Raw genomic sequence first — 121,896 nt, forward strand, 5'->3', positions numbered from 1 at the left:
GTTCACTTAATTATTTCCAACTGATGTATTGGATACATACTTTTCTGCAAATTCACTGGAGGGTTAGGAAGAATGAGAAGGGATCTGAATGAAGCGTATAAAAGTCTGACAGGGTTGGACTGATTGCATGCAGGGATGTTGTTTCCTCTGGCTGGAGGAGCCTAGAACAAGGGGTCACAGTCTCAGCTTACAGGGTAGGCCATTAAGCACTGAGGTGAGGAGAAACTTCTTCGCTCAGAGAGTGGTGAACCTGTGGAATTCTCTACCACAACAGGCTGTCCAGGCCAACTCACTGAATATATTTAAGAAGGAAATAGATTTCTAGACTCTAAATGTGTCATGAGGTATGGGAAGAGTGTTGAGCTGGAGGATCAGTCATGATATTGAATGGTGGAGCAGACCCGAAAGGCCAAATGACCTACTCCTGTTTTCTATGTTTCTACACAAACTATATATATTTTGTTCTGTGTAGCAAAATTAAAAAAGAAATCCACTGATTTTATAGCATGCCAAAATGAATTTGTTTGTTAAAAATAGCTTTCCATGTCATTGAACACTAGTATTGGCTGTGAAGTCAAGTGGAATGAGGTCTTAGTTGTTAGAGCACTGTGCAGTTCAGGTGGTAATGTAATTTATCCCAGGTAGACATACCAATAACAAAGGGCAATTGTGATAGAGTTTGAAGGTTTCCATAGTGAGAAACATTCTGTACTTTATTCAGCAAATCCACTTCAACGCTTCTTGTGGCAACCTGTATCCAAAGAAACATTTGGGACAGCTGGATTTCCTGTAAGTGGCAGGCTAATCCAAGCACCGTGTGTTCCAGTAGCATTCATGTGAATAAATGGGTTCCTCCTAGTGTCTTTGTACAAACGTGATTAAAAGCTGCTATCTTCATTCTTAAACATGTAAAACTTGGTGTAAGATTTACTGACTGTGGGTTTAACTTCTGGCTTGACCAATTACACCTTCAATAATGCAGTACTCCCTCAGTACTACACTCAAGTCATAGAAACTAAATGAAGGGCCTAAAATCTGATTCAGTGGTTGCTGAACATGTTAACAATGGAATAGTAATTTTCAACTTTATGGAGTGGCAAAGTGGGAACCATGGACTTGCAATGCACACCATTTATTCTAAAATGGAGATCATAGAGTCATAGTCATAGAGGTTTACAGCATAGAAACAGGCCCTGCGGCCCAACTTGTCCATGCTGCTCTTTTTTTTTAAACCCCTAAGCTAATCCCAATTGCCCACATTTGGCCCATATCCCTCTATACCCATCGTACCCATGTAACTGTCTAAACGTCTTTTAAATGACAAAATTGTACCCGCCTCTACTACTGCCTCTGACAGCTTGGTCCAGACACTCACCACCCTCTGTGTGAAAAAGTTGCCCCTCTGGACCCTTTTGTATCTCTCCCCTCTCACCTTAAACCTATGCCGTTTAGTTTTAGACTCCCCAACCTTTGGGAAAAGATATTGACTATCTCGTTGATCTATGCCCCTCATTATTTTATAGACCTCTAAGATCACCCCTCAGCCTCCTACGCTCCAGAGAAAAAAGTCCCAGTCTATCCAGCCTCTCCTTATAACTCAAACCATCAAGTCCCGGTAGCATCCTAGTAAATCTCTTCTGCACTCTTTCTAGTTTAATAATATCCTTTCTGTAATAGGGTGACCAGAACTGTACACAGTATTCCAAGTGTGGCCATACCAATGTCTTGTACAACTTCAAAAAGACGTTCCAACTCCTGTATTCAATGTTCTGACCAATGAGACCAAGCATGCCTTCACCACTCTGTCCACCTGTGACTCCACTTTCAAGGAGTTATGAACCTGCACCTCTAGATTTCTTTGCTCTGTAACTCTCCCCAATGCCCTACCATTAACTGAGTAAGTCCTGCCCTGGTTCAATCTACCAAAATGCATCACCTCGCATTTATCTCTTTGGGAAATGTAGAAAAATGCTTCTGGTGTAAGTTATTCTGCTCCTTTTTATACAGAATACCCACCCAGAGGGCCTGGTGTCTATTCTGAAAAAAAGAAATGCAGACAAAGAAGTCTTACGGCTGCAACAGAAGCAGTCAAAGAGGAGAGTAAGATTTCAGGAACCCCAGGATACACTGGAGAACGGTAAGATGACAACTCTTAGCTTTCCTGTGCACATTTTTGATGTAAATATTAGGACAGGGTTGTAAGACCTCAGACTCTGGTTAGTTGAGTGTAGAATGAATGAATTATGACAACTATTGAAAATAATTGTGATAACTAGTACAGACTTTACAGGAGTTTTATAAAAACTAAATAAAGCTCAATAGCCACATGTCTTACCGAACAGCAGAATTTAATGTTCTATTTTGATCAGTGCAATAAAGTGTAGCATTCTGAGATCGGGTGATATCAAACCTGAAGTAGGTCAAATCAAGTGCCTTTGTTCCAACCTTCAACGTAATGTGATTATAGCATTTTCAGAGCGTTCTCTTTTAGGATACTCAATTGATCCACTATATCACATGGACTAAGGTTCAATTCCGTGATAAGGATATGTCATTAGAAGATCAATATTGTTGTACTCTCTATTTAGTGTTGTTCCCAGTCTTACTGTGTGCATGATTCAGTAACTATTTTTCATACATTTGAAAGTACATTCTATCAATTAGAGTCAGTGGAGTTTTATCTTGAGGTAGTAAAACATCAGTCTTTGCCACTAATTATCTTGTAAACCTAGAAAAATTAGTGGATGCTTCAAGAATTTAATTTTTAGCATTTCAGAACTTCAGAGCCTGGCTTCATGTCACTGCAGGGTATAGTTTCCACCTCATGCCCATTGTGATAATACTGTGCCTTTAAGAAATGTATTTTTATCATGCTTCTTGTAAGGAGTATGTTTAAAATTCAGTTCTGTTTTACACGGTGCTGATTTGGGCAACAGGCAGCTCAAATGTTGAGAATGCAGGATAATGGCTGATTTTAGCTCATGGTGTGCTTGTCTAAACAGAGCTCATGCATTTGTGTTTGTTTAGATTTCCCTTGGGCTTTGAGAGTAGAGTTTTAATTAAGTTGATTGACACGAGGTAGTCATGTGCTAATAGGAGAAGCTAAGCCTGCAGGGAAGATGCATAGTTTTATTTTAAAATAGTTTTCTGCCTGGTCCTAAAAGAAGCAAGAGAAGAGGAATATTGCTTGAATTGAAACTCATAGGGATAGGTTAGCAGTTAAGAAGTGTATCTTGTCACGTTCAAGCATTGTTCAATTGGTAAATGTTGAGCTAAATCATTTGTTACAGTTAAACTACTAAATAGAGTTTGTTTTGATGAAAGCTTCCTAGTGTGTCAGTAGAATCACAACTGGAGTGAAACACCTTATCCTCATTGCCAAAGTAGCAAATAGTTGGGGTCTAGTCCAACTTCACAATATACCTTGGGATTTCTGATCTTGTACCCTAACACCCTATACCCACAGCAACCTTTCAATTGTCGTGATGTTGTGAATAGACTGAGTGTAAGTCAAGTCCATCAAACAGCAAAAAGAAATTGAATAAAACTCATTCATGGGATATGGGAGTAGGGCAGGAAAGTGGAGATTGGATAAAAGACCAACCACGATCTTACTGAATGGTAGAGCAGGTTCAAAGGGCCACATGTCCTGCCCCTCCTGTTTTGTGTGTTCTTAGAGTCTTCTGCATCTTCTAGTCATTGATTCAAAGTGCCATTTAACGATGGCCTGGGAGCTGGTCTACCTACTCCTTTGTTGTGGTTTTGCACAACTTTGGAAGGTGAATGGATCATCTCCAGTTATGAATGATACTGAAATAATATTAGAGGCTGATGATGTCCCAAATCTGTAGACAGTATGAGCAATATGGCTGTTTCGAAACAGTTGCAAATACAACTTGTCCTTTTTTTAATATCAGGTGTGTTAGGAGACTGTTTTTGTTAATGCATCATACTTCATTGTTATCACACGTCAATACACTGACTCAATTTTTATTACTTTTCCTTAGACGAAGTAAATGGCAACTCCTGCCTCCTCCTGGTCCTGCTGTGCATTGTCACAGTACTTTTGAGTGTCGGAGGGACAGCACTTTATTGCACGTTTGGTGATCTGGAGTCCAGTGTCTGTAGAGATTTCACAGCCCAAATGAACTTTTACTATGCTCAGTTCCAGCAAGGCATTGAGAAGGCAAAGCACTGGCTGTTATTTTCTTAAAGTAACACTCTATCTGTATAAATAGAATTGAAGTCACTGTGTAAGTCAGGATTCAGAAGGACCACATTGAAAAGTGCTACAATGCAGCAACTGCTGAGATACAACCGTGTCAATAGGACACAGCACAGGAACTTCAGAGCTGGAGTTTTGGACTCAGCAAAACAAATCAAAGGTTGACATGACAGGGAAGGATAAATATGCAACTCCATTAATACTGTTTGCAGAATTTGAGCGGACAGCAGGCTTTGCCAATCACTTCTTTGAAAAAAATGGCTTTTGTATAATTTGCCTTTTAGGGCAATCTGCACATCATTTGGATTTATAATAGATCATAGAATAATTCTTCATTTAAATGTGAACAGACAATTTTTACATTGATTTTTGTAATAGTTTTTACTTGTCTTTTTTTCCTTTTAAAATCATGATGTGTCATATAGTCTATATTGTTTTTCTTTCAGGACCATCTTATTTGTGCTCAGGTTCCTTTGCTGCCACAGGTCTTTGTTTTTCATCAATAACTTTCACTGTTTTCTACAGACCTCACATTTGGCAGTGATACCGTGGTGTTTAAAAATTAGTCTGATTTTTATCTCTCTCAATCTTTTTTATCTTGTTCCAGCTCTTTATCTCTGCACCCCAGTCTAAAAAAAATGTAAGCGCACAAATGAATGTTTTTCAGCAGTTTGTTACTGCTAGGGTAACACTTTCTATTTTCATTTAATATTCAAATGTACATATCAGTGCTATTTTTCAGGAATCTGTCACATCTGACAGGGAATTTCACTGAGAATCAATGATTTGCTGTTAACTGGAGGTGTCCGAGTGAGCGAGATGACATCAGGCAGTGAGACAATTTCACCAATAGTTCCTTCTCATCATTTGAGTTTATTTGGTTAACTTTAGTTTCATTTTTATTCATTTTAGATAATTTGTCAAAACCCATTATTTAAAAATCAAAATGCTGGTGTCCTACTTTGTGATGCATCAGTGTTTCCTAGTGTGGCAGTTGCTTGAGCACGTTGTTTATATTATACAGAGGTCAGATCTAGGGATTTCTCCACATATCAAATCCCCTATCTCAGTAGTGTTGGGAGAAAATGGGGTTAGGAAGTGAGGGAGAGGCACTCAAAGGGCTTTGGAAGTGGCATTAAGTTACATCTAGAGTGGAGAACTTGGTCAAATCCTCCTGAGTGTTCTTCGCTCTATTTTGAGCAGGATTGAGCAATTCTTGCGGTTAGGCTTTCTGCCACTTTGCAGATTAGTGGCATGGTACATGCCATTGAAGCCTTTGTGGAGTTAGCCTTATAATTACTTCTAGCTGTTCATAAAGTATGCTGAGCATTTCTGTGTTTGTTATGTAAAATGTTAACTTGGCATATTTTGAGGTTATCTTGACTTTTGTTTGAAGGTACAAATCTTATTCGTTTTGCTGTTATCGCCTAAATACTGCAACCAACAAGGCTGGAAGGTGGAAGCCTATTCTACACTCAGGCTTCTGTCTTTGCTGCTGGTAGCTGTCTGCAGGTTGTGTCCTGAGGTTCTGCTGCTTAGTCCTTTGCAAGTTTGAGGCAAACTGACATTGTGGAATAAAGTTGGGAGAAAAGGCGTTTAAGGAGTTAGAGATTTATTACTACTGGGTCACATGGATGCAGGAGAATGCTGTGTACACTGTAAAAGATTTGACAACTTGAAGTCTGATTACTGCAATTCAAAGTGCATACAATATTGCAAAACGCATGTCTCATCAATTTTGACTTTGAGGTGTGAAATATTGATCTTGAGAGAAATGACTAATTCAAGCTTAAACTATTAGTTTTTTTTAGAAAACTGCAAAACATTTTGTTAAGGAAAGAGCAGGTCTCTACACACAGTATGCACACAAATTGGTTGTAGCAGATTGAGTTACCTTACCTCCTCCTCAGTGTCATTGCATAGCACTTTTTAAGCCTTGCTTCTATAAACAGATCTCTATTTTCTAATCCATCGGCATCTGTCAATATTGTGTGCGTTACAATTGTGCAGGTGGAAAGTCGGCAGCTGAGACAGAGGGGTTACCCTTTCCAGGTGCAGAGACCTGCTTTGCTGTTCTGTATTGAGGTTTTATTTCAAGCTTCCGTTTTTTGTTTCTCTTTGTGGGTATTAGTTATGTGTTTATCAAGTCCATCTGTGTAAATAGGAGTGAGCAATCATTGTTATCCTTCTTTGATATTACTGTTCCGTGCTGAATATTGTAAAAATGCTCTGGCAGGTTGGGTGAGGGGATTTGCCAGTTAATTTATCCCTCAGTCTGAATGATGTCATCGATTTAAAAAATGTCAGTAAAAAGGGCCTTAAATTTTAGCTTAGCAACTTTTAAATAATATGTATCTATAAAGTTGCCAGCTTTTAACCTGGATTGTATCATGGCGCATGATGATATTGTAGAGGACGCAATAGATTATCTGTGTGTTACTGGCTGGATCAGTACACTATTATAAAAAGATAATGATTTGGAAAATTTAATTTATTTAATGTAAATAATGCTATATGTAGAGCAGATCATTTCAGCTTTATTTTCCTCCTGTTTTTGTAAATTCAAATGACTGGCATGTTAACACTTTAGAAATCTGTAAGATTGTGCTCTGTACGCTAAACCTCTTGAGTTGGGTGCTTAATGTATGAATTGTTAAATGATTTATTCATTTTGTATCATGTCACACTTATTGCATTCTTCACCAGAAATGATTTACCATGTCCCCCATAATGTCATGAAGTACACTGTATAGTAATTTTATTAGTATTGGTTTAAAATGTAAAACCTGTACACAGAATTGTGACTTGAAGATGGAATTATCTGTTGTAAAGTGATTCACGTAATTTCCATCACTGGCCATGTATTTTGAGATTGCAACTTGTGATTTATGTTGATCTTAAATAGAAAATCACGAGTTAAACCTTTTGTATGGATTTTCCCTCATTTAAGGTAATTGTTTTTATGTATGTTAATGTACAAGTTAGCCTTTAAACTGTCTTCATTGTAACTGTGTGAAGAACACATTTAACTGCGGGTGTGATTGCAACTGAATGTGTCACAGGCTTCCATGAACTGGCAATGAACTTTCTTTTTTCTGCCAGTTTTGGCCCTCAGCCTCTTGAAGATGATGATTCCAGCTGGGAGATGGTTCAATGAGCACCAACCACCCTCTATATGTTGCCTAAGTAGACAATCAGTGGAATCTTACTGTATTTTTCAAGATGTCAGGCTCTGACTGAAATCCAGCGAGTAGCTCTCCAGCTCCATTGCCACGTTTCTAGTCCAGATATTCAGGCCCTTGGAGGAAAAAAGCTGTGTAGGTGGGGTTCTCACCGTCTGTCTGGTGGAGGAGAGGGTCTGATAGAGCTAGCCAGGCTGGCTTCACAGAGATCAGGGCACTGTCTTTAAAGGGCGCCTTGATCAGGGCAGAGGTTGAACTGTTCCTCCCCTCAACCATCACCATGGAGATATCGGGGGCTCTCTTTCTCTGCCCACAAGAATCAGAAAACGTGACTCTGCTGGCAAAAATGTAGGCTGAAAATTGCCCTCCATCTGTGTCAGTAGGCTACACAAGTGTGATGGCCAATTGCAATATAACCCTGCTCATATCATCTTGTCAAGTTCCTGTCTTCCCTGTTCTTGTTAGGGTGTTGGCAGAATGAACGTAATGTCTCCTGGTAAGATAAAGGAGGCAAATTGAAGGTGGCCATGCAGATGCCTGGGTCTGAAATGGTGGTAGTGGAGTGCTGGTCCTTTTTGGGGCCAGGCACAAGGAACACAAGTGGTAGGGCAGGTGGTTGACAGAAGGCCTGAAACAGCAGTGGAAATAGTGCTGCTTCCTTCTTGGTAGAAGTAAGTCCAGGTACAGAACAGAAGCCTAAAAACAGGCTCCAGGATCAAAGGAGAATAGAAGCAGCAGTGACATAGAACATAGAACAGCACAGAACAGGCCCTTCGGCCCACGATGTTGTGACCTGGGAACTGTGGCGGCAGCAAGGAATATCTATGATGGGAGGGGTCCTAAACTGAAGGAAGAATAGTTCAAATCTGGAACTGAGAAGTTAAACTTTTGCCTGCAGATTCAGAGATGGACCTGGCAAGTAACATTCAGCATTGTTTAAAATAAAAAGGGCCTCAAATAGATTTTGGAATGCAGCCACACAAAACATTGGGAGGAATGAAAGCGAATTAATGAAAAGCATACCTGCTCGTAACTGTGTGTGTGTGTATACACATACATACTTGAGTTAAAATTAATATTCAGATGTGACACTCAAACATGGAAAAGAATGGGAAAATAGGAAGTACGTAATAAATTCAAGCATTTTAATAATTATGGATATATTATATTATGGATAGCTGGCTATATAAAACTACTAGTCAAGTTTCATAGTAAGCGCCTCGTACTGTATTCTAGAAGTAATAACAAAATTGTTTTTGAAAAGCTTATTTTAAGATTTTTTTCTTTAACCATGACAACACTGACAAGACTGAGAAACAGTGGGATAATCCATGATGGCCCCTAAGGCAGGCCAGAACCCCTGCCTTAGCTATTTTGGGGAGCCCTTGAGCAAATTCTTGACCATCGGGCAACAAATGAGCTGTTTTGGGACTACTGTCCTTCAAGGAATAAGGCCCATCTCTGGAACTGCTGGTCAAGCATGGACACCTCCCTTGGACCAACATAAGTGGGTTGAGGTTATAGGCCCCAGTGAGAGTGAGCAAGATGGGGTGCTCATTGCTGGGGAAGTGGAGGGGGGTGGGATGAGAACCCACACTGGAGCCTACAGGGAAGACATCAGCTTTTACGGATTGATCATCCCATGTGGCAAAGGTACCCCTCTTCCCATCATTAGTAAAATGCGAGCAGCAGTGGCCCTACTTGGCAACTAAGGGCTTCAATCGACCACCAGGCAGGAATGTCGTCCTTTTCTTGCCCTGCTGCTGGCATGTTAGGAAGGTGATGGGTACTCGACCCTCCTTAATCTCCAGTACCCCCTGCCTCCCAAACCCCTCCCAGGGGCCCCATTAAATTCCCCCCACCCCTGCATGTGTACAAATTCATGATCAAATGCTGATAGTACTTGGATTATTGCTGTATGGTTTTCCTATTTCTAGGGGATTTTCACAGTAATTTCACTGCAGTGTTAATGTAAGCCTACTTGTGACACTAATAAATAAACTTTTAACTTTAAAACTTTAAACTATTTCATTTATCTGTTTATTCGATCCAAGAAGAAGAAATTATCTTGATTTTCTTCTCAATTGCATCAATCATCAGTGATTTGATCACCTCCCCACCCAAATCGTCACAAGCACCATCCTGATTAATGTGAAGCTCAGATTAGTGGAACACCATCCACTGGTCCTTTTGATTGCAAATAAATGTTTCCTGCTACCTAACTCCTATCACCTGTATTTCTGATCTTAGTAACAAAATGATGTGTCCAAACCTTTATTTTGCAGTCTTGAAGGTTTCACAAGTTTATGCTTCCCCGTCTGAAACACAAACTTCACTTCTCACACAAGGAGGTTGAAGCAAATCCAAGACCAACCCTGTGACTTCACTTTGCTTGTCTTGAACTTGTGTTTGGGGGTGGGTTAGTTGTGTGAAGAGGGTGAGACTTGAAATGGAACTTCAGCAACAGAACTCCACCTTTCAGGGTAGAACTTCTGTTCTGGAGAGAGAGGAGCAACAATGCACCGTCTCTTGGCACAAAATGTTATGATTCAAATGGATCTGCAATTGTCAGCAACATTGAGAGAGGTGAATTACACCAGAGAGGAAAGATAAGTAACTGATTCACCCCAGGCTGCTATTGTACAATCTCCTTGCACAATCTCCTTCTTGTACAATCTCCCTCTTCTGCACATTATTTTAGAGAGATGTTACACGTTGCCTTCTCAACCAGAGCAGTATATGAATCTTCGGAAAAATGTTGTGCTGCTAGAGATCAAACAGACGTTCTCTACGTATATGAAGGCTGAATTGAAGACCTAATTACGTAGATTCTCTTAAAATTTACAATATTAAAATCTACAATTTGCATTGAGACACTTGGGGATTTTCTTTTTCTAAATTTACAGATTGAGTGGTTGGTGGTGCTCGATTCAGTGACGTATAACTTTATCCAGAACAGATGTGTTGCAAATGTTCTCTACTAAACCTGGATAATTTCACAGGATTTATTTCGTGAATGTAATCTGTTCGTGTGTATAAATTAAAATGACACAAGCATTTGCAATGTATCGAGATTAAACCAGCTGTGCTTAGAGGTTGGGGGTTTTTTTTTTGGAAAGGAATCATTATCCTTGTTGCATCTGCGTACAGTTTTTAATAAAAAGGCCGTTTGTCTGTGTCCTAGTCACAATTCCCTTGACCAGTTGCTCTACGTTTTTGGTTCTCTGTCCACGTGCAAGCATCTTACTCCAGAGGAAGTGCAGCTTCCATAACAGCAGTGAAATGAATGGAAATTAATTTTTAATGCAATCTGTAAATCTAACTTGCGTTGAATGGTGTGGGTGTAAATGAGCTGAAGCCTTTTAGCCAAATGAAATGCCTCAAATTAATTATGCAAAGAACTTTTTTGTCTTGATGCCATTTTTATTTCCAAAGGGATTGTGGGGGGAAACCAACTTATCTTTAGAAACTGAAGTGATTTCTCTGATGTTAGACATTTAAGATTTCACATTGATTTAGGCAGAATTAAATACCTAAGTTCAACAATCTCCCTATACCCTCCAAATGGAAATTTCTCATACTTGAGACAAGCTGGATCGACATTAACTCACAATGCGTGAAAGGTGAATTTTTGTGTGTTTGAGTGAAGCATAAGCTTTGTATATCTCATGGCCCCCACAAAACCACAAAATACATTTCTGTACACTTGTTGGAAAAAGCAGAATTATTTTCATAGATTGTTGAGGGATAAACTTTTATTCAGAAGTTTCTAATGGAATCATATATGCTCACTAATTCTTTTGACAAAACAATAACACACTTGATTCTTCTGTGTACGTTACAAATGCTTAGTTATCATTTAAATAAAGGGCAAATAACGGCTGTGTGTCAAAATCATGGCAATTCCTCATGAAAATTTGCTTCACTGATTTAAAATACAGAATGGTTCATTTTACAAATAGCCGGGATTTTTGTATTCGGATAGATCTGCTTGTCCATAGTGATTAGATTTTGGCACTTAACTCATTTGTCTGGAAATCTGTGACAATGCCCTATACTTGCATCAATATGCAGATCTGTGCTTCCTTTAGATATTTATCTCTATTGCGCTGTCTATTGTACTTATGGTGTAAACGTTGGCTATAAATCTCACTTCAAAGGAATTAGGTGGACAAAGCTGGAACTTGCTGCTTTTCTGACTTGCAGACTTCTCGCCAGTGGAACACAATAGCAAAATGGTGAGAAAAGGAAACTTGTTAAGTTCTTAAGAAACCAGATTTTTCTTTCATAATGGAAGACAGCTACAGTAACACATTAATCACTGACAGACTTTCCCAGTTGTACTTGGATTTATGCTCTTTTTGTCACCTGTTCAACATTTGGTGCTTCTTAATCACTTCAGTTTTAAATGCATACATTGACAATTTTCTCCTGAAAGTCTACTGTTTAAATGTCTGACAATTTAAGTAGTGTAATAGTTTAGAGCAATCTTCCATTCTGTATGATGATTACTATTTAATGAATGAATGGAATCCATCTGTCTCGAGGCAATGGACTGCACTCAAGGTGTATGTCACTCTGGATTGAACTATCTGTTGTGGCTGTAGAGGCTGCTTTGTGAGAATCCTTCTGAAGCTGGCACACCTGAGGTTAACCTTATTCCTTTCCATGGGCTCTCTTTTCTGCCATCTGGTTAGTTCCTTTGACCTCTACTTTTCCACATCTTTGCTGCTGCCTAGAGACAGGCAATCAGCAAAGACTTCCTATGCATTGATTCCAATCTCGATCACTTGTGATCCTGCTTGCAGACATCCTTGTATCATAGCATGAGATCAACAGATTGCCCATGTCTGACAGCAAGCTTACCCTTGAGCATGTCCTTAGAGATATGGCTTGTTATTAATCATCAAACATCACATTGCAATAAATAATTTTTAAAATGTACAGTTTATGGATTATAGAATCCCTACAGGACAGGAGTCTCCAAAGAAGCATCTTACCTAGGCCTGCCATGGACCAACCCCATAACCCCATGTATTAACACCGCTAAATTCCCCTTAACCTACACATCATGGGATACTAAGGACAATTTTGCATAACCAATCCACCTAACTTACAAATCTTTGGACAGTGGGAGGAAACCGGAGCAACCAGAGAAAACCACACAGACATGGGTAGAACGTGCAAACTCCACAGTCACCCAAGGCCAGAATCAAACCTGAGCCCCTGTTGCTGTGAGGCAGCAGTGCTAACCACTGTGATGCCCTTATGATCAGTATTGCCTCTCTGGATAGGGTAAGCAGATTTAACCAACTTTGAGAATTGGATAGATTTAACGTAGGTATCACAGAAGCCTGGGAATTAATGGTGTACAAAATTCTGGTTGGAAGATACGCAGCACAGAAAATTGATTGTTCCCTTTTGTTATTGACTTTTCCATGAATGCTAATGTACATATTGTTGTGGATATCTGGTTCATATCTAAAAACATAGGAATTAAATCTTTAAAGTTTTAATTGTAGGGGGGGTCATATGCTTGAGAAACTGATGAGCAATCCTGAAGTTAATGCAACTAAAATAAGTTTGGAGTCTATTCCACTTAAAATGTTGCTCTGTATCTGATTGCATCTAACCATGGGTGCTCTTGATGGAGTTGCTAGGTAGAGTACCTCTGCAGGTGGGGATGACAAACTACTGGCCATGCACTATCAGTCCATCTTGTACAATTAGTTCATCACTGATGGGGAATGTGTGTAGCTCATGGAGAAGCTCCCTTGAGCACTCTGTCTGCATGTGATGTCCACGTGTAGGGCATCTGCATGCTACAAGAGAAAAGCACCTCTATGGTCACTTGTACGGTCACCCTGTGCCTGGTCAGTGGTGTGAGTATTCCTCTGGAAAAGGCATCAGCAAGGTACAGCTCCTTTCCATGTTTGTTGACAACACTAAGGGTTGTAGAACTGTAGCTTTGTGCTGCAGCTGTGCAGACACTGAGAAGAGATATTTGAAGGATACTTAGATGACCATATATGAAGTGGAATTTCTGACAAGTGAAAATTAGGGTGAGGAGTTCCTTATTTATTTGGGCATAACAAGACTATGGCAGTTAGGGCCCTTGGTGCAAAAGCTATTGGTCTGCCATTCTGGCTGCAGACAGTGCCACGTATATCTCGAATTACTCTCAGCCTCAAACTGCAACCACAATTGCAATCATTACCAGAATGTCATTATATCCAAGTCAACCCTAATTTCAGAGTGCACCTTTCAGATGACAATCATTGCATCTAATTTTTAAATCAATGACTAATTTAGAAAATAATTAAAGGCAATAGCTCCTGCCACAGCATCATTAATGTAGATAAAAGAGCAACTGCCTCTTGCAAAGCCTGTAAACTGTAGCACTTAAGAATATGCAAGTGAACCAACTAAACTAGAACCACATGACAGGACAAATGTTTGTATTCTTTTACAACATGAAGACATATCAGTTTGTAATGACTTGGATTAATCTTGATTGCTAATATGATGTGAGCCATAATAAGCACTGCTGCTTCAAGGAGGTAATTACATAGACATCCGGTAATTTACAGTGAAGAAACACACAAATGCTTCCAAGGGAGTGCAAGTACCTTTTTGTTGTCATTACTGCTCAGTGGTATATTCTGTAAATTAAATCCAGTTTCCAGCTAATTATGTTGCTTATTACCAAATATTCTCATTTACAATCCGCTGTAAAATTAGACAAATCCATTTTAAATGCTACAGTTCTATCACTAACATTTCTGTACCAAATACCTGTACCGTGGTCCTCACTGTCCACGGGGATGGTGCCAGAGGACTGGAGAGTAGCAAATGTTGTTCCTTTGTATAAGAAAGGGAATAGAAATGACCCTGGTAATAATACGCCGGTTAGTCTTACTTCGGTGGTTGGTAAGTTGATGGACTTTACGACCATTTAGAAAGATGTGGATTAATCCGGGATAGTCAGCACGGATTCGTGAAGGGCAAGTCGTGCCTCAAATTTGAAAGAATTTTTTGAGGAGGTAACTAAGTGTGTTGATGAAGGTAGGGCAGTTGATGTCATATACATGGATTTTAGTAAGGTGTTTGATAAGGTCCCCCATGGTCAGCTTATGATGCAAGTAAGGAGGTGTGGGATAGAGGGAAAGTTGGCCGATTGGATAGGTAACTGGCTATCTGATCAAAATGATGTGGAGATGCCAGCATTGGACTGGGGTAAACACAGTAACCCGGTGTTAAACTTCTTAAAGTCCAATAGGTTTATTTGGTAGCAAAAGCCACACAAGCTTTCGGAGCCTTAAGCCCCTTCTTCAGGCGAGTGGGAATTCTGTTCACAAACAGTGCATATAAAGACACACACTCAATTTACAGAATAATGGTTGGAATGCGAATACTTACAGCTAATCAAGTCTTTAAGATACAAACAATGTGAGTGGAGAGAGCATCAAGACAGGCTAAAGAGATGTGTATTGTCTCCAGCCAGTGAGACTCTGCAGGTCCAGGCAAGCTGTGGGGATTACAGATAGTGTGAGATGAACCCAATATCCCAGCTGAGGCTGTCCTCATGTGTGTGGAACTTGGCTATCAGTTTCTGCTCAGCGACTCTGCCGTCATGTGTCGTGAAGGCTGCCTTGGAGAACACTTACCCAAATATCAGAGGCCGAATGCCCGTGACCGCCAAAGTGCTCCCCAACAGGAAGAGAACAGTCTTGCCTGGTGCGACAATCAAGTTACATTATGCCATTTATTTGTATAATATCCTTTTCATGTTGTTTCCACACGAGTTAACATGCTAATGTATAAAATACAAATTTACCCAATGCTCAAGTAAAACTGGTTATTTGACAACTGCTGTAAGATTTTGCAGAAAGAAAATCAGTTACAAATTGATAAATAAACCATACGTCTGCTTAAAATTTTTCAGAAAATAAAGTTTGTTCTGTTTTGAGTAGTGTTTAGAAGTGAATGTACAACAAACCTTACATCTGAATATTGAAAATTGGGTTGAAGAAACAAAAACTCACTGAATGGAAAGAATGAAGCAATGTTCCAAGCCCATTTATTATTTGGCTTAGTTTCTTCCCCAGGGTCACTCAATTTTATTTAATGTTGGACTGTGAATTTTGGGCTTCTTTCAATGTGTTCTTCAAAATTTAAGATGGATTCCCATGGAGATTGAATTGAATACTGCCTTCATGTTTGAGAGACATGAAATTCAACTAATTTACAGACTGGTGAATAATAAATCACTGCATTTGAACCATGTTGCCTCTGCTCATTCCTGCTTGCTTGATTGTATGCAAACATGTTCTATTAGTTAAATATACAAATACAATAGAAAATATCCACAATGCCAAGACTATTTTAGCTCAATGCTTCTGAAAAAGTTGACTTTGGCAAAAAGAACAAGTATTGGAATAGGAGAAAAATGCATTTCATAGTAAATTACTTTATTGGTGTTTAACTCAAACTTTTATATGGGTGACAATCAGAAGCCAATTTAAAAATTTCATCACTTGCTGCAGAATTGTACAGCAGTTAAACAGCATAACTTTCACTGAGTGTCTCTATTAGTGGTCAAAACACAGTATTCAGCTTACGTTACACCAATCCAGTTCACTGCACTCAGTCTTTCAGACAAGCCAATCCTGGCAGCTTTTTACATGATTGTACCTGGCAACAATCTCAATGAACCTCTTGAGGCCCAATCTGTGCAGTTGTGCACTGCTCCTTTTCCTGGATTCAATGGTGGATCATAAAGAATCAGTTGGTGGACCAGCTACACCTTCAGGCCATATTTTGCCGCCAGACTTGAAAGAATTAACTAGATGTGAAGGAGTTCTGCAAGTGACAAGAGCCAGCACTATTCCTATCCAGCCATTGCAAGCAATACAGGGCAATACTGTCAAAGTAGGTTAACAGTTGGGGGCATTAATTGCTGAAGAATGTAATGCTCAAGTGATGCTATATTTTAGATAGTGTTCATCTTTGGTCACAAGCATGGGAAAATACCAATATCTGGAAGCAACACAACAGCCATAACACTGATCTACAGTGGCACAGGATTGGTCAGAAATACATTTGGGTGGTTCAAGCTGTAACCTTGGGGCGTGAGAGAGAGAGTAAGTGAAATATGCATGGTCAATGCTGAACCACAACAAAAATCACAACTACAGGATATGGGGACATGGATGCAAAATGGTAGAAGGCCAGATCAAGTCTGATGCAGAGCAACACTGACCAATACCCAGAATAAGTTGGTAAAGTAGGAGAGGGAAAACAACCCAAATCTTCTGTAGAAGGATATAGTACTATCTGTACTTAATGAATGCCATTGTTTGATGGCTTTTTAATATTTAGAGTCTAAAATACCACATCTATTCAAAACAATGAACAGATGATTTGTGAAGTTCACACAATTCTGAGGTGATTTGCACAATACTGGTGCTTTTGATTTCTCTGCACCTATTAAATAGGGTGCTGCAACCTGTTTTTAGAACATTTTCTCAGACTCATGCCTTCTAAATTCCTATACACAATTTCCCAGCCCATCCAAAGGGCTGGAAGAGAGTACAGAAGAACAAATACACAATCTACAGTTAGAAACTTTGGAACAAAGATGAACATTTTGGGAAAAACTTGGCACAATTTGGTAAGTCACTTGGGAGAAATCAACAGATCCCAGTGTGTGGTGAGCATGAATAAGTCACTGATAAGATTTTAGGCCAAAGGAGGAAAAGTTGAAGGAAACAGGGTAAATACTAGGATTGATAACAAGTACAATAGAAATTATATCCCCATCAAGGTAAGAAACTGACTTCGGTAAAATTGAATGCCAAAAACCTGGACAACTGTAAAATGGCAGTCTAAATGAATCGAACCATGACCAGAAAAGACACTAGCTGAATGATGCACTTACACTGCAAGTTTTATGTAATAACAGTTTGTGAAAGAAAACCAAACAAACCAAAATTGTAATATACAAGTTGTGAATATCCCCAAATTCAGCACAATCTCTATGTAGATAGTGGGACTTCAATGGGGGAGGGGGGGGGGGAGACAAAGTGGGGAGACAAAGTGGGGAGACATTTTTAACAATGAATTACTGTTCTATAAAATTAGTTAAAGGCAGTTAACGGCATTCAACTCAAGTGAACCTGGTTTGAATTCTATCATCCTCAGTGATCCACCTTATCAATATTTTGACAATTAATCAGATGTCAAGTGTTCATCTTTCTCAAACAGTCATTTTGTTTCATTCCATCCTTTCACCCCATCAAATTTACTTTCACCCCATCAAATTCTACACGATAGCTTTTTCCCCCCAAGCTGCAAACATTTACTGTGCATTATTTTACATGTTCTTGTGGGAAGCGGAAATAGCACGAAACCATCTTTCTGCATGAGTTCATTAGTTCAACATGAACTAAATGACATCTTAAAATGCGATCAGATCGCAACCAGTGTACAATCTCATTTAATTAAATAATAATTGAATGTTTAGTTACACACATGCTTATTATGCAACAGTGATTACATTTTCAAGTGGTCAAAGATCTTCCGATTAGCATTAGCTATATTGCAGGAAAACCATCTTTTCAGACAAATCCGTCAACTCCAACCCCAAAAACCAGTGACACCAAAACAAAAAACAAGCAGTTAAATAACTAATCTAAAAAATCCTCAAACAATAATTAGCAATGGGGATAACATGCTCAATTCAAAGAGCAAAAATTACTGAAAATTCAAACCACATGCTGCGTTTCCATAACTTTAGACATTGTATAGACAACATCTCAAATACAGTTGCCATGTACTACAAGTAAATAGAAAACTACTCAGGCATCACTAAGCACAAAATTATTCAGATAGTTTGCATTGGTTCAGCTCATTTGAAATTCCTTAAGCGTTAGGCAAATTATCAATTTACTGAACAGCAATAAAATTGGACCAAAAGAGATTTTGATTTCTGCCAGTAAACGGAGATTTTGTACAGGGTTAAGCTGTAGATAAATTCAATTCTCAAGGCCAGGGGTAAAGGTTGGAAAAGTCACAACCACAATACTCAGACACAAGATGTTTTACAGATCCCACTTTTCATATTAGAGTATAATTGATTGCAATTCACTATTTGATTAGATGAACACACTGCCCACTTGTCCACGAAAATATCCTCGTGATTGCTGGCTTAGAAGTGTCTCTTTGTACTGTACAGAAAAGTCATCTTTACTTCGACCATGAGAAATTTTCAACAAAGCAAGTATCGCCAATACAATCCACACTATCCAAGCACACCAGAGGCCAAACTGAAAAACAAATAACAAGCATGAAAGTTACTGATGGTTAAACCACACTAGTTTTCTTATTAATTTCAACAAGCACAATTGCTACAGCACAACACTTACCTGCGCAGTACCAAAGTGATCATAGAACAAAGTTGGAACCTCATTCAGAAAAAGAGGCTCTTCCTGGGCATCTCTGCAGCTGTAATAAAGTAAGTTGAATAACATTAATTAGCTCTATGAAGAGAGCTGGGATAAAGCATTCCATTTAAGGGATATATTCAAAGAATCTCAAAACTGCCATGTCTTCAGGCACCAAATATCAAACAAAACAGATATGATCCAACTTCTTGGCTCCCCCGTTTGATTTTGACCAATTTTTGAATGTTCTCCAGTACAGAGGAATGAAAAAGGCTGCTAAATGATCAATGGATTTGATCCATCAGGACAAAACCATTTTACACTCCACCAGGAATCAGCCCATTACCAGATCTGTGAACTTTAGCTCTCAAGGTGAGAAAGAGGGAGGGAACGAGCAGTCTGGACTCAGTTTGAAGTAGAAGCAGTTGTATTTCTGTACAATCCAATCCCTCAATCCAAAGGTTCTGGTCTAAGGAACAGCCCAAATGGTTACTCAAGTTGGCACTTCACCAGATCCAATTCTGAATTCAGGCCAACAGGTTCAACAAAAGCATCCAAAACACATTTTCCACAGATGTATTTAAAATATTCAATTGAATGGTTTAAAGTTTAATTATTAGTGTCACAAGTAGGCTCACACTGGAATGTAGTTACTATGAAAATCCCCTAGTTGCTACACTCCAGCACCTGTTCGGGTGCACTGAGGGAGAATTTAGCATGGCCAATGCACCTAACCAGCTTAGACTGTGGGAGGAAACTGGAGCACCTGGAGGAAACCCACAGACACAGGAAGAACGTGTAAACTCCACAGACACAGTCATCCAAACCTGGAATCAAACCCAGGTGCCCAGCGTTGAGGTAACAGTGCTAACCACCATGCCACTCAGCTGTGTGACAGTGCAAATCTGAAAACAATAGCACTCAGGCTACTGTGCCCAACAAAGCACAACCTGGACACGGGAGTATAAACCTTGGTTATGATTTAATTTAATTTTGAACAGTTTAGATGACAAAGGAACCTCTTTTAGCTTCTTTCTCCTCCAGAGAGGGAAAAGGCCAAACCAAAAGATTCTCCATGTCGAAAGAGAAAAACTCATTAGACCAACCTCCAATTCTAAAACAGAATGAAGATGCCTTTTGAACATCAGACCAAATTCACTGGGTGCAACTGGCCTAGCAGACAGCTTCTGCATTTAATGGAAATTCAGGGTACATTGGATCAGTGGTAAAAGTGTTCAAAAGACATCATGCAACATTTCAGGCAATATCGTGATTGGGAAAGAAACAAAAAATACCTGGGATACAATTCATAGATTGGTTAAATTTGTTTAATTTTAAATATTCTGTTGCATGTGTTTATTTAAAGTTAATCTCCCAAGCAGGTAAAGTCACCTTGGTCCCAGATGTTTAGAGTTCAGTGTCACAAATAAGCTTACATTAACACTGCAATGAAGTTACTGTGAAAATCCCCACACTCCGGCGCCAGTTCAGGTACACTGAGGGAGAATTTAGCATGGCCAATGCACTTAACCAACACGTCTTTCAGACTACTGGAGCACCTGGAGGAAGCCCCACACAGACACAGGGAGAATGTGCAAACTCTGCACAGACAGTGACCCAAGCTGGGAATCGAACATGGGTCACTGGAATTGTGAAGCAGAGGTGCTAACCAATGCGGTGATTTAACTGGAGGATTACCACACCTCAGGCAAGGGGCAAGGTTGAGAAGGCAGAGCCATCGTAGATAACCTCAACCAGTATGGGAATTGAACCTAGGCTGTTGGCATCATTCTGCATTACGAACCAGCCGCCCAGCCAACTGAGCTAACCGTCTCCCAAATCCCCAAACATTGGACATGGAGATTCATGATTTAGTGTAGTCTTCAAGTGAAGGATTTTAAGGGGAGGGGTTATTTGTATGCATATGTAATTTATATTGTCTTTATTTACATATTTTGCATATAAATTCCCATCAGGATATTTCATACCTTATTGTCATATTACCCTTGTTTGTGACTGATTCACACCATATATTAAGGCCATCGCTCACTATGGCACTGGCAACCAGCATCAGCAAAGCAATGGTGCAGCAAAGAAGCATGCTTACAAATTCTGAAAAAAGTGATCTATAAGGAGATAAAAATCACAAATTAAAAGATGGCATATACAATAATCAGTATATGAATTTTAGAAGTATTATTCATTGAATAGACTTTTTAATTCAATTATGGGACATGGGTATTGCTAGCTGTAGAGCATTTATTGCACATCCCTAGTTGCCCTTGAAAGTGGTAGTGAGCTGCCTTTTTGAAGCACTGCAGTCCACATGCTATGGGTTGAACCACAATGCTGTTAAGGGAGGGAATTCCAGGGTTTTGACCCAGTGACTGTGAAGGAATGACAATCTATTTCCAGGATTGGGAGTGGCTGGGAGGGGAACTTGCAGGTGGTGGCGTTGTCATGTATCTGTTGCCCTTCTAGACAGAAGTGGTTGTGGATTTCAAAGATGGTGTCCAAGGATCTTTGTCAAATTTCTGCAGTGCATCTTATAGATAGTACATCAGTGGTGGAGGGAGTGGATGTGGTGCCAATCAAACAGACTGCTTTGTCTGGGATGGAATGTTGTTGGGGCTGCACCTATCAAGGCAAGTGGGGAGTATTTCACACGTCCACACATGGGCAGCATGGTTAGCTCTGCTGCCTCACAGCGCCAAGGACCCAGGTTCGATTCCTGGTTTGGATCACTGACTGTGCGGAGTCTGCATGTTCTCCCCATGTTGTGTGGTTTTCCTCCAGTGCTCAGTTTTCCTCCCAGTCTGAAAGACATGCTGATTAGGTGCATTAGCCATGCTGAATTCTCCCTTGGTGTACCCGAACAGGTGCTGGAGTGTGGCGACTAGGGGATTTTCACAGTAACTTCATTGCAATGTTAATGTAAGCCAACTTGTGGCTAAATAAACTTTACACTCCTGACTTGTGCCTTGTAGATGGCAGACATGCTTTGGAGATTCAAGAGGCGAGTTATTCACCACAGTATTCCTAGCCTCTGACCTGCTCTTGTAGCCTGTGTTTATATGGCAAGTCCAGTTGAGTTTCTGGTCAATGGTAACACCAAGGATATTGAGTGGGGGGAATGCAGTGATGGTAACACCATTGAATGTCATGGGGCGGTGATGGTCATTGCCTGGCATTTGTATAGCACAAATTACTGTCACTTGTCAGCCCAAGCCTGGATATTGTCCAGATCTTATGGCACTTGAACATGGACTACTTTAGTATCAGAGTCACAAATAGTGCTGAACATCATGCAGTCATTGGCAAACATTCCTACTTCTGACTTAAATTATTCTAAGCTTGGCTGACTGGTTTGGATTTACCTTTTCTTCCCCTTTTATTTGATCAGTTTTTAACGTTTGCAAGCCTTACAGTCCTCTAACACCACTCCCATATCCAAGAAGTGTTGCAAGATTGTGGCTAGAGCCTCTTATTTCCATCTTTCCTTTCCCAGGATGCATACCATCAGAACTAGCGACTTTTCCCACCAAGTTCCTACTTAATTCATGCATTTCCTTTAAAATAGCTATCCTCCGCTCCTCAGATTTAATCCTTGTAAACATGGCACTCAAATAATTCACTGACTCACTAATTTCCTCAGATTATCCAGCAAACAACTTCTTGAACAAACTTAACTGACATCTACACAGGTTGGATTCTTGAGTCAGTAAATTAGAATCAAAAGTTTGACCAGTTTTCATTTGAGATTTGATGGAAAGATTATCTTTATAACATTTCCATGTTATCACTGAGGACTCAAATTTAGTCATGCATAAATTAATATTGATTAGTTTGCTTTCAGCGTTATCCTCAGTTAATGTTTGCACAATTACTAGTTTTTATTACTATAGTCATTCCTTGTACTCCATAAACTCTACTTAGCCTTCAAGATCTAACTTGTGATTCCTGCTGGTTTTTGTAAGGACTTCGCAAAATCCTGCCATGTGCAATTCTATTTCTACTTTTCATCCATCATTTAATTCTGCTTCTAATTAATCCTCTTATTTTTTCTTCTAATCCTAATGTCTCCTCTTCTGATAAGGAAGTTATATTTAGCCTGACAAATTTGAATCATTGAACGCATGATCATTTAAGTTACTAATCCTCTCTGACGGGCTAAGTACGAATCTGTCGTCAGTACTCAGCGCTGCATTCCAGATTCGGGAATGCAGTGTCGTCTTTAATCAATCTCATTCATGTTTAGCTCAGATACCAAGCCTCAATTTATAAAACTCCCAAGATACAGGCGCCTTTACTATTGTTATAACTGTATAGCCTTGCAGCACAAAAACAAATTACAAATGCTCTTCTGCAAACCTGACATTTTCCCCAATTCACACAATTTTCGTCAACCTAATCTGTTCGCCTCAAACATTCTTTTCCTTCGAAGCCCCATTTTGTAGATTGGTCAAATTCCAAAATAGTGGATCTGCACAGCTCAGGAATCGACTGTCTTTCTAACCCAAAAATCTGACACATGCTCTTACAATCTGCTGGGGAACAAGGAGTCATTAGCAGTCCCCAGAACTTGATCCCAAATTGACATGAAACTATCCACAGAGTACAACTGAGTCACCTCTTATTTGTCACAATTAATTTGCTCACCCTACCTTTGAATATTGAAATTCTTCAAAATGAAGTTCTCTGCAATATATTTCTCATTTACCCTAGCTGCTACCTCCACTTCAAATTGGTAGTAACTGCCAACTGCAGGAAACCATCATGAGGAGGCAATGGCCTAGTGGTATAACGCTTGACTATTAATCCAGAAACTCAGCTAATGTTCTGGGGAGCCAGGTTCAAATCCCATCATGACAGATAGTGTAATTTAAATTCAATAAAAATATCTGGAATTAAGAATCTACTGATGACCCATGAAACCCTTGTCGATTGTCAGAAAAACCCATCTAGTTTACTAATGTCCTTTAGGGAAGAAAATCTGCCATCCTTACCCGGTCTGGCCTACATGTGATTCCAGAGTCACAGCCATGTGTTTGACTCTAAACTGCCCTCTGAAATGACTTCCAAAATGGCCTAGGAAGCCACTCAGTTCCAAGGGCAACTAGGAATGGTCAATAAATGCTGTCCAGCCAGCAAGGCACATGTCCCACAAATGAATTTTAAAAAGTTGTATTCAAATTAAAAAACAACAAAAGTAATGTCACATCTAAATAACCATTTGGCTCCAACTCTGGTCTTTCACATTCTGCTGCCAGCAAGTTGTTTTCTAATCCTAACACAAGAAAAGACCTGGCAAGTCCAAGCCTTGTGATTTTTGTTGGCACGCAATAGCTCAGAATAATTATACCAAGCCAGTGAATAGCATGCTCCAGCAAGAGGTTTGAAGCAAAATATATGGCTTCGGACTGTACAAGCTGGCAAAAGAGAAGCCAACCATGTATTCCCATGGATTACACAGAATCTGTTGTTCAGAAACAGGTCATTCAGCCCAACTGGTCTATACCCATATTTATGCTCCACACAAGCCTCCTCCCACCCCTCTAACTAACCCTATCAGCATATCCTTCTATTTTCACACATGTTTATCTAACCTCCCTCTGAAAGTTATTGATACTAATTACCTCAATATGTGTGGTAGAGTTCCACATTTTAACCATTATCTGGTTAAAATATGTTTTCCCCTCAATTGTGTTTTGGATTCATTGGTGAATCTTCACTATGCAGCCCCTAGATTTGGTCCCCAACAAGCAGCAACATCATTATGTCTACCCTATTAAACCCCTTCATAATTTTAAAGACTGCTAATCAGTCTTTCAATTTATTTTCATATTTTGTTCTTGCATAGTAAAAATTAGATTTATCCTTCAAGACCATATCCTCAATTGAAAATTATTCTTGTACTACTTGCTCATTTACTCAAAGTATCACTCCCTTACATATCTACTTTAACTGAATGCTAACCAGAAACAGAACTGACGAAAGGTCACGGGTCTCTCTCCACCGATGCTGCCAGATGGGTATTTCCAGCATTGTCTGTTTTCTTATTGGAGGATAAAAGTTTCCTGAACATAGCCAAATGTTTACTTTAAATTAGAAACATGCAATAAATTACACAAACACAGCATCAAAACAAGCAGATTCAGGAGGAGAAATTAGAATTTAATCGACCTACCCCAGAAGATTCATCCTGCTCACGCTTCCCCATTTTTAGTCACTAGGAGCACTCGTGGAATGTGACATTTCAACTCTTTTTAAAAATTACTAAGACAATTCAATATTAATTCAAATAAAAATCATCCTTTTTCAGAATTGGTTTTCTTTGAAATATGTAACATTTTTTCTTCAATAAATCAGTGCTAAATTCAGACCATTGCTCAGTGAGAACTAAACTCCCTCTCCTTGCCTGTGCAAGCTTATCACTAGTATTTCATAGTAATGAAACTGTAATTTAAGTTCTTCCATAAGCTTTTGATCTGTGTAAGAATTCTGAATTTATCAGTACAATCTTAAAAATTATTCCATTACACAGACCAATGCCCAACAAGCAAAACAAAGTCATGGGAGACTTTAATGGAACGATTAAATTAAATGTACATCACATTTTAACAAATTAACTATAATCAAGCAGGTCTCCGATTGCCTCAAGTGTCTTAAAAACCATTTTTGTCACAAAATTCCCAACACAATCTCAAAAAGGCACATGAAATATCTGTTACTCCTGTTAGTTTTCTATTTTTCAAATCATTCTTTGACTGTGATCATAATGCATTCAGGCAGATTGCAACTAGCAGTGTAGTTTTGAAGCACTGGTCAATTCACTTATATTTCAGATTAGGAGGAATTAGCATTGATAGAAGGAACATGTGTAGGCCATTTAGCCCCTCGAATCTGTTCCACAATGCAGTGAGATCATGGCTGATCTGCAACCTAACTCCACATATCCACCTTTTCCTTATATCCTTTCATAGCACGTCTCACAGGTTTCAAATTAATAATAATTAATGGTGAAGAATGGTGGTGAAGAAGGCATATGGCATGCTTGCCTTTATAGGACGGGGCATAGAGTATAAAAGTTGGGGTCTGATGTTGCAGATGTATAGAACGTTGGTTCGGCCGCATTTGGAATACTGCGTCCAGTTCTGGTCGCCACACTACCAGAAGGACGTGGAGGCTTTGGAGAGAGTACAGAGGAGGTTTACCAGGATGTTGCCTGGTATGGAGGGGCTTGGTTATGAGGAGAGATTGGGGAAACTGGGGTTGTTCTCCTTGGAAAGACGGAGGATGAGGGGAGACTTAATAGAGGTGTATAAAATTATGAAAGGCATAGATAGGGTGAACGGTGGGAAGCTTTTCCCCGGGTCGGTGGTGACGTTCACGAGGGGTCATGGGTTCAAGGTGAAGGGGGGGAGGTTTAACACAGATATCAGAAGGACATATTTCACACAGAGGGTCGTGGGGGCCTGGAATGTGTTGCCGGGCAAGGTGGTGGAGGCGGACACACTGGGAACGTTTAAGACTTATCTAGACAGCTATATGAACGGAGTGGGAATGGAGGGATACAAAAGAGTGGTCTAGTTTGGACCAGGGAGCGGCGCGGGCTAATTGTTCCTGGTTTCTCGTTTCAAGGCTTCATTCTATGATCATCTTGCTGGTGCCAGTACAGAGTGAGACTGCGGATAGTTGGGAACCTGTCTCGGGGGCAGGGAATTCATATGGTGTTCGTGGAAGTGGAAATGACTAGGGTTGGGAAGCATTTTCCGATCGGGGCCATTGTGATCTCCTGGACTCGTTTCGATCGCCTTAGGGGGTCGGAGAGGAATTTCCCAGATTTTTTTTCCCCATATTGGCCCTGGGGTTTTTCACTCTGGGTTTTCGCCTCTCCCTGGAGATCACATGGTCTGGAATGGGGGGGTGGGGGTAAGTTAATAGGTTGTAATGAACAAAGCATCGTAGCTGTGAGGGACAGCTCGGTGGATAGGATATTGGTATGTAGATAGGCTGGAAAATTGGGCGGGGATCCTGGATTCAGGATTCAATCCTGGACCGGGGAGCGGCGCGGGCTTGGAGGGCCGAAGGGCCTGTTCCTGTGCTGTATTGTTCTTTGTTTGTTCTTTGTAATCTAGCATCAATTGCAATTTGTGGAAAAGGGTTCCAAACTTTCAGGATCCTTTGTTTACAGACACGATTCCCAATTTCACTTCTTAAAAGGTCTGGCTAGACTATGCCTCCTAAAGTCCACAATCAGAAAAATAGTTTCTCCCTTGCTACCCTATCTGAAGCCCTAATTATCTTGAAAACTTCAATTAAAAACCACCCTTAAAACTTCTAAATGCTAGGAAATACACATGCAGTTTGTGTAATTTCACCTCCTAGCTTAATGTTTTAAAATCTGAGCATCATTCTAAATCTATATTGCACTCGCTCCAGGGTCAACCTATGAAAAATATTCAGTTTTGACTTCAACCTGCTGAGCAAATATCACAACCTTGCCTGATCGTCTGCAAGTCACAATTACACCCCTACAATATTTCAGCACTCCCCACATTAAAAAGACAACTTTTGTCCAGATAATTCCACCATAGCAATTTCACTACTAACTCTCTCCATCCAGAATTTCAACAAGATTAGGGAACCAATCCCAACCTCAGCCCACAAATTTGGGATGATTTTGTTCAAATGTCTGCTTGCAAGCAAAACACATTTTTACAATTTCAAAGTAAATGCAGCACCAAATTCAAAATTGAACTTCGTCTGTCAGTGTGGTCAGAATGAATGTTATACTGCAACTCATGGGGTAGAAATCATTCGGCCCCTTGAGCCTACGCCACCATGCAATCCCTTTCAAACAGCACCATGGGTGTACCTACACCACACAGACTACGGCAGCTCACCACCACTGTCTCAGGGGCAGTTAGGGACAGGAAAACATCCAGAAGCCCACATCCTGCAAAACAGAACAAATCACAGCTGATCTTCTACCTCTCATTTTCCCACACTATCCCCACATCCCTTGGATGTCTTTAATTTCCATGTCTTGAGCTCAAAGACAGTAAGAAGTTTAACAACACCAGGTTAAAGTCCAACAGGTTTATTTGGTAGCAAAAGCCACACAAGCTTTCGGAGCTCCAAGCCCCTTCTAGCACAAGGGCACAAACGAAGGAGATAGTCATTAACTTCAGGAAGCATAGTGGAGAACATGCCCTTGTCTACATCCACGAGGACAAGAGCTTAAAGGTTTTGGGTGTCCAGATCACTAACAACCAGTCCTGGTTCCTCCATGCCAATGCTATAGTTAAAAAAGCCCACCAATGCCTCTACTTTCTTAGAAAACAAAGGAAATTTGGCATGTCTGCTATGACTCTCACCAACTTTTACAGGTGCACCAAAGAAAGCATTCTTTCTGGATGTTTCACAGCTTGGTATGGCTCCTGCTCTGTCCAAGACTGCAATAAACTACAAAGTCACGAACGAAGTCCAGTCCATTACTCAGACCAGCCTCCCATCTACTGACATTATCTACACTTCTTGCTGCCTCGGAAAAGCAGCCAGCATAATTAATGCGCCCACACACCCCAGACATACTCTCTTCCACCTTCTTCTGTCAGGAAAAGGATACAAAGAAGTCTGAGGACACACACCAACCGACTCAAGAACAGCTTCCCTGCTGCCATCACTTTTGAATGGACCTACCTCACACTAAGTTGGTCTTTCTCTACACCCCTAGCTATGACTATAATACCACATTCTGCACTCTCTGCTTTCCTTCTTTATGTGCAGTATGCTTTGTCTCCGACCACACAAAAAACACTTTTTACTGTAGTACTTTTCACAGCACGGTAGCAGTGGTTAGCACTGCTGCTTCACAACTCCAGGGACCTGGGTTCGATTCCTGGCTTGGGTCAGCGTCTGTGGAGTTTGCACATTCTCCTCGTGTCTGCGTGGCTTTCCTCCGGGTGCTCCGGTTTCCTCCCAGAGTCCAAAGATGTGCGGGTTAGGTTGATTGGCTGTGCTAAAATTGCCCCTTAGTGTCCTGGGATGCGTATATTAGAGGGATTAGTGGGTAAAATATGTAGGGATATGGGGGTAGGGCTTGGGTGGTGCAGACTCGATGGGCCGAATGGCTTCTTTCTGTACTGTAGGGTTTCTTTGTATGCTATTACATGTGACAATAAATCAAATCAGCAGTACAGGGCCACCAACAAGGGCACACACCAAGGAAAGCCATCCCACACCTCCCACCAGGGCACACACCAACAGGAGGGCCACCTCGACCCTCCCACAAGGGCACACCAATAATACATTGACAACCTCTGGGGCTGGAGAATTCCAAAGATTCAGCACCCTCTGAGTGGAGACATTGCTCCCTACGCTCAGTTGCCCTAACCCCTCACTCCAAGCTAAGTTGACGAGTGCTTACTCCTCAAAGTCCCTGCAGAGGAAGTAGGTGCTCCTGAAGCCCTGCAGCGCCGAGTAGGCGCAGCTGAAGATGCCCATGAAGAGGCTGTAGCGGCAGGCGGACGGCGGGCCCCAGCGCAGCAGGCGGAAGCAGTGCGCCTGCGCGCAGCTGCCGTTGGTCGGCTGCCAGCGGCCGGCTCCGTAGAGCAGGCAGCGCCCCCGCAGCTGGTGCTGGTCCTGCCCCAGCGGCACGGCGGCGAACAGAGCCAGCACCAAGGCCAGCAGGTAGGCGGTGCATTGACAGAACAGCAGCCGGTTGCTGATCCCCATCCTCCGCGGGCAGTGTTAGCGTCGGCGTGAAGCCCGCTCTCGCTGAGGGAAAGGCGGTTTAACGGCCCCGCGCGAGGAGCCGCTCGAGCCATTCAAATAGAGGCGGGAAAAGAGGGCGGGAACAGCAGGCGGGGCTTCATTTAAAGGCGCAGCACCCATCAACAAGAGGCCATTCTGCCCCTCATATAAAGACACAGTGCATAGCAAGTAAATACATGGAAATAAATGCATATAAACTCGCTTGATTTGATTTTATTTTGATTTGTTATTGTCACATGTATTGTAAGAAGTCTCACAACACCAGGTTACAGTCTAGCAGGTTTGTTTGGAATCACGAGCTTTTGGAGCGCTGCTCCTTCCTCAGGTGAGTGGAGAGTTGGGTTCACAAACATGGCATATATAGACAGAGATGCAATTAACATTATCTTGCAATTGAGTCTCTGTCTATATATGCCGTGTTTGCGAACCCAACTCTCCACTCACCTGATGAAGGAGCAACACTCCAAAAGCTCGTAATTCCAAATAAACCTTTCGGACTTTAACCTGGTATTGTGAGACCTCTTACTGTGTCTCCCCCAGTCCAACACCAGCATCTCCACATCATGGTCACATGTTGATGCGCGATTAATTCACTCGGGAGGCTAGGACGTACCCGGGAATAATTCATAACAAGAATAGAGCATACTGCTTAACAATACTATCCCAGACTAAGGGCCACTAGGAAGTAGCAGTGACCTTTATACTCCTATAAGGAGGCGGAGCCAAACGGAGTGTACCACAGAACAATGCTAACAGGTGGAACACCCCAACCCTAACCCCAACAGTAACAAGAGTAACATATGTACAAGTACCCATAGTGGTGACCATCTATGGTTCACCACACATGTATTAGTATACAGTGAAAAGTATTGTTTCTTGCACGCTATGCAGACAAAGCATACTGTTCATCGAGAAGGAAAGCAGAGAGTGCAGAATGTAGTGTTACAATCATAGCTAGGGTGGAGAGAAAGATCAACTTAATGCAAGGTAGGTCCATACACAAGTCTGATGGCAGCAGGGAAGAATCTGTTCTTGAGTCGGTTGGTACGTGACCTCAGACTTTTGTATCTTTTTCGTGACAGAAGAAGGTGGAAGAGAGTATGTCCGGGGTGTGTAGGGTCCTTGATTATGCTGGCTGCTTTTCCGAGGCAGCGGGAAGTGTAAACAGAGTCAATGGATGGGAGGCTGGTTTGCGTGGTGGACTGGGTTTCATTCACGACCCTTTATAGTTTTTTGCGGTCTTGGGCAGAGCAGGAGCCATACCACGCTGTGATACAACCAGAAATAATGTTTTCTATGGGGCATCTGTAAAAGTTGGTGAGAGTCGTAGCGGACTTGCATACAGGTCTGAAGTCGAGAGCAAGAGTATGTCATTCAGACCCTTAAGCCTGCTATAAATACACATTAAAAAATGAACATTAACAATTGATCTAGCATCAGTTGCTGTTTGCACCACCTTTTTTTTGTATGTCGATCTCTTTCCTAATCCTACATCTGAAAAGCCTGGCTGTAATGTTTAGACAATGCCCACTAGTTCCTGACTGCCCAGCCAGCAGAGTTCCTTCCATTCCACCTATCTGTTCCCTTGAATATCTTGCATACTTGAATTTAATCACCCTCACCCTTCTAAATTCCAGGTAAAACAAACCAGGTTTGTTTAACCTTTCCTCATGCTTAACGCTCAAGGCTTTTTCTATTATATTGATGATTGCATCAATGCTGCTTCATGCTCTCGTCTGAACCTAGAAAAAATTATTGATTTTGCTTCCAATTTTCATCCCTCTCTCACATGGTCCATCTCCGACACCTCCCTTCCCTTCCATGATCTCTCTGTTACTATTTCTGGTGTTAGATTGATCACTAATATTCATTACAAGTCCACTGACCCCCACAGCTACCTTGACTATAATTCCTCACACCCCGCTGCCTGTAAGGACTCCACCCCATTCTCCCAGTTTCTGCCTCTGTCACATCTGTACTGATGATGTCACCTTCAAAAATGACACTGCTAACATGTCAGCCTTTTTCCTTAACCAAGGTTTCCCTGTGATTGACAGGGAACTCAAACAGATTTGGTCCATTTCCCCACCTCTGCCCTCACCCCTTCCCCTCCCTCCCAGACCATGATAGGGTCCCCTTATCTTATATAGTATATAATCCAATACATTTCTTCCTCTCTTTAGTTCTGTAGGAGAGTTATACAGTCTCAAAACATTAACTCTGTTTTCTTTCTCTACAGGTGCTGCCAGACCTACCAGTATTGTCTGATTTTGTTTCAGATTCCAGCATCCGTAATATTTTGTGTTTATTCTAGGTTTACTTAACCTGTGTTTAATCTTATAATGTCAGAGTTGACAGTGAGAGAAAAACTTAAACCAGTGACCCATCTCTGGACCATTATGTGGACCCAGCGAGTCTAGAAAGAGGGCAAATACATCCATTAGAAATATAAATTATTCATTTGGGTTAAAGAATCAAAGAGTTGAGCTGAAGTTAAAATAATTTGATAACCTTTCTGTTTGAAACCATTCTAAAGCATGCCACGTCGCCATAGAGATTAACTGTGGAGGTGGAAGGTTCCTTTGTTTAATTTATCTCTGTGTATTTGTTGACTGAAGCAAGATGCTGTAGACTGCATCTCAGTGGATTGAACGAGCCATCAAGAGATAGTAGTCAGTTAGGCCTGCACTCTAATTAGAAGAAATACTAACTTTATCGTTCACCATATTGAATGTAGGTGGGGCTCTATGTCAGCTTGGATTCTGTGAGGAAAGATTTGTTCTAGCTTTACAACTATTGAAAGAGATCTACAATGGTCCTCACAGTGTGTTTTGGCAGAAAGCAATCAGCAGAGTTACTCAAAAAGTTATGGACAAGCAATTGGGTATCTGCCAGCAACTCAAACAAGGAGCTGAGGCAGTCATGTGATTTGTGAAGAAAAGGTGGAGGGCACTGATTGGCCAAAAAAGCGAATGGAAGAGCTCTCATATAATCTTACCTCAGAGGATAGCTGGAACACTGAAGAATTCAAGTGAATTCTGGAGGGCTGTGGCATACCTTTCACTTGATCGCTAGAGAAATGAATGCACCTTAAAGATTGTTGTAATATATAAGGGAATTATTGGGGAAAGAAGTAAAACCAAGTTCATTGTACAAGTAATTGTAAACTATAGTGTTAATAGTGCTTATTTTGTTTAATTTCTCTTCATGTACAATAAAGTTTGTTTTTGCTTAAAAATGTGAAATCTCGTGGCATCATTCTGTTGGTTAATTGTTGGGTGTTCAGATTTCTTCTTTAAATGTCAATGGTCCCTTACAGAATCATGACAGGAGTATATCGTTTCTGTTTAAATAATTTGTTCAAATAGTCCACTTTAAAAGGCCTTCTCATTTACTGCTTGGAAATTTCATATTTATTTGCCACTATTTTTCCTCCTAAGTTTCAGAACCATTGATTGTAGCACTGCTAGAGCCTATATGATTGAGATCCATTAACTGCATAGAGTGGAACTGTTCTGCCGTTGATGGCTTAACTATTCATTGAATAAATTTACTGATCCGTTGGAGAAGTCCTGCAATTACTTTCTGTGATAGAGTCCCACGGTGGGTCATTTTCATGATACTATTGAACACATTGGCCTAATAGTTGCGCCACAGGACTAGCAGTATGGACCCTGTGAGCGCAAAACCCTACTACAGCAAATTAATCTTATGATTCGTGCTCAGAATATGGCCATGATAGTTGCTGGATTATTTACCAATGTTCTTCAGGAAAGTGAATCTCTCATCCTGATTCACTCTGCCTGAATAGTGTCTTGATCACACTAATTCACTGGTCCTTAATACCCTTAAGACATATAGGGATTTGTACCGAATGCTGTGTGATCATCAGGGAATATTTGCATTTCAAACCTGATGGTGAAGGGAAGGTTATTGATGAAGGTTGAGATGATTGTCTTCCACTTTCCTCTTCTGCACTAAGCATTCCAACCAGTGGAAAGTTTGCCCCAACTATAAATCCACATGTTCTTTCTTACAGCTATATTACAGTATTTAAAAATATGCCAACCTAAATACTTCTTGACAGCAGCTCAATAACATGGCAACATAGGAGCAGAAGTAAGCCATTCAGTCCCTTGAGCCTGCTTCACCATTCAATTAGGCGGATTATCTACCTCAACGCCATTTTTCCTTGCTATACCCATATCCTTTGAATTCATTAGTATCTAGAAATCTAATAATCTCTGTCTGGAATGTACTCAATGACTGAGGACCCCATTGGGGTAGAGAATTCCAAAGTTCATTACGCTCTGAGTGAAGAGATTCCTCCTCATCTCAGTCTTAAGTGGCTTATCTCTTATTTTGAATCTGTGTCCCCTAGTTGTAGACCTCCCTTCCTCCACACCCCCCGCCCCCCCCACCAGCCACCCTCCCCCCCCCCCCCCCCGCCCCCCCACCACCAGCCAGAGGGAATGCCCTTTCTAGATGCTTAAGAATTTTGTAAGTTTCAAAGAGATTACCTTTCATACTTTTGAACTCTAGAATACAGGCCCAATCTCCTCAATCTCTCCTCAGAAGATAGCTCAGCCATCCCAGGAATTGGTATGGTGAATCTCTATGGTACTCCCGTTGTACAAATTAAGACTTCATCACTGAGCTTATGTACAGTACAATTTGATAACAAAAGCCTTATTAATTACACAAATAGAATCATAGAATCCTACAGTGCCCAATCGGCCCATCGAATCTGCACTGACCACAATCCCACCCATATCCCCATGAACCCATGCATTTACCCTAGCTAGTCCCCCTGACACGAAGAGGTGATTTAGCATGGCCAATCCACCTAACCTACGCATCTTTGGACTGTGGAAGGAAACCGGAGCACCCAGAGGAAACCCACGCAGACACAGGGAGAATGTGCAAATTCCACACAGATAGTGACCCAAGCCGGGAATCGAACTCGGGTCCCTGGTGCTGTGAGGCAACAGTGCTAACCACAAATGTGTCAATGAGATGAAGTCTAACAATGGGATCATTATATGGCAGAAGATACAAATAAGATTGAAGTGAGCCGAAGATGGTGCTGCACAAATCTGTATGGGAAATACATTAGTGTCACATCCTTAATCAAAGATTTGGAATGGGAATCACTACTGCAAAGACGGGAGGAAAATAGACTGACCACGATCTATAAGATATAAAATGCACTCATGAAACTTTACAGTACCTGCTGCCCTTTGGCAATGACAAAACATGAGGTAGCCAATCAGCAATCTTTCTCCTGAAGACAATCCCACAATGGAACAAGTTGCCAAAGGAAATAATCACAGCCCCATCACTTAAAATCTTCAAGACCCAACTTTAGGTTATTTTCATTAAAAAAATTTCACTATCAGGACTTGCATTTGAGCAGGTCATGCCTAGTTTAACTAGAGTCACGCATATGAATGTTGACGGAGTACGGATATTAGCCTGTGATGTCAACACAACTACAGCAGAAGCATCCCACTCATTTAACCTATCCATATCCCCTTGCAGCCTCAAGTCCTCTTCACAACATTCTTTCCTACTTGTGTCATCAGCAAATTTAGCAACCCATTCCATTCCAAATCTTTGATAAAGTGCATGATACTGCTGTATTTCCCCTACAGATTCAACCCCTTCATCCAAGTCATTTATACCAATTGAAAAAATCTGAGGTCCCAGCTCTGTCCCTGTGGCACATCATTTGTTACATCTTGCCATTTAGGGCTACCCTCAGTGTAATAACTTAGCTCCACCACTTATGAATGAATTACAAACATTTATTAACAACCCTTTACAGGGTGACGCAGATTCAGTACTTCCAGTCTTGCTACTAGGATCTAACTAAGCAAAAGCCTGTGCTCTGCTTGGGTTATCCCCTTGCCAGATACTGATTGGACAACCCTCCAGAAGATCACCCCTTTAAGGGGCTAGCTGCTACACTTGGTTTGCTGTAGGTTCGCCAATCTTCTATCCATGCCAATGTGGTACCCCCGACACTATGAGTTTTAATTTTCCGCAATAACCTTTGAAATATCTGTAATATCTAACCTTGTTCTATTCTGTAATTTATACAGTTTTTGGGTCCCCAAGTCCTCCCTAAACTATTCAAATCAAATAATCTATGCATTAACTTAACATATAAAAAAGACATGCTGGTTAGGTGCATTGGCCATGTTAAATTCTCCCTCACGTGTACCCAAACAGGATTTTTACAGTAACTTCATCGCAGTAAGAAGTCTCACAACACCAGGTTAAAGTCCAACAGGTTTATTTGGAATCACGAGCTTTCGGAGCTCCTTCATCAAGTGAGTGGAGGCCTAATGTAAGTTTACTTGTGACATTAATCATAAACTAAATTTTAGTTTAGTTTAGTCCTTGAAAGTGGAGTCACAGGTGGACAGAGTGGTGAAGAAGGTATTCAGCATGCTTGGTTTCATTGGTCAGAACATTGAATACAGGAGTTGGGACGTCTTGTTGAAGTTGTACAAGACGTTGGTAAGGCCACACTTGGAATACTGTGAATAGTTCTGGTCACCCTATTATAGAAAGGATATTATTAAACTAGAAAGAGTACAGAAAAGATTTACTAGGATGCTACCGGGACTTGATGGTTTGAGTTATAAGGAGAGGCTGGATAGACTGGGACTTTTTTCTCTGGAGCGTAGGAGGCTGAGGAGCGATCTTATAGAGGTCTATAAAATAATGAGGGGCATAAATCAGCTAGATAGTCAATATCTTTTTCCAAAGGTAGGGGAGCCTAAAACTAGAGGGCATAGGTTTAAGGTGAGAGGAGAGAGATACAAAAGGGTCCAGAGGGGCAATTTTTTTCACATAGAGGGTGGTGAGTGTCTGGAACAAGCTGCCAGAGGTAGTAGTAGAGGCAGGTACAATTCAGTCTTTTAAAAAGCGTTGAGACAGTTACATGGGTAAGATGGGTATAGAGGGGTATGAGCCAAATGCGGGCAAATGGGACTAGCTTAGGGGTTTACAAAAAAAGGGCGGCATGGACAAGTTGGGCTGAAGGGCCTGTTTCCATGCTGTAAACCTCTATGTCTCTATAAACTTAGCACTTTTCACAAATTGATCCTCCGTCCCTAAGTATGTTTTCTTTTTAAAACACGAAAATTCTATTTCTTTTGGAAAATCCAAGGATAATCCCAAAATCAGCCAATTCTCTGCTTGTGATAAACAAATGAATTTTTAGAGGGGAAAGAAGGTTTGGATCCCTGAGGGCTGCAGTTTATTGTGTTGAGTGTTTGAAGTGATTCTGGCATTTGCTGCAATGTTGAGAGTTGACTGGGGTTTTGGTGTTGGGAGGAGGCTGTTGTAACCAGGCGCACAGCGGCCTGAGGGTGGAGTTTAAAGGCTGTGTGGCGCGGCTGCCTCCCCACTCTCCCATTTCCAGCCGAAATGGCGAGCCGCCGCCCCTACGACCTGATCATCTTCGGCGCCTCCGGCTTCACCGGCCAGTTTGTGGTGGAGGAGACGGCCCGGGTGGCGTCCGAGGCGGATTCCCCGCGGGCGCTGAGCTGGACCGTGGCCGGCAGGAACCGCACCAAGCTGGAAGAGGTGCTGGGGCGGGCGGCCAGCGCCCTGGGTGAGTCTCAGGCTTCGAGGCGGCCACCAGGCCCGAATCCAGGGAAGGGGGGTGTGGCACTGCAAACACTTCACCCTGAAAGACCAGTGAAAGAAAGCAATATCATTTATAATGCTTCAAATTGTTTTAAAATGGACAAACTCTTCTTCCACCGATTGTTCCCCAGTTGTTGTGAGCAGCAATGTGTCAGGGTATGAAATATTTAAATGTCTGCCATTAGCAAAGTTACTGAAAGGTTAATTTGCAAATTTGGTTTTGTCAGAGCTGATCTTTAGAGTCAGTTTTCTGCTCCCTTCCCTCTTAGCCCAGGATACTGCAGGGAATGGGGTGCATTATTGACCCCTTTAATCACATTTTAATTTGATGTTTTAAGTTTCCTTTCCACTTTGTCCTTTGTTTCAGACGGTTCCCCTCCTTTTGGGAGCTGTTCCTTTTAATTTGCCCCTTTGTTCATATGATTTAATTTGATTGACCAAAAAGAGTGGAGTGATATGCACTGTAAATTTTTCTTTGTTTAATTTTAGAACATAGAACATTACAGCGCAGTACAGGCCCTTCGGCCCTCGATGTTGCGCCGACCAGTGGTACCAATCTAAAGCCCCTCTAATCTACACTATTCCAATATCATCCATATGTTTATCCAATAACCATTTGAATGCTCTTAATTTTGACGAGTTGTCATTTTTTAAAAAACTAATATGAACTATTGTACTCCTAGTGTTGGGCAGGTCATTGATTTCCGCAGTTGGAGCAACAGGGTAAATTAACATTTATTTTTAATGATCCAGAGGCATTTAACAGCTGGAAGCCAGACCCAATTAAGACTAGCTAGAGGACTAGCAAGATGTAGGCTATGAAAGTTGCTATATAAATATAAGTCTTTCAGTGGGGAGAGATGTGTCAAGACAAAGGTGGAATTTCCAGTTTGTAGACAAGTGGTTGAAGGAGATGGTACTAATTAAAGAGGAAGGATGATGCAGTAGATCACTATTTTTTTTTTAAAATGGTGTTTGCAGTTAATGTAGGGCTCAAGCAGGCTGTAAAAAAGGGAAGCAACATTTAAAAAAAAATAAAGGTATAGATTTGTTCACAAAGTTGTTATTTGTTGCCAGTCTCTAGCTGCCTTTGAGAAGTGGTTTGCTTTCTTGAAACACTGCAGTTATTGTGAGGGCGATGCTTCGATAATGCTGTTTGGTGGAGAGATCCAGAACTTTGAACCGGTGACAGGAAAAGGAAATTATAGATAAGATTGAAGCAATCCAAACATGCTGCACCGTTCTTCACACACCACTGGGAAATTCACCAGTGTCACATCCTTGATCAAAGACATTTAATGGGAATCACTGCAGCAAAGGTCGGAGGAAAATAGGCTAACTTTTTTTCTACAAAATGTAAATAGACATCTGGGAATTGACAGAAACAAGAACCCTCTGGTAATGACAAAACATGACATGGAGTTGCCAGCATTGGACTGGGGTAGGCACAGTAAGTAGTCTCACAGATTAAAGTCCAACAGGTTTATTTGGTAGCACGAGCTTTCGGAGCGTTGCCCCTTCAACTGGTGGAGATCATTGGTGTGGGGGATGCTGTCCAATGCCTTAGCAGCTTGCTGCAGTGCTTTTCATAGATAGTTGATCTTGTTGTTCTGGTAGAATGATGGTGGAAGAGGTGATGAATTTATCATGGCCAGTCATGACTCGCCTGATGAAGGGGCAGCACTCCGAAAGCTTGTGCTACCAGATAAACCTGTTGGACTTTAACCTGGTGTTGTGAGACTACTTGCTGACAAAACATGAAGTAGCCATCCATACAAACTGCACAGACCATTTGCTTCTAAGATAGTGTATCAACAATCTTTCTCCCTAAGGATAATGCCACAGTGGAACAAGCTACCAAAGGAAATAGTCACAGCCTCATCACTTGAAATTTTGAAGACTCCTGTTTAGATTATTTCCATTTAAAAGTTTTCACTATCAGGACAAGCATTTCAGCAGGTGATGCCTTATTTTGCTAGAGCTACCTGTACAAATGTTGGCAGCATTTGGATATTTTACCTGCTGTTGACACAACGAGAGCAGAAGCAGAACAATACATGTCCAAATCAAAAAACTGCGTGAATTGGAAGGGAACTTGAAGGTGATGGTGTTTCCATCCACCTGCCGCCCTTTGCCCTTGTACTTATCATAGAATCCTACAGTGCAGAAGGAGGCCATTCAGCCCACCGAGTCTGCACCGACCACAATCTAACCCAGGCCCTATCCCCATATACCCATGCATTTACCCTAGCTAATTCCCCTGACACTAAGGGGCAATTTAGCATGGCCAATCCACCTAACCCTCACATCTTTGGCCTGTGGGAGGAACACAATAAGAAGTTTAACAACACCAGGTTAAAGTCCAACAGGTTTATTTGGTAGCAAAAGCCACATAAGCTTTCGGAGCCCCAAGCCCCTTCTTCAGGTGAGTGGGAATTCTGTTCACAAACAGAGCATATAAAGACACAAACTCAATTTACATGAATAATGGTTGGAATGCGAATACTTACAACTAATCAAGTCTGTGAGAGGAAACCAGAGCATCCGGAGGAAACCAACGCAGACACGGAGAGAACGTGCAAACTCCACACAGACAGTGACTCAAGCTATACTTCTAACTGGTGGAGATCATAGGTGTGGGGGTTGTTGTCGAATGCCTTAGCAGCTTGCTGCAGTGCTTTCCGTATGTTATGGTAGAATGATGTGGAAGAGGTGATTGTTTGAGCTGGTGGAGGGGGTGCCAATCGAGCAGACTGCTTTGTCCGAGATGATGTTGAGAATTTTGTTTTTTCAGACAAGTGAGAATATTCCATTACATGTCTGCTTTGAAGGTGGTGGAGAGGCTTTTTAATCTGCATTTGGACTGGCCTAATCAAATTAGTAACGATATCAGAGTTCTGGATATGCTGGAATTAATGCTGGGCGAGGCAAGGGAGACCTATGCGAAGGATGACAAAGATTTGGCGACATTGGAGGTGATGTCGGGACATTGAGCAATAATTTGAGGTGGAAGTAGACCACTTTGGTGATAGCCTGGGTGCACAGTTCAAAGGTCACCTCAGGTTGAGCATAAGTGAGCATCCAAGAAGTGTTGTGGGGTCATGGTATGGGGAATGGAAATCCTGGCTGGATCTAAGTAGGAGAGCTTCAGTCAGGCCAACATTTGTCAACGTTCAAGAAAGTAAGAACCAAGTTCTTGAATTTCAACATCCCTATATATCATTCAAAGTTCAGTAATAAATATGACTTCATCATCGTTCCTGCACTGTCACTGGGTCAAAGTCCTGGAACTCGCTTCCAAGTAGCTTTTGTGGGCGTTCCTACACAAATGGACTGCAGTAGTTCAAGCAGGCAGTTCACCATTGCTTTGCAAGGGCAATAAATGCTGGCCTAGCCAGCAATACCCACAACCCATAAAAGAATAAGTTTTAAATAAAAAGCATTTTTCTTTCACTATACCCTGCAGCTGCAGTGTCTCAGATTAATGAATTTAGGCATGATAAGATAGCAGAAAGATAACTGGACTTCTTGTTCTCATTGTTACAACAATAGTTGTCTTGTCTGCAGCACAGTTGAAATATTCTTTTATTACCAGCAATGTCAAATCATAAATAACCATTTTGTTTTTCAATATAATTAGATCAATTTGCAATTCCCAGCTGCACATTGTTATTTTGTATGCATTTATTTTGTGGAGTAGGCTGGAGGAGTGTGTCAAAGGCCACAGACAGAGTTGTCTTACACCCAACTGGGAGTTTTTCAAGCCTCAAGATGATCCTCCTCTTCCCTCCTCAAGTCATGGGGTGTGGGTACCTGTTTTCAACTGGTACACAAAGATGATCGAGTTTAGAAACGCAACGACATAGAATAATAAGCTGGTGCCTCTGCGTGAAACTTCGTGTCCTGTCTTGTTCTTTCAAACCTGTTTTAATTCCTGATTGTTTAGTCTCCACTCTTGTGTTACTAAAGTAGATTTCTATGCTTGTTTAACATTGTAATGGGTGTACGTATAACCAACACATGTAAAAAATCACCAACAAAGCAAAATAGCGCAATAGGTGGGGTAATATTTGATGTGTTCCAGTAAATGAAATCTATAACATTTTGTTCTAGAGATAAATATTATTTTTGTCCCTTTTGTGAAATAATAAATGCTCTTGTTTCAGGAGCTCCAGAGCTGAAGTCTAAAGAATGTATAATCTGTGATATAAATGATCCACTGTCGATTGAAGCAATGTGCCAACAGGGATCGGTGATCCTGAACTGTGTGGGACCAGTATGTATACATTTGAGGACAGAGACAGGAAATCTGTTGTTGGAGCAGTGCAGTCCTGTCAATTTAAAGAATGTATTTGCAGTACTTTTCATAGAATCATAGAACCTACAGAAGGAGGCCATTTGGCCCATTTGTTTCTTAAGAAGGAACTCTTCAAAATGTAGCTAATGAAAATATAACAAAACTTACTCCAACTTATAAATCAAAGAAAGGGTTTAATAAAGAAACATCATGACGCCAAACTTGGGGCCTCGCCCTGGGCCACCCCAAACTCCCCACAATTTTACATAGTTCCTTATTTATAGTGAATAAACTGGTCAACTATTACATCACTCTGTAATTGGTTCCATGTTTTACTGGGTCAGCTGACCCTTATATCTTGTTCCCATTGGTCACATTACATCCAATCAAAGTTATCACCAGTTACATTCTAACTCATTGAGCCTGCACCGGCAACGATCCCACCCAGGTCCCATCCCCGTAACCCCACATATTTACCCTTCTAATCCCCCTGACAATTTATCATGACCAATCAACCTAACCCGCATATCTTTGGACTGTGGGAGGAAACCGGGAGCACCTGGAGGAAAACCACGCAGACATGGGGAAAACGTGCAAACTCCACACACAGTGACCCAAGGCTGGAATTGAACTCTGGTCCCTGGTGCTGTGAGGCAGCAATGCTAGCCACCGTACCACCTATTAAAGTTTATTCATTAGTGTCACAAGTAGGCTTACATTTAACGCTGCAATGAAGTTAGTGTGAAAATCCCCCAGTGACCATACTCCGGCACCTGTTCGGGTACACTGAGGGAGAATTTAGCATGGCCACTGCACTTAACCAGCACGTCTTTCGGACTGTGGGAAGAAACTGGAGCACCTGGAAGAAACCCACGCAGACACAGGGAGAATGTGCAGACTCCGCAAAGACAGTGACCCAAGTCGGGAATCGAACCCGGGTCCCTGGCGCTGTGAGGCAGCAGGGCTAACCACTACCACCATGCCGCAGTGAATCTTTCAGAGTCATTGATTAAATGTTGTTGCGCGTTATTTGAAGTGCGGCATTTTTTTGTCTTGAGGGAGGAGACTTATTTTTCTGAAGTGCACTGCAATCTGATGCATGCACAAAGAATGGAATATATGGGATGTGAAAATAATTTATCAACGTGGAGCTTTTGGGAATAAAAGTTTGGGCCAGGAAACATTGTGTCTTTATTAATGATGCATTCTGTAGAGATGGCTGAGTTAAGTTTTTTTAAATTCTGTTGTCACTCAATGTACTAAGGCTGGAAAGGATAAGAATTAATTCAGTAATATTTAGCTAAAAAATTCATTGTGCAGCAAGTTAGGCCAAAAATACATTATTGGAATCAATTGCTTCTCAATGCTAAGTGTCATTGAAAGCATTTAAAAACTACTGTTAGAAATGAACTAGCATTTTATGGTAAAAGAACATTCTAATATATACGTAGCCAACTTAGGCTTTCATAAGCTTTGGTAATGTTTGTTGGAATATCGATTCATGGTTACTGAAATACTGTAACAAATCCCATCGGTATAGAAAGCAAGATAATGCAGTGTCTAGACTTTAAGTACAGTTCAATTTTAATATCTCAATCTATGTTACACTATTATTTGGCTAAGATTTTCATAATAAAAGCTAAAGAATAGAACTAAATAGTCTTGTGTTCAAAAATTAGTATGAAATTACTAGTACTGGCTATGTAGAGAACCTGATTAGACAAAATGTGTGTGATTTAATTAGATTTTAGTGGGTTGGATCCTAACCAGAAAATTGACAAATGTAATCATTTATGAATCATAATTACTAGGAAATAGCGTGAAGCCCACACATTTGTACGGGAGATAAACTATTTTTAACATATGCCGTTGTTTCTAATAGCTCAGAATACAATCTGTTTTTTTGCAATGAAATAAATAAAATGCTGCAGTGATCCACCCTGAAGTTGCTGGTAACTGAACCCAGACTGTCTGTTATTAGTACAGGTTTTTTGGTGAGCCAGTGGTGAAAGCCTGCATTGAAAGTGGAACACACTGTGTTGATGTTAGTGGAGAACCTCAGGTATTGATATTTCTCTTTTTTTAAAGAAATAGCCGGATATTGATTAAGTAATAAAAAGCTGTTTTGTGTGCATTCCTCAGCAAGATTTCAATGTTTTACAAATACACTCTCTTGTTTTTATACATTTCTCCATCGTGAATCTGTAGACATTACAGATGCTAATTACCCTGTATGATTAAAGGTTACATTTCCTTTGAACTTCATCAGTTATTATTTTAAACATCAATTATTTGGGTGTGAAAATTTGAAGTACTGGTTAGACAAAAAAAACTTCAAAACTGATAAAGCTACACAACCTTTGACCAGTCTAATGCCCATGTGGTCAGATACTGTTACTGAGGTTATGGGAGGGATAATGTTTTTAGTAGCTTAAACTTTGATGTATTTTTGCTCACCTTTATGACTGCAGCACAATATTTTTTTAACACCGACTACTGAAAATCAGAAATAAAATCAGAAATGCTGAAAGTGCACATTCAAAGAATGAAGGTGGGTTAACTTTTTGTGCAGGAACTCTTCATCAGATGCCCAGTTCTGATGGAGGTTGTCCCTGAAACGATCTGTTCCTTTCCCATTAACCTAGAGGGCATTCCTGCAAAATAAATTTCAATGGACTGGACATTTTGTCCAGGTGGCCAAAAACACCCTCCACACCAGGTCCTGTTTTCTCAACACTCAAATGGCAGAGCAGGGGTGGGGGGTAAAATATGAAACAAAAGGAAGCAAGTCCTGCACTCCAGATCCCATTAGCTTGTGGGACTTCCTGCCCTATGTGCCCAAGGATCTGTGGGTCGAAAATCGACCTCTTCAGTCACGTGAAGACCTATGGCAAAAACATGACACCTTGAGTAAAGATCATCCTCAAATTAAGAACAGCCAATGGGTATTTCTAATATTTCCTCTTACTTTAGCAGTGATTTATCATTATTTGGGAAACTATAATATTTTTTTCATCTGCTTGAACTTTAATTACATTTGGTGTAGCGATTCTGTGATTTTAGTGACTCAGTTGGCTGCCTGTTGATACTGTGTGATGTTATCCAGCAGCAGTTAACTTTGAAAACAAAACCACTTTCTCATAAAACAGACCAGTCCCCAAACCTTTTGGGTGGAATCTGTCCCATCAGATTTCTAACTTGACCCGTCTTGGAAATGTTCGCCTTTGTTGCTCTTTCAATTGCTTCCAGAATATTACTTTCTTAGTTTGGATTTCCAACTCTGGTCAAGTTTCACATTTGACTGTTCAGTTCATATTTTTGGCTCTTCAAGTGAAATGATATTGCTGAGAGTAACTTTTCAAATAAAAAAAAAAGCAAAACTTGCAACGTTTTGTCATTCACAGTTTTTGGAAGGCATGCAACTAAAATATGACCAGCAAGCTGCTGAAAAAGGAGTGTACATAGTTGGAAGCTGTGGGTTTGATTCCATTCCAGCTGATATGGGTATACTGTATACCAGGGGCCAGTTGAAAGGTAATTTACAATCAGTAAGTTACAGATGATAAACTCAATGTTACGGCAATTCAAATGTTATAGAGCTCCCAAGTTCTTCAATGTTGTCCAGACAGCTTTCGATCCATATACCGTTTGTGTATTTTGAACCATATACTAATTTATAATGTATTTTGTTGATGCACCAATGCATTGTGTGTCTCAACTGCTTCTATATGCAATGTAAAATTAATGTCTAAGCCAAATGACAAAAGCTCAGTGAACTTTTCTGGTGATGGACAATGAAATTGTAGGCGTGTGGGGAATTTTGCTTGTTCGATGCAATCCCAAAATGTCAGGTATGATTTTCTGCTTGCTAGAATTTAATTATTTGTGCACGCATGGATGTTCTTAAAAATCATGATGTAACCAGTAATGTAGAGTAATGGTATCACATTGTCCTCTGAAGATTTTTGAGTTCCAAGTTCAAATGCAAACGATATTTGACTTGGGTGTACATCAGGTAATTAGTTGCTGAAGTAAGATGAGCCCAGTGGTGAAAGAAAAAAGGTACCCAGCTGGAAGGGAACATTGCTGATGTGCCAACTTGAGTTGTACTTCAACACAGGGCACCATCTGGATACTGAACATTTTCAGCAAAGGCTGTAATTGGAACAGCTATCTGCCAGCCTTCAACCTGGTTCCTTGAAGAGTAATCTGAAACGTACAACTAGGATAACCCTTCTTAAGAAACCGGTACCCAATTTGGTATCTTGTTTGGAATACCACAGTGTAATCCAATACTAATCTACCTGCTTTTTTTTGTAACCTGACGTATGTCCAAATGGCAGGTTCTAGTTCAGGTAAACAGAGTTGAGCTAATTTCTGTGAACACCTGGAGAATTTAATCATCAGTTTCAATAGTAAATTAATGTAACCTTTAATGAGAATTAATGCACGACTTCCTTTATACTGTTTTGTTTCTCATGCAATTTCCGAACACACTTGTTTGTACTTTCCAATTATTTCTTAATTACTCAGTTCCAGTTCTGCTTTGTATAAAAATCCACATTCCGAGATGCGGAGAATTCTGTTAGGCTCCAAGGTGAGATTATTTGAACAACTGGGGTATTGAATTCCTTCCATAATTGGAAAAGGACAATTATTGACTTATTGATTTGTGTTATTCAGTTCTTTATTGTTTGTATAACTTGTAAATTTATATCTATAAAATTTGATAATACCTATTGAGAATTCTGTTTAAATCATGAAAATACTTGTAATTTTGATGGGGCTCTGGAATGGAGAAAGAACATTAAGGAAACACTGTGGCCATTCTGGTCAAGCTGAAAAAATACCTCTCAGTTATCTATTTCTTTAAATGTATGTCCATTTTCCTCTTTTTTTTTAACATTTACCTCAGTTAATTCCATATATTAACAAGTAAGAAGTCTCACAGCATAGGTTAAAGTCCAACAGGTTTATTTGGAATCACAAGCTTTTGAAGCGTTGCTCCTTCCTCAGATGAGTCTCCTGACTCACCTGATGAAGGAGCAGCGCTCCAAAAGCTTGTGATTCCAAATAAATCGGTTGGACTTTAACCTGGTGTTGTGAGACTTTTTACTGTGCCCACCCCAGTCCAACGCCGGCATCTCCACATATTAACAAGTCTTTGTGTAGCTAAATCTAACCAGTTTCTGCCATCTACACTTTTATAAACGGAGGGTGATACCCAGTGGTTTTAGAACATGAGCAATTATCCAGATTCAGCTTTTCTGTTCTCTTTTTAAGAACCTCGAATACTTGTTCCTTCTCACCTTCTCTCCAAATTGAGCAATGGCAGCTGCTTCAAACTCTCTTTATAGTTCAAATGGTGATGCAAGTTGGAACAATTATAGTTTAACAGCCTTAAGTACAACCTAATTTTAGCTGATGATTCAGAATTGTTTTTAAAAAAAACCTTTACAGTATAATTGAACGGTGATGTAGGATTTATTTTCCCAAAACTGGCGTATTAGAGAATTATTATTCATCCGTGCATTTACTTGTTTATTTTTCAGGTATTCTGACTGCCGTTGAAAGCTTCCTATTGGTGAAATCTGGACCTGAGGTTAGTCTCTTGTGAATAGTGACCATGTTTTTCTGAATCGTAATGTACTGTTCTTGAAATGGGCAATTTTGGCATTTGTACAATTGGAGATTTGTAACCATCCAATTAACCAATATTGGAGATGACGGTTGTTAGCTTAGTGTTTCTCGGTGAAGTCAGGATGTTTTGGTTTTGGATGATGCTGGGGAGGATGTTACACGTCACTTGGAGGAAGTGCATCTATATGCTCAACTTTAATCATCACCATTGTTTGCTGTCAACCATCTTATTTTCTGAATCATTTTAATATCAAATTACCTCCGATTCTGCATTTTCAACGTGCGTTTGTGATTTTTCAAGTTCATTCATGGGGATCTGGGCATCTCGCTGGTAAGGCCAACATTTCTTTGCCCAACCCTAATTGCCCTTGAACCAAGTGGCTTTCTTGGCCACTTCACCCGAGTGAAGAGTCAACCACATTGCAATGGGTCTGCAATCACGTTTAAGCCTGACCATGTAAGGGTGGCAGATTTCCTTCCCTAAAGGACATCCTACCAGCTTGGTGGGATTTGAACCCATGCCCCAGAGCATTAGCCTGGGCCTCTGGATTACTAGTCCAATGACATTACCACAACTCCATCATATGCCCCCCGTACCAAAATTTGGGGTTTATTGGGATGACTTGTTACGTTTTCAAGCTTTTAACCCCCAAATGTAATCTCTCTATTTAAAACTATCCATTTTAGGATGATTTTGATGGAGGAATGTGTTTGTGAAATTTTTAGTTAATTTATTGCTTTTCCACTTTCCGACCTAAATCATCCTCAAATTCTTCAGTTAATGAATTACTTTTGAAATGTTATGTAAATAAATGCAGCATACAACATATGCACAGCAAGTTTTTATAGCAGCAATGAGGTAAGTGATAGTCTATTTTTGGTTAGTTGCAAGTTAACTTTTGGCCAGGACTCTGGGAGAAGTCCTAACTCTTTTTTTAGATGGATTCCAGGGCCAGAAACTTTCACTGTTCCTTCCCGGATGCTATTATATGTGAATTTTACAGTAATTCTATACCAGACAACAATGGACACTGGCAAGTTTTTGATAAAGAAATGCACTATATTGTCAATCATTAATCGGCAGCCTGATTAAGAAAAGGTCTTAATTGTCTCAATGCACTTTAGTTTGTGTTTTCTGCTGGTCAGAACAGTTTCTATCTTGCTAGGGTGCCAGTTTTCATGATGGAACTTGGCAGTCGGCAGTCCATGGGATGTCTGATCAGGAAAATTTGAGGAAACTGAGAAAGCAGTTCGGACATAAACCCCTCCCAGTTATTGGGGCCAAACTAAGTCGAAGGTGAGTAAAGAATGCGCAAATCTGTTGATGACATAACGGAAGGATTGTGTAGTCCAACTTTACAACTGTGCACTGAAAGCAGAATGTACTTTCTGTGGGTGAATTGGGTTTTGTATTCTGTTGACTATTATACATTACAAATTGTAAATTATACTCGCAAGTTAAAATGTTGCTGTATTTGATTAAGTTGAAGGTGCTTCCTCTGGTAAATCTATAAATGCATACTGAGAAACTTTAAATAATGCTGTGTTCGAACGGGATAGTGCATTTTTCAACAAAGGACTGTAACAGCTTTAAGTTGGACATTTCTCTAAATTGTAAAAATATTACATGACTTTGAGCCACTAACACTTTCAGAAAAACCTCTGGATATCCCTCTGCCATAGTGAACAATATGTCTTTTATCGAGATTTTAAAAATGTGAAAATTTTTTTATTTCTGGCTAGCGTCAATACTTATCTTTTTCACCCTCTGGTCTCCAAATTTTCCTTACTGTTCTGCTTGGGTACAAACTCGTGCTTATGCTAACATGAAATGAATGTTTCATACAATGTGTGTCTGAATCTAGATTTACCACAAGGAAAACTATTTGTGTGCTTTGTCCAGAATTCCAAATGGCAAGTCCTTTATAGATCTGACTCATTATTACTTAATTCTTCTGTGCTTTAATGAAACTGTGTAAAATATAAAATAATAGGTTCCTTTAAATAAAGGGTATGCCAGTAATGAGAAGCTTTGAATTAAAGGTACGATGGTATGTGCGTGTGTGTGTTTTGAGGGAGAAGAGAGATGTATTTAGTTAACGAGAAGGAACAGCTACTAAAAGATGGCTATTCCCAGTGATGTAACAGTTTAAAAAGTGTATGTTTAGGAAGCCTATTATTATCCAATCTGTGGTACAAATATATGTAATGGCCAGAGGCTTCCTTGAATCTGATGGAGTTTTTTTGCCTTCACAGAGGTTCAGTATTTTATAGTAACATAATGAATCAATATGCTATCCCGTTCATTGGATCTGATCCTTCTGTAGTCAAACGCACACAGCGTTACCTGCACGAGAACTTAAAGGAAAGCCCTGTAAGTACATTCTTAGTTTCCTTAAATCCTGTATCTCTGTATTGATATTCATGGTTTGCTTTTTGTTAATACTTTACATTGAATATGGCTCAGGTATTTAGAAATAAGAGGCAAAACGCAAGTCCCATGATTTCCCCAGAAAGCTGAGGCTGCTTTTACTTACTATAATAGTTTACAAAATGGAGTTGGCTGTTGTTGCAGAGCCTGCGTAATTTTGTTGGAATTTTTTCTCCCCCCTCCTGCCAAGAAAACAGGAGATGCCCGTTCAGTCTTATGGCCTTATGTGGACTCTGCATGAGCACTCCTGGCTCAGATACAAGGAGTAAGAACATCAAACAAAAACTGCTGGAAACACTTGTAATTCTCGCAGCGTCTGTGGTGGGAACAGTCAAGATCACTGGGTGTGAATGATTCTTCAACAGTGAAGAGTTAGAAGGGGGCAGACATGTTAATCAAAAAGCGGGAGGAGGAGAGTAATGATCATGAGTGCAATGATGTAAAAGTTCATCTCTGTTAAACAGTGGATAGAAGGATATTAGTGATGAATGAAATGGAGAAAACTTAAACATGCGCATGCATTCACACACACACAAATTAAAGGATTTAAAACTGTGATGATTAAACTTAAAACTGCGAGGATGATTAGTGTTCCTTTACAAGAAAGAAAGTTTACTACAAGCAGCCCACCTCAATTTGATTTTTCTGTGTGTGGTTTATGTTGTCAGTATCAGGGCCAGAGAGAGAGAGAGAGAATGAAAGAGAAAAGGGAGAATGTGACCTTTCAGGAATTTATGATAGCAGCAATTTGGAGTCCCATCTGTTTTGCTGAACACACTTACTTTCAACTGATGCACCGCAGTTCTCAAAACTCATGATGATTATGGTCATACCCATAATATATCCTTTCAGCGTTTTGGGAGTTTCTTCAATATATTTTATAATTAGTGGCTATAGTCCCATTTGATGTCTTTGCTTAACTCCAGGTCCAGTATGGGGCTTATGCTGCTGCCGGTGGCTTGGGCTCAGTCATATTGCTGATGATAGCTGGTTTCTTCTTCTGGTGTTTCACAAGCTGTAGATGGGGAAGGAAACTCCTTATCAAAGTAAGTGGCCTCAATCTATGATTTTCACAAAAATACTATGATAACCGTAGTTGTTAAAAAAATTTAACTTATCAACTTCTGGTACTGCTCTGAATAATTTTTGTTGCCTTCTGTTTATCATGTAGTATCCAGAGTTTTTCTCAGCTGGATATTTTACTCAACAAGGACCAACCAAAAAACAGGTATGTTAATTTCCCCCTTTTTGTTTTCAGCTTGTTTAAAACTGACCCGGGTTTTTTTTTTTTGGATGGTGGGGTTTCCCTTCTCGTCATCTGAAGAGTCAGTAGGGAACACATTCCATTGGCATTGTCTGTCCCGCTGCGATTTTACACTCCAACAATGCTTTAGGCGCTCCTCACTCAGTCTCGCCTCAGAGAGCTGCCCACCAATCTGATCGGCCGACAGCCCTCTAGTCTAGGACCAGGTAGGTTTTGGGGGGTCTTGGGGCAGGCTGGGAACATGAGGCCCAGGATGTTAGAATGTAACCGGTGACAACTTTGTATTGAATGTAATGGGAACAAGATGTAACGGTCAGCTGATCCAGTAAACCATGGAACCAATTCCAGAGTGATGTAATAGTCAGTTGACCAGCTGATTCACTATAAATAGGAACCTGTGTGGAATTGTGGCGAGCTTGGAGTGGCCCAGGGCGAGGCCCCAAGTTTGGAGTAATAATATTTCTTTATTAAACCTTTCTTTGATTTTATAAGTTGGAGTAAATTTTGTTGTATTTTCGTATCTGCATTTTTGAAGAGTTCTTTTTGAGGAAACACCGGAGGGTGGACAGAGGAGGTTTGGGGTGTTGGTGGAGAGGCCAAGGGGAGCCCCCGCAGGGTTAGACCTTTTGGGTTGAAGGGGGGGGGGGCAAGTTAAGCGGAGGCTGCCAGTGCAGGGCTCCCACCTCCCCTTCCTACCTGAGGACTGAGCAGGGTTAGTGTTTGGGCTTTTTCTGTGCATCTGAACTGCGAAGCTGAAAATTGAGGCTGAGTGGGAAACGACCTTTAAGTGTTCAGTAATTGGCCATTTAAGTGCCTCAGTTGGGGCAAGGGTGGGTGAAACTCTCAAAGTTGTGCCAAGGTCATGGCAAGCGGCAGCCCGTCGTGAAGGCCATGTGAGAAATTTTACATTCACCCACCCACTTCACAAACTTACCAGCACAGGAACGTAACATTCTGCCCACTAATACCACCATCAATCCTAAATTTACAAATAGATGATCTCGATTGACCGTCAATCTCTGCCTGGCTGCAAACGCTGCAATTTGGTGGAGACGTAATGGAGTTCATAGAATCCTACAGTGCAGAAGGAGGCCATTCGACCCAGCGAGGCTGCACCGACCACAATCCCACACAGGCCCTATTCCTGTGACCCAACATACTTACCCTGCTAATCCTCTGATACTAGGGTCAATTTAGCATAGCCAATCAACCTAACCCGCACATCTTTGGACTGTGGGGGGGGAAAACCAGAGCACCCAGAGGAAACCCACGCAGACATGGGGAGAACGTGCAGACTCCACACAGGCAGTGACCCCAGGCCAGAATTGAACCCGGGTCCCTGGCGCTGTGAAGCAGCAGCGCTAACCACTGTGCCACCGTGCCACCCCAAATTTAATTATTTGAACCGGCTGTCTAAAGTATAATTATATTTCATTTCAAACTTTGGAAAACAAATATCAAGTTTCACACTGTTTCAATATGCACTATGTGTGTGTGTATTCTATATTTAAGCATACATTAAGTATTTTATTAATAAAATTAAATCGAAGTTCATTAAAAAAATGAACTGTTCAATGAAGTAAAAAGGTTTTTTGACATTCAATCATTTTGCAAGTTAGGAGAAATCTTTCTCCTCACGCTCATGCGCCTGGTCTCCGAAAGAGTTGTCAACTTAGTCCCTTTCCCTGTACCTTTTTTACATTTTTATTCTTGAAATCTTTATCCATTTCACCTTTAAAAGCTGTTATGGATTTTGTTTACTGGTTAGACCACTCTGGGCCCTTGCGACCCACTGCATTTATTTAAAGAAAAGAACTGCAACCTCACCTTTTCATAGAATCCCTACAGTGCAGAAGGAGGCCATTTGGCCCATTGATTCTGCTCTCTGACTGACTGGGCATCTCACCCGGGCCCTATCCCTGTAACCCCACATATTTACCCCACTAATCCCCCTAATCTATACATCTTGAGGCACGGAGGGGAAATTTAGCCTGGGAAATTTAGCCTGGCCAATGCGCCTAACCCCCGCACACCTCTGGAGGTTATTTTGCCAATAAATTGATGTTCCCCAGTTATTGGCTCAGTGATTAGAAGATGTGGTTTTTTTGTGATTTTTTTTTTTTTCTTTATCAAGATCTCTCAATTTTTAGAATCTTGTCTTAACCTCCTTTTGTCCTAATGGAATAAAAATGCCAGCATTTCTCTAGTCTCTCCACATAATTGAAACCTCTAATCCCTGGTATCATCCCAATGAATCTATTCTGTACCTTCTTCCTGATCTTGGCACCTGTCATAAAGCACCCAAAACCAGACACTTCTATCGGAGGCCACACCAATTATTTATATGGATTCACCACTTTTGTTTGTTTTAATACTTTGTATCCCTATTTATAAATTTGGATTCCCATATCTTTTAGCTGTATCAATTTCTCTCACTTTGAGATTTATATATCTGAAATTCTTAACGCCTGTTACATTTGAACATTGAAATATGTAATGTAGGTGCTGTTTATAGAACAAAGAAAATTACAGCACAGTAACAGGCCCTTCGGCCCTCCAAGCCTGCACCGACCATGCTGCCCGACTGAACTAAAACCCCCTACCCTTCCGGGGACCGTATATCCCTCCATTCCCATCCTATTCATGTATTTGTCAAGACGCCCCTTAAAAGTCACTACCGTATCCGCTTCCACTACTTCACCCGGCAGCGAGTTCCAGGCACCCACCACCCTTTGTGTAAAAAAAAAAAACTTGCCACGTGCATCTCCTTTAAACCTTGCCCCTCGCACCTTAAACCTATGCCCCTAGTAATTGACTCTTCCACCCTGGGAAAAAGCTTCTGACTCTCCACTCTGTCCATGCCTCTCATAATCTTGTAGACTTCTATCAGGTTGCCCCTCAACCTCCGTCGTTCCAGTGAGAATAAGCCAAATTTCTCCAACCCCTCCTCGTAGCTAATGCCCTCCATACCAGGCAACATCCTGGTAAATCTTTTCTGTACCCTCTCCAAAGCCTCCACATCCTTCTGGTAGTGTGGCAACCAGAATTGAACACGATATTCCAAGTGCAGCCTAACTAAGGTTCTATAAAGTTGCAAAATGACTTGCCAATTTTTAAACTCAATGCCACGGCCGATGAAGGCAAACATGCCATATGCCTTCTTGATACCTTCCCCACCTGCGTTGCCACTTTCAGTGACCTCTGTACACATACACCCAGATCCCTCTGCCTGTCAATACTCTTAAGGGTTCTGCCATCTACCGGATATTTCCTATCCGTATTAGACCTTCCAAAATGCATTACCTCACATTTTCCGGATTAAACTCCATCTGCCTTCTCTCTGCCCAAGTCTCCAACCGATCTATATCCTGCTGTATCCTCTGACGGTTAAAAACTGTTTCAGACTCTGCCCCAGCGAATTATTCAGACATTAGTACTTACCTCTGTGCGAGTTTGTTTTATTTTCACTTCTTTGCACTGAAATGGATTAAGCCAAGCTGTCCTAATGGTTTATTTTATAGACAGGGAGCAGCAAAGAATATTGAAATCTGAGGCTGCATTGTCCAAATTGGGCAACAACAGAAAACTGAAATAAACCACGTTTAAAAGTATTTTATATTTTGCAGATGGAAGGGACCTCTTTCAGCATGACCTTCTTGGGTGAAGGGTACCAGGAAGGCCAGGATCCACAGCAAGGCCAACCTACAGTAAAAATATGCACTCAAGTGAAAGGGCCAGGTATGGGCAATGTTTAATTCAAACTAGCCTTATGAAATGTTGGTTGACTTGGGGGTGTGCATCAGGTAATTATCATTATAGGGCATTGGGATGTTTGTTCCTGACGGAGGCACAGTGCAGGGGGTAAATCGAGCAAAATTCAAAAACAATAGTAGCTTGTAATTACAAAGCACGTTTAACACAACAGAAATGTCCCAAGGGCGTTTCACGGGAAGATGATTGAGCCATAAGGTGATATTAGGGCAGACAGTCAAAAGCTCGGTCAAAGCGATAGGTTCTGAGGTGCAACCGGAAGGCAGAAAGAAGCAGAGAGATTTAGGACAGGAGTTTCAGAGCTTGGCATCCAGGCAGTGGAATCACGACCACTGGCGGCAGAGCAATTAAAATTGGGATGTCCAAGAGGCCAGAATTTGAGGAGCCTAAACATTGCACAAGGCTGGAGGGCATGAGAGATGGGAAGGAGCAAGGCCGTGGAGGGATTTGAAAATGAGGATAAGGAATTTAACTGCGTATGGATGGTTGCAGTGACTTGTGCTGAGCTAGTAACAGGAGGACAAAGAAGACAGCACGGTTTGGCAGATCGCAGGATGGAAAGAGAATTTTAATTTGGGTTTTAAATACTTTTATGTTAAATGAGCTCCCAGCCACAAATATAGTCATTTGCCCTTTCTTTAATAATTGGTGTACAATGCCCCACTGGAACTAGCTGTATGCTAGCTGTATCTTGGTGAGCAGTCCCAGTCCTACCTCACCAACCACCACCACCAAAAACACATCAATTATCATTAAATTGGAGAGCTTGCATGCTCCCTTCATTCTAATCCTCTCTGTGAAATGTCCTGGAATCTTTGAGGCTACTATGCAAATCTAAGCCTCCCTTTCTTCTTGCACACAGCAGAAAGCAGCGGTGCTCTAAGATCAGAACAGGCTGCCGAATCCGTGTTGGAGCTGAATAGATTCAAGAAAATAGAATTATTGCTCCTGTAATCCGATTTGACTTTTCTGCAAAGCACGTTATTGCCCTTTTACCCTTGTGTTTCTAATTCTTATGAGTTAAAGCATGAGTGAAAGTTTATGCTCTCACTTCAGGAATGTCTTAATAAAGATTTCATTTTTATCATGATTTACTTCCCCTTTGCTTTTTAGTCTTGCCCCCAAATTCTCTGCTGTGTCTTTGCCCAGACATTATATTATTTTCCACTTTTTATTTTCATCCCTGACTATGCACCCACTGCAACAGTGGCCCTTTTTTAAAAAAAAACAGTTGTCTTTCATAGAATCATAGAAACCCTACAGTGCAGAAGGAGGCCATTCGGCCCATCGAGTCTGCACTGACCACAATCCCACCCAGGCCCCACCCCCACATATTTTACCCGCTAATCCCTCTAACCTACGCATCCCAGGACTCGAAGGGGCAATTTTTTTAACCTAGCCAATCAACCTAACCTGCACATCTTTGGACTGTGGGAGGAAACCGGAGCACCCGGAGGAAACCCACGCAGACACGAGGAGAATGTGCAAACTCCACACAGACAGTGACCCGAGCCGGGAATCGAACCCGGGACCCTGGAGCTGTGAAGCAGCAGTGCTAACCACTGTGCTACCGTGCCGCAGTTGTCTTTGACACTGGCAATCTGCAGATGAGGCAATCCTGGGAAGTCTTTACCTGCATATCCTGTTTTCCATGATGGGACAGGGATCTGCACTAAGTCATCTGTGAAGATAAAACCTGGTGAAGAAACTTAAGAGTTCTGTGAAGGGGGAAGCTCTGGAAGAGCAAACTCTTTATTTCTAGATTTCATCTTGGAAGCGTGCGCCTGTGACCCCTTCACTAATGGCCCTTACCACGGGACAAAAATTCACTGTTTAAATTTATAGTTAAGCATCGAACAAATCAGTTGGTAACACATCGAAAAATGAACAGTCACAATGGAGCTTATTTGCTTCTGTTAGTTCCTACCCACTGTTAGACTTGTTGAAAAACTTTGCATCTTTTCAGTAGATCTGAAGTTTCTTTTTATGATTTTTTTTTTGTCCTGTATAAAACTTTTGATATAAAACCTTAAACTATTCAAACATGACAAAATAATTTGAATAAGAAGTTGATAGTTTTTTTCAAAATTATTCTCTGTTATTTGGTGATTTTATTGTATTGGAGATCAAGAATTGCATGCAGCAAATTATCCATAAATAAAAGGCTTGAATATAAGATCCACTGATGTAACCCGGTGATTGCGTTGTCTTTGCCACTTTCCCTTTCTGCATGTGGTAGGTTTTTCTTGGTGGCAGGACATGACGTAGGAAATATATGTTCCTTCAGAAAACAATGTGCTTCTGCTCATCTTTCCAGAGTGCACAACCTTACTTTTTTATTGGCCTTATTTTAAAGCTTGCTGCTATGTTGTTTATTTCACAGAGCCTGGTTATGTTGCTACCCCGATAGCTATGGTGCAGGCAGCTGTCACAATACTGTGGGAACAAAAGTCTCTGCCTAATCAGTGAGTTCCATCACTTAGACAAAAGTGAAATATTTGAAGTTTCAAAATGCTATTGTTGATATTCTAAAGCGTGTGTGCATGTGCGCATGTGTGTTTTTTCTCTTGCTCTGTATAGTTACAGGAAACGGAGCCTGCACATCTGTCTCGACAACAGAAGGGCATTGAATTAGTAATTTAGTAAATTCAATCCTGTCCAGTGGAATGTCCAGCGAGACATTGGTTCCCACAACGGCAGCTGATGGAAGTTACATTCAACCAATAAAATCTGAAATAGCAAACTAGTCTCAGGAATGATAGCCAAGAAACTATCATCAATTGTCATTAATACCCATCAGGTTCTCTAATTCCCCTTTAGAGAAGGAAATCTGCCATCCTCACCCACCCTGGCCTACATGTGACTCCAGATCCACAGCAATCTGGTTGAATGTAACTGCCCTCTGAAATGGCCTAACAAGCCACTCAGTTCAAAGATGGGCAAAAAATGCTGGCTCAGTCAGAGAGGTCTAGATCCCACGACAGAATAAAGAAATACAAAAGAAAGCCTGGAGATGAGAATCCGGGGAGGACATCAAACAAAAATAAACTCATTTCTATCTTTATGCATCAATCTCACTTAATCTTTCTCAATATGTGCCTCAGTTCCTTCTCTTTAGAAATATATCAATTATCCCCTTAATAACTCAACATATGCTCTGCTTCGATTTTCTTCCCTGTTGACGTTCAACAGTATTTACCTCTGGGTGAAAGTATTCCACCTTATTTCTTTATTTGTAACTAGTGTTCTGGTAATTTAATTATCCGTCACGGAGTGTTGAAATCACTCTGAGTAATTCCCTTTCCTTCTATGATGTGTGTCACTTTTTAATGATTTGTAATGTTGGCGTCACAATTAGCATCATGTCCATTTTGGCTGCACAGTGCTGTTTATTTTTACCTGAGAAAATGCTTTTTGTTAGATTTATTTTTTCAATTGTTTATAATTGCAAGACATGTTGCCAAAGCTTTTTGTCTTCCAATTATCAGGACAAACTCTAGAATGCCAAATTTCAGACAACCGCAACCATTTGTACTACTACAGGAGACGATGGGAATATGATCAAGCCTTGCACCTGGGAGCTTGGAGAGCCTGTCGTTTCTGTGTTCCATTCTCCGTGGCAGCACCTCAGCCAATCAGTTGACTTGCCAACCAGTTAGTGCCCCTTTCTCCTCCAGTATAAATTGTTGTGTGATGGTTTGAAATTTGGCATTTTTGCATTTGTCCTGATGAGTGCAAGATGAAAAGCTTCAGCGACATATGTCTCCTTTGAACAAGATTCCAGTTCTGTACAACCAAGCAACTGTTTATTATTCATCTTTAAGTCAGTTACGAATGAAATACTAGTTGCCTGGGTTTTTGAAAATGTCTCAACATATGCATCACTGGCGTAATTGCTCTTAAACATTTAAATGATGCCTGGATCTGAGTAATTTCCTGGAAAATACTGCACTGTTTCCAGTGACTGGTCTTTTGGCAAATGCACTAATCGCTGTAGGTTTGAGGACTGGAGGAGTGAGTTCTGAATGCAGTTTGGGCCATTTGTTGTTTTGAACTTACCATGTTTTCCCCTGTTTTGTTTTCATACAGGGGTGGGGTGTACTCACCTGGAGCTGCATTCTCTAAGACCACCCTGATTGAAAGACTGAACAAACATGGCATTGAGTTTAATGTCATTAGCAAGCCTGAAGCATAAATGTTCCACATGTTTTGATTCCGTTGTGTGTGTGACGCTCCAAGCCCTGCTTATTGACAACAACGTCAGGATTGCACTCGATAAGAAACCTTTAATTAACCGCTTTTTAGCAGCAGTTTGTCCATATCGCTGTATAATGACCAAGAGTGATAAATGGTTTCCGAGGCTTGCTCTTGAGGATTCGGAATAAAATTACACTTTCTTGTTCCGTTCTAATAACAATTAAACTTATTGAATGTAACCATTTCAAAGTTGACTGCTGTGTATTTTTCAATTGAATTTTAGCTGCAATCATTTTATTTGCATTTAGATGTTAAAAGGAAGTAAAAAGTTGAAGCAGCCCAAATTCAAACAGAATTCAGTGTAGGGAAGCTGGGTATTTTATAATAATGTCGATAAGTCTAAACGTGCTGTCCAATAGATCCTCCCCATGTGAATAACAAGAAAGCAAAACTGGGGCTATAATAGTGAGAAGGAGAAAAGTATTGGTTGATTTGGAGGGCCCTGCATCAAGCTTTCACCTGAACCTTTGAATCCAGTCAACAGCAATATCTATGGGCTGGATTTTATAGCCATAATACGGTTGGTGTGGGCATGCAGGACAGATTGGCAAGGCCATTTTATTTTAACCCAACTGGTTAAAAGGCAGGAAGGAAAGGGTGGGGAGAGGCTTGGATTTTACTTTTATAAACTCTTGTAACTGCCGCCTGAACAAATCTGAACCAGAGTGCCCGTGTCCCTAGTACGGCCGATTCTTACATTCCTGTTCTGGATTAAACTGTTTCCTCCCTTTCCAGAAAAGATTGAAAGTTGGGGAGTTAGCAGTGAGAAAATGGGTTTAGGGAGCCAGCGATTAATGGTGCTGAGTGCCACAGGGCCTTATGATAGACTGGTAGGAAACTGAAAGAAATCCTGTAATGGCACTGGAACAAATCACTGACCTTAACCCTCCTCCCTCTCAATTGCTGCACACTGCTCTTAGGTTCTTTCCTTCTACAAACCTGGTCATGGCTGCAGCCAGCTGTTTGCCTCCCTCCAATATGTGATTTAACTGATTTCACAGCATATGGGATGAGATGCACTCTGTGTCAAAGAGCCACATGTAACTCGTGAGCCACAGTTTGGCCAATGCTGTCATAAAGTGTGTTTGGGACAACTTCTCAATAATATGTTCTGGAATCAAACAGGGAACTGGCTATCTTAGACCTGGTAATTTGTCATGATATAGGATCAATTAATGACCTCATGGTAAAGGATTATCTTGGTAAGATCATAAACATGATAGCATATCAGAATGAGGGTGAGAAATGTGGGTCTGAAACTAGAGTCATAAATTTAAATTAATGCAATTACAAGAGTAGTTACTGTCTCTAAATTACAAGAGACAGCTGAAGTGAAATGAGAAAATGGGTTAAAAGGTAAACACAGTGGCAGACGTTTAAGGAGATGTTTCATAACTCTCAACAGCTATATTCCATTGAGAGAAAGAAAGAATCTACAAGTAAGGTACATCATCCATAGCTAACTAAGGAATTTAAGGATGGTATCAAATGGAAAGAAAAGATGTGCATGCTACAAAGACTAATAATAGGCCAGAAGATTGGGGAAACCATCAAAGGATGACTGAAAAATAATAAAGAGGAAAAGGGATAAAAATAGAGGATGAGTGGGTAAATTTTTGGGGCAGATGGAGGATGATGTGGGAAAATGTGAGGCCTGCCCACTTTGGCAAAAAAGAATGGAAAAACAATATTGTATAAATAGGGAGAGACTTCAGAATGCTGGAATATGAAAGTAGGGAATATAAACAGAAAAATGCTGGAAAATCTCAACAAGTCTGACAGCATCTGTGGAGAGAGAGAATAGAGCCAACGTTTTGAATCTGAAAGACCGAGACCTATGGTGGACAGGCATGAAAGTGAAGTTAAGGCCACCATCAGATACACTATGATAACAGAATGAAGGAGCAGGCTCGATGGGCTGAATGGCCTATTCCTGCTCCTATTTCTTATGATCTATCTACAGGATGCCATCCAGGAACTTGCCAAGGCTTCTTGGGCAGCACTTTCCAAACCTGCAACATCCATCACCTAATCGGACCAGTGCAGGAAATCAATGGGACCATCATAACCTCCAAGTCACAACACATCCTGACTTAGGCGTACATCATTGTCACCGGGTCGAAACCTGAAAACTCCCCACCAAACAATCATTCAACCCATTTCACCACGTGGACTGCAACAGTTCAAGAAGGTGGCCTGTCATCACTTTCTCAAGGGCAGCTAAGTGTATGTAATAAATGCTGGCCTTGATAGCAGGTTTCCTGAATAATTCCTGACTATTTTTCAAGGCTCTGTTTCTTAACTACAACTGCCACAACCGCTCCCATTAGGAAAGAGATTGTTGCCAAGGTCTTATTCCCTATTGCTGCCCCTAACCAAGTCATAATTGTTCCACTGGATATTTTGTGTCACAATTAAATTGTAACATTTTCGATAGGTAGTTAGAAACCTTTGATAAATGGTTATTTAATGATGGCAAAGGAAATGGCTACATCCTGCTTCTTGAAATCATCAGCTGATCATTATGTTGGTGTTAAAACTTCTAACAACCTCTTGCGTGCCAAACGTTTATTTAAAACTTTTAAATAGACAAAAATGAATGTCAAGTATTACTCACCGTAACTTGTTTCTTTAGTCTTTTTAGTGCTCTCTCTAATACAGACAGTTCTCAGCAAGTGAGTAGAAATAACGTGGAAGTTTATTCATTTAGCAGGAACCCGTTACTGAAAAAGAATACCATTAAATGGGTGCAAATTGGTCTCCAGTCTGCACACCTCACAGAAACATAGAAGATAGGAGCAGGAGGAGGCCATTCGGCCCTTCGAGCCTGTTCCGCCATTCATCACCATCATGGCTGATTGTCCAACCCAATAGACTAATCCTGCTTTCTCCCCATAACCTTTGATCCCATTTGCCCCAAGTGTTATATCCAGCCGCCTCTTGAATATATTCAATGTTTTGGCATCAACTGCTTCCTGTGGTAATGAATTCCACAGGCTCACCACTCCTTGGGTGAAGAAATGTCACCCCGCCTCCGTCCTAAATGGGTCTACCATGTATCCTCAGACTGTGATCCCTGGTTCTGGACACCCCCCAACATCGGAAACATCCTTCCTGCATCTACCCTGCCTAATCTGTGAGAATTTTATAAGCCTCCATGGGATTCCCCCCTCATTCATCTGAACTCCAGCAAAAACAATCCTAACCTAGTCAATCTCCCCTCATACATCAGTCCCACCATCTTCGGAAGCAGTCTGCTAAACCTTCGCTGCATTCCCTTGAGAGCAAGATCATCCTTCCTCAATATTGGTATTCAGTTGTAGATGCGGCACAGTGGTAATGTCACAAGTCTAGTGATCCTGGTCCTGTCCTGGTCCCCCCATGCCGACACAATAGTTAAGAAAACCCACAACGCCTCTACTTTCTTAGAAAACTAAGGAAATTTGGCATGTCAGCTACGACTCTCACCAACTTTTACAGATTCTTTCTGGTTGTATCACAGCTTGGTATGGGCTCCTGCTCTGCCCAAGAACGCAAGAAACTACAAAAGGTCGTGAACGTAGCCCAATCCATCACGCAAACCAGCCTCCCATCCATTGACTCTACCCTTCCCGCTGCCTTGGAAAAGCAGCCAGCATAATTAAGGATCCCACGCAGCCCGGACATTCTCTCTTCCACCTTCTTCCATCGGGAAAAAGATACAAAATTCTGAGGTCACGTACCAACTCAAGAGCAGCTTCTTCCCTGCTGCTGTCAGACTTTTGAATGGAGCTACCTTGCATTAAGTTGATCATTCTCTACACCCTAGCTATGACTGTAACACTACATTCTGCACTCTCTCCTTTCCTTCTCTATGAACGGTATGCTTTGTCTGTATAGTGCACAAGAAACAATACTTTTCACTGTAAATACATGTGGCAATAGTAAATCAAATCAAATTAAAGATCCAAAGACCCATGCTCATGATCTGGGGGATATAGGTTCAAATCCCACCCTGGCAGCTGGTGAAAATTCAATTCAGTTCCTAAAATCTGGAATGTAAAGCTAGCCTCAATAATGTTGACTATGATAGTGTCACTGACGTAAAACTCATCTGGTTCAATAATGTCCTTTAGGGAAGGAAACCTGCCGTCCTTACCTGTTCTGACCTATATGTGACTCCAGACCCACAGCAATGTTAACTGCCCTCTAAAATGGCTGAGCAGGCCACACAGTTTGAGGCCAAGTAGGGATGGGCAACAAATGTTGGCATCCACACCCCATGAAAGAATTTAAAAAATACAAATTCAGCTGCAGAATGTCCTGCTGTGTATTTCCAACATGGTTTTTATTTCTAGTACCTGATGTTGCTCAGTGGTGTATAGGGTCTTGGAACACAGTTCTGATGTCCAGATAGAGTTGTGTTTAATCCTTGATTTGATTTGACTTGATTTATTATTATTATTGTCACGTATTAGTGTACAGCAAAAAGTATTGTTTCTTGCGCGCTGTACAGACAAAGCATACCGTTCATAGAGAAGGAAAGGAGAGAGCGCAGAATGTAGTGTCACAGTCATAATTAGGGTGTAGAGAAAGAACAACTTAATGCGAGGTAGGTCCATTCAAAAGTCTGACAGCAGCAGGGAAGAAGCTGTTCTTGAGTCGGTTGGTATGCGACCACAGACTTTTGTTTCTTTTTCCCGACGGAAGAAGGTGGAAGAGAGAATGTCCGGGGTGCGTGGGATCCTTAATTACGCTGGCTGCTTTTCCTCTCCATTCCTTTGTGACTAATCCCCCAATACTTTCTTTGGGCAAGTGAGGAATTCTTGAGGTAAAACAGAGGCTAATTGCGATTGCTGAGTCATTCTCTGTATCACAAGCTATTCGTAAATCCCAGTTCAGAGGGATCAGATGATTGAAGTCAGAGGATCAGCTTTAAAAAAAATTAGTCGTACAATGATAATTTATCTTTGTTTCACGAGCTCAGTTAAATCTCATCTCCCGTGGCATTGCTCAGGTGTAGCATGGGTTGAAAATTTTAATTGGCCTGTCCATTTAAGACAGTTGCATCCTGTGGGACAGCTGTTCCGGCAGGTTCTGAGATCAACTAGAAGCTACATATTGTGGGAAGATTCTCTATATTGACAGAATCCTGGTTGTGTTTTTACAGCAAGACCATCTCTGCCACTGGACTTAGAGGAAGGTAAATTTAGTGAGGAAAGCAAGACTTCAGAAAATGTAATGCTGCTTTAACAAGTATGGGGTGGTTCAGTGGTTAGCACTGCTGCTTCACAGCGACAGAAACCCAGGTTCGATCCCTGGCTTGGGTTGTTGTCTGTATGGAGTTTGTACATTCTCTCCGTGTCCGCATGGGTTTCCTCCGCCTGCTCCGGTTTCCTCCCACAGTCTGAAAGAAGTGCTGATTAGGTGCATTGGCCATGCTAAATTCTCCCTCATGTACCCGAACAGGCGCCGCAGTGTGGTGACTAGGGGATTTTCACAGTAACTTTATGGCAGTATTAATGTAAGCCTACTTGTGACTAATAAATAAACTTTAAACCCTGTTTTACCTTCTAGCATTTGGGGTTATGGCTCAGCTTTCTAACAATTTGTCAAGAGGGTGATTTTATCAGCCTGTACTGTAGGTAGGTAAGGCTTCCTTGCCAGACACTTGAAATTACCTCCTTTACAACTGAAAACAAAACAACAACCTGCATTCATATAGCACCTTTAATGAAGCAAAACATCCACAGAGGCATCAGCAGACAAAAACTAGCACCAAAGTAAAGAAGGAGATATTAGAGCCAGTAACCAAAATCTTGGTCAAGGAAGTAGGTTTTTAAGTTTGAGAGAGGTTACAGAACTTAGGACCTAGAGGACTGTGGGCACTGCCTGCCCCTTTGGTGGGCCAAAGGAAGGCACAGACATACAAATAGCCAGTGTGGAGGAACACAGAGATCTCAGAGTGTTACAGAGATAGAGAGGGGAGATGCTTGCTTTACATAGAAATGGAAGTGAGTACACGGCCAATGTCATTGAACAGAGGGCTGGACTTTTCCAACCCTCTCGAAGAAAAACAACTTTGTTTTGGAAAGAGGAGTCAGTCGCTGCCATCCTCCCTTTCCCCTTGAGAGGATTCACTGTGCAGACTGTGGAGCTTCACTTTGTCACTGAGCTCCATAGGCTGTGCTCCTTCTTTTTCTTAACAATGAGACTAATGTCATTCTTCAGAGTGTTCATGCACACTTCAAAAGAATCCCCGACATCCTTTATTGCCCCTGTTTGCTTGTCCAGATATAATCGCAGTAGATCAACACTAGCTTCATCCTGTAACAGACAGGTTAACATCGATCAACTCAAATTGCGGCGGATATGGAGAAGTGCACATGGATGAATTTTACAGGACATTCGCGGGTGGGAAAACAGACGGGTGCACCTGTAAATTAGAGTGTTGGTGGTGTGCCCGTCACTGATTCACCCACCCCCCCCCACTCCGTCCACGATTATATCGGCTGTTGGGAAGGCATTGGATGGGGTTCCTGGCAATGATGTGGAGATGCCGACGTTGGACTGGGGTGGGCACAGTAAGAAGTCTCACAATACCAGGTTAAAGTTCAACAGGTTTATTTGGTAGCACGAGCTTTCGGAGCGCTGCTCCTTCATCAGGTGAGTCCTGATGAAGGAGCGGATCTCCAAAAGCTCGTGCTACCAAATAAACCTGTTGAACTTTAACCTGGTGTTGTGAGACTTAGATCATAGAAACCCTACAGTACAGAAAGAGGCCATTCGGCCCATCGAGTCTGCACTGACCACAATCCCACCCAGGCCCTACCCCCATATCTACCCACTAATCCCTCCAACCTACGCATCTCAGGACACTAAGGGCAATTTGTAGCATGGCCAATGAACCTAACCCGCACATCTTTGGACTGTGGGAGGAAACCGGAGCACCCGGAGGAAACCCACGCAGACACGAGGAGAATGTGCAAACTCCACACAGACAGTGACCCAAGCCGGGAATCGAACCCAGGTCCCTGGAGCTGTGAAGCAGCAGTGCTAACCACTGTGCTACCGTGCCGCCCACTTCTTACTGTTTCCTGGCAATGTCGCTATTGAACCCCTTAAGTGGAAAATTAATGCCCACTTAAGAGTCTCATCGTGCCACTGCTCTGAGCACCGAGAGAGGTCTGTGCCCAGTATACAGCCTGGCAGGATTAACCCTGTGGGCTGCTGGACAGTGAAGGGAGGTGGGGGGGGGGGGGGGGGAGGGTGGTTCTGTTTCCTGGTTCCCCTCTGTCAATCGGAGGCACCTCTCTCCCCCCAACAGTTTTGCCTCCCCACATCTACCTTCCAGCACTACGCTGTCCACCATGCCCCCACCACACTTGTTGGAACCTGTCAGCCTGGCTCCAGCGAGATCTTGGATCTTGGCAGAATGTTTGGGTCCAGCGTGGAATGCCACTGCATTGGCCTACCTGTAGTACCAGCAGTGGCCACCGCCCCTATCTGGCACTGCTGGTGTGCATATATGCAAGTGTCTGATTGGTTGGCAGCTCTATGGGGCGGTACGTCTTCCTAGAGATGGTCAGAAGCCATCTTCAATTTTTCAGGTGAAGCCTGGTCTTTTACTGAGTATGAAGTGGGACAAGCCAGCCAAGCGAAGACAGGTTGCACGCTGGGATGTGGGGAGCCCATCCTCATTATAAAATACAGCCCATAATGTTTGACCTGATTGGAATACTGGCCAGGTTGTGTGGTGTCTGTTTATCGCCTCCCACCACCGCACAATCAAGATTGAGACTCTGCAATGTTGGGAAACGCAGCCACAAACACTTGTACCGTCACCAGGCGGAAGGACAATGGTGAATCTCTCTGCCCGGCAAGACCCTACGCCATTTGCCGTTCATTGTACAGCCAGGCAGGTTAGCGAATTGAAGCTGTGCCAAACATACCGGTCCTCGATGCCGCCTCAATCCCAGCAGTTGGCTTCGCACCTGGTTCATGCTTTGGTAAAACTTTTTCAGAGCTTTGGCAAATTCAACTTCGTAACTGGCCTTGTGTGTACCCTTACTGCCGGAGGCCTGTATGTTGCTCTGGTGGAAAGACTTCCCATCAGGATTTGTGGCTAAGAAAAAGCAAAACGAGACCAAAATTCACGTCGCTGTTACAAAAAAGCAAACTACTGCAGTGGGGCGGCACGGTGGCACAGTGGTTAACACTGCTGCCTCACAGCTCCAGGGACCCGGGTTCGATTCCGGCCGTGGGGCTCTGTCCGTGTGGCGTCTACACTTTCTCCTGTGTCTGCGTGGGTTTCCTCTGGATGCTCCAGTTTCCTCCCATTGTCCAAAGATGTGTGGGTCAGGTGAATTGTTGCCATTTAGTGTCCTAAGATGTGTAGGTTAGGTGGATTAGCCATGGTAAATGTATGGGGTTACAGGAATAGGACGAGGAAGAGGGCCTGGGTAAGGTACTCTTAGAGAGTCCATGCCGACTCGATGGGCTGAAAGGCCTTTTCTGCACTGTCGGGATTCTATGAATACTGCACACCTCATCTGGGCGCAACTTTTATTTCTTCACCTGTTCCATTGCCACTCCTTTTGGTTGTTGCACCATGAAAACTTTTGTCATTTAATCTCTACTTCCCTCCCTCCTACACCTTCCTTTTTGTTCTTCTACCTTCCCTTTCAGCTAACCAGCAGAATTTCCCAAAACCAGGGAGAGAGAGACTTCTTTATAGCTTGATGTCCCTTCTAAAACTAAAACCTGCAGCTCAGAACTGAAAATGAAAGTGTTCCTGTCACCTGACCTGCAAACATTCTTCCTCCTGACAATGCAGGGTCATAAAACTACTTCCCAAAGTAAAATTAAACAACGCCCATTTATGCCATTTAAGGAGCAATGAAAGGAATCCCCGTAGTCGGCATCAGCTAAGGCTGTGGGCCACAGAGAGCATGATTTTTTAAAAAAACTCTTAAAGGTACACTAACATCACATGGGGAGAACGTGCAAACTCCACACAGACAGTCACCCAAGACCGGAATCGAACCCAGGTCCCTGGCACTGTGAAGCAGCAGTGCTAACCACTGTGTCACCCCCTTTTTATCTTTCTATCCCCTTAACCCCATGCATTTACCCCATTAATCCCCCTAACCTATACATCTTCGGACACCAAGGGGCAATTTAGCCTGGCCAATCCACCTAACCTGCCCATCTTTGGACTGTGGGAGGAAACCGGAGCACCCGAGGAAACCCACGCACACACGTGGAGAATGTGCAAACTTCACACAGACAGTCACCCAAGGCTGGAATTGAACCCAGGTCCCTGGTGCTGTGAGGCAGCAGTGCTAACCCACTGTGACACCCCCTTTTTATCTTTCCTCAGTGCTGCTGAAGGGCTGTCAATCCTGTCGTGTTATGCGCCAGCATGTAATTGTAATGTGAAGGCGCTTGGCACATACAGTGGCATGCCGACCAACACTCAACACAACCAACCTGAGAAAAACTCCTGCTCTCTTCACAGATGCTGCCTGACCTGCTGAGTATTTCCAGCGTTTTCTGTTTTTATTTCAAGTCATTACTGCCACATTTGTGTTGAAGAAAGGTGTAACTGTGGAGTCAAGCAGTGGGTAGTTGCAGTGATTACCTGCTGCGTTAGTTAACACTCTGCCCCATTTTTGGGTGAACCTGCAGTGGCTGAGGCTCCCATTCTTATCATACAATAAACACTCGCCTTTTGTGTTTTCACTCAGATATTCTTTGTACATCACAATCGCCATCGTCTGAGCAATCTTTGCTTCTCCGTGTTGGAAGTATCTCTGCTGTGATTCTCAGACAAATACACTGTTTAATCACAGCTCGAGTGAGGGATCATTTAATTTACTCTAATGTATCAGTTTCATCATTAATTCATTTTTAAAAAGATCTTTGAAAACCGAGGCAGATCTACTCTGGCAAATTGAACACTATTAGAGGTGACCTCCGGAGTATTGAAACATCAGTAAGGAACTCTGATTGACTGAGATGCTATGTTAAAATGCAAGATCCAGCAAGTATTTGTTGGGGTCAGTTACTGCCCTGAATGACATCTTTGTGAGTTTATTGAATTGGCCTTCAAAACCTGTGTACGGTTCTGGTCACCCTATCATAGAAAGGATAAACTAGAAAGAGAGCAGAAAAGATTTACTAGGATACTACCAGGACTTGATGGTTTGAGTTATAAGGAGAGACTGGATAGACTGGGACTTTTTTCTCTGCAGCGTAGGAGGCTGAGGGGTGATCTTATCGAGGTCTATAAAATAATGAGGGGCACAGATCAGCTAGATAGTCAACATCTTTTCCCAAAGATAGGGGAGTCTAAAACTAGAGGGCGTAGGTTTAAGGTGAGAGGGGAGAGTTACAAAAGGGTCCAGAGGAGCAATGTTTTCACACAGAGGGTGGTGAGTGTCTGGAACGAGCTGCCAGAGGTTGTAGTAGAGGCGGGTACAATTTTGTCTTTTAAAAAGCGTTTAGACATTGGGTAAGATGGGTATAGAGGGATATGGGCCAAACGCGGCCAATTGGACGAGTTTAGGGGTTAAAAAAAGGGGCGGCATGGACAAGTTGGGCCGAAGGGCCTGGTTCCAAGCTGTAAACCTCTGTGACTCTATAACCAGATTTCCTGCTCCCCACCATTATCCAGGAACCCTGGTGGAAGTAAACATGAGCTGTTATAGTGAGAACAATTTGCTGTAGACTAACTTCCCAAACAATGCTGCCCTCACATGGCTGGAATCGAGCTCACTGAGTCCCACTCATTGAATCATAGAATCCTTACAATGTAGAAGGAGGCCATTCGGCCCACAGAGTCTACACTGACTCTCCATCTTAGTCAGGCCCACTTTCCCATACTATCCCCTTAACCCCATGCGTTTACCCCACTAATCCCCCTAACCTATACATCTTCGGACACCATGGGGCAGTTTAGCCTGGCCAATCCACCTAACCTGCCCATCTTTGGACTGTGGGAGGAAACCGGAGCACCCGAGGAAACCCATGCAGACACGTGGAGAATGTGCAAACTCCACACAGACAGTCGCCCAAGGCTGGAATTGAACCCAGGTCCCTGGCACTGTAAGGCAGCAGTGCCAACCACTGTGCCACCCACCGTGCCCCCCCCACAAACACATGTCTCTTGTTCGCAATTTTGCCATTGATGAGGCTTCACGGGAACGTAAACGCAGTTGGCGAGACTTTACTGTATGTGCAAACTCGGGTCAAGGACTAAGAGTCTGATCTAATTTCCCTTCCGTCTACTTGACTGCCACCAGCCCCTGCTACTGTCTATCAACTATACAGTCTGAGCGGCAGCTGTTGCAATGTTAGCTAAAAGAAAGCGTCAACAGCTATCAGGGCATAACCTGAAAACTGGAGCTTGGCGGTACAGTGGGGTGATACCAGCAAACACTTCCACACACTAAGGATGGTTGAAATCTGGAACACTCCTCCAAAAGGCTTCAGTCAGGAACCCTTAACTAATCCTGATCTCTCCTAAGCCTCAACACATGGCCTGTGGTTGAAAGGAAAGAAAGGAATTTAGAATCATAGAATAGAATCATAGAATCTCTACAGTGCAGAAGGAGGCCATTTGGCCCATTGAGTCTGCACCGACAACAATCCCAATCCAGGTCCTATCCCTGTAATCCCATGTATTTACCCTGCTAATCCCCCGACACTAAGGGGCAATTTAGCATGGCCAATCAACCTAACCTGCACATTTTTGGACTGTGGGAGAAAACCAGAGCACCCGGGGGAAACCCACGCAGACATGGGGAGAATGTGCAAACTCCACACAGACAGTGACCCAACCAGGAATCGAACCCGGGTTCCTGGCGCTGAGAGGCAGCAGTGTTAACCACTGTGCCACTGTGCCACCCCAAACAGATGCATGTTATCTGTAACCAGCCTTTCTCACTCCAGAGCTGGAATGGTCGCCCCGATCTCCGCCAGATCGTGCAGGATGTCAAGAGCAAGACTGTCATTACCCAACCAGACCAGCACAGTCCTGAGTATTCAAACACAGGAGAGTATTCAGAAACAATAACAGAAAATGCTGGGAAATCTCAGCAGGTCTGACAGTATCTGTGGAGAGAGAATAGAGCCAATGTTTCAAGTCTGAGAAGCCTCTATTTCCCACTATCACGATGGTACATCTTGTCAACACGACAACCACTGCGCAGACAGTGCAACTTCCAGCCAGCATGCCACAACCACAAGGGCTACTGGAACCTGGACCAGTGTCTCTCACCATCAACAACATAAAGCAGAAGGGAGCATACCACTAAACCTTCTTCTCGCCATAGGAACAATCTTCGTCAGCCTCAGAGGGCTCGAGACGTCCCGCCTGGAGAAAGACGCAGAATAAAAGCGGCACTAAGGAGACGAATATCGGTGTTCATCCTCCCCACAGGTGACCATCGAGAGTGACAGGAACCACGCACGGATCAACGCAACAGCAAAACTGACCAGGCTTGGTCAACATAGAACAATGGAAGAAAAGGATGAAAGCATTTCCAAATACCAGTCCAACCTTCAGGCCAACAACAAGAACAAAAACCAACAGAGCCTACCACTCCTCAGATAGAACAACGAGCAAGATGCAGACGGCACGGTGGCACAGTGGTTAGCACTGCTGCCTCACAGCTCCAGAGACCTGGGTTTGATTCCCGACTTAGGCAACTGTCTGTGTGGAGTTTGCGCATTCCCCCCGTGTCTGTGTGGGTTTCCTCCGGGTGCTCCAATTTCCTCCCACAGTCCAAAGATGTGCTGGGTAGGTGCATTGGCCGTGCTAAATTGCCCCTTAGTGTCCCGGGATGTGTAGGTAAAAGGGATTAGCCAAGTAAATATGTGGGGTTACGTGGATAAGGCCTAGGTGGGATTGTGGTCGGTGCAGACCCGATGGGCCGAATGGCCTCCTTCTGCACTGTAGGGTTTCTATGGTTCTATGATTCTATGCAAGGGTTATGAGGCCTCCAGACCACCCGAACCTCTAACTTCAAGGACTTAAGTCGGGGATGTGGGGGGAGGAGGAGGAATAGTGAAAATGGTGTTAACGCTCATACTATAATAGAAATAATGTGGAAAGCATTAAAGCTGTAATGATAAGGTAAATGCATGAGACTAATAACAATGTGAGGCTGGAAGTAAACTAAAGTAACTCTATATCTATGAGATAAAGTCTTGTGGGAGGTGGGGGGGGGGGGGTGTAGTATAAAGGTGTGGCATATATAGGGTTAATGTGGGACTGAGTACAGGACTGCCCACAGAGTGATGTAAGAAGAACATGACCCAGACCAATGTAATATTGGCTAAAGGCATGTTAATACCAACAGATAGAGATGTCTCCTTGCCCTCACCTTCATTGCATAATTATACAGTTACAAAGTCGTTAATAAAAACATACATAAGACTATGAACACTTCCTCAACTACATGGACTCGAAATGTTAACTCTGTTTCTGACCTGTTGGGTTTACCCAGCATTTTCTGTTTTTATACCATTATGACAATATTGGCCTTGGAAATGCAGATGTCCCAGAATGATATCAGGGATTAAAGGGTTAAATTACGAGGACAATGTTGGCGTGTATTGCTTTGAGTTTGGAAGCTGCTGGAGTGATCCAACGTACGCGTTTGAGATAGTAAAGGAATTCAAATCAAGTGCTGTAGATGTGCAGAAACGATTCCCTCTGCTGGGAGAGTGCAGTACAAGATTGCAGCATCTTTAAATGAGAGTTTAGGCTGTTTGGGGGTGAAATCTGACAGCAGGCCTTTTCACAGAAAGGGTCTCGGAAATCTGCAAATCGCTGCTCCAAAAGATGGTGAAAATTTTAAAACCGAGACTGATATACTTTTGTTTAGTTAGGAGCATCAAGGGATCTGGAACGAAGGTGGGTGAATGGGGATGAGGTGCTCATTAAGTTAAAGTTTATTTATTAGTCACAAGTAGGCTTACTTCAACACTGCAATGAAGTTACTGTGAAAATCCCCTAGTTGCCACACTCCGGCGCCTGTTTGGGTCAATGCACCTAACCAGCACGTCTTTCAGACTGTGGGAGGAAACCGGAGCACCCGGAGGAAACCCATGCAGACACGGGGAGAATGTGCAAACTTCACACAGACAGTGACCCAAACCAGGAATCGAACCCGGGTCCCTGTCACTGTGAGGCAGCAGTGCTAACCACTGTGTTACCGTGCCGTCCCTAGGCATTTCTTAGTGGAATGGGTAGGCAGACTCAAAGGACTTAATGGCTTAATGCTGCTCTTGGGTAGAATTTTAATGATTGGTGAGTGACCAACGCTCACCATCCCGAGAATTGGCACCTAATGCACAACCGCCGACCCTTAAACTCTCAATGCCATTTCACGCTCACTTGAAATATCAATTGGCAGTGGGCGGGACTTCTGTCCACCCTTGCAAGAAGGTCCCGCCCATGAGAGCTGCCGGCTAATCAGATTGGCTGACAGCCCTTCAACCCGGTCAGGCACAGCCCTGTGGTAAGAAGCGGTGCTGCGGCACTCTTCCTGGGGGACGGTGGGGATGGGAGGGGGAGGCAATCACTGTGTTGGGGGGTAGGTGGGGGCGGGTGGGGGTGGTGGAGAGGATGAGAGGGTCGCAGAACTCCAACGTCTCAGGGGACAGGGATCTGCCATCCTTACCCGGTCTGGCCTACATGTGACTCCAGACCCGCAGCAATCTGGTTGACTCTTAACTGCCCTCTGAAATGACCGAGCTAACCATTCATTTCAGGGGCAATTGAGGATGGGGCAATAAATGCTGGCCTTGCCAATGACACCTGCATCCCATAAAAGAATAAATGGGCGTTGTGGTAAATGGAATATTAATAGAGAGGGAGTGTTGGCTGTTCAGGCTGAGGTTATTTGCAGTGGGCACTACAATAGACTCTGTACGTTCTGCATACCGTCATTCATCACCCTCTTCAAGGTGTCCTTCAGGGTAACGTTATCTCTTCTCAAGGTTCTGTTGACATCTCTCAGAAGCTCAATCTCCTGCTCCAACTTTGATAACTTGACGTAAAGTTCGGAGAGCTGATTATCGCCCGTCTCCTGCAACTGGACAGAAAGTCTGACTATGAAATGTGGAGTGAAATGTTTGTTGGTTCTTATTAAGTTTCCTGTACAGATTGTGTATCACAAACGTAATCTGGTCAGTCCTTTCCATAGTTTTAACAAATGGGCGCATTGTCGAGAATAAAACACAGAGATTCCGGCCATCGTGTTTCTCTGGATGTTTGGCGATAATAGATCAATTTAATCAAATTACAATGTTGTTGGCTATTGTTTTTCACAAAGCATTGAGAATAATTTCTAAACTGTATCATGGGTCGGCAATTAGAAGTTAAAATAGTAACTGCTTTGGTTCCAAGTTGGGACTTTCTACATTCCATCTCATGCTTTTTCTGGGAGTGTGTCCCACACTTTGTGTTGTAGTGTAAAAAGTTAACGGATGGAATATGCTAATATTTGACAGAGGTGACGATGTATCACTGACGTCAGTCAGTGTTAGACTCTCAAAAGAGCGAGGTTGGAACACTAAGTCCAGGAGGCTGACTCTGTGACCTGTTGAGATGTAATACCGGTAAGTATGTACCAGTGTGTCTACAGTCTGTGTAGTGGACATGAACCACGCCCAGAGCCCACAGACAAGAAAGACTCTCTCAGAACATGTTAGCTTTTCCTAACTTTGGTCTGGTTTTTAAGGAAAACCCCTTGTCCTAGAATCCCCAGCAGCAGAAACACTTTCTCTCTATCCTCATAATTCCTCTCAACATCTGAAAATCCTCAAGCATCTCACCCTTAATCTTCTATATAGAATTATATGTGATATTTCCTCATATTCACACCCTTGGAGCTCTGATAACATCCTAATGAATCTGTGCTGCGTCCTTCCTAGGCCAATATATCTTTTGTAAGGTTCCTTGCAAAGAACTGTACACAGTTCTCCAGAGATGGATACCAAGGTCTTATGTAGCATCACTTCCCCCACCCCCCCAACCCCCCAACTTTTATATACTAGCCCTCAATTTATAAAAGGAAACTTTCCATTAGCCATTTTGATTATTTAACCCATCAATGTCTCTTTGTACCAAAGCCCCGATGAAGGGTTACCTTGACTCGAAACGTTGGCTCTATTCTCTCTCCCAACAGATGCTGTCAGACCTGCTGAGATTTTCCAGCATTTTTCTGTTTTTGTTTCAGACTCCAGCATGCGCAGTATTTTATTTTAATGTCTCTTTATAATTTTACACTGTGGTCTACACAACCACCAATCCTTCTGCCATTGGCAAATTGCAATATATGCAAAATATATATGAGTCAGCTTAAATTTACCGCAATCCACTCCAAAGGCCAACTGACCAGTTCAAAACAGGTGATGCCAATTCCTGCTACTTTGACCTCTCTCTTCCTCACGCAGCCGTCCTCAGGGAAGCAGTAGGAACAATGCCAATTAGGAGGCTGACATGAACTCAGTCCCTTCACGCATTAGGTGGTCAGCTCCTGTTACTGTGCAGCTATACCAGAGCACCCAAAATAAATCTACTGGGATACACTTGAGAGAAGCAGGGGAATGGTACACTCACCACACGACTGGGTGTTGGTGGTTTCACATAGTCAATAATGATGCTGCCGTCATCAGTGAGTTCAGTGTCACCCAAAGAGGAACTGATTCCTATACAATCCTCTTCACAGCATGAAAAAGCAACAAAGCAGAACACCATTACGCCATTACCATTACCCCACACTCACTCACATTTGGGGTCAACTAACACGTTGATCCCAATAGGTCAGTAATCGAGTTTCGTACAGTAAGAGGAAAACAAACAACTGTCTACTGCCAAGGTCTTTCCGTGAAGTAAATCGATCGGCCAGACATAGAGAATGCTGTCACCAGTGTTGTTCAACTGTGTCGTTTGGAATTGCATTGTCAAAACTCAAACCCAGTTAAGACCTGTAAATTTTCTCTCCCAAAGTGCCCATGGGTCACCTGACAGATTTGGTGGGTGTTTTTAATCTTTAATTTATTTTAAACTTTACATTTATGTCTTTACTTATCTTTATATTTATTTACAGAGTGAAACATTACAAACCTTCTTATTGCCTTCTAACACAATCTTCGTAAATGCCTCCTTCATAGGATCATAGAATCCCTACATGCGCAGAAGGAGCCATTCAGCCCATCGAGTCTGCGCCCACAACAATCCCACCCTGGCCCTTTCTCCAAATATTTACCCTGCTAATCCCTCTGACCCTAAGGGGCAATTTAGCATGGCCAATCCACCTAACCTGCACATCTTTGGACTGTGGGAGGAAACCGGAGCACCCGGAGGAAACCCACGCAGACACGGGGCGAATGTGCAAACTCCACACAGACAGTGACCCAAGCCGGGAATTGAACCCGGGTCCCTGGCGCTGTGAGACAGCAGTGCTAACCACTGTGCCACCGTGCCTTTCCTTCTTATCGGCTCAAGTAAAATCCTAATTAGTGCCCTCTGCTTGCAGATAATTCAATACAATTGATATATTCAGTTAACAGGCAGCAGTGCTAGAATGTGACCCATACTGCAATGCAAACTGCAAATAAGTGGGATATCTGCTTCATCAAGACCTTTCCTTGTGATCTGCCCACAACAATATCTTGTGGATCCTATAGTAGTGCAAATAATTTTTGTTCCATTCATTACTCTTGACCTAAAACCAGAATCCTGAGTGGACGTAGTTTTCTAAACTTAAATCTCTCTTTTCCCGGGGTGTCATACTGTGAGCTGGTGCACACCCTCTCTCCCATAACCCCTGTAGTGTAAGTGTGTTCAGGGTTGAAAGGGTTAATGTGTAGGACTGGAGAAACAGCACCGCCTACATGATGATGTAAAAGACAGATGACCAAGAGGGAGAAAGCTCATGGTTTAGACTGCGTTACCTGCGGGTATATCTGCAGATAGTAATGTTCCTTCAATAAACCAGTTATCATTCAGACCACTCTGTGGGTGGGATTTTACAGCCTTGCTTGTCCTGGAGCCGTAAAACCCCACCCGAGGTCAATGGACCTTCTCATTGTCCGCCCCTCGCCCGCTCTGATTCCCATGGCGGGCAGGGCGGTAGAATTCCAGCCTATGTCTCAGCAATCGTTACTTAGCCAGTCACGACCAACACATAACACTCCCCCCAAGGTCTTTCCTCTTTCTTACGTCAAATACATGCAGGCTTTTTATCTTTAATTACCTTGAAGGCCCCACAGATCCAGGACCAGAGCGTGGTTCTGTAGATAGCTCAGTAGCTCCTGTGACACGCTTTTGACTGTGAACTGCATCACTTGATCTATTCTGGCATTTACATTGTTCCAGGCAGGTTTAGTGTGGAAAGGGTGTGGGTGGCTCAACACATGATACCTGGAGGGAATTAGCACACAGTTAGGGAGGGAATCTTATGGAACCTGCAGGGACAGGACACGGGTGGGTTGACTGAATGAGGCAGGATGCGAAATTTCGATTTCTAAGCAGTGTTGAGGTGTAGAGATAACATCAGTGGGTATTTGTGGTGTAAAATGTACAACAAGTGGGCACCCACCACAATCCAGCATGAGGCCTGATACACCACAAACATGCCACTGGCCGTATCTCTGATTCTCTGATTCTCTGATCTCTGACACACGACGGCGCAGAGTCGCTGAGCAGAAACTGATAGCCAAGTTCCGCACACACGAGGACGGCCTCAACCGGGATATTGGGTTCATGTCACACTATTTGTAACCCCCACAGTTGCCTGGACCTGCAGTGTCTCACTGGCTGTCTTGTCTGGAGACAATACACATCTTTTTAGCCTGTCTTGATGCTCTCTCCACTCACGTTGTTTTGTTTCTTAAAGACTTGATTAGCTGTAAGTATTCGCATTCCAACCATTATTCATGTAAATTGAGTCTGTGTCTTTATATGCCCTGTTTGTGAACAGAATTCCCACTCACCTGAAGAAGGGGCTTGGAGCTCCGAAAGCTTGTGTGGCTTTTGCTACCAAATAAACCTGTTGGACTTTAACCTGGTGTTGGTAAACTTCTTACTGCGTATCTCTGCATCGCAGGCCACCATCGGAAAATCAAAATTTTGCATCCCACCCAATTCAGTCAACCCCGGTGGTACATGAATACTCATTAGCACCAAAGGATTAGCTTAAATAAGGTCCTACTTTCGAGATAGAGTCAGTGGTACATGAGGTATCTTCACACCTGGCTTACATGTGTTGAAAGATGACTTGCACCAGTCGGTTCCAGATGTGTCTGAGGTCAGTGGTTTTCTTTGCTGAACACCAAGGCACAAAGGAGGACAACAGGAGAATGACTCCTCACATGGTGGTATGGTGGCACAGTGGTTAGCACTGCTGCCTCACAGCACTAGGGACCCAGGTTCAATTCCCAGCTTGTGGAGTTTGCACGTTCTCCCCTTGTCTGCGTGGGTTTCATCCGGGTGCTCCGGTTTTCTCCCACAGTCCAAAGATGTGTAGGGTAGGTTGATTGGCCGTGGGGTTATGGGGATAGGGCTTGGGTAGGATTGTGGTCCGCGCAGACTCGATGGGCTGAATGGCCTCCTTCTGCACTGTAGGAATTCTATGAAGGCTCAAAACTGGTGAGGGTAAGTCTGGAGTGAGGGGAGTTGGGGTGGGGATGGGAGCATGGAAAAGTGGAAGGGGAATACACAGGAAGGAGAGGGTAGATTTAGGGGCATAGAGGGCTGAGTGGAGAGAGTCTGGTGTCCTGGATGTGGTGGGAAAGATAGAGGGGACGCTCGGTCCAGGTACAAAACTGAGGGGTGCTGTCAGTACCATCTACATGTGGGTCCATCTCTGGTTGCTGCCTGGCTGAATCCTTATAGGGCTTTGAATTCACTTACAACATTTTAATGATTCCCTCTGAGAGCGATCTCCGATAATGTCCTTTATAATACATAGAAGGGAAGACCAACCAGGTCTGCGGCTTCAGCCACGTGCCACAGAATGACAAGTGCAACATTGGACACTAACATGAACATTCATGGGATGGAATTCCCTGGAATGCGAATCCAAAAGGGAACTGGATAACTGATCTGGCAGGAAAAGGACTGGGGAATTCGGGAGACACAAAGTGTCTCCCAAACTTTGGGACCAACTGACAAGGTGGCGATGTTGTGTAACAGTTTGTCCATCCCTCTGGTTGGTTCATGGAGGTCCATCAGCCTGACTGATACCCATTGACCGAGCAATCATAATGTTTCCTTCCATAATGAGGGACGTTCTCACCGAATCTGAATTCCTCTCTTGCTGTTCTGTTTCAGCCATTTGATTCCCAAGCATTGAATGATCTGAACTTGAAAATCTAGTCTCTGGCCCAGTAACTCTGTGGGGTCAATGAGGATCCCATCTTCTCCCAGAGGTCTGGAGAAAAAAATGAAAACTTATTTAGGACTCTGAAAACAAATCGAATAAAGGAGCGGTCGCAAACGAAAACAAAAAGCAGAAAATGCTGGAAAACCTCAGCAGGTCCGGCAGCATCTGTGAAGAGAGAAAATAGTGTTAATGTTTTGCGTCCGTACGACTCTTCTTCAGAGTTAAAGAAAGGGAAGAATGTAGTGGATTAAATACTGTGTAAGAGAGGGTGGAGCAGCTGGAGAAGAGTAGGTCAGTGATTGGTGGGAGCAAGGAGAGGCATTTGGCAGCTGAAGGTGCTGGTAGTTGCTTAAAGGTAAGATATTGGAATTTGTTAATGAGAGGATAAAGCTCAATGCAAGCTAAACTTAAGAACAAGTGACAGATGACTCAGTGGGGAGGGCGGGGTGGGGGGCGGGTGCACAATAAGAAGTCTCACAACACCAGGTTAAAGTCCAACAGGTTTATTTGGTAGCACAAGCTTTCAAAGAGCTTCTCCTTTATCAGGTGAGTGAAGAGTTGGGTTCACAAACAGGGCATATATAGGCACAGACTGTTTGTAAATCCAACTCTCCACTCACCTGATGAAGGAGCAGCGCTCCGAAAGTTCGTACTACCAAATAAACCTGTTGAACTTTAACCTGATATTATGAGACTTCTTACTGTGCCCACCCCAGTCCAACACCGGCATCTCCACATCAGTGGGGTGGGGGCAGGGAGAGGATGGGGGTTGGTTTTGTATTGGGACAAAAAATACTTTGGATATAAAAAAAGGATCAAGATGAAAGGTCACAGTCTAAAGTTGTTGAACTCAATGTTGAGTCCTGAGGGCACAGTAAGACGTCTCACGACACCAGGTTAAAGTCCAACAGGTTTATTTGGAACACGAGCTTTCGGAGCTCTGCTCCTTCATCAGGCGAGTGAGTGCTCCTTCATCAGGAATACTGAGGGCTGTAACGTGCCTATTTGGAAGATGAGATGCTGCTCCTCCAGCTTGCATGGTAGGCCTCATTGGAGCATTGCAGCAGGCCAAGGATGGATATAAGAGCAAGGTGCTGAGTTAAAATGGCAAATGACAAGAGGATTGGGGTCATGCTTGCAGGCCGAGTGTCCCACACCCATGTTAGAATGTAACCGGTGACAACTTTGTATTGGATGTAATGTGACCAATGGGAACAAGATGTAAGGGTCAGCTGACCCAGTAAAACATGGAACCAATTACAGAGTGATGTAATAGTCAGCTGACCAGCTGATTCACTATAAATAAGGAACTATGTAGAATTGTGGGGAGGTTGGAGTGGCCCAGGGCGAGGCCCCAAGTTTGGAGTAATGATGTTTCTTTATTAAACCCTTTCTTTGATTTATAAGTTGGAGTAAGTTTTGTTGTATTTTCATTAGCTGCATTTTGAAGAGTTCCTTCTGAAAAAACAACCCAGTCTGTGTCCAGTCTCCCCAATGTAGGGGTGAACGCATTGGGAGCTGTGAATATAGTAGATTAAATTGAAGTGAAATGTTGCTTAACCTGAAAGGAATGTTTGGGGCCTTGAACGGTGAGGAGGGTGGAGGTAAAGGACAGGTGTAGCTCCTTCTCTGATTGCAAGGGAAGGTGCCGTGGGAGGGGGATGGGGAGTTGGACATAATAAAGGGGTGGACAATGTGACATGGAGAGAGCGGTCCCTGTGGAAAGCTGATGTGGGGTGGCTGGGGCGGGCAGGTGGGGGAGGGGTGTGATGTTTAGTGATGGCATCATGCTAGAGTTGGCAGTAATGGCAGAGGAGAAACCTTTGAATACAGTGGCTTATGGGGTAGAACAAAGAACAATACAGCACAGGAACAGGCTCTTCGGCCCTCCAAGCCTGCGCCGCTCATGTGCCCAACTAGACCATGCGTTTGTATCCCTCTATTCCCAGTCTGTTCATGAAAGTGAAGATAAAGGGACAAGATTAGAAGGGGATAATCGTGCGTATGTGACTAACTGTGTATAAAAAGGTGACTTCATTGTAAACCTTCAGAGCCAGCCCTGGATTCCCCAAGATTGATTCTTGCTTACTGTGTCAGAATAACACTTTGAAACCAGTCCCTCACTCTTTTCTGGAAGCGACTGAGTTATTCCACAACATCCCGTATAATCTATACCTGCAGGTATTGTTGCAGCAGGGAACATTTCCCCACCAGGAGGGGCTGGGGCAGAGACCACTGCTTTCAACAAAGGAAAATTGGACAAGACATCGCAGACATGATGGGCCAAAGGGCCTCTTTTTGAGCTGAAAAACTCTATGACTAAGAACAAAGTGCAGCACAGGATCAGGCCCTTCGGCCCTCCAAGCCCGTGCCGATCATGATGCTCTAATCAAAGTACAAAAAATAAACCTTCTGCCCTTATCCGGCCCGTATCCCTCTATTCCCTCCCTACTCATGTACCCGTCCAGTACATGAAGTAAAGGAACTCACAGGGCTATGGGGAGAGAACAGAGTAGGATTCATTTTAATGTATACGGAAGAGCCAGCACAGATACAATGGGCTGAATAGCCTCCTTTTGTGCTGTAATTCTCTGTGAGATGTATCTGTGAGATATATTTACTGTGGTCGAGTGATTTTATTGTTAGCTGTCTTATAAGCTTTCACCTCATTCGCTTTGGTACTGCCTCCCAGGCTCAAAGCAGATGTGCAAAGTATTAGTACGCATTTTGACTTGAATGATACTTTTGAAAGAACAATACAAGGGTCCATTTAGGAACTTACTGTCCAGTTGGGGAGCATGGCACCAGGTTCATCTGTAAAATGGCCTCCTCCTCACCCTGGGAATTGTGAAATTCCACATGTTCTTCCAATGTAATACAATAGTTCAGAGACTGGAGCCAGACATATGCAGTACCTAAATGGACTGCCTCAATCGGGTCCCAGAATGGATCACTTTCTCTCTCCACAGAAATCTTCTCTCCATCTACAAAACGCTGATAAATGTCCTCCATGATGAACTTTCTGTTCACAAACTTGGCCCTTGACCAGACCCACACCTGTTACATTGGAGAATAAACTGGGATCAGTCCTTTCAATTCACTGCCCAAGGATATGCTGTATACCTATTGTATTTACATATAATATATATTTGTATATACGTGCATGCTCTAAGTTCCAGTAAACTTATTTCAGCAACAAAACTGTTCTGTTCATAAGAACATAAGAAATAGGAGCAGGAGTCGGCCATCTGGCCCCTCAAGCCTGCTCCACAATTCAATAAGATCATGGCTGATCTGATAGTGGGTTCAGTTCCACTTACCCGCCCGCTCCCCATAACCCTTAATTCCCTTATTGGCTAAAAACCTATCTATCTGTGACTTAAACACATTTAATGAGGTAGCCTCTACCGCTTCATTGGGCAGAGAATTCCAAAGATTCACTACCCTCTGGGAGAAGAAGTTCCTCCTCAACTCTGTTCTAAATTGACTCCCCCGTATTTTGAGGCTATGCCCCCTAGTTCTTGTTTCCATTGTAAGTGGAAACAACCTCGCTGCTTCTACCCTGTCTAGCCCCTTCATTATCTTATATGTCTCTATAAGATCTCCCCTCAACCTTATAAACTCCAAAGAGTACAGGCCCAGTCTGCTCAATCTCTCCTCATAAGCCAACCCCCTCATCTCCGGAATCAACCTAGTGAACCTTCTCTGCACCCCTTCCAAAGCCAATACATCCTTTCTTAAATAAGGAGACCAAAACTGTACACAGTAGTCTAGGTGCGGCCTCACCAGCACCTTGTACAGTTGCAGCATGACCTCCCTGCTTCTATACTCCATCCCTCAAACCTGGGCAACTCAGCATCAGCAGTTATTGTGTGTATAGGGTCACATTTAGTTCGGAGTGAGAACTTGCTTAAATGAGTGATCGTTTACTCCAAGAGATGGGAGTCTAAAAATCTCTCATCGTCTGATGATGTTGGGGGGTAATTTGCTCCGAGGTTTCTGACAACGTTTCTCTAGTCAATTCACCAGGAGATCCATAAGTAACATAGATTTACACAACTCTCTATTGATAGTTTCAGTTCAAAATTTACCCCAGTTTAGGACATCCTTGTGCCATTGTATGAGGATCTGCTCAAATCGTTTTCACAGGGTTATTCCTGTTGACTAACCCAACAATTCATTCCAGAGGTAATCTTTTTGACATAGCCTTATCTATTGCAACTTTTCTCCTTTTTTACTCTTTCAATGGATGAGGGCGGCGCTGGCTGGGTCAGCATTTATTGCCCCTCCCTAACTGCCCTTGAACTGAGTGGCTTGCTAGGACATTTCGGAGGGCAGTTAAGAGTCAACTACATTGCTGTGGGCCTGGAGTCACATGCAGGCCAGACCGGGTAAGGACGGCAGATTTCCTTCCCTAAAGGACATCAGTGAACCAGATAGGTCTTTACAACAATTGACAGTTTTATGGTCATGATTACTGAGACGAGCTTTGTATTCCAGATTTATTATTTGACTTCTAAATTCTGCCAGCTGCCATGATGAGATTTGAACCAATGTCACAAGAACATTAATGTGGGCCTCTGGATTACCAGCTCTGAGACATTACCACTTCACCATCACCACCCCTTCCACAGCCACCAGTGATACCTATATTACCTTAATATTGAACAGTGCTCAGGATAGGAAAACAGATATAAAAATGGGAAAATTGGACAATTGGTATCAACACGTGAGGTGACCAAGACCGCAAGAAACTACAAAAGGTTGTGAATGTAGCCCAGACCATCACACAAATGCGCCTCCCATCCATTGACTCTGCCTACAGTTCCCGCTGCCTCAGAAAAGCAGCCAGCATAATTAAGGACCCCACGCACTCCGGATATTCTCTGTTCCATCTTATTCTGTCGGGAAAAAGATACGAAAGCCTGAAATCACATACCAACCGACTCAAGAATAGCTTCTTCCTTGCTGCCATCAGACTTTTGAATGGACCTACCTTATATTAAATTGATCTTTCTCTACACCCTAGCTATGACTGGAATGCTACATTCTGCACCCTCTCCTCTCCTTCTCCCCTATGTACTCTATGAACGGTATGTTTCAGCTGTACAGCACACAAGAAACAATACTTTTCATTGTATCCCAACATGTGTCAATAATAAATCAAATCACATCAGGTATGAGCACATTCCTTTGTACCTGCTGAGTCAATATATTTGTCACTTTCACCATCACCTCCTTTACCAGGTCATGGCCCCTGGAATCTGTTAATGCCAGGTTCTTCACTTCCAATTCAAACTTGAGATCCTGGGATCAAGCAATTGAAACAGTTGTTCAAACATCAACAAAAACACACTCAAACTTTTCAATAACTCCAAGAGCTAACAGTCAACTTGAGCACACTGTCACATCAGTACAGTGCTCCACTAATCCATCCGGGGTGTCCTCTTTCATATTAGACATTAACCTGAGGCCATATCTTTTCAGACTTCAGATTAAAATAGCAAACACACTTTTTTTTATTCATTCATGGGACATGGGTGTCGCTGGATGGCCAACATTTGTTGCCCAATCCCTAGTTGTCCTTGAACTGAGTGGCTTGCTTGGCCATTTCAGTAGGCAGTTGAGAGTCACATTGCTGTGGCTCCGGAGTCACATGTAGAGCAGACCCTAAAGGACATTAGTGAGCCAGATGGGGTTTTTCTGAAAATTGACAATGGTTTCATGGTCATCAGTAGACTCTTCATTCCAGATTTTTTAAAATTGAATTCGAATTCCACCATCTGCCGTGGCAGGATTCGAACCCGGGTCCCCAGAACATTAGCTGGGCTTCTGGATTAATAATCTAGTGATAATACCACTAGGCCATCGTTTCCCCTCAGGTGGATAGAAAAGATAGGGTGGCAACTATTCAAAGAAGAGCAGAGTATTTTCCTGGTGTCTTGGACAACAATCATTAAAAACATCATTAACTTAGTTCATTAATCCATGAGTTGCTGATATGGGGAGAGTGGCTACAAAGTCATCTGGGGAGTCCAGAACTGGGGGTAATTGTTTGAGGATATGGGGTAAACCTTTTAGGACTGAGGTGAGGAGAAATGTCTTCACCCAGAGTGGCGAATGTGTAGCATTCGCTATCACAGAAAGTAGGTGAGGCCAAAATGTTGTATGATTTGAAGAAGAAATTAGATATAGCTCGGGAATCGGAGCGGGTGAGGGGTGGACAATGGGAAGGTCCATTGACCTTGGGCGGGATTTTCCAGTCTCGGGTCGAGCAAGACCAGAGAATCCCGCCTCCTATGTTTCTATGTTTCATTTTTACTCTAGACATACGCCATTGTAAAGCATTTTGGGAATCCCTGAGGATGTGGACGGCGTTATGTAAATGTAGGTTTTCACTCTATGACAGTGTTCGCCAGCCTGGGTGAAGGAGGAGGAAGATTGTGAGATACTCTCGGGGAAGAGAAGTGGAGAGATTACCTTATTTAACTCTTTGCTGATCTGGTTTGCTTCCGTCACCATAGGCTTCACCCTGATGTAATCAAGGAACACAGCAAGCACACTCGGGTCTACCTTCTTGTTTTGCCCTGCAGGAGCTGCTCAGGGGATGGTGAGAAAGTTAGTGGGGCCACAAAGTGCGAGCAGTAGTTACATATCACTTTTCCCAGCCCTAAACGCAATATTCTGTACACTTGAGCTGATTAAAATATGACTGCAGTGTTAGCAGAAGGAAATGTAGATATACGATTTAATGTAATCCATAGCATTTGTCAAGGGCTATAATCCCTTCATGGTTTATATTAAGTCTATTAGAAAAATGATCAGGAATCACCATACTGAGGATTCCTGAAGTTTGTGTACAACCAGCAGCACCAAAACTTTCTGTTATTTTTAACTAGAAAGTTTTTCACATAACGGTTGACTTATATAAAGATTTGCTCATGGGATCAGGCTGCACTTATTATGTATTTTAATTATCAATAACCTCTGCAACTGAGGGGCTACTTCAAAAGGGCAGCACAGTGGCACAGTGGTTAGCACTGCTACCTCACAGCGACCAGGGACCCGGGTTCGATTCCTGGCTTGGGTCACTGTTTGTGTGGAGTCTGCATGTTCTCCCTGTGTCTGTGTGGGTTTCCTCCGGGTGCTCCGGTTTCCTCCCACAGTCTGAAAGACGTGCTGGTTAGGTGTATTGGCTAAATTAGGCGTATTGGCTAATATGCTAAATTCTCCCTCAGTGTACCCGAACAGGTGCCGGAGTGTGGTAACTAGGGATTTTCACAGTAACTTCATTGCAGTGTGAATGTAAGCCTACTTGTGACTAATAAATAAAAACTTGTTAAGAGTCAATCATGTTCTGCAGGATTGGAGGCAAGTGTAGGCTCTAACAGACACAGGGTAGATGCTTTTGGGGTTTTTAATGACAATCGGACAGCCATTTTACCCTAGTGCCATTAGCAAATTGATTGCAGTTGGTTTTACAACTTGCTATGGTGGGTTTTGAACTCCTGACCTCTGGATTACTAGTCCAAGACCATAACCATAACACTAGCATATCGCCAGCCTCCTCTGCCGCTTACCAAGAGCATCTCTGTTAAAACCTTCTACTGCAGCCAGCTCTGACTGGAAAAAATCATAATCATATTTGCTTAAATCCTCAGCGTTCCGCTCGCGTGGCAGTCCCATGTAAAGGTAGGTGCTGTTGGATCCCAGAATAACTCGATCCTGAGGTACACAATGTTAAACAAAGGCTTGTCATTCATGAGTTGCCATGTTTTCTGATAATGTAACATTACCTTGGGCAAAATGTAACAATTCACTCCCATCATCTATTCGGAACCTTATAGACACAATGGGCGGGATTTTCTGGCCTTGCTCGCCTTGAAACCGGAAAATTCCGCCCAAGGTCCGTCCCTCGCCCACTCCAATTCCCGTGGTGGGCGGGACGGAAAAATTCATCCCAATGTGCAGGAAATTCCACCCCTTCCTGCCAGCGGGATCTTCTGGTTGTGTCGAAGTTGATCTGCATCGCGAGATCCCTGCCGGTGGAACGGAGGAGATGGTGGGAGGCCCAAAGTTCGGTTTTACACCGGTGTGAATTTACAGCAGGATCTTCCACTGGTGCTCGCTACGGCGGATATGGAAACCCGCTAGAGGCCAGCGTCAACCTCCTTTCCATCCTGCTAACGGGAGGCCGGTGGGGGCCTGACCACCTACAGCTGGATTCTCCACAGCAACAGCAGGAAAACACGTCGGTGCGAAACACATCTGGAACAACCTGCCATGAGATGTTGGAACCCACCTGAACAATGCCTGGGCCTAACCCCAGAGTTCAAGATGGAGACCACCTGCAAGCCTGACCCTGGAACACCACAGCAGTGGGTGGGGGAGAAAGGAGCATTTGCAGGTGGACATTCCGGATTTGGTGTCCTGGAGGGGTTGGGTCCATCTTCCAGCCTCAGAACGTTCCGGGAGATCCATCTCCTTTTTCAGGAGGTCAATCTTGCTCCCAGAAATCCATCTTCATTTTCAGGTGATCCACATTCTTTCTTCTATAGTGGGTCAGTGATGGTTCTTCCAGTTTAGTGCTTTCACTCTGGGACTTCTATTCTTTTCTACAAGTATCTTGAAATTGATAGAATTGTGATCATTGTTCCCAAAATGGCCCCCCACTGAGACATCAATCCCCTGTCCGGGCTCGTTTCCCAGAACCAGGTCTAAGATAGCCCCTTCCCAAGATGGACTACCTACATATTGCCTCAAGAAGCATTCTTGGACACACTGAACAAATTCTGCCCCGTCCAAGCCCCTGGCACTAAAGGAATCCTAGTCTATATTGGAGATTAAAATTGCCCCTCACAACAACCCTGTGGTTTTTACACCTTCCCATAATCTGATGATGTATCAGTTCCTTCACGCCGGCTGTTGGGAGGTCTGTAGTACAACCCCAACAGTATGGTTGCATCACTCCTGTTCCTGAGTTCTATCCATATGGCCTCACTGCATGAACCCACCAAGGTGTCCTCCCTCTGTATCGCTGTAACATTCTCCCTAATCAGTAAAGGTGGTGGTGAGCTGCCTTCTTGTACTCCTGTAGTCCCTGGGGTGTAGGTACACCCACAATGCTGTTAGGGAGGGCATTCCAGGATTTAGACCCAGTGACAGTGAAGGAACGATGATATATTTCCAAGTCAGGAAGGTGAGTGACTTGGAGGGGAACTTCCAGGTGGTTGTGTTCCCAGGTATCTGCTGTAATCATCCTTCCAGATGGTAGTGGTCATGGATTTGTAAAGTGCTGCCTAAAGAATCTTAATGAGTTGCTGCAGTGCATCTTGTAGATGGTACACACGGCTGTCACTGTTCGTGGGTGTTGGAAGGAATGAAGGTTTGTGGATGGGGTAGCAATCAAGTGGGCTGCTTTGTCCTGAATGCTGTGAGTTTCTTGAGTGTTGTTGGAGCTGCACTCATCCAGGCAATTGGAGAGTATTCCATCACACTCCTGACTTGTGCTGACTTTTATATCCACCAAGTTAGGCAGATGCGGTCTCAGTTCAACATCTCATTCAAAACACAGCACTTTCAACAGTGCTGCACTCCTTCAATGGTTAGCACCAGTGATTAGCACTGCTGCCTCTCAGTGCCAGACCCAGGTTCGATCCCGGCCTTGAGTGACTGTGTGGAGTTTGTACGCTCTCCCTGTGTCTATGTCCAGATGCTCCGGTTTCCTCCCACAGTTCAAAGATGTGCAGCTTGGTGGATTGGCCATGCTAAATTGCCCCTTCGTGTCTCAAAATCTGTAGGTTAGGGGGATTTGTAGGGTAAATAGGTGGGATTACGGGGATAAGGCTGGAGGGCGAGCCTGGGTAAGATGCTCTGTTGGAGAGTCGGTGCAGACTCAATGGGCCAAATGGCCTCCTTCTGCACTGTAGGGATTCTCTAAAATGGAGTATTAATCTGGATTTTTGTGCTCAATGTCTGAACACAAAACCCTGTGATGTGGAGGTGCGGGGGATACTATGGCTGACAGATCACATACGACACATCAGCCTGCATGAAGAACTAAGAGCGACTGACTTACCAAATGTCTAAGTTGAACTTTAGTAAGGACAGTGACCCCGTTTATAGTCACTTTAGCTTGTCCGTGTGGCTCCAGAGTTACTTTATTGTCCCGGTTTGTGATGGTGACGTGTTTATCGGCAATACTAAAGAGGAAAAATAACCTCATTTATTCAAGCCTCATTTATTGAAGCAATAAAGACCTCATAATATAGACTCCACTATCTTACAGCATAACCCACCATAGGACTATAGAACTTCACAACACGGGAGACCATTCAGCCCATTGTGGGCTTGCTTGCGCAATTCACTCACAGCCTTGCATCTTTGCTTCAAATATTTAGCAAATTTTCTATTACAAAATGCAATGGTCTCTGCGACATTCACTCTCGTAAAGCAGTGTGTTCCAGGAACTCTACAGTGAAATTTCCTAACTTTACTCATGCTTTTCACTGCAATCATTGACTCCGCAAGCAGACCTTTCTCCTTGTTTGCTCTATTACGTTCATAGTTTAATAAAAATCTGACCGGATACAAATGAGAAATACACCTCACGGTGGCACAGTGGTTAGCACTGCTGCCTCACAGCGCCAGGGACCTGGGTTCGATTCCCGGCTTGGGTCACTGTCTGTGTGGGGTTTGCACGTTCTCCCCATGGGTTTCCTCCGGGTGCTCCGGTTTCCTCCCACAGTCCATGGTGGATTGGCCATGCTAAATTGACTCTTCGTGTCTGAGGGATTAGTGGGGTAAATGCAGAGGTTTACAAGGATAGGGCCTGGGTCAGATTGTTGTCGGTGCAGACTTGATAGGCCGAATGGCCTCATTCTGCACTGTAGGGTTTCTATGAAGAAAGTAAAATATTAGTATTTTGTAATCATTAAATCTGTGGGTGTAAGTAGCCCCTCATTTACATATTATCACTTTCAATAACCTCGCTATTGTACTGGTACAATGCTGAATATTCCAACTGACTATCAAACAGCCTGAAAATATTTTTTTAAAAAGATTCCACATACCCGAGTCCTTTAATTACGACAACCTGTGAGAAATTACTGGATTGTCCAATGACCGTCTCTCCTGAAACAAAACACGGGCAATCTAAAATAATCAACACATGTGAGACCCGCTGGTGAAGGCATATCATTCCTTAAAATCAGGTGGACCAAGAACAGGGAGGGTCCATGTTTGAGTAACCTCATGGGTCACATAAACCTGCACTCCAGCTACCTTCTCAAAGTGTGCAAACTGAATAGAATAACACGCATTGGCGAGACACTGAAATGCAGATCTTATTGATCCCTAGTTGAACTCTACATCCATAATTATAAAACAATTCTTTCAGAGGATGTGGGTGCTACAGAGAGGGCCAGCACCTGTTGCCCATCCCTAATTGCCCTTGAACTCAGTGGTGTTCCAGGTCATTCCACAGGCACGATAAGTGTCAACCTCATTGCTATGGATTCAGAGTCAGGTGCAGGACAGGTCAGGCAAGGGTGGCACAGTGGTTAGCACTGCTGCCTCACAGTGCCAGGGACCCGGGTTCAGTCCCGGTCACCATCTGCGCGCAGTCTCTACGTTCTCCCTGTGTCTGCGTGGGTTTCCTCCGGGCGCTCCAGTTTCCTCCCACAGTCCAAAGATGTGGAGGTTAGGTGGAATGACCATGTTAAATTGTCCCTTCGTGCCCAAAAAAGTGTAGGCTAGGTGGATTAGCCACGGTAAATGCGTGGGGTTACATGGATTGAGTGGGGGTGGGGATGGGGGGTGGGTGGGGGTGTGGGGGATGGGGGTGGGTGGGTGGGTGGGTGGGGGGGGGTGGCGGTTGGTAGTGGACCTGGGTATGAGGCTCTTTTGGAGAGTTGGGGGCTGGAGGAGGTGGAATGGGCCTGGGTAAGATGCTCTTCTGGAGAGTTGGCGCAGACTCAAGGGGCCAGATGGCCTCCTTCTGCACAACAGGGATTCTATGATTCTATTGTCTCCCATAAATATAAACCTAACCATCTGATAAATGACAGACTGGGTGACTCCCTCATTTTGGTGTTTTTTTCTTACAACCTCTCAACACTCACTCTGACTTTGCATTAAAATTCTCTGCTCCATGGAGCTGAACTGCCTCTTCAGTGTCCGGATGGGGGAGCATTAAGACAGCAGCGATTGTCACCAAGATTGTCACAGTGATTCCATTGGAATCATTTAGCAGGTAATCGTGAAGGCATGGGCAGTTCACGATTACCTGCTAAATGATTCCAATGGGAGAGTTTGAACAATTTGTCATGGGTCAGGCAAGTTCTCAAGAGCCAGGCCTATTATTTAAGTCTGTTGATGAGATGGCTTGCCTCAGATTTCTTTTAACAGACTTTTACATTTAATTTCTTCAGGTCTGATTTCCCAGGGCCAAGGAGAATGAACAACTAAAGGGCATTGGGGACGACCAGATATAGCACTGCTTGTGGGCCAAGAGGAGCAGGAGATGTAACCAGGTGACAAACCACTTCCCACCGTGTCTCCCTCCCCCACTCCCCAGAAGGGAAAAAAGCCATCAAATGGGGAAAGAAGAATTCTGGCCTGATATGTTTCTTCCTTCTGGGCCCTTCCCTGCTGACCCCTTTTCCCCAGGATCTCTTCTTCCTATTCTCTGGTCAGTATTTTATGACCTTGCTCAGGCGAGGCTCGTAAAATCAGGCGTGAGGCCAACAGAGAATTTTTTTAAAAATTCATTCGTGGGACATGGGTGTCGCTGGCTGGGCCAGCATTTATTGCCCGTTCCTAGTTGCCCTTGGAGGGCAGTTGAGAGTCAACCACATTGCTGTGGCTCTGGGGTCGCATGCAGGCCAGATCTGGGTAAGGATGGCAGATTTCCTTCTCTAAAGGACATTAGTGAACCAGATGGGTTTTTCCGACAATCGATAATGGTTTCATGGTCATCAATAGATTCTTAATTCCAGATATTTTTATTGAATTCAAATTCCACCATCTGCCGTGGCGGGATTCGAACCCTGGTGCTCAGAACATTAGCTGAGTTTCTGGATTAATAGTCTAACAATAATACCACTAGGCCACCGCCTCCCCCATGGAGTTCAGCGAGACTCGCCCGCTCCGATTCTGGGGTGGGTGTGCCATTAAAATTCCGGCCTCTGTCTCAGGTGAGTTCCTGCAGTTAGGCTTGGTGGGGCAGTCAGTGCCCCAATACATTTTCAGCTCCCCAGGAAACCCCACATGGTCACTACAAGTTCATCTCTACTCCCTCTCCGACTCCTCGGAAATTGGGCTTAATGTTTTAGCTCAAGGATCTTTTACCAGAGCTGGAAGATTTTTAAAAAGCCTTTAAGCAACTGCGGAGCTGAGGACAGGGGAGGCTTAAAAAGAGCAGGAGCGGGAGAGGATATCAGTGAGAGTTAGAGAGTAGGAGTGATTAAATGACAGAAGGTGAAAGCAAAAAGAACTTTAGCTAAATAGGAGGCCAGGAAACAAGATTGCTCATCTGTGTAATTCCTAAAGAAAAGGAGCATAGCTGCAGAAGGCAGCTCATCAAATAAATTAGACTCTTCACTTTTCTTTCCCAGTTTAAATCACACCCAAGAGGCTGTCAGAATGAATCAGATCATTTTAATTTGGAAAGTGAGTTGACTATAATCCAGATTAAGATGGAAAGAACAATGAGAAAGGACAGCTAGTGAAACTCCGACTTGGCTCTGAGCACAGTAAGACAGGGGTGAGAGGTCACTACCATCTCGGATGAAGAGCTTGACAAAGGCAGACAGCTGTGGGTCCACATTGACATTCGACAGATAGGGGAACATCTGGATCATCTGCCTTTCCTGGAAAAACAAATTTATCAAACGATCAGTAATGTTCCATCTCGTATTACTTGAACTCACCTTCCTGGGAGTAAGGTAAAACCTGGAGGGCTGCGTGAATTGTTCAGAGGTACTATAGAGCTCAGTGTTTTACCGGAAATGGTCAAACTGTGAATTGGGGTGTTATTGGTTGATTGATTGAAAAGGAATTCTAGACAGCCACACCATCAGGACTGTTGTGACACGAGGGAGAGAGGTTCGTAGACATGTGTCTCGCTGAAGATAATCAAACCCATTGTTTCCAGTATCTGGGTTGAAAGCTGTTGTTGAATAGAATCCCTGACCTTTCCTGTGGAAATAAAGGGGGTAAGAAGTTTAACAACACCAGGTTAAAGTCAACAAGTTTATTTGGTAGCAAAAGCCACAAGCTTTCGGAGCCTTCTGCCCCTTCTCACCTGAAGAAGGGGCTTAAAGCTCCGAAAGCTTGTGGCTTTTGCTACCAAATAAACCTGTTGGACTTTAACCTGGTGTTGTTAAACTTCTTACTGTGTTTACCCCAGTCCAACGCCGGCATCTCCACATCAGAAATAAAGGGGAACAGTGTAGCCATGTAATGCCATACATAGCAATGGGGAAATGTTTGTGGTTGCCTAAGACGTTACTCTGTTATACTGACTAGTGAAATGTACCATTTTATTTGAAGTATCATTTGCCTGCTATTTCATGTTTAATTTATGTTGATTCCGAGTGGTTTTAAAGTTAAAGTTACAAAAATCAAAACTATTGTGGTTTCTTCAGTTGGGAGTCCTCTGGTAGATGTGGATATTTTGGTTTATGATCCCCTCCCATCCCCCTATAGGAATCTTGACGCCATCTCCTCAAGGACAATTAGACATGGGTAATAAATGTTATCCTTGTTAGAGAGTGCTCTGCCCAATGCTCATTATCTGCTCAGGGTCACCTCCAGCCATTTTCTTGTCAGTTTGTAGACAGTGGTGGTTTGCTATTACCTCCCACTCTCAGGGGCAGGCTCCAGGCCTACTCCAGATAGAACGGGAATTGAGCCTGCATTCAGAAGCTGTGCCATTATAAAAATGCCCCCATGAAAATCCGCTTCCTACCGTTGTTTTGCGGTAGCGTGCCACATCCCACAAATAACAGACACAAAATATTCAAGCCAGCTGGGTTAAATTGACAGCGACAAGTACGCTCTTGAGATTAGTGCGTCTATAAAAGTAACAAAGCAGCTACTGAAATGAAGACAGATGTTCCAAGTTGTGAATAGTCTCCTTCTACTTGGCTTGTTGTTTTGGACATCAGCCCTTCTCCTCAATGTACACTTCCCTTTGGTCACTAAGCTCCCTCTACTGCAGGGATTCGCCAACAGAAGCCATTTTATTTCATTTCTTTGGACTTGCTCCCACTGAGCTCCAAGTATCCCGACTTGCTCCTATTTCATATTATTCGCAATGTGTTAATATTCCTGTATGAGCCCCGGCACTGAGCTTTGACAGGCGGGTTATTTTGCTTTATTCGTTCGTGGGACATGGGCATCGCTGGTAAGGCCAACATTAATCCCAAATTGAACTTGAACTGAATGGCTTGCTGGGCCACCCCAGAGGGCAGTTAAGAATCAACCACCTTGCTGTGGGTCTGGAATCATGCAGTGAGCAGACTGGGAGCCTTCCTTCCACTGATTGGGCTGGGTGGGCCATTGTGAAAATCCAGTTTAATGTATTCCACTGGCCCAGACTTTAAAAAAATGTGTTTATCAGCCACCAAGGTGGGAATTGAGCTCAGATCACTGTAGATTAGTCAAGCCCCCAGGATTCCTAGTCCAATGACATAACCACTACGTTACCGCAAAACAGCGGGAGTAAATGGATTTTCGTGGGAACATTTTTTATAATGGCTTAGCTTCTGAATAATCTAATATTTTAGCTGCCGTGTGTTGAAAGAATAGGGGAGCAATGAGCCTGGATGACACTCACAATGCGGGCTCAGTTCCCGTTCGATCTGGAGTAGGCCGGGAGCCTGCCTTCAGTATGGAAGGTAATAGCACACCATCACTGACAAAAAACTGACAAGAAAATGGCTGGGGTGACCCTGAGTAGACAATGGGCCTTGGGCAGAGCAGTTGTGGAATGGAATGTCTCAAGCAGTGGCGGGCAATATGTGGCCCGTCAGGATCCTGAGTGCGGCATTTTTGTGACTGTTGCCCACACGTATGGTTGCTACATTCCACTTGCTTCCATCTGCATAGTTTATTTCCAGTCGGTATAACTGAAGTGATATGCATGTAAATTAGAAGAAATTAGACATAGCTCTTGGGGCTAAAGGGATCAAATGATATGGAGAGAAGGGGGAATCAGGATACTGAATTTGATGATCAGCCATGATCATAATGAATGAAGGAGCAAGCTTGATGGGCCGAATGGCCTACTCCTGCTTCTAGTTTCTACGTAAAGCAAGGGCAAGTGAAGTGAGGTGCGTGCTGTGTAATGACTTCAATCAGGACATTGAGGTTGGCCGATTGGAATATGAACTCCCTGATTAAGGAGTCAATTGATGGGTCAATTAGGGAGTCTTTTCCTCGTATTTAACAGGGAGTGTCAGTTCCTCTGGCACTCCCGAAGATAGACTGCTGACTGACAGCACTCTGTGTCCTGCTGTTGGAATTGTAAATAAGGGGATTTTGGTGAAGGGACTTCTGCCTCTGGAGATTTATTACAGCTGCTTGCTCACAACATTGATTGTGAGAGCCGTGCGCTCCCTCTGTGTCCAATCAAACAGAAAGGTTCCTTTTTTTTCACCACTTGAAACTGATGCCGGTTCTATTGATACATAAATTAAACATTTTCGATAACTCATTATGAAATATTCGGTGTGTACTAAATCTACTTAACATTATTCAAGGTCATAATTAGTGAACAAGCCTGGTTTCGATCTTGTGGCCCACTGAGATGAAGGAGGGCCACACACTCGCCTTGTTCCTCCATTGGGCTGATCTAAAGCACATTGCAATATTTAAGAAAAGCATTTGGACAATGTGGAAAAATGGTTACACTGGTGAAATATAAACAGAAACTGCTGGAAACACTCTGCAGTGCTGGCAGTGTCCGTAGAGAGAGAACCCAATGGAGTCATTTCCCTGCCCTTCCCGCCGGCAGTTCCCGTGACGGCGCAACCGCACCGCGGCTTTCCCAATGGCGGAGGGTGGATTCAATGGGAAATTCCACTGACAGCGGTGGAACCAGAAGATCCTGCCACTGGCTGACGATGTGCCACCTCCCGCTGCCAGGAAACAGGCTGGGAAGGGGGGTTGGGTGGCAGTGAATCCCACCCCAAGTTAATGTTTAAAGTTGATGGCCTTTCAGTTCACCCTCTTCCCCTTTCCACAGACGCTGCCAGGCTTGCTGAGTATTTCCACCAATTTCCTTTCCAGATTTCCAGCCTCTGCAGCATGTTTGCTTGGTGCTGGTGAAAACTCTGGCTGAATGGCCGTCCTAGCGAGAGCTCCGAGCAATGGTGAAGACTCGATCGGTCACATGTCGCTCATTCTAACCTGTGTTAGAGTTTGATATTGCTGCTCCCATTCTTTCTGCGCCCTCTCGAGACATTGCTCCCACGAAGTCTGAATCTCTGCCATCTCGAGCTCGTTCTCAGCCAGTGCACGTCGTAACTCTTCTAGCGAGAGAAGGGCAGCGTGATTTTGCAATAAACCTTCCAAATGTACAGAGGGGGAGTGAGTTTCATGCAAAGGAGATGTCGGTGTCAGAGTTTGGGCTTGAGGGTGGAAGGGGCGATTCTTAAGAAATCTACTCTTGACCACTCACTGCGTTCTTCCTCACATAGCCCTCTTTCCCTGGAATCTCCTGTCCAAAATCTTACATCCAAGTCTCCTAGTCCTTGTACAATCAGCTAAGAGGAAGATTTATCATTGTCTACCTTATCTAAATACACTACAGTCTTGTATCCCTCTGTACCTCTCCCGCTCCAAGGAGAACAACTCAATTTTAACATTGTAGCTTGAATCCCTCATAGAATAAAATAGAATCCCTACAGTGCAGAAGGAAGCCATTCGGCCCATCGAGTCTGTACCCACCACAATCCCACTCAGGCCCTATCCCCGTAACCCCATGTATTTACCCTGTTAATCCCCCTGACACTAAGGGGCAATTTAGCATGGCCAATCAACCTTACCCGCACATCTTTGGACTGTGGGAGGAAACCCACACAGACATGGGGAGAACGTGCAAACTCCACACAGACAGTAACCCAAGCCGGGAATCGAACCCAGGTCCCTGTGCTGTGAGGCAGCAGTGCTGACCAGTGTGCCACCGTTCCATCCAGGAACCATCCTTGGAACCATGCTGGTAAATCTCCGCTGCACCCTCTCAAAGACGTTTACATCTTTCCTAAAATGTGGTGATCAGAACTGGACAGAATACTATAGTTGTGGCCATAACCAGAGCTTTATAAAAATTCCACAACACCAGGTTAAAGTCCAACAGGTTTATCTGGGAGCACGAGCTTTTGGAGCACTGCCCCTTCATCAGGTGAGTGGAGAGTTGGGTTCACAACTCTCCTTGTGAACCCAACTCTCCACTCACCTGATGAAGGGGCAGCGCTCCGAAAGCTCGTGCTACCAGATAAACCTGCTGGACTTTAACCTGGTGTCGTGAGACTTCTTACTGTGCCTACCCCAGTCCAACACCGGCATCTCCACATTATAAAAATTCAGCATAGTTTCCCTCTTGTTGTGCCCAATGCCTCGATATTTAGGAAGCTTTGCTAATTACTTTGTCAATGTGTCCTGTTACCTTCAAATTTAAATCACATCCAGAGTTCAAAAATATCTACTCTTGCTTTTGAAATCTAGGTAACAGGAAAATTAACAGCACTGCCTGCCTGGTGGTTGCTTATAGCTCATGGACTTACGATTCTGTGAGATCTCATTCAATTTTCAAATGTGTTTGTGTCTAAGAGTAGACTGCAGTTTAAATCAATAAGAAAAATTATATTCTGCTAGAACAATCACAGATACGCACTTGTTTCTTCCTCTACTCTTTGCCCAGAGTTCCTAATCTTGGTGATTGTTGATCGCAGTTTAGTATTCTCTGTCCTCAGCTCTTGTATGAGTTGTTCTGTTGGATTTTCATTTATGACCGCCTTGTTCTGGATATCCTTAGTCCTTTAGTCATGAAAACGGGAGGAATACGATGGTAATTATAACATTTCCTAAAGGTTATTTTTACAAATTCCAACTGCACAGATTAAAGTAGTAAACACATTCGCGGAGATAGACCGGGTCACCGCCACTCCCCCACTATCCTCCCAGCTCCTGTGAATGCTTCCCAGAGGGAAATGGTAGAGGGCAAGAGGAAAGTTACATGGAAAAAGAAAGAACACTTAGTCTGAGAAATATCCCGTGAAAAATTTTAATTACAAAAAAAAATCATGGGCCAGATTCTCCAATCTCGCCCGCGGCTGGGATTTTCCAGTCCCGCTGCAGTGAATGAAGATTTGGCTGAGCACCAAATTCTCCGTTCTCGCTGGCAGCGGCGGTGAGGCGGGAATAGTCGGAGAATTCCACCTCGTGTTTTATTTAGCCACTTGATTCAATGTGCATTTATGCACAGAGCACTAGCTGGTGGTTATCAGCCATGGCTCAGTGAGAAGTACTCCTCCCTCAACATTAGAAAGTTGTGGGTTCAAGTTCCACTCCAGACACTTGCTATCTGATTTTGATTTGATTTGATTTATTATTGTCACGTGTATTAACATACAGTGAAAAGTATTGTTTCTTGAGCGCTATACAGACAAAGCATACCATTCATAGAGAAGGAAATGAGAGAGTGCAGAATGTAGTGTTGCAGTCATAGCTAGGGTGTAGAGAAAGAGCAACTTAATGCAAGGTAAGTCCATTCAAAAGTCTGACGGCAGCAGGGAAGAAGCTGTTCTTGAATCGGTTGGCACGTGACCTCAGACTTTTGTATCTTTTTTCCGATGGAAAAAGGTGGAAGAGAGAATGTCCGGGGTGCGTGGGGTCCTTAATTATGCTGGCTGCTTTGCCAAGGCAGCGGGAAGTGTAGACAGAGTCAATGGATGGGAGGCTGGTTTGCGTGATGGATTGGGCTACATTCATGGTTTTGCTCTCTTAGCTGACACTGCAGTACTGTGTGCCATTGGTACAGGAGTGATGTCTTTCTAATGTTCAAACTGAGACCCTGCCTGGCCCCTCATGTGGAAATAAAGCAGTAAAGTTCTCCCTGGTGCTCAGGCCAATTCTTCCAATTTGACCAATATTGGAAGACCTAGTTGCCATCATATTACTGCGGGTTGTGTAGAAATTGGCTGTTACATTTTCTACATTAGAAGAGTGACTCCACTCGAACAGCCCTACAGTGGCTGTAATATCTTTTAGGATACCTTGAGATCAGTAAGTATGAATGCAAGTCAAATTCCTCTTTCAAACCCCGAATCAAATTCACACGAGTTTTACCTTTCAGCGTAACGTAATGTTGAAAGTGTTTCCTCAAAGCAGATGTCAGCTGGACTGACTGTCGCAATCTGTAAAACAGTTCTCAATTCAGGTAGAAAGCTATGTTTTGGAAATTGCACTGAAATTGAGGAATGGCAGGACTGAGAATGGTTCACCAGTTACATTTTAGCTTCTCCCATGTCTCCTATTGTAGAATAGATTATTTTTTATTCATTCACATAATGTGTCACAGGGAAGGCCAGAATTTGTTGCATTTCTCTAGTTGCCCTTAAGAAGGTGGTGGTGAGCCACCTTCTTGAACCACTGCAGTCCAAGGAGTGTAGGTAGGTGTTTGACCCAGCAACAGTGAAGGAACAATAATATCGTTCCAAGCCAGGATGGTGAGTGACTTTGAGGGGAGCTTGCATGTGGTGGCTTCTCCTCTTCTTCTAAGTGCTAGAGGTTGTGGGTTTGGAAGGTGATGTCAAAGGAGGTTCCTTGAGTTGTTGCAGTGCATCTTGTAAATGCTACACACTGCTACCAGTGAACACTGGGGTGGAGGAGGTGGATGGAGTGCCATTCAAGTGGGCTGCTTTGTCCTGGATGGCGTCAAGCTCTTTGAGTGTTTGTTGGAGCTGCACTCATCCATGAAAGTGGGGAGTATTCCATCACACTCCTGACTTGTGCCTTGTAGACGGTGGACAGGCTTTGGGGAGTCAGGAGGTGAGTTACTCGCCGCAGTATTCTGACCTGCTTTTGTAGCCACTGTATTTCTATGGCTGGCCCAGTTCAGTTTCTGGTCAATGGTAACCCCCAGGATGTTGATGTCGGGGGATTGATTCAGTGATGGTAATTGCAAGGTCAAGAGGCAATGGTTAGATTCTCTCTTGTTGGAGATGGTCATTGCCTGAATGTTACCCAGCTCTTGTTGCACATGGACACAAACTGCTCTGGTATCTGAAGAGCTGTGAATGTAACTGAACATTGTCCAATCCTCAGTAAGCATCCGCACTTCTGTGAACAGACCCAGAATAAGCATCTGTTGTCCTGATTCTGATTAAACGGTGTTACGTGCAGATGAAAATCAGATAGAAATGCATCTTAAAAGCAAACAACCAGACAGGCAGAATTAATGCTGAATTGTGACGCAGGTTCCCTAATGCACTGTGAGAGCAGTGATATTGTCTGCTGATTGCTTCATTGAACAAGTCACTCCGTTTCAAACAAAATTCATTGCCTGAAGCACTGAGCTTTAGTGTTATGACTTAATACGATGCTGCATGGATGTAACTATATTATAACAAAAGGGAATTAAAGAATTAACAACAGAAAAGTAGTTTTTTTTTGGGTGGCACTGTGGCACAGTGGTTAGCAATGCTGCCTCACAGCCCCAGGTCCCAGGTTCAATTCTGGCCTCAGGTCACTGTCTGTGTGGAGTCTGCATGTTCTCCCTGTGTCTGCATGGGTTTCCTCTGGGTGCTCTGGTTTCCTCCCACAGTCCAACAATTGGCCGTGCTAAATTGACCCTTAGATTTCAGAGGGATTAGCAGGGTAAACGTGTGGGGTTACGGGAGAAGGGCCTGGGTGGGATTGTGGTTGGTGCAGACTCGATGGGCTGAATGGCCTCTTTCTGCACTGGAGGGATTCTATGACTCATTGGCCTGACTGACAGTGTGGTGATGGCAAAAGTATTAAGAACACAATTTGATAACATAATGGGAGATGTTGGGGCCTAAAATGGTGAGCCAGAGTTTTTTTTTCATGTTCTTTACTGTTCTCAGATATTGTACCTCCTTAACTCCGTGAAGAACTGATGTTTTTCCTCTCTGTTTAAGTGACCTTATTCTTTACTCCCCATCTTGAATTTTTTTTATTTGTTCATGGGATGTGGGCATGGCTGGCTGGGCCGTATTTATTGTCCATTCCTGAGGGCATCTAAGAATCAACCTGGACTTGCATGTAGGCCAGACCAGGTAAGGACAGCAGATTTCCTTCCCTAAAGGGCATTAGTGAACCAGATGGGTTTTTATTGTCATCTTTAGACTTTTAATTCCAGACTATTATTGAATTCAAATTTCACCTTCCGCCATGGTGGGATTTGAACCCAGATCCCCAGAGCATTATCCTTGGGTCTCTGGGTTACAGGACCAGTAATGCCTCCCCTTTTCTTAGTAACTGGGAATGAAGACAATGTTCAAGAATCCATATGGAAGGAGGCTGTGATTAAGGACACAGTGTAACTCTCTGAAAGGTGTTAATACAGCCCCATCAGCTTCACCACGTGTGGGGATAGTTTTAGGATGATGCTTAGATGGTATTGAGGTATAAATGGTAAACGGAATGATTTATTTGAAAAGCTAGTCATCTTCTTGACATTTCTGACATTTTTTTACTTAATTGGTGACGATATCATTAGGGGGACATGACTTGGTCCCACAGTGCAAAGTAACTGAATTGATTTGGGCAGCACAGTGCCACAGTGGTTAGCACTGCTGCCTCACAACCCCAGGTCCCAGGTTCAATTCCGGTCTCGGGTCACTGTCTGTGTGCAGTTTGCACGTTCGCCCCGTGTCTGCGTGGGTTTCCTCCGGGTGCTCTGGTTTCCTCTCACAATCCAAAGATGTGCAGATTAGACGGATTGGCCATGGTCAATTGCCCCTTAGTCTCAGGGGGATTAGCAGGGTAAATATGGGGAGGTGATGGCCTAGTGGTATTATTGCTGGACTATTAATCCAGATACTCAGCTAATGTTCTGGGAACCCGGGTTCAAATCCCGTCACGGCAGATGGTGGAATTTGAATCCAGTAAAAAAAAATCTGGAATTAAGGATCTAATGATGACCATGAAACCATTGTCGATTGTCAGAAAAACCCATCTGGTTCACAATGTCCTTTTGGGGAAGAAAGTCCTTACATGGTCTGGCCTACATGTAACTCCAGAGCCACAGCAATGTGATTGACTCTCAACTGCCCTTGGGCAACTAGGGATAGACAATAAATGCTGGCCCGGCCAGCGACGCCCATGTCCCACGAATGAATAATAAAAAATAATATATGTGGGGTTACGGGGATGGGGCCTGGTTGGGATTGTGGTCAATGCAGGCTTAAAGAGTGCCTTTTTCTGCACTGTGGGTGTTCCATGATATATAAAATTAAATTGGAATAACTATTCAAATATTTTTGGTTAATGAATGCCTGGGATTATTTTACCATAATGCAGTGTATTACTGCATAAAAAACAGACACAGTTTCACACAGGGTTTTGATTACTGAATGTGGTTCTGATCCCAATGCCATGTCCAGCCCGTGAATCTGAAACTGCTGCCTGCGACACCGGGAGCTATTTGGGAGGAAGAGGCCAGTCGGCCACCTCACGGTGTGAGGCAGAGGCCAGCAAGACTGACTGAGAAAGAGAAAATAAGAAAGTACTTGCTTATCAGGAGGTCAGAGTGGATTGTACCTTTTGCTGAGTAAGCATTTACCATCATAGTCTTACTGTTTCCTCCCAGGGCTGATTGCAGTAGTTTGGTGAGTGTGGAGTTCCTGTAAGGCACGTGTAGCACCTTCTTCCCCATGGCTATTTCTGCTAAGGCACTGGAAAGAAATACAGGATAAATGAAACCTTGGTTCGTTCCATAAAACACTGAGGGCCCGATTTTACCATCCAAACACCCCCACACACACACCCTCACACACACTCACAAACACACCCAAACACCCGCACACACACACACACACACACACACACACTCACAAACACATCCAAACACCCCCACACACACACCCTCACACACACTCACAAACACACCCAAACACCCGCACACACACACACACACACTCACAAACACATCCAAACACCCCCACACACACACCCTCACACACACTCACAAACACATCCAAACACCCCCACACACACACCCTCACACACACTCACAAACACATCCAAACACCCCCACACACACACCCTCACACACACTCACAAACACACCCAAACACCCGCACACACACACCCTCACACACACTCACAAACACACCCAAACACCCGCACACACACACACACACACACACACACGCTCATGTTGTTCATGGACGACTTTGGGGAAAACACCTTTCAAATCTCCAAGACCAGAGCAGCCGAGTCAACAGAGATGCAAAGAGATGGATGTGAATTCACCGCGAAATCCCCGGAATGTACAGCTCCTCTGTAAGTCTGAAAGGGAATATTTTACTGAAGGTGGAGACAAAACTAAACAGAAGATTTAAATTCCCATAACCTCGACTTTACCCACGTTCCCGAGCGCAGTTTGCTTTCTGTGTTGTCCCACTGTGATGACTTCAGTCAGGCTAATGAGGTTGGCCTGCTCGAGTATGAACTCCCTGATGAGTCCTTTCTGCTTTGTTTTTTGTTTCGGGCGGTTCCCCTTCTTTTAGGGAGCTGCCACTTTTGAGTTGTCCCTGAGTTAATTTGATTTCGTTTATTTGGTTGAAAACAAAAAGATGTCCCTGATGAGTCCTAATTAATGGCCCAATCAGGGAGCCTCATGTTCCCTATTTAGAGCAGGTGTGTCAGTCTCTCTGCCTGCTGAAGCAGGAAGCAACAGAGAGCACTCTGTTGCATAGCTTGTATTGCAATAAAGGAACTTATGGTGACGGGACCTCCGCCTCCGTGGAGTTATTACACCCACCTGATGACGTTGCCCAGGGTGGTTAAGCTGAGGTTGATGGCGCTTCCCTCTCTCAGCCGGTCCCCCTCCGAACCAGAGGCTCTCTGTCTCTCACTGCCAGCCAAATCCACCAAGTTTATGTCAGACTGCTTTGTTAAGTTGTCTTTTAAAAACACCTGAGTGAAAGCACATCAAACAGAATAAACAGTTTGTGTTCTACAATCAGCAGCTGTGACATTCACCACTTTCTCTGTTCTTTTCCTTAATGTAATCTCCAGTAAATATACAATGACGTGTTTGGCGTTGAACTCCTTTTCCTTTTGTTCTTTATTTGAACCAGCCCCAATTAACTAAAATGCTTGTCATTTGGAATATAGCAGCAAGAGAATCTATTAAATTGGTCAACATTATAAACTTTCTGTCTATTTTATCCTCCCTTTCCTTACATTTTCTCCCCCTTTGCTTCCCCTGTCCCCCTTTTTCTCAATTTTACGTCTCTCCCAACCATCTCCACCCTCTCCCGACATCTTCATCTGTCACAGTTTACCGCCAGGTTTCAGCTTCTCTGCCGTTTGGACATTCACACCTTCTATTCTCTCTATGGGCTGCCATTAGCAGCCTTTCCCCTTGTTTTTGTGGCTATGACTCATCTTTCATTCCCTCCCCCTGCAGTATAAATATCTCCCACTTTTTATGCCTTTTAGCTTTGGCAAAGGGTCATCTGGACTCAGAAATTTCAGAAACCCTACAGCACAGAAAGAGGCCATTCGGCCCATCGGGTCTGCACCGACCACAATCCGACCCAGGCCCTACCCCCATATCCCTAGATATTTTCCCTCTAACCTACGCATCCCAGGACACTAAGGGCAATTTTTTTTAGCATGACCAATCAACCTAACCCGCACATCTTTGGACTGTGGGAGGAAACCGGAGCACCCGGAGGAAACCCATGCAGACACGAGGAGAATGTGCAAACTCCACACAGACAGTGACCCAAGCCAGGAATTGAACCCAGGTCCTTGGAGCTGTGAAGCAGCAGTGCTAACCACTGTGCTACTGTGCCGCCCCTCGAAACATCAGCCCTTTTCTCTCCTCACAGATGCTGCCAGACCTGCTGAGATTTTCCAGCATTTTCTCTTTTGGTTTCAGATTCCAGCATCTGCAGTAATTTGCTTTTATTTATTGGAGAAAAGGACCCTGCTTAAATGACCACGTCCAATTTCTGTCTCTCAGTGGTTTTTAACAGACCTAACTATTCCAATATCTCCAAACTGACCTTCCTTCTTGCACCCTCTCTGAAATTGAACTCATCCAGCATTCTGCTTCTCGCATCCTAACTCGCACCAAGACCTGTTCACCTATCATGCCCGTGCTTGCTGGCTTACATTGGCTCCAAGTTAAGCAACACCTCCATCTTAAACTTTTCATCCTTATTTCCAAATCCTTATGAAGCCTCTCGCCGCTCCCAATATCTGTAACCTCCTTCAATCCTCTGCAACCTCTGAGCTCTTCCAACTTTGGTCTCTTGCTTGTGCCTGATTTTTGTTGTGTCATCATTGATGACTGTGACTTCAGCTGTCCAGGCCCTAAGTCTCTCCATCTCCCTGTCCTCCTTTAAGGTGCTGCTTAAACCTACTTCTTTGACCGATTTCTCTTGTTTGTCCATTCCTGATATAATTCTAGAGAATCTCCTCTGCTCTGACTAAGGGGTCTAAGGTCTCTTTCCAAAAGTGTAGTTCTCAGGGTTGGCCAGAATATCATAAAATTTAACAGCAGAGGAGGCCATTGGCCCATTGTGTCTGGGTTAGCTCTTTGGAAGAGTTAATCAATTGAACCCCCCCCACCCCCACCCCCACCTACAGCTTCCTCCATTCTCCACAGTCTTGCAATATTTTCTCCTTCAAATATCACCTCAATCTGGTCAGACACAAAATGAAAAAATCCCCTCACTCCTCCTTTGGACGGCACAGTGGCACAGTGGTTAGCACTGCTGCCTCACAGCGCCAGGGGCCCCGGATTCAATTCCTGGCTTTGGGTGACTGTCTGTGTGGAGTCTGCACGTTCTCCCCGTGTCTGCGTGGGTTTCCTCCGGGTGCTCCGGTTTCTTCCCACAGTCCAATGATGTGCGGGTTAGGTTGGTTGGCCATGCTAAATTGCCCCTTAGTGTCAGGGGGTTAGCGGAGTAGATAAGTGGGGTTATGGGGATAGGGCCTGGGAGGGATTGTGATCAGTGCAGACTCGATGGGCCAAATGGCCTCTTTCTGCACTGTAGGGATTCTATTCTATTCTATTCTATTGCCCCACACCAGATCCCTTTCTTGGCTAAATGTCTATCCAGCTCCTCCTTGAATTTCCCAGCATGCTGCCTCCACCACAATTCCCCACTCCCAGGTGAATTAATCGAAAACCCCAAGAACTGTATTTTTTAATCCGCTCCACTTTTTTTCCATTGGAGGAAGGAATTGCTTCTCTCGCTGGGGTAAGGGGTACAGCCCCATCTATGTATCTGTTGATTTGCTCAGGTGGCTGGTTCCTCATTGCGAACGTAGATGCGAGTGTCAACACTCCAGCAAGGGGTTTCCATCAGAAGTTTCATTTCTCAATCAATGTCTTAGTATAACTTTCTTACATTTGTACACTGTGCCTTTGTGTATGAGATAAGGATACTGGGAGCCTCTTTAATAAGCACCCACTTTAGATGTTTTATTTCTACTGCCTCTCTTCATCCTCCCTACCAAAGTGAATCGCTTCACACTGCTCTGCTTTAATGTTTATCTGCCTCGTGTCTGCCCATTTTGCTCATCAGTGTCCCCCTGAAGTCTATTAGTTTCTTCCTCGCTGTTTACTGGATTTCTGAGTTTCCTGTCACCTGCAGGTTTTGAAATTATGTCCTGTGTGCTTAAGTCCAGGTCATTTATATGATGGTAAACTTTGCTGAAGGAGGTTAATGGCTGACTTGGTGTCACCGTCCTCGCTGCCCTGTCCCGCTGACTGGTACCTGTTTGAATCGGACGGTGATGATCATGTGTGAACGACTGCTGCTCATGTTGATGTTGGTGGACGCTGTAATCCTCTTCTTATTTCCTTCTTTCAGCAACTGTTCAACCTGCTGGGAGCTTTCGCAAGGCACTGACCTCAGATCTTCCACATAGAAACCCCTCTGGGGGCTTTCACGCACTTTTAGACCTCCAGGCTGCTTGCTCTTGGATAGCAAGTCAATCACCTAGGAGACATTGATTTTAGATGCGATAAAAATACATAGACCGTACCCCTCTCATCCAACCCTCAGACTGCAGGCGAGACGAAGGATATTCCAGTCACCCAGTAACAAGCAGATTTTATTTAATTTTCAACGCATTCATGGGGGAGACGGAAATTAACCCCAATATCACAGCAATAAATCTGCACAATTACTCAACATTACCCAAATTACTGTAAGCGTTGCTACTATAGTTAAGAAAGCCCCACCAATGCCTCTACTTTCTCAGAAGACTAAGGAAATTTGGCATGTCAGCTACGACTTCTCACCAACTTTTACAGATGCACTATAGAAAGCATTCTTTCTGGTTGTATCACAGCTTGGTATGGGCTCCTGCTCTGCCCAAGACTGCAAGAAACTACAAAAATGTTGTGAATGTAGCCCAATCCATCACGCAAACCAGCCTCCCATCCATTGACTCTGTCTACACTTCCCGCTGCCTCGGCAAAGCAGCCAGCATAATTAAGGACCCCACGCATCCCGGACATTCTCTCTTCCACCTTCTTCCATCGGGAAAAAGATAAAAAAGTTTGAGGTCACGTACCAACCGACACAAGAACAGCTTCTTCCCTGCTGCTGTCAGACTTTTGAATGGATCTACCTTGCATTAAGTTGACCTTTCTCTACACCCTAACTATGGCTGTAACACTACACTCTGCATGCTCTTGTTTCCTTCTCTATGAACGGTATGCTTTATCTGTATAGCGCGCAAGAAACAATACTTTTCACTGTATGTTAATACGTGTGACAATAATAAATCAAATCAAATCAAAAAGTAGTAATAATAAAGTGATTCCCTGTATAAAAAAATTTGTAAACCCATCATCTGTGATTGGCCCTATTCTCTCATGTCTCACTTCCCGATTTAGTTTAACTTTATTCTTTCGCATCATCTCACACTGTGGTAAACCACTGTTAAGCTTATTGCCTGTGTGTGTGTGTGACATGCCTGGACATGCCCCTGCTGGCCCTGCCTGAGACTCCTCCCCCCCTGGTCCAGGTATAAAGGTGACTGCTCCCCACCCCCCTGCCTCAGTCTCTGGACCAGTTCATCGGCATGGGTGTACTCCAAGTCTTTTGCGAATAAAAGCCTATTTGTTCTTGCATACAAACTAGTCTTTGCTTGATTGATAGTGCATCACACACTACTTCTGGTATTTACTTTACCTCAACATCTTTTATTTACCATTCCTCTTTGCCCCGTCCTTCTACCCTCTCATCTTCTATTTTGGAGTTAAGAACAATATGTGTCGAAAGAGAAATTTTTCTATCGGTCACAAACTATATTTAAACCAATGGCAATCGTAGGTTGTGAAGTTCCATCTGATCACATCAATGATGTGCCCAGTCTTCACTCAGCTCTGAAATGAGCACCTCCAGTCCACCAACATCTGAGCTAATGACAAACAGTGAAGCATGGGAACCAAAACCTCCTCTTAATGAATTAACTGGATTACTTGTTGGCACATAATATATCATTTACTTCACTGGAACCAACAAGATAAGGTTGAGCTTTACTTACAATGCAAAAATTATTGGTATAGTTTAATTAAGCTAATTTTTAAAAAGTTATTTGTGGGACGCTGGTATCGCTGGCTGGCCAGCATTTATTATCCATCCCTGGTTGCCCAAAGGCAGTTGAGAGTCAACCACATTGCTGTGGATCTGGAGTCACATGTAGGCCAGACCAGGTAAGGATGGCAGGTTTCCTTCCCTAAAGGACATTAGTGAACCAGATGAGTTTTTCCGATAATGATTTCATGGTCATCAGCAGATTTTAATTCCAGTTAATTTTTTATTGAATTCAAATTCCACCATCTGCCGTGGTGGGATTCGAACCTGGGTCCCCAGAACATTAGCTGAGTTTCTGGATTAATAGCCTAAAGATAATGCCACTAGGCCGTCACCTCCCCTATTTAATGTATATTGCATTGCCTCTGACCATGAAGATCCTGGAAGACTTTAAACGTTACTATTTTTATTTAATTACATAAAATGCTTGAAACGCTCAGCAGGTTTGGCTGCGCCTGTGGAGAGAGGAACAGAGCTAATGGATGGGATTTTCCACCTCCCTCCCTGTGGCGTGTTTTGCGGCATTGGAGATGGTCCGCCATTGGCCAGTGGTGGGATTTTCCAGTCCCGCCAGTCTCAACCGGGTTTCCCATTGTTCGTACCTTCTGCTGCCAGGGAACCCGTGGCGTGGGGTTGCCATTGGCGGGACCAGAAGATCCCGCCGGTGAGAACGGCCGGAAAATGTTCCGAGTTCATATGACTCCTCTTCAGAGCTGGAGTCTCATGGACTCAAAACATTAACTCTATCTCTCTCTTCACAGGTGCTGACAGACCTGCTGTGTTTTTCCAGCATTTCCTGTTTTTTATTTCAGCTTTCCAGCATCCGCAAGGTATTTTGCTTTCATTTTGCCATTTTTATTTATATTGCCGTTCTTCATTCTTCCTAACAAAGTAAATCACTTCACTCTGAGTAAAAACACTGGAAAGATCTTTGAACCTATCCCCTTAGGACATGCCTTCATGTTGTACCCGTGCAACACCTACTCGAAGCACACATCATACTATTGAGAGGAGAAGATGTCAGAGATTTTCCAGTAGAGAGGGAAAATGACCTTTTCATTGTAGATTTCCAACATGCTGAAATAAATCTGTAAAAGAAAAGAAATTAAGCTGGGACTTTAATGCCATGTTACACTCAACAAAATCATCCTATATTCAGAAGACAGACATGTCTCCCTAATATCATTAACCTCTCTGTGCACTCCAGACTGACTGATATTTCAGTGCTCATCACAATTCAATTAATAACCACATTCTACCATCAATAATGAATGGAGTTTATCCCTGAATGGCCAGCTAGGTTTCCACTGTTATCCTAGTGGAAATAGTTAATGATTTGTAAAAGCATCGAGAAAGTCTGTTTGTGATGTACGGTGGATTAGATTATTGGATTACTAATATTGTGCAATGCTTGAATAAACGTCTTTTAGGTATTCTAGGCTCTAGTTAACACTGAATCTGCTTCCATCAATTGCCTACAAACACCTGCTCCCAGCCTCCAATATAACCACTATTCATCTCGAAGCTGTTATGGGCGACACGGTGACACAGTGGTTAGCACAGCTGTCTCATAGCATCAGGGACCCGGGTTTGATTCCCGGCTTGGGTCACTGTGTCTGCGTGGGTTTCCTCCGGGTGCTCCGGTTTCCTCCCACAGTCTGAAAGACGTGCTGGTTAGGTGAAATGGCCGTGTTAAATTCTCCCTCAGTGTAACCCGAACAGGCACCGGAGCGTGGCGACTAGGGGAATTTCACAGTAACTTCATTGCAGCGTTAATGTAAGCCTTACTTGTGACTAATAAATAAACTTTAAAGCTTTCACTAAATTGCCATTGATCCCAAAAACCCACTAAACCCCAAATGCCCTTTACCAATCTCCAATCACTTCACCTGAGAACAGCTAATCCTTACCTGGTACTGTTTATCCAGTTCCTGATTTTGTTGAATTGCTTTGAATAACTCATCACAAGTTAATGGGATTATCCCTCTATCTGGACCATAGCCAATCATAGAGTAACTCTTTCCTGAGCCTGTCTGTCCGTAGGCTAACAGCGTAGCATTGTATCCCTTCCATGCATTCTTCAACATTTCTTGGCCAAGATCATCAAACACTCTCCTCTAAGAAAACAAATGTTAAACAAAATTCAATGTTTTTCTCTTCTCTTCATTCATTCATCTTCTCTTCTCTTCATTGGGTTCAATTCCAGTCGTGGGCCACTGTCTGTGCGGAGTTTGCACGTTCTCCCCGTGTCTATGTGGGTTTCCTCCGGGTGCTCCGGTTTCCAGCCACAGTCCAAAGATGTGTAGGTTAGGTTGATTGGCCATGCTCCTTAGTCTCAGGGGGATTAACAGGATAAATATGTGGGGTTACGAGAATAGTGCCTGGGTGGGAGTGTGGTCGGTGCAGACTCAATGGGCCGAATGGCCTCCTTTTGCACTGGGGATTCTATGATGGTCCCTTGTCTTATGTATGTGCATGTTTGATATGTGTGTGTGTGCATGTATGTGCGTGATGTGTGTGTGAGATGTGTGTGTGCGCATGCATGCATGTGCATGTGCGTGTGCGCGTGCATGCATGCATGCGCATGTGTGTGTATGCATGTGTGTATATGCATGTGCATGTGTTTGTATGTGCATGCATGCATGCACTTACATGTGTGTGCATGCACGTGTGTGCACGTGTGTGTATGTGTGTGCATGTGTGTGTATGTGTGTGTGTATGCATGTGCATTTGTGTGTCTGTGCAATGTGAGTCCTGGATTCACATACCAGAGGATATAGTTTCACTCAATCCAGTCAATTCAATCCATTAATCATTGTAAACACCTCAATTAGATTGCCTGTTTATAGCCAATATATTCAAGTGAATGAATATAAGTAATAAGAACAGAAAATGCTGGAAAAACTCAGCAGGTCAGACAGCACCTGTGAAGAGAGAAACACAGTTAACATTTTGAGTCTGTATGACTCTTCCTCAGAATAGACTCAGCAGAAGCCTAGTCTATGAAACCTGTCTTCATAATTTAACCTTTTAAAGTCTCCCTATCATTCTGTCCTGTAGCCACTCCAAGGCCAATATCTCCTTGCTGAGATCTGCTTCCCAGAATTATATGTACGACTGGGGTAGGGTCTAATCGAAGCTCTGTACAGATGGGACATAACTCCCACCCCTTTCAGATCTCCTCAGATAACAATCAACATTCAATTCGCTTTTTTGAATGGGTTTCTGTACCTGTCCAATAGTGATTTCCATACTTGGAATCTCGAAATCACTCTGTTCATCCAGAATTTATAGCTTCTTGTCACCTAGAAAATACTCTGATGTTTCCTACAGGTTAATCTAATCACAAACCTATCTTTGTTGGCACAGTTGTTACCACAGCTTCTGAGGTATGACTCTTCTGGACACAGTTCAACGTTACATCAAAGACAAAGAAAAGAAAGACTGTGCTGGCAACGCTCAAGGATTCCTAGGATCTTCAGGGACCAAGGCCTTTGATTTTGTCTTCACCGGTTGGTGTTAAGTGTGTGTAAAATTTTGCTTAATAAATACTACTTGATTCATAAACACTAGTTCTTTGTATCTTGTAGGTCAGGGGCAACTGAGGATGTTTATGTTAGAAATGAAGAATTCAGACCTTAGAGTTTTTCATTAGAAGGGTTTTACCTCAGACCCTAAAACCCTGCACTGCTGTGCATCATCGGCAGTAACTTGTTTTTGTTTATATATCCAATTCAGTCCAATCAAATCCAATTCAGAGTCTCATCAAGTCAGACATTCCCGATCCAAGCTGACGAGACAGGGCTCTCACCTCCTGTCTTGGGCTTGATCTACATGATCCAAGCTGAGTGGAGTGGGCATTGCACCTCCTCCAAGGCTTGATCTCATTTGCATCTTAGCCAAAAGGCCGAGATGCCGCTTTTAAAAACTGCTTCAAATGAAGCTACAATGTAACCTAATGACTTCAACCAAGTACAGCATGTCGATACTACTCTTGATCTTAGCCAAAAGGTCGGGAAGCATCACCGGCAGTAACGCTCCTGGAACAATGATAATTCCCTCAATACGGAACTGAAGAGTCCGCCCAGATCCTGTGCTCTAAATAAAGTCAACATTAGTCTGCATAACAAAAGTCTAATCCTTCCAGAAAGCAACCGTATCATCTTACCTGGTCTGCATATCTGCTCGTAGGTCCATCTGGAATAAGAATTCCCTCTTCATTTTTAATAAACGCACTGTGTGACCAATAGGCCAGATCAAATGTAAAGCTTTTCACGTTGTTCCGATTTCTGGGATCGCAAATTGTGATGCTGTTTAAAAGCATGGAGATAATACAATGGCTCCCTGCATCCTTCTCCATCTGTTAAGATATGTGGGGTGACACTTTGTTTAAAAAGAAATGTCATTCAGGTAGGAATTGATGGAGAAATATTTGCGACAGTGCATGAGTAACATCCCGGATTGCTTTAGGTTAAGGAGATTAAAGATTATTCTCTAAGTTTAAAAGTTTATTTATTCGTGTCACAAGTAGGCTTACATTAACACTGTAATGAAGTTACTGTGAAAATCCCCTAGTCGCCACACTCCGGTGCCTGTTCGGGTACACTGGGGGAAAATTTAGCATGGCCAATGCACCTAACCAGCACGTCTTTGGACTGTGGGAGGAAACCGGAGCACCCGGAGGAAACCCACGCAGACACAGGGAGAATGTGGAGACTCCTACATACGTACAGCTGATGGAAGATATCCCATAATGTCATCAGTGTAGGCTCAATAGGGATACAAAAGAATGGTCTAGTTTGGACCAGGGAGCGGCGCGGGCTTGGAGGGCCGAAGGGCCGGTTCCTGTGCTGTATTGTTCTTTTGTGCTTTGTTCAATGTGCCACGACCTAAGGAATACCAGTGTAGGTGGTAGTTATTGGCAGGCAATCTGGCATTGGAGAACATCACAAAACACACTATACACAGGAACCCAGAATGCAGAGTGAGAAAATAAAGTACATTAAAATAACAAGACTGTAAAAAAATTAATAGCATGCCCACTAGAATCAACATAATCTATTCAATGCAGGACAAAAGAACTGGATCAATTATATTCACTGACAAATAATCTACAGAGGTGAAATCATTAAACTGGCACAGTAACTTCTATTGGAAAGGAGAGAAAGAACATGTCTTTATGTGGCGACTTTCACATGCTTAGGATGCCCCACAGCACTTTATAGCCAATGAGGTACTTGTGAAGTGCAGTCACTGTTGTAATTTAGGGAACACAGCAACTAATTTATGCACAGCAAGATCCCAAAGACAGAAACGTGATAATCCCATAGAATCCCTACAGTGCAGAAGGAGGCCAGTTGGCCCATCGAGTCTGCACCGACTCAGCATCTTACCAAGGCCCACCTCCCCATCCTATCCCCGTAATCCTATGCATTAATCATGGCCAATCCACCAAAACTACACATCTTTGGACTGTGGGAGAAAACTGGAGCACCCGGAGGAAACCCACACAGACGCGGGGAGAACATACAAAGTCCACACAGTCACCCAAGGCCAGAATCGAATCCAGGTCCCTGGCGCTGTGAGGCAGCAGTGCTGAACAATGCGGAATCATGCTGCCCTGTGCCACCATGGCCAAATAGTATGTTTCTTGTGGTGTTGATTGATGGATAAATATTGGCTGGGACACTGGGGAAGAATTGCCCCCCGCCCCCTCGGCTCCCAGTTCTTCTTTAAAATAGGGCCATGTAAATCTTCACGACCTGATAGGAGTCTACAAGATTATGAGGGGCATGGACAGAATGGATAGTGAGAAGCTTTTTCCCAGGGCGGAAGAGTCAATTACTAGGGGGGCACAGGTTTAAGGTGCGAGCGGCAAGGCTTAAAGGAGATGCACGAGGCAGATTTTTTACACAGAGGGTGGTGGGTGCCTGGAACTCGTTGCCGGGAGAGGTAGTGGAAGCGGATACGATAGTGACTTTTAAGGGGCGTCTTGACAAATACATGAATAGATTGGGAATAGAGGGATATGGTCCCCGGAAGGGTAGGGGGTTTTAGTTCAACCAGGCAGCATAGTCGGTGCAGGCTTGGAGGGCCGAAGGGCCTGTTCCTGTGCTGTCATTTTCTTTGTTCTTTGTTCTTTGAGAAGGCAATGGTCAGTTGGTTTAATGCCTCGTCTGTATTACCAGTACTGGAGCTAATCCGAGTGGGATTGTACCAGTCAGTTAACTGGATCAAAAGGACCAATATGTCCTTTTGTTCTTTCTTCATGTTCCTCACTTCCCAGCCGATGGAGACAGCAATCCTCTGTTTGCTAGTGTTGGGGAAAAGGTTGGCAGGAGTGTAAAGTGGCTGATGGAGCAGCTGAGGTTTTAAAACTCAAATCATGTTGAACAGATGGTCATTAATGAAACCCTAGATTCTAACAGATATTTTTGCAGCAGTAATTTAATGGTGAAATCTTATGTTGACGAGGGATTCCTTTTTTTTCACAGGTCAATGCTTAAGAATAGCAGTTACTTCCAACAAGGTAAAACTGCTGCTTACTAAATGGACTTGTCCCTAACAAATTGGCACTTATCTGTCTGGGGAAGATGGGGAACAATGCTATAGCCTAGCTATCAGTGAAAGCAGTAGCTTAGAAGCAACAGAGGTTTCAGCTACATGTCAACTGCAAATCCCTTTTTTCGCTGAGTGGAGGGGCTATACTGTGAAAGTGCTGCCAGATGGGTAAAACTCTTGGGTAGGATAGGGGTGCCCAGTTCATCTTCGATGCAACTGGGTTAAAGATGATTTTGGATGTCCTTGGGAGGTACCCTGGTAGGGATCTTGGTGCCAACTCGACTGTGATGAAGTAACCTGGCATTAGTACCTAGAAATATTAGGCTTTCATAGAATCATAGAAACCCTACAGTGCAGAAAGAGGCCATTCAGCCCATCGAGTCTACACTGACAACAATCCCACCTCAGGCCCCATCCCTACAACCCCACACATTTACCCCACTAATCCCTCAAATCTACACATCCCGGGACACTAGGAGACAATTTAGCATGGCCAATCAACTTAACCCGCACATCTTTGGACAGTGGGAGGAAACCGGAGCACCCAGAGGAAACCCACGCAGGCATGGGGAGAACGTGCAGACTCCACACAGACAGTGACCCAAGCAGGGAATCAAACCCAGGTCCCTGGCGCTATGGCACAGCAGTGTCACACAGCACTGTGCCACCGTCCTTTATATCAAGTTTGAACGGGGGATGAAACCTCGTGCATGCAATAAACTTAAGGTCATGAGTCATGAGCACTTGTGCGTATGCATTCCTGTGGACGCTATGTTGGCCACTTCTGACATGTCTTCAGAGATTACTTCATCACTTCCTGGACTGCAGCGGTTCAAGAAGGTAGCTCACCACCACCATTAGGGATGGGCAATAAATGCTGGACTAGGCAGTGATGCCCACATTCCCATGATTGAACAAAATAAAAAATTAGGCAAGTGTGGAGATTTCTCACAAAATTTTAGCCTCCCTTTTGCCATCTGCAATACCAGCTTCTTGGTGGTAAGATATAGCAATGCTGTGAAACAGTTTCCAGATGGATTAAACTCTTGTGTAGGATAATGGTGCTCAGTTCATCTAGGGTGCAACTGGATTAAAGAAGATTTTGGATGTGCTTGAAAGGTACTCTGATAGAGATCTTAGAAGCATAGAAAATAGGAACAGGAGTAGGCCATTTGACCCCTCGAGCCTGCCCCGCCATTCATTATGATCATGGCTGATCATCAAACTCATGGTAGCACAGTGGGGTGGCACGGTGGCACAGTGGTTAGCACGGCTGCTTCACAGCGCCAGGGACCTGGGTTTAATTCCCGGCTTGGGTCACTGTCTGTGTGGAGTTTGCACATTCTCCCCGTGTCTGCATGGGTTTCCCCCGGGTGCTCCGGTTTCCTCCCACAGTCTGAAAGACACGCTGGGAGGAATTGACATTGACAGTACATTGACCCGAACAAGTGCCGGACTGTGGCAGCTGGGGGAATTTCACAGTAACTTCATTGCAGTGTTAATGTAAGCCTTACTTGTGACGAATAAATAAACTTTAACTTTAACTTAACTCAATAGCCTGATCGTGATTTCCCCCATATACTTTATACCCTTTCGCCCCAAGATCTATAACTAACTCCTTCTTGTAAACACAATATTTAGGCCTCAACTGCTTTCTGTGGTAGCAAACGTCACCGGCTCACCGCTTTCTGGGTGAAGAAATTTCTCCTCATCTTAGTCCTAAAAGGTTTACCCTGTATCCTTAGACTGTGACCCCTGGTTTGGCACTCCCCCGCCATCAGGAACATCTTTCCTGCATCTACCCTGTCTAGTCCTGTTAGACATTGCCGATAGGTACATTAATAACTTATTTGTTAATCACTTGAAATATTTAAGTAGCTATAGCTCTCACTCACCTGGTTAAATGGTCGAACACGGACTGCCACTTTCACACTGTCTGCACTCAGCATATTTCATCCTTCCTGCATTTCCCCAGTTGGTGTCTGGGCAGCCTGCTTTAACCTGATGATGTTTATTAAAGGATGTCACTTTATAACTTAAATGCTGTTTGCCTGATTTTCCATCTGCATTACTTTCCCTCTGTGAGATGTGTTCCGGGTGAGTGCGCACAAATGGGAATTGTTTCTGAATGTCTGGCTGGAGGTATCAAGTTTGGCAACTGCGCTGGCAGTGGGGGGGAGGGGATTAAAGGGTTACCTGCACACTTGTCGCCCAGCCAACAACCAGGAAGTGAAATATCTCTTCATTATTGTTCTGAAACTTCCCCCCCCCCGCAACCACCCCCTCCATCTCCATCGGTCACCAATAGCATACATCTTATTAGGGTTCAGTGGGGCAAAGAGAAAATGTAAATTGGATATTTGAGTTGTTTGAGCCAAGTTCCTGAAATGGATAAAGTGCATAATAAAACAGCCAACTTGAAACCGATCTGTCACATCGGGAAAGAATGGACAGCATCTCCGGTGACTGAATAGTTTATGGATTTCCCCAGCTAGTTTCGAGCCAACTCACAAATTCTAAATTGAAAAAAATTAAAATGCTATTGGAAAACAATTGTACTTCCCAAGTAATCTCACTGCCTTTAGAGGGGGGGGGGTTACTCTCAAACAAGATAATATTTTAAACCATTGACTTTTCCGAAAATAACTGCAAAAGATTATTTTTGGTATGATTTTATCTTTATTTAGTAAATCATTAATTTAATGGAACCCTAAAAGAACATAAGAGTCAGGCAGCTAACATAAACGGGATTCCAAAGTTAGTACTAATAGTGAAAGGGTGATAAAGGGAGAAGTGATACCAATTAGGGAACAACAAGGGAACCTACACATAGAGACTGAGGTATGAAATGAGTATTTTGCATCTGTTTTTATCCAGGAAGAAGATGTTGCCCAAGTCAGAGTGGAAGAGAAACTTGATGGGCTGAAAATTGATAAAGGAGAGATAAAAGGTGACGGAAGATGCAACGATCAATGATTTCAAAAGGAAGTTGGATGAGCACTTGAAGCAGATAAACTTGCAGGGGAAACAGGCGTATGGGACTGAGTTGATTGCTTTGCAAGAAGGCAGCCTGGACTTGATGGGCCAAATGGCCTTGTTTTGTGTTGTAAATGACTCTATGACCCTGTGGTTGAGAGGAATGAGTTAGGTTGGCTGTAATTCAAGTTGATAAGTCACCAGGACTGGGTGCTTAGTATCCCAGGCAGGGTGGAAATTGCTGAAGCAATAACCGTAATCTTCTAATCCTCCTTAGAGACAGAAGACTGGAGCTTTACAAATGGAGATTTGAGCAAATATCACCCCATTATTTAAGAAAGGTGGAAAAGGGTGAATGGAAAATGACAGACCTGTTAGTTTGGTGTCAGTGGTAGGGAAAATGTTAGAATCTATTACAAAGAATGTGGTAATTGGACACTTAGAAAGTAATGGTAACAATGGGCAAAGTCAAGATGATTTTCGAAAGGGAAACCATGTTTGACAAACTTGTTAGAGTCTTTTGAGGATGTTACTTGCAGCACCGATAAAGGAGAACCAGTGGATGTGGTGTATTTGGATTTTCAGAAGGTTTTTGATAAGTTCCCACACAGGAGGTTAGTAAATAAAATCAGAGCACATGGTATTAAGATTAATATGTGGCATGGATTGAAAATTGGTTAACAGATAGAAAACAGAGAGTAGGAATGAACGGATCTTTCTCAGGATTGCAAGCTAATGGGGTACCGCAAAATTAGTGCTAGGTTCCCACAATCTATATAAATGATTCGGATGTGAGGGACAATTGTAATATTTCCAAATTTGCTGATAACACAATCCTAGGTGGGAATGTAAGTTGTGAGGAGGAGGCAAAGAGGCTTCAAGCAGACTTGGATAGGCTAAGTGAATGGGCAAGAACATGGCAATGGAACATAATGTGAAGAAGTGTGAAGTTATCTACTTTGGAAGAAAAACCAGAAAGAATATTTCTTAAATAGTGAGAGGCTGGGAAGTGCAGGTTTTCATAGGGACCTGGGTATCCTTGTTCATGAGTCACTAAAAGTTAGCATGCAGGTGCAGCAAGCAATTAGGAAGGAAAATGGTATGTTGGCCTTCCTTGCAAAGGGATTTGAGTATGGAAGTAAAGATGTCTTGCTGCAGTTGTGTAGAGTCTTGGTGAGACCCCACCTGGAGTATTGTGTATAGTTTTGGTCTCCTCATTGAAGGAAGAATATACTTACCTTCAAGTGATTGCAATAGAACGTTACCAGACTAATGGATGGTGGGATTGCCATTTAAGGAGAAGAGTGAGCCTGTATTCTCTAGAATTACAAAGAATGAGAGGATCTCAATGCAACATACAAAATTCCTACAGGGTTGACATGGATAGGATGTTTCCCTTGGTTTGTGAGTCTAGAACTGGGGACATGGGGGTAGGCTATTCAAGACTGAGATGAGGAGGAATTTCTTCATTCAGATGGTGGTGATCTTTGGAATTCTCTATCCCAGAGGAAAGTGGAAGCCTAATCATTTAGCATGTTCAAGGCAGAGATCTATGGATTTCTGGAGATGAATGACTTCAGCGGATTTGTAGATAGCATGGGCAAATAGTGTTGAGCTAGATGATCAACCATGATCTAATTGAATGGTAGAGCAGGCACGATGGGCTGAATGGTTTACATCTGTTCCTATATTACATCAAGGATAAACCCAGCAACTACAGGCCAGTCAGTCTTAACCTTGGTGGTGGGAAAATCTTTAAAAACTATAACTCGGGACAAAATTAACAGGCACTTGGGATAATGTGGATGAATTACTGATAGCCAGCATGGATTTATTATGGGCAAGTTGTGTTCAACTCATTTGATTGAGGTTTTTGATGAGATTACAGAGGGGGTTAATGAAGGCAATGCAGTTGGCAGCTTTTCAAAGTCACAAATGACATCCAATGTGACTGTCCAAAGTAATCTTTCCCCCTTTGTCCTTCTCGAACTCTCTGCAGCCTTTGACATGGTTGACCACAGCATCCTCCTCCAACACCTCTTCATCGTCATCCTGCTGAATGGGACTACTCTCGCCTGGTTTCATTCTTACCATCTGGTTATAGCCAGAAAACCAGCTTCTCTTCCTGCTCCATTATCACTTGTGCCCCTAAAGGATCTATCGACAGTTGTTGCAGTCACTGCGGTCACCATGTTCTTGTACAGGGGTCACAATCTTTGCCATCACACATACCCTGGGGTACTGTCCCCACCCTCCAGCAGAGACAGAGATGATTGTGCAGATGCTGGTTTCCTGCACTTGTTGAGTTCAGTTAGTACAGCTTGAGTTTGGCCCATGGCAAGTGAATCAATAGCTTTGCTAAGCTCCTGCACCATGGGTTTGAAAGGCAGACTCTGTGTCTGGAGCTTCCAGACTGACAAGTGTTTTCTCTAGAGTACAACAAAGTAGTGTTCCACCCATTTTTCCAACTGATTATTTCAGTCGGCGGTGAGCCTCTCCTGCTGTTCTTGTCAATAGAATAGCTTTCCTCAACTTTTTGATCTCTTCATACATGCCCCTGTGTCAAAGGACATCTAGATATTCTTGCAGAGTTATAACAGTAGTCATTAGTACACTGCCTCGCAATTTGTCAGACTTTACTTTGAAAAGCTTATTCAGAACCTTGTAAATTGGATCTCTCCTGTAATTGAGAGCGGACTGCTTGGCTTTGACAGGTTTCATCACAGCAACGTTCGTCTCAAACCAGTCAGCATTTTTCCACTCTTGCCTCCAATATGCTGAGAATACGGTAGATGGTACGCTGAAGTACATTTAATTTTGCTTCTTCTATACTCCATGTGGGAATGCCAGAGAGTGCCTGTTCAATCAAACCACGGAACTGCTGTTTTTTATTTGGGTAGGCAATACAGCAGATGTTGATACAAGGATGGCATTTTCCCGGTGTGAATGAAGAAATGGAGGGTTGTATCCTCACCCTAGTGCACACCAGCGAATGTGGGGGCGGCACGGTAGCACAGTGGCTAGCACTGCTGCTTCACAGCGCCAGGGACCTGGGTTCGATTCCCGGCTTGGGTCACTGTCTGTGTGGAGTTTGCACATTCTCCCTGTGTCTGCGTGGGTTTCCTCCGGGTGCTCCGGTTTCCTCCCACAGTCCAAAGATGTGCGGGCTAGGTTGATTGGCCATTCTAAAATTGC

The 121,896-nt window shown here is 43.2% G+C and overlaps 4 protein-coding genes across 5 annotated transcripts in view; 2 read left to right on the forward strand and 2 right to left on the reverse strand.

Annotated features, from left to right (window-relative positions):
• Positions 1 to 7,151, forward strand: part of cnsta (consortin, connexin sorting protein a) — a 54,544-nt gene extending 47,393 nt beyond the window's left edge. For both annotated transcript variants that reach the window (XM_078229508.1, XM_078229507.1), the window contains exons 10-11: positions 2,008 to 2,137; positions 4,008 to 7,151. In XM_078229508.1, the coding sequence (XP_078085634.1) occupies positions 2,008 to 2,137; positions 4,008 to 4,213 (336 nt within the window). In that variant the 3' untranslated portion in view covers positions 4,214 to 7,151. The remainder of the gene's footprint in view (positions 1 to 2,007; positions 2,138 to 4,007) is intronic.
• Positions 7,152 to 17,501: 10,350 nt separating this feature from the next.
• On the reverse strand, positions 17,502 to 23,887 carry LOC144504785 (transmembrane protein 179-like). Its single transcript, XM_078230525.1, has 4 exons — positions 23,858 to 23,887; positions 20,840 to 20,977; positions 18,834 to 18,912; positions 17,502 to 18,734 (listed from the first exon to the last, which is right to left on the reverse strand). The coding sequence occupies exons 2-4, from the start codon at positions 20,950 to 20,952 to the stop codon at positions 18,564 to 18,566; spliced, it is 363 nt and encodes a 120-aa protein (XP_078086651.1). The 5' UTR covers positions 20,953 to 20,977; positions 23,858 to 23,887; the 3' UTR covers positions 17,502 to 18,563.
• A 12,885-nt stretch (positions 23,888 to 36,772) lies between these two features.
• LOC144504347 (saccharopine dehydrogenase-like oxidoreductase) lies at positions 36,773 to 59,145 on the forward strand. Its single transcript, XM_078229521.1, has 12 exons — positions 36,773 to 37,257; positions 41,459 to 41,568; positions 43,571 to 43,651; positions 44,994 to 45,123; positions 47,142 to 47,191; positions 48,396 to 48,526; positions 49,486 to 49,603; positions 50,587 to 50,706; positions 50,832 to 50,888; positions 54,551 to 54,662; positions 57,079 to 57,160; positions 58,785 to 59,145. Exons 1-12 carry the CDS (start codon positions 37,071 to 37,073, stop codon positions 58,888 to 58,890), a joined length of 1,284 nt encoding a protein of 427 aa, XP_078085647.1. The 5' UTR covers positions 36,773 to 37,070; the 3' UTR covers positions 58,891 to 59,145.
• Positions 59,146 to 65,090: 5,945 nt separating this feature from the next.
• kif28 (kinesin family member 28) lies at positions 65,091 to 117,674 on the reverse strand. The gene is made up of 22 exons (XM_078230645.1): positions 117,621 to 117,674; positions 113,333 to 113,524; positions 111,075 to 111,281; positions 110,217 to 110,252; positions 107,332 to 107,556; positions 104,355 to 104,509; positions 103,152 to 103,263; positions 99,692 to 99,759; positions 98,238 to 98,380; positions 96,752 to 96,873; positions 93,114 to 93,207; positions 90,409 to 90,469; positions 89,415 to 89,538; positions 86,917 to 87,061; positions 85,817 to 85,935; positions 84,536 to 84,643; positions 82,119 to 82,393; positions 79,250 to 79,384; positions 77,207 to 77,373; positions 73,888 to 74,055; positions 66,926 to 67,056; positions 65,091 to 65,258 (listed from the first exon to the last, which is right to left on the reverse strand). Exons 1-22 carry the CDS (start codon positions 117,672 to 117,674, stop codon positions 65,091 to 65,093), a joined length of 3,009 nt encoding a protein of 1,002 aa, XP_078086771.1.
• Between the last annotated feature and the right edge of the window lie 4,222 nt (positions 117,675 to 121,896).

The sequence above is a fragment of the Mustelus asterias genome, chromosome 15, assembly GCF_964213995.1.
Source record: "Mustelus asterias chromosome 15, sMusAst1.hap1.1, whole genome shotgun sequence".
Classification (NCBI taxonomy): Eukaryota; Metazoa; Chordata; class Chondrichthyes; order Carcharhiniformes; family Triakidae; genus Mustelus; species Mustelus asterias.

Bases quoted from the DNA above. Each gene is read 5' to 3' on its own strand.
- LOC144504785 (XM_078230525.1), bottom strand. From the start codon at position 20,952: ATGCTTCTTTGCTGCACCATTGCTTTGCTGATGCTGGTTGCCAGTGCC. The intron at 18,913-20,839 runs GTATGAAATATC...ACTTTATTACAG, and splicing joins AAGGGTAATATGACAATAAG to CTGCAGAGATGCCCAGGAAG. The intron at 18,735-18,833 runs GTAAGTGTTGTG...TTTGTTTTTCAG, and splicing joins ATCACTTTGGTACTGCGCAG to TTTGGCCTCTGGTGTGCTTG.
- LOC144504347 (XM_078229521.1), top strand. From the start codon at position 37,071: ATGGCGAGCCGCCGCCCCTACGACCTGATCATCTTCGGCGCCTCCGGC. The intron at 45,124-47,141 runs GTAATTTACAAT...TTTATTTTTCAG, and splicing joins TACCAGGGGCCAGTTGAAAG to GTATTCTGACTGCCGTTGAA. The intron at 54,663-57,078 runs GTATGGGCAATG...TTTATTTCACAG, and splicing joins CACTCAAGTGAAAGGGCCAG to AGCCTGGTTATGTTGCTACC.
- kif28 (XM_078230645.1), bottom strand. From the start codon at position 117,674: ATGCTGAGTGCAGACAGTGTGAAAGTGGCAGTCCGTGTTCGACCATTT. The intron at 104,510-107,331 runs GTACCAGTCAGC...GCTTTCACTCAG, and splicing joins TCACCGTCCGATTCAAACAG to GTGTTTTTAAAAGACAACTT. The intron at 99,760-103,151 runs GTAAATGCTTAC...ACTGTTTTACAG, and splicing joins GAAACAGTAAGACTATGATG to ATTGCGACAGTCAGTCCAGC.